General features: G+C 52.3%; 9 protein-coding genes across 20 annotated transcripts; 6 read left to right on the top strand and 3 right to left on the bottom strand.

Moving 5' to 3' along the window:
- The first annotated feature begins 388 nt into the window (after positions 1 to 388).
- Positions 389 to 5,211, top strand: CTDSP1 (CTD small phosphatase 1). Its single transcript, XM_069861298.1, is given in 8 exon segments — positions 389 to 445; positions 447 to 471; positions 1,181 to 1,323; positions 1,550 to 1,651; positions 1,900 to 1,956; positions 2,475 to 2,567; positions 3,023 to 3,208; positions 3,302 to 5,211. Coding segments are annotated over 8 exon segments (777 nt in total). The 5' UTR covers positions 389 to 403; the 3' UTR covers positions 3,431 to 5,211.
- A 2,561-nt stretch (positions 5,212 to 7,772) lies between these two features.
- VIL1 (villin 1) lies at positions 7,773 to 14,996 on the top strand. Its single transcript, XM_069861806.1, has 20 exons — positions 7,773 to 7,845; positions 8,784 to 8,885; positions 9,120 to 9,194; positions 9,335 to 9,531; positions 9,816 to 9,924; positions 10,187 to 10,297; positions 10,386 to 10,588; positions 11,107 to 11,185; positions 11,315 to 11,413; positions 11,514 to 11,667; positions 11,778 to 11,878; positions 12,003 to 12,140; positions 12,260 to 12,418; positions 12,501 to 12,680; positions 13,312 to 13,457; positions 13,576 to 13,720; positions 14,007 to 14,195; positions 14,351 to 14,419; positions 14,611 to 14,748; positions 14,822 to 14,996. The coding sequence occupies exons 1-20, from the start codon at positions 7,807 to 7,809 to the stop codon at positions 14,933 to 14,935; spliced, it is 2,547 nt and encodes an 848-aa protein (XP_069717907.1). The 5' UTR covers positions 7,773 to 7,806; the 3' UTR covers positions 14,936 to 14,996.
- Positions 14,997 to 15,659: 663 nt separating this feature from the next.
- On the bottom strand, positions 15,660 to 53,303 carry USP37 (ubiquitin specific peptidase 37). Of its 2 annotated transcripts, none has more exons than XM_069861313.1 (24): positions 53,250 to 53,303; positions 52,559 to 52,766; positions 48,148 to 48,319; positions 47,516 to 47,616; positions 46,076 to 46,257; positions 45,664 to 45,738; positions 44,986 to 45,083; positions 43,452 to 43,536; positions 42,384 to 42,545; positions 41,785 to 41,916; positions 39,912 to 40,035; positions 39,436 to 39,641; positions 38,266 to 38,383; positions 36,999 to 37,078; positions 35,511 to 35,675; positions 34,027 to 34,092; positions 32,729 to 32,879; positions 28,813 to 29,065; positions 25,867 to 26,033; positions 24,059 to 24,119; positions 21,778 to 21,893; positions 20,500 to 20,569; positions 20,004 to 20,142; positions 15,660 to 19,195 (listed from the first exon to the last, which is right to left on the bottom strand). In XM_069861313.1, exons 2-24 carry the CDS (start codon positions 52,712 to 52,714, stop codon positions 19,108 to 19,110), a joined length of 2,967 nt encoding a protein of 988 aa, XP_069717414.1. In that variant the 5' UTR covers positions 52,715 to 52,766; positions 53,250 to 53,303; the 3' UTR covers positions 15,660 to 19,107. The 2 variants fall into 2 exon arrangements, with proteins under 2 accessions (XP_069717414.1, XP_069717416.1); XM_069861315.1 differs by having other exon boundaries at positions 52,610 to 52,766.
- Positions 53,304 to 53,771: 468 nt separating this feature from the next.
- Positions 53,772 to 71,163, top strand: CNOT9 (CCR4-NOT transcription complex subunit 9). Of its 2 annotated transcripts, none has more exons than XM_069861297.1 (8): positions 53,772 to 53,892; positions 57,929 to 58,108; positions 59,175 to 59,290; positions 60,573 to 60,682; positions 61,455 to 61,564; positions 62,484 to 62,582; positions 68,730 to 68,821; positions 69,512 to 71,163. In XM_069861297.1, exons 1-8 carry the CDS (start codon positions 53,869 to 53,871, stop codon positions 69,678 to 69,680), a joined length of 900 nt encoding a protein of 299 aa, XP_069717398.1. In that variant the 5' UTR covers positions 53,772 to 53,868; the 3' UTR covers positions 69,681 to 71,163. The 2 variants fall into 2 exon arrangements, with proteins under 2 accessions (XP_069717398.1, XP_069717396.1); XM_069861295.1 differs by having other exon boundaries at positions 69,506 to 71,163.
- Positions 71,164 to 71,840: 677 nt separating this feature from the next.
- PLCD4 (phospholipase C delta 4) lies at positions 71,841 to 81,598 on the top strand. 4 transcript variants are annotated; one of them, XM_069861316.1, is made up of 16 exons: positions 71,841 to 71,848; positions 74,526 to 74,578; positions 74,893 to 75,051; positions 75,499 to 75,727; positions 75,954 to 76,083; positions 76,497 to 76,728; positions 77,121 to 77,322; positions 77,663 to 77,807; positions 78,223 to 78,375; positions 78,720 to 78,860; positions 79,209 to 79,365; positions 79,748 to 79,864; positions 80,125 to 80,303; positions 80,465 to 80,600; positions 80,696 to 80,845; positions 80,974 to 81,598. In XM_069861316.1, the coding sequence occupies exons 2-16, from the start codon at positions 74,554 to 74,556 to the stop codon at positions 81,078 to 81,080; spliced, it is 2,262 nt and encodes a 753-aa protein (XP_069717417.1). In that variant the 5' UTR covers positions 71,841 to 71,848; positions 74,526 to 74,553; the 3' UTR covers positions 81,081 to 81,598. The 4 variants fall into 4 exon arrangements, with proteins under 4 accessions (XP_069717417.1, XP_069717419.1, XP_069717418.1 ...); XM_069861318.1 differs by lacking the exon at positions 74,893 to 75,051; XM_069861317.1 differs by lacking the exon at positions 71,841 to 71,848 and having other exon boundaries at positions 73,715 to 74,578; positions 76,569 to 76,728.
- Positions 81,599 to 81,736: 138 nt separating this feature from the next.
- On the bottom strand, positions 81,737 to 92,303 carry ZNF142 (zinc finger protein 142). Of its 2 annotated transcripts, none has more exons than XM_069861302.1 (9): positions 92,122 to 92,303; positions 91,316 to 91,643; positions 90,103 to 90,738; positions 89,553 to 89,819; positions 88,228 to 89,040; positions 87,846 to 88,023; positions 83,725 to 86,863; positions 82,725 to 82,830; positions 81,737 to 82,367 (listed from the first exon to the last, which is right to left on the bottom strand). In XM_069861302.1, the coding sequence occupies exons 2-9, from the start codon at positions 91,596 to 91,598 to the stop codon at positions 81,868 to 81,870; spliced, it is 5,922 nt and encodes a 1,973-aa protein (XP_069717403.1). In that variant the 5' UTR covers positions 91,599 to 91,643; positions 92,122 to 92,303; the 3' UTR covers positions 81,737 to 81,867. The 2 variants fall into 2 exon arrangements, with proteins under 2 accessions (XP_069717403.1, XP_069717404.1); XM_069861303.1 differs by having other exon boundaries at positions 89,553 to 89,816; positions 92,122 to 92,302.
- A 43-nt stretch (positions 92,304 to 92,346) lies between these two features.
- On the top strand, positions 92,347 to 97,695 carry BCS1L (BCS1 homolog, ubiquinol-cytochrome c reductase complex chaperone). 2 transcript variants are annotated; one of them, XM_069861324.1, is made up of 8 exons: positions 92,347 to 92,430; positions 93,334 to 93,710; positions 93,966 to 94,105; positions 94,221 to 94,415; positions 94,785 to 94,848; positions 95,222 to 95,391; positions 95,840 to 95,957; positions 96,860 to 97,695. In XM_069861324.1, exons 2-8 carry the CDS (start codon positions 93,391 to 93,393, stop codon positions 97,110 to 97,112), a joined length of 1,260 nt encoding a protein of 419 aa, XP_069717425.1. In that variant the 5' UTR covers positions 92,347 to 92,430; positions 93,334 to 93,390; the 3' UTR covers positions 97,113 to 97,695. The 2 variants fall into 2 exon arrangements, with proteins under 2 accessions (XP_069717425.1, XP_069717426.1); XM_069861325.1 differs by lacking the exon at positions 92,347 to 92,430 and adding an exon at positions 92,758 to 92,843.
- A 1,033-nt stretch (positions 97,696 to 98,728) lies between these two features.
- RNF25 (ring finger protein 25) lies at positions 98,729 to 105,735 on the bottom strand. The gene is made up of 10 exons (XM_069861322.1): positions 105,674 to 105,735; positions 105,514 to 105,585; positions 105,170 to 105,272; positions 104,996 to 105,063; positions 104,231 to 104,300; positions 104,041 to 104,112; positions 103,158 to 103,298; positions 102,275 to 102,364; positions 101,930 to 102,064; positions 98,729 to 101,839 (listed from the first exon to the last, which is right to left on the bottom strand). Exons 1-10 carry the CDS (start codon positions 105,709 to 105,711, stop codon positions 101,111 to 101,113), a joined length of 1,518 nt encoding a protein of 505 aa, XP_069717423.1. The 5' UTR covers positions 105,712 to 105,735; the 3' UTR covers positions 98,729 to 101,110.
- Positions 105,736 to 106,150: 415 nt separating this feature from the next.
- STK36 (serine/threonine kinase 36) lies at positions 106,151 to 118,193 on the top strand. 5 transcript variants are annotated; one of them, XM_069861306.1, is made up of 25 exons: positions 106,151 to 106,309; positions 106,974 to 107,114; positions 107,990 to 108,067; positions 108,463 to 108,593; positions 108,825 to 109,074; positions 109,469 to 109,562; positions 109,830 to 109,999; positions 110,204 to 110,403; positions 110,483 to 110,858; positions 111,128 to 111,307; positions 111,523 to 111,617; positions 111,922 to 112,027; positions 112,458 to 112,599; positions 112,846 to 112,973; positions 113,582 to 113,686; positions 113,920 to 114,018; positions 114,233 to 114,327; positions 114,648 to 114,711; positions 114,912 to 115,022; positions 115,155 to 115,229; positions 115,667 to 115,823; positions 116,244 to 116,391; positions 116,614 to 116,773; positions 117,026 to 117,766; positions 117,862 to 118,071. In XM_069861306.1, exons 1-25 carry the CDS (start codon positions 106,226 to 106,228, stop codon positions 118,054 to 118,056), a joined length of 4,125 nt encoding a protein of 1,374 aa, XP_069717407.1. In that variant the 5' UTR covers positions 106,151 to 106,225; the 3' UTR covers positions 118,057 to 118,071. The 5 variants fall into 5 exon arrangements, with proteins under 5 accessions (XP_069717407.1, XP_069717408.1, XP_069717409.1 ...); XM_069861307.1 differs by lacking the exon at positions 111,523 to 111,617 and having other exon boundaries at positions 111,273 to 111,307; XM_069861308.1 differs by lacking the exons at positions 112,458 to 112,599; positions 112,846 to 112,973 and having other exon boundaries at positions 117,862 to 118,188.
- Positions 118,194 to 121,896: the final 3,703 nt, after the last annotated feature.

Raw genomic sequence — 121,896 nt, 5'->3', positions numbered from 1 at the left:
GGCACAAGGGGGGGGTCCTTTCCAGCCAAACCCATGGAAGGGGGAGGTTAGACACCCCTCAAATGCTGCCCCCGCCCCCCGCGGATGCCGGGAGGAGGAGGAGGAAGGAGGGATGAAGGAGGAAGGGGGGGGTGTCCCCACCCGGCGTTGCCCTTTTAAGGGGTTCCTTGAAACCGCGCCCGGGTTCCATGTTTGCAGCCCCAGCCCGGGCGGAGGAAACTCCATGTTGTAACAAAGTTTCCTTCGGCGGCGCCGCCGCTCCCGCTCCCGCCGCCCCGCGCCCGCCGCCCCGCCTACCCCCACCCCCCCCCCCACCCCTCCTCGGGATCCTCCTCGGGGGCCGCGCCGGGGGGGGCCGCCCCCAAACCCCCCCCCCCGCCCCTTCCCCCCCTCCCCGGAGCCTATGGAGCACCAGTCCATCATCGCCCAGGTCAGCCGGGAGGAGGGGGAGCGCCCCGCTGCCCGAGAAAGGTAACGCGGGGAGGGGAGCGGGGGGCGAGGAGCTGCGCCAGGGTGGGGGAGGCGAGCCCCGGCCCCCCCCGGGTCGTCCCCCCCCGCCACGTTATCTGCGCTGTTTCCTGCGGGGAGGGGTGGGAAGCGTAGGGGGGACCGTCCCGGCCCTTGGGGGCTGGCGGGGAGCGTGAGCGTGGGAACGGGGTCCGAACCGGGGGGAGCCGCTGCCCCACGGGCGCCCCGGGCCGGTCGCCGAGGCCTTGGGGGGCAGGACCGGTCCCGCGGGGCAGGAGGGGAAGGGGCTGGAGGCGGGAGCCGCTCCCGTGCCTCAGTTTCCCCCGGCCCCGCCAATGGGAGCCGCGGGAGCCGAGCGCGGGGGCGGGCGCTTCGCTCCCATTGGCCGCGCGGCCCCGCGAAGCGCGATCCGGCCAATGGGAGGCGGGGCGGGGGCCGAGGGGGCGGGGATTGGGGGTAACAAGCCCCGCCCACCCAGCGAGGCCCCGCCCACTCGCGTGGGTCCGGGCGGGGGGAGCGGGACCCCATTGGGGGGCGCTGGGGGGGCTGATAAGGGCACCCCGAGCCCAGCTCTGCCGCCCCTCCTGGCCCTGGGGACCCGATGGTTGGACTCGATGATCCGGTGGGTCCTTTCCAACCTAGTGATTCGATGACTCTATTACCCCCGGGGCTGCTCCTGCCCCCCCGCCCCCGTGTGCCCCCCGCCTTGCAGGTACCCAGGCCCCTGCCAAGAAGCCGCGGAGCCGCAGCATCCTCCAGTCCCTCTTCTGCTGCCTGTGCCGCGATGAGGGCGAGCCCTGCGCCGGCACCACCAGCGCCCCGCTCCTGGTGGAGGAGAACGGGGCCCTGCCCAAGGTAACCCCCACCCCAATCATCCCCCGCACCCTCAGCCTGGCACCGGGGGGCACGCAGGGCTGGGTCGCCCGTCCCCAGCACTTCCCCTGTGCCGGGGCAGTAAGCGCTGCCGTCCTCCCAGACGTTCCCCAGCTCTGGGTGGATGGGGGGGTCGGGGGTGCCCCTCGCCATCCCGCTGACTTCTGCGTTTGCCTGCATCCCTCCCCGCCCCCCGACCCCGCCACAGGCTGCTGTCAAACACCTCCTGCCCGAGATCAAACCGCAGGATGCCAGCAAGCTGTGCGTGGTCATCGACCTGGACGAGACGCTGGTGCACAGCTCCTTCAAGGTGGGGGACACCCCAGCCCCTTGTGCCCCACACCCCCCTCTGCCTGCTCTGCAGCCCCTCGTCCCTGCAAGAGATGCCCAGTGCCCGGCATCCAGCGAGCAGCTCCCGGCACAGCCCTGCTGGCTCGGACGGGGTGTTCCCCACGCAGGGGGCAGCGGGGCCGGCTGGGGGCACGTGGTGGGCAGAGGGCAGGTGGCGTTTGGGGAGGGGGTGCCTGCCCGGCGCTGACCCTGCTGTGCGCTTCCCAGCCAGTGAACAACGCCGACTTCATCATTCCCGTGGAAATCGATGGCATCATGCACCAGGTAACAGGGAGGTGGCCGGCTGGGTGTGGGGCGCAGCCCCCTCTGCCACCTCCCCCAGGGAGCGGGAGCCCAACCAGCACTCGGCACCACGGGGGCATCAGGGGCCGGGGCTGGCACCTTGCAAGGGAGCAGACGTGGGTGCCTCTTTTCCCAGTGGGATGGGGAGGTGAGGAGGCGAGTCCCTGGCACGAGGGCCCCCCGCCGTGGCTGGCCCCAGGTTCAAGTAATCCAGGATAGGCTGTGGTCTGAGCAGTCAGCCTGTTCTTGGTTACTTGGCTCTGGAGCCGGCTGGACGCTTCACCCTGGATGTGCCAGCGGGGCCGTGGCATCTCCCAGCCCACACGAGTCAGCTCCCATGGCATGGGGCGTGGGCAGCCCTCTGCCCCTCCTTCCTCAGCAGGGAGCCACCAGCTGGGTTCGGGGACACCGGTGTCCCCCGGAGCGGGCGTGGGTGTGCTGGCGGGGGTGTGATGGTCGCCAGTGCCCACGGCGTGCTGCCCTCTGCCCCATGCCCGCAGGTGTACGTGCTCAAGCGGCCACACGTGGATGAGTTCCTGCAGCGTATGGGTGAGCTCTTCGAGTGTGTGCTCTTCACTGCCAGTCTAGCCAAGGTGCGTGCCCCCGCTGCCACCCAGCATGGAATCGTAGAATGGTTGGAGTTGGAAGGGACCTTAAAGATCACCCAGTTCCAACCCCCTACCATGGTGGGGTTGGAACCCATGCCACCTCCCACTAGATTAAGGGCCCGTTCAGCCTGGCCTTGAACACCTCCAGGGATGGGGCATCCACAGCTCCCCTGGGCAACCATCGCCCTCTCCTTCCCAGCCACCCCTGGGGGAGCACAATTCCCCTTGCTCATCCACCCACAGGCTTTGCTGTGCCCTTGTCCTCTATCTCCCTGCAGGCAGTGTCGGTATCAGTACTATCTGCCCGCCCACGCAAGGCGCTGGCCGGGGAAACTGAGGCACAAGGCGAGCTGGCACTGGTGGAGAGCGGGGTGCCGTTGTCACCATGGGGTGGGCATGGTGGCACAACATGCCCTGGTGACCCCTTCCCCTGCCCACAGTATGCAGACCCCGTGGCCGACCTGCTGGATAAATGGGGGGCTTTTCGAGCGCGGCTTTTCCGGGAATCCTGCGTCTTCCACCGCGGCAACTACGTGAAGGACCTGAGCCGCCTGGGCCGTGACCTGCGCCGCATCATCATCGTGGACAACTCACCCGCATCTTACATCTTCCACCCTGATAATGCCGTACGTACCCCCGGGGTGAGGCTGGGGATGGGGGGGCAGAGTGGGGTTGACAGGGCCCCCCCCATAGTCACTTGCTGGCTCCATTGCCCACAGGTGCCAGTGGCCTCTTGGTTCGATAACATGGCAGACACGGAGCTGCTGGATCTGCTGCCCTTCTTCGAGAGGCTCAGCAAGGTGGAGGATGTGTATGCAGTGCTCAAGAAGCAGCGGACTAACAGCTAATGCCCCCCCCCACCCCACCAGGCGCTGCCGGGGGGAGCTGCACTGCTGTGGCAGCTGCGTGCCTTATTTTAGAGGGGTGGGGGGGGATCCCAATGTGCCCCCTCGGCATTGTCCTCCCCAGCACCTGCCTGCTGCTGGTGGCAGTGGGAGATGCAGGTGCCTCTGCTGCGGGGCTGGGTGTCCCCCTGCCTGCGGAGGACGGGGTCCGTGGGAGATCCACTGCCTTGCTGTGCTGGGGACCTGTTGGGAGGGGTCCTATCATCCCCCACTTTCCCATCCCACCCTTCCCCCCAACCCCGACCCACGTCCCCCCTCCCCAAAACGGTTCTCAGGTCCTTTTCCCCTCCGTGTCCCCCGAAGTGGGGAGAAGGGGGGTCAGCAGCTGCTGCTTTCCACTGCCTTTGGGGGGGCGCTGAATCCCCCCATCCAGGCTCTGCCTGTTGGAGGGGCTGGCGGCCCTTGCCCCCTATCTACAGGGGGGGCACAAGAAGGGTTAACCCCTTCCCACACCGCAGAAATGGGGAGGGTTTTTTTGGCCTTGGTGCGGGGAGGTCACCATACCCTTAGCTCTGCCCTTGGTGCAGCTGATCACCTTGTGGGGGGGTGGGGGGAAGTGTCCCCACCCCTCTCTCTCTTGTGCCTTCTGCCCTAGTGCCTATGGGGTGTGTTTTGGGGGGCAGCTTGGTCTCAGGGCTGAGCCCCTGGCCACCAATACCCCCCAAGTGCCTTGGGACTCCATGTGTCCCACTACCCCTGCCAGGGGGGTGTGCCTGGGGGGAGCTTCTTAACTCACCCCCTCCAATCTCGGTTTCTTCCCATGGCGGGGGAGCGGTCTGGTGACTTCCCCCCACCCCCCGTTCAGTCACACTGTGTCAGTGGGAGCCACTCCAGTCACCAACGGGAGGGGGGTCCCGTCCCTTGCGGGGCGGCCACGCACCCCCTCCCCATCCATCAGCAGCTTCACCGAAGGCTGCATCTCCTAGGAGGGAGGGACCTCCATACCAGCCTTAGCGTGCCCCTCCCAGCCTTACCGCGGCCCCTGAGCTGGGGCAGGGGTGGGAAGCACTGTGGGTGCCCCCCTCCCTCCCGCCTGGGGTTACCCTGACCCCTGTGGGGTTGGGCTTGTGCCAGGGTGTCCCCCAGCTTTGAGGGGCTGGGGGCTCTCAGGGAGGGGTGGGGGGCGGGCTGAGCTCAGCCAGGCCTTTTTTTAGCATCGCAATATGGACAGTGTCTCATATTTTTTTAGGGGGAAAAGCAACGGTTTCCCAAAAAAACCAGAAAATCATGGGTGCCTTTTTACTCCTATGCCAGGAAAGCGAGGGTGGGCAGTGACTGGGGGGTGGGATGTGAGGGGTTTTAGCTCACCAGTGGTGCCTGGTCGGCTTCTGCTGGCACTGCCCTTCTCCTGACGCTGGGTGCCAAGGGCGGGCAGGGCCCCCCAGGCCTGCTCGTACCCCTGCTTCCACCCTGCCCGGTGGCGGGGGGTGGGATGGAGGATGCTGCAGCGCATCCGCTTCCCCCCAGAGCCCTGCCTGCCCCGGGCCTGATCCTGCCCCTCCAGGAGGGCTGAACTCAGCACTTTATCTTAGACAAGTCAAACGGCACCAGCGAAGCTCGCTGCCCAGCAAGCACCCGTGGGTGCTGCAGCACCCGAGGAGCACAGCCCCCGTGCTGGGCCCCCCTGGGGAGTCTGAGGGGGCCTGGAGACGGCATTAGGGGGGCTGGAGAGGGCTGGGGGACCAGATCCAAGTGCCTTCATGCGATTAAAGCTGTCAAACCATCTTGGAAAGCAGAGTCCTGTGTGCTTTGAGTGCATGCGCACGTTGGCATGGGCATGTGCCACATGTGTGTCACTAGCAAGGGGGCAGAGACCCCCGGGATCCCTTAAATCCCCCTGGGAAGGGGGGGATGCTGCTGGTCTTGTGCTGAGTGAGCACCCTCGGGCTGCAGGGCTGGGGGTCACCCCTTGGCTGGTGCCAAGGGGGCACCCTCACACTCCAGGGCAGCTCCTCGCCCTGGCACCCCCATAATTAACCCCTTCCCACTCCTGGGAAAAGGACCCTGATGCCACGGGGATGGGTATCCTACCCTTTTACAAGGGGCAGGCTGAATTTACCACACAAGCCATGCCCCCCAGCTTTAGGTCTTGGGAAGAGGCGGGGGGGGGGGGTCACAAGTTTCTTCCTTCCTCAGTTTCTTCCAAAGAAGTTGTTAGAGCTCGCTCCCCCTCTTGCATAGGCTGGGAGTTACTGGGGAAGCTTGTGACACCCCCCCTTCCCCAGGCAGCATGCAGGCAATGGGGTGCTGGGGGGGTCCGTGCCCTCATTGGCCCCGTGCCTCCTGTCATTAATGAAATCTCTGTCCTCCTTGATGGCTGCACTAATTACTGAGTTCATTAGTGGCCCTTCCTGCCTGGCTCAGGAGGCCTGGAGAAGGGGGCAAGCCCTGTGGGGCTGGCGTGGGGTCCCCGACCCTTGCGCCATAGCGGGAGGCTCAGCCCTGGGACGTGGCCACCGAGCAGAGAGCGGCTACTCAGGTGTTACCCCCTACCCGAAGCTCAGCCTCACGTCCAGGTAAGGGTTCCACTGAGGATGCTGGAGTGGGGTAATGTGGCGGGGGGGCAAGCTGGGTGGCGTGGGTAGGAGGGTTTAGGTTTTTCGGGGTCCAGGGGGTGGAGGGCAGCAGTAGAACCCATGTGGCATCAGGGCATCTCCTTGTTTGTGGCTGAAACTGCCCCCCCCACCCCGCTCCAGTCACTTTGGGGGATCCTTGGGATTGGGGTTTGGACTGGGCTTGGGGCTGCCTGCAGAGCAGACCTCATACTGGGGTGACAGCTGGGGTGCGGGATGTGTCCAGTTCTGGAGTCCCCAACATAAGAAGGGTGTGGAACTGCTGGAACCGGTCCAGAGGAGAGCTATAAAGATGATCACAGGGCTGGAGCACCTCCCATGCGAGGACAGGCTGAGAGGGTTAGGGTTGTTCAGTTTGGAGGAGAGAAGGCTCCAGGGAGACCTTATAACAGCCTTCCAGTACCTGAACCCTGAATCCAGGCCCTACAAGAAAGCTGGGGAGGGACTTTTTACAAAAGCAACTGGTGACAGGGCATGGTGGAATGGCTTTAAATCAGAGATAGGAAGATTTAGAGGAAATTCTTCATTATGAGGGTGGTGAGGCGCTGGCCCAGGTTGCCCAGGCCCAGGAGTTGTGGCTGCTCCATCCCTGGAAATGTTCAAGGCCAGGTTGGATGGGGCTGTGAACAACATGATCCAGGGGGAGGTGTCCCTGCCCATAGCAGGGGCGTTGGAACTGGATGGGCTTTGAGATTCCTTTCAACCCAAACCATCCTATCATTCTATGATTCTATGCCTGTGGTGCTCATGGCCAGGGCTGCTGGCTCAGCAGGTTGGCAGAGATAAGGCTGTGACAATGCTGCAGGGTTGGGGAAGAGATAAGAGCATGACAGAGAGCCAGGTGTGTATCCCCTCCCAGCTTTATATACCCCCCTCGCTGTCCCCCAGAATCACCTTTGGGGCTGTGAGCCACCGGGCAGGACTCCAGTCCCCTCTCTGCCAACACCAAGGACACCACCAGGTGCAACCCACTGAGCCTGGGATTTGAGGGCATGGGACAGGGCATGGGCCAGTGGCGTGACACAGCCCTGTCCCTGTCCCATGGCCTTTGAAACCTCAGCCCCAGGCTTGTGTCCCCTTCCCATCCCCAAGTCTGGGGCTGCAGTGACCCCCTCAGTGCAGGGAGGCAGAGCCCGTCAGGTAGTGGCTTCCAACTGTGGGGCGGTGTCACAGTTTGTCTTGGGGACAGTCCCGTGGTAGGGAGGCAATGTGCCGGGGAGGATGGGACGGGATATGAAGAGGTGGGGTGGGAAGGAGGTGCTCTGGGAAGACGATGATGCATCGTTGGTGGCTCTGAGCTGTTGACAACAAACACCCCATCGCCATGGGGACTGACCAAGAAAAAAACAGCTTTGCCACAGGGTAAGTGTCCCTGCGGCTGGGAGAGCTGGGGATTTTAGGGACTGGAAGAGTGCGGAGCAGCAGTGCAGCCCATCCTCGTGGCATCAGGGCACCTTGGTGTTTGTGGCTGACACCCCCCTGGCCTAATTCAGTCCGTTGGTGTCACTTTGGGGAAAGTTTTGGTGGGGGACAAGCATCCAAAACCCCATCACCATGGGCTCGGTGCCCAGGGCTGAGAGGGGAGCAGGCCTGGGAAGGGCAGCAGGTATCATCGGGGCACAGCAAGTGCACTGCCACGGTGCCCAGTGCTGCAATAGCACCTGGAGGGGGTCAATCACCCCATGAGTAACGGGGCTCTTCAGGCACTGGAAAGACTTGGAGGGACATGGGGACCTTGACTCCAGGATGTTCCTGCCCTTATATGGTGACTATAGGCTGGGACAGGTGGGGACAAAGGTCTGCTGGGTGCTGGCACCGTCTCACTTTGCCTAGGTACACTCACCTGTGTCCAGCTCCACAGGGAAGGTGAGGGGCTGGGGCAGAGGGACGGGGAGGTGGGCATGGAGGGGCAGCACCTCCCACAGCCACCACCGCTGCTGGCACACAGGTGGCTGTCCCACTTTGGGACTGTGCTGGGTGGGCACGGGGACATCACCTTTTGGATCCGAGGGATGGGATGCAGGTGCTTTTGGGGCAGTGCAGCAGGACCAGTCGCTGGTTTGTGGGGCTGGGGGAGCAGAGACCTCTCTGTCAGGCACCGGTGGCTCTCGCTGCCAGGGGTGGCTGTGGGCAACCTTGGCAGCACTGGGGCTGAGCCCTGGCACGCTCGGCACCTCTGTGGGGATGGGCTGTGCCCTCCCTAGGGAGCACGGATCTGGTGGTGGGGTCGGGGAGGAGGCTGAGGTGGGCAGAGTGTGCTTGCATAGGTGTGTGCGCGAAGCCACCGGCAGTGACCATGCCACACTGTGCCATCTCGTGCCGAGCCGTGCCAGCGCCAGGCCAAGCAAAGCTGGTTCCTGCTGGCTCTGGGAAGGAGCACAGCGGTGTCACCCAGCTGGGGATGCCCTGCGCAGCCTGTCCCATGCTCAGGTGCAGGGCAGGGCACTGGGACACCCAGACAACCCCACTTCTGCCCGCAGAGCTGGGACAACTCCCCATTAGCCGTGGTGCCAGCTGGGGCTGGAGGGGTGGCAGCCCCACTTGTGTGCCTGCCGCCCTGGGGTCCTCGGGGCGCCGTGCCCCACGCAGGGCTAGAGGAGGTGGTTTGTGACCAGGCTGGCTGCAGACCGGGCAGGGCTGCAGATGGCACGGCAGGCTGGCTCTGTCCCAGCTCTTAATGACCCTGCCTGCCATTAACGAGGGTGTTCCTGATACCCTGGCAGGTCCCTCTGCCTCCAGCATCCGTCACCATGGTGGAGCTCAGCGGCAAAGTCATCAAGACTCTCAACAAGACCACGCCGGGAATCCAGATATGGCGAATCGAGGTGGGGACAGGGACACAGCGCGGGCACCCATCACCCGGGCACCCATCACTGGGCTGTTTGCGGGGTTGTGGGAGGGAAAACTCCACCTTCGTGCCCTCAGTGCCTGGGTTTTGGGGGTCTCAGTGCAGCACCCCAGGTTAAACTCATCCAGGTTTTGGGGCTGGGGGCAGCCGTGGGTGCAGGACTGGGATGGGGGTGTCCCTGGCAGGGCTGATGTCTCCCTTCCTTCTGCAGAACATGGAGATGGTGCCGGTGCCCACCAACAGCTACGGCAACTTCTACGAGGGGGATTGCTACGTCCTGCTGTCGGTAGGGCAGCCTGGGATCCCATGGGGGACCACGGATGAGCTCTGCCTCATCCAGGGAGGCTGGAGTGTGGGGAGGGATGTCCCTGGGCAGTGTGGCCTGGGGACACAGGGACTCTTCTAGTGGGGATTGGTGTCTCACAGACACGCAAGACCGGGAGCAGCTTCAGCTACCACATCCATTACTGGCTGGGCAAGGAGTCAAGCCAGGACGAGCAGGGAGCAGCTGCCATCTACACAATCCAGATGGACGACCACCTGGGCACCGTGGCGGTGCAGCACCGTGAGGCCCAGGGCTACGAGAGTGAGACCTTCCGTGCCTACTTCAAGCATGGACTCATGTATGTTGGAAAGCTCCTGGGGACCTGATCCCACAGTGGGTGACGATGGGTTGGGGTCCTCTGTGTGTTCCTGCCATGGGGATGTCCCCAGCTGGGGTGGGACAGCCCTGTCCCAGCAGGGTGGAGGAGGCAGGGGGAGGATCTGGATCTTGTCTCACTCCATACATCACCCGTGTGGGTGGGCGGGTGTCCCTGAACACCTCCCTGCTTGCAGAGGTGGGAGCAGGACCCCACTGGAGCAGAAACAGGGGAGCAGGACTCACACCATGTCTGTCCCCTGCCAGCTACAAGAAGGGCGGGGTGGCTTCAGGCATGAAGCACGTGGAGACGAACACCTACAACGTCCAGCGCCTGCTGCACGTGAAGGGCAAGAAGAATGTGATGGCAGGAGAGGTGAGTTATGGGATATGGGGGGGTCAGCCACCAACCTCTATGTAGAGATACTGTTTGGGGTCAGGCCAGGACTAACCAGACACGGCTGCCCTCAATTAGGGGACAGAGTGGGTGTGAAGGGTCGTGCTGCCCTGCCTTAGGGGCAACCTCACCTCAAAAAACTCGTCTTGGAGCAGGGAAGAGGAATTCAGGCTGGAGGCACCTGCTCTGAGCTGGAGGGACCCAGGCATGATGCCCTCTCACCAGTCCTGTCGCCCTGCAGGTGGAGATGAGCTGGAATAGCTTCAATCGGGGAGACGTGTTCCTGCTGGACCTGGGCCAGCTCATCATCCAGTGGAACGGCCCCGAGAGCAACCGGCACGAGAGGCTGAAGGTAGGACTGGGAGGGTCCTAGGAGCCATCGCGGTTGCGTTTCGTTCTTCTCTCCTTGATCTGGGCTGACACCTGTTCCCCTGGTGCAGGCGATGACCCTGGCCAAGGACATCCGGGACCGGGAGCGTGGGGGCCGTGCCAAGGTGGGCATAGTGGAGGGCGAGGACGAGGGCGCCTCGCCAGGACTCATGCAGGTCCTCACGCACTTGCTGGGTGAAAAGAAGGACATCAAGGCAGCCATCCCTGATGAGGTAGTCGACCAGAAGCTCAAGTCCTCCCTCAAGCTCTACCAGTGAGTTGCCGGCGGTGCGTTGCCCTTGGAGACCTTCCGTGCGGTGCCAGGGGGACCCAACACCCATCTCTGATATGTCCCATGACTCCTGTACCTGTGGGCAGCCACCGAGAAGGGCCAAGGCCACCGGAGGGGTGTAGACAGACCCCTTGGTTGCTGTTGGAAGAAGCAAAGCCCCTGGTGCCAACAGGGTTGGTACTTGGTGAAGAGATGTTTGGTGCGTGACCTTTGGAAACAGTGGCGACGTCCCTAGGTGGCCCCATTATATCTGACACCATTTTTGTCCCCCTCCATGGCCACTTGTGCTGTGAGCAGGTCTGGATACAGCTCTGCCGCGTGGTAGGACACGTTGCAAACCAGGTTGCCACCGTGGTAGAGCCTGGGTACCACCTCTGCCACGGCTGGTGTAGGGAAGGGGATGGGGAGGGAATGTTCCCACCAAACCCTGCTACACTAAGGTAGGGGTGACAAGCAGCTGGTGTCTAACCTCTCCTCCTCTCTTCCCCGCCCCGCCTCAGCGTCTCCAATGCCAGTGGGAACCTGGTCATACAGGAGGTGGCAATTCGACCCCTGACTCAAGACATGCTCCTGCATGAGGTGCGTCAGCCATGGGATGCTTTGGGGCGCCCAATTTCCTTGGTAGCTTTCCTTGGGGCCCACCTAATCAGCTTTTGAAGGGTTAAAGCTGCCCCAGATCCTAATTTCTGCTCTTGTGCCCCCTCCAAGGACTGCTACATCCTTGATCAAGGAGGTCAAAAGATCTTCGTGTGGAAAGGCAAGAACGCCAACAAGGAGGAGAAGCAGCAGGCAATGAGCAGGGCACTGGTGGGTGCTGAGCTGGGGGTCGGTTATGGAACAGCCGGGCTGCTCCCTGGGCTGCTGGCCAAACCCCCCATGCCTGTGTTCTGGGTCTGAACCCCACCAGGGCTTCATCAAAGCCAAGAACTACCCTAACAGCACCAGCGTGGAGACAGAGAACGATGGGTCCGAGTCAACCATCTTCAGGCAGCTCTTCCAGAAATGGACTGTCCCCAACCAAACCAGCGGGTTGGGCAAGACCCACACCGTGGGCAAAGTGGGTGAGTGTCCACCTGCTGATGCCGCAGGGCTTCCCGGAGCAGGATGGAGAGGGGCTGAGAGAAGCCCCGTGGATGAGGGATGTAGTTCAGCTCCCTACTCTTCCTTGCAGCCAAGGTGGAGCAAGTGAAGTTTGATGCCACCACGCTGCATGCCAAGCCCCAGATGGCTGCCCAGCAGAAGATGGTGGATGATGGATCTGGGGAGGTGGAGGTAGTGTGGCTGAAGCAAGACGCAGAACCCTCTTGCGGCACCCCCAGGCCGTGACAGAGGATGTTGTGGGGTTGTCAGATGCACCAGCCCTAGCAGCAGCACATCCCATTCCCTGTCCCACCAGGTCTGGCGTGTGGAGAACAATGAGCTGGTGCCTGTGGAGAAGCAGTGGCTGGGCCATTTCTATGGTGGGGACTGCTACCTGGTGCTTTACACCTATTTTGTGGGGCCCAAGGTGAACCGCATCATTTACATTTGGCAGGTGAGACACCCAGGTCACCAATCCATGAATGCCACCACGGGGATGGGAATGCTGGCAGCATTCCCCTAGAGGGGAAAGGGGTCTGTGGTGGGTGCTGAGCTCTTCTCTGCCCTGCTCAGGGCCGCCAAGCCACCACAGACGAGCTGGCTGCCTCCGCCTACCACGCTGTCTTCCTGGACCAGAAGTACAACAACGAGCCCGTGCAGGTCCGTGTCACCATGGGCAAGGAGCCAGCCCACCTGATGGCCATCTTCAAGGGCAAGATGGTTGTGTATGCGGTGAGTGCGGGGCTGCCGAGGGGGAGTGGGCAGGTGGGTGAGCCTGCAGCAGGGGTGGTGACCACCTGTCCCACGCCCCCAGGGTGGCACCTCGCGAGAAGGCAGTAAGGAACCCACGCCTTCCACCCGCCTCTTCCATGTCCATGGCACCAACGAGTACAACACCAAGGCCTTTGAGGTGCCGGTTCGTGCCTCTGCCCTCAACTCCAACGATGTCTTTGTGCTCAAGACCCCCAGTTGCTGCTACCTCTGGTATGGGAAGGTGGGTACCAGCAGGCAGGTACTGCCGCCCCCAAGAGCATCATAGAATCACCAGGTTGGAAAAGACCCACCAGATCATCGAGTCCAACCATTCCCACCAATCTCTAAACCATGCCCCTCAGCACCTCGTCCACCCGTGCCTTAAACATGTCCAGGGAAGGTGACTCAACCACCTCCCTGGGCAGCCTCTGCCAGTGCCCAATGACCCTTTCTGTGAAAATTTTTTTTCCTAATGTTCAGCCTAAACCTCCCCTGGCAGAGCTTGAGGCCATTCCCTCTAGTCCTGTCCCCTGTCACTTGGGAGAAGATCCCAGCTCCCTCCTCTCTACAACTTCCTTTCAGGTAGTTGTAGAGAGCAATGAGGTCTCCCCTCAGCCTCCTGTTCTCAAGGCTAAACAACCCCAGCTCTCTCAGCCGCTCCTCATAAGGCCTGTTCTCCAGCCCCTTCACCAGCTTCGTTGCTCTTCTCTGGACTCGCTCCAGAACCTCAACATTCTTCTTGTGGTGAGGGGCCCAGAACTGAACATAGGATTTGAGGAACGGTCTCACCAGTGCCGAGTACAGAGGAAAATGTCCTCATCTCCTCCTCCTCGGCCGGGGCCAGTGATGAAGCAGCCACGCTTGCTTTGTAGGGCTGCAGCGGGGATGAGCGTGAGATGGGCAAGGCCGTGGCTGACATCATCTCCAAGATGGAGAAGCAGGTGGTGGCAGAGGGACAGGAGCCATCCGAGTTCTGGGTGGCCCTGGGGGGCAAGTCCCAATACGCCAACAGTAAGAGGTATGAGCCCCGTGGGTCCCTTGTCCCTGCCCACCCTCAGGGCTGTGATGGGCCACCAGTCCCCGACCAGGGCGAGCCCAGTTCCCACCAGCACCAATGCTGCCTTGCGCCCCGCCAGGCTCCAGGAAGAGGACTCCTCTGTGTCCCCCCGACTCTTTGAGTGCTCCAACAAGACGGGCACCTTTGTGGCTACAGAGATTGAAGACTTCACCCAGGACGACCTGGAGGAGGATGATGTTTACCTGCTGGATACCTGGGACCAGGTGAGTGATGGGGCATGGAGTAGGGAGACACCTTTGATCCCTCAAGCTGATATCCTTGGGAGGGTGGTGGACCTGAAGCAGCCAGAGGCGGTGAGATGAGAGGCTGGAAACTCACCTGTCCCTGGCTGCACAGTGTTTTTTTCCCTGCCTCCTACGCTCCAGGGATGGCTGAGGATGGACTCCTGGTGCCCTTTCCCATAGACAGATCCCGTGTGCTCCCAGCCATGGGTCAAGTACAAGAGAGCCCCGTCCCATCCAAGTGGTAGACATGGTGACTCCCTTGCAGGTTTTCTTCTGGATCGGGAAAGATGCCAATGAGACAGAGAAGGAAGCAGCAGCAGTGATGGTGCAGGAGTACCTGCGGAGCCACCCCAGCGGCCGTGACCTTGACACCCCCATCATTGTGGTGAAGCAGGGTTACGAGCCCCCCACCTTCACTGGCTGGTTCCTGGCCTGGGACCCTCTCAACTGGGCTGTGAGTTGTGGGAGGCGCTGGAAAGACCAGGGAGGGCCTTTTGCAGATGGTTCCAAGTCTGGATCTGGCCCCAGCCGGTGTCTCCAGGGCATGGGCAGTAGTTTGCCCAATCCTTGCTCGTTCCAAGGGGCTGAGAGGTTTTATTTCCTTCCCAGGACAGGAAATCCTACGAGGAACTGAAAGCTGAGCTGGGGGACGAGAGCAGCCTCGGGCAGCTCACCTCAGTAAGTGGCACAGGGAGACGGGTGGCTGGGGTGTGAGAGGGCACAGAAAGCTCGTCTTTCCCCTTGTCAGGTGTCACGAGGAGCTGCAAGGACACGTCCTCCAGTGAGAGGCCACCTGGAGCCATCCCGGTGCCTCCATTCCAGGGCACGCGGGGCAGCCCCTGATGTGACCTTGTCCCCTGTCTCTCCAGGACCTCACATCCAGGCAAGAGATCTTCACCGCCACCACCCAGCTACTCCCTGACAAACTGGAGACCTTCCCCCTGGACGTGTTGGTGAACACGGCGGCCGAGGACCTGCCCCGGGGTGTGGATCCCAGCAGGAAGGAGGTGACCTGGGATCTGCTGGGGAGGGCAGGAGGAAGCCCCGAACTTTTGCTCAGCCTCCTCTCTCCTCCCCCAGAATCACCTCTCAGACCAGGACTTCGAGGCTGCCTTCGGCATGAGCCGCTCTGCCTTCAGCAACCTGCCTGTGTGGAAACAACAGAAGCTCAAGAAGGACAAAGGACTTTTCTAGGGTAGGAGCCTGTGCCCGAGGACACCCCAGCTCCTTATTTGTATTAAATAAAATATATTTGGAGAGCGGGACTGCGTCTTGTGCCCCAAGTCCTGGGCTCAGCCCAGTTGTGGGGCTTATTTGTGAAGGAGATGGTGTGTGGTAAGGACAGGTGCCTCAACGAGGCATTGAGGCAGCACAGGGAAGGACCCTCAGCTCCTTCACCTCCAGGTCCTTCACCTCCGCTGCACTCGGGGATGATGCCCAAGCTGGGCACCTCTAGGGAGCCAGGGCTCCCTGATCCCACCCTGGCAGCTGCAGCTCAGGGCTAAAGGTTTGCTGTGCAGCTGGAGCCGCTCCCTCTATTATCACCCGAGCCTCAGTAAACATGTGCGGTACCAAAGGTAAAAGCATCGAGCCCCAGGCCAAGGGGATGGTGCCTGTGTGGGGACAGCACCGGCTGGGACAGCCACCAGCCATCACTTGTCCTTGCCCAGGAAGGGGAGGAGAGCATCTCCTTCCCATTCGGGATCTGTTGAGGACCCAGAGAAGAACTATAGGGTCCCCGCAGAGGTTCTCTCTGGCAGGGGACTGGGATTTGCATGTGCCAGGAGGCGCTGAACACACACGTGATGCTCCAGGCAACAGAGCAAAGTCCTAATGTCACCTGGAGGGCAGAGGTGTGGTGCCCATCGCCTGTGGTGTTCCACAGAGAGCAGCCTGGAAATAAGATCCGAAACCAAGACAGGGTTAATAAAGAGGTTTTAATTTCACAAAAATCTATCTACATATCATTTAAAAAGGGGCAGGGGGAACCCAAGAGCAAAAACTGTAAAGAACAGAGAGGAACAGGTCTGCTAAAACACAGAGAAAAGTGCTGCTCCACATCAACGGTATAAAGAACCAGAAAGTCAGGGTGCAGGCAGCGACCGGCAGCGGCCGCCCCACAGCAGGCAGGGCTGGAGTCCAGCAGCAGAGCTGCTCAATGACAGCTGCCAGGGGTCCCGCACCCCTCTTTGTCTCTTTGGTGGGTGATTACAGGGATAATTAGCCCCAGTAAAAAGAAAACAAAGCAGATGAGTTATTCTCAGCTCCCCCCATTCCCCACAAAGCAGGGCGATCGCCATGATTCCCACGTGCCCTGTGCCAGGTGAAGCGCTGGGCTGGACATCAGCCCTTCCTTGGGACGGGAAGGAAGATGCACACGCGATGGGTACCCAGGCTGCAGACGAGGTGGAAGGCGATGCCCTGCTCCTCCCTCCTCCTCAGCTCCTCGTAGGCTGCCGCAGCAGTCGGGAAACCGGTCCTGGCTTTGCAAAGGCTCTTTGTGCAGCCCTGCTGGCCAGGGCTCCCCAGGGACCTCTGCACACAAGCTCCAGTTCATCGACACGAATGGTTTTGAATCTCGGAGTAGGGAGTAAATCACGACCAAATTATTGCAGCCAAGCGACGAGGGGCGAGAGGACCAGCAAGATGGGAGTTCCTTGTGTTTATGTGCTGAATCACACTTGGACTAAGCTGATTTAGGAACCGGTAAACGTTTAACCAGGACTCTACACCCGAGGAAGAGCCTGCATGCGTTCAGGGACCGCAGCTCCACCTACCTATAGCCCTGGATGAGAATCCCACCTAGAAGGGATGACCTTACTGAACTTGCTGCTGTCACAGTGTTAGCAGTGGGAATGTGACAGCTGGCAGGCAGCACATCCCTTCAGGATCACACATCCGTCTCCTTCCTGGCTGTGCTCAGGCAGGGAGAAAGCTGGCTTCTGCCAGGAAGGGGCTCCATGGGCACTCCTGCCAGGGGGAAGGTGCAACTGAGCCACAGTGCACCCACTGAAGAAAAAAAAAAGCTTAATAGATGTATGCAAATTCTTAATGGCTAGAATAATAAGCAAGAACTCATAAAACGAGGGATGCCGGTTTCAAGCACCAGCTGTCGCACCTTGATGCTAATAAAAACTGGTTTTAAACAAAAGTTAGTGCACCAAAAAGTCGGGCAACGTTTGCTTTTATTATAAATTAACTGGGGTGCAGCAACCTGGAAAAACAACCTCACCACCCAAAAAAAGCAGAGCTGACTTTTGATACTACAGAAATACCGGCTATTTACAGCACTAGCATGGGATGCGCTTGGGGAAAACAGATTTGTCCTCTGGACAGAGCAGTCCCTTCATCACATTTGCAGGAACAATCAGTTTAAAGGAAAACTCCGACATCGCTGCCTCTTCTCATCACCCAGAATTCTACCAAAATCTGTATCAACAACAGGAAAGTATAATGCTTCGTAATAAATTAACATACACACCCACTTGGGCTGCATCGTACAAGGTAAATGCTCTGTCATGTTTACAACCAAGCATTTGCTCCTAGCTCAGAAACCAGAAAGATGTTACCCTGACCAGGTCCACACATGGACTGGAAGGTTGGTCAGTCATTTCACCACGTTGGGGTCTTTGAAGTGCCCAGTGCGGGGAGGACCATTGGCAGCAATGGGTGTCACTCGCTGCTGCGCACACAGAGGTGAGAACAGGCCACTGAGGTAGCACCTGTGTGCCAGCCTGCTAGGATAAACTCAAATGTGGAAGCTCCCAAGAAATAGATGCCTGCTGACTCCTAAATCGATGGTTTTGTCTGCTTTGCTTCATCTGATTTATTCCTGAGAAACTTCTGATAGTGTTAAAAATCCAGAAACTACCTCGACAGCAAAAAAGGGTGGGTTTTGGTTTTTTTTTTTTGTTTTAGAAATAAGTCTTTCACCTCTAAAACTCAAGCTGCAAAAATCAGAACTAGAGGCCAAGACAAGAGCAACTACTCCACTTAACAACTCTGAAATGAGTAAATGCCACTGAAAGGAAACATCTGTCCCGATAAATAAGTGCAAGGGTGCTGAAAACAATAGTCACTAGGCTTTCCCCCACTGCTGAAACAAGCCATGAAAGGAGCATCGTGTCTCTAAATCAAATAAAAACCAACATTTCTTCCAAACCATGTTGTTAATGGTGAACATGGGCCTTCTGAAAACTTACCACCTGGTTTAGTTTCACAGTTTGAGTGCTCTGCACTCCTCAGAAAGGAGAACAGAAGCATAGCTACAGCAAAAACCCTCTTAGCCTGCAATATGAGAAGACCAAGGCAAGACTGTGGTTCAATCAAAGAGCAATCTAAGTACCAAGCACTATCCTGCAGACCCTGCCTTTTCCCACTGCTCCTGCTTCATGGTGACCCAGGCCTGTGCAGAAAGGGTAACGCTAGAGCGCTCTTTCCCTCCTGGAAGATGCAATGTGGCTGTTTCTTGCCTCCTGCTACCGTTTCTCCATCTGTTCCAGGTGTTCACCTGCCCCCAAGGCTACAGCTCAGCAGCCCTATGCAATGCAACTTCAGAGTGAAAGGCTGCACAGCCCAAGAGAGAATCGTCTCCAAACGGAACTTCTGCTACAGCCTCGTGAAGAAAATGCAATCAAACAACAGAAAACCTGTAAAACAAAAGAAATCACACACATAGTCTCATGTCTAAAGGAGGATGACAGTGAATGGTGTAAAAAACCGACAGAGCTGCCAGCAGGTACGCAATACATTCCACAGCACCGACAGTTTGTTTCCTGGAACCACAGGTAAATAGAGCAGCACTTACAAACCCATGAATGTCAAAATGCATCAGCTTGAGCGGTTCCGAATGCCTGTTAGCGAGATGACTGGCAAGAGCGTACTCGGTGATCTGAGTTTCCAGTGAATATTCCTAACACAACACACACCAGCTTACAGAATCTATTGCTTAAATTGCTCTTGGAAAAAAAAAAAAAAAAAAAAAAAGCCAAGTGATATGTAAATCTTCGCCACTCACATCTCACAGGTGAATGGGCTTTTGAAGTCGAGTCTCTTTTTGCACTTTTTTTAAATCAGTTTATGAGCAGCTGTAGTCTTGTGGCTTGATACAACTCTTTAAGGCTCCATGCTGACAAAATTGTTTAAGGAACAGTAAAAGCTTCACCACAGGAGGGTCGCTCTGGGATGTTAAGGTTTAAATGTGTGGTTCAGGCCCAGGACTTGCACAGATGGTTCAAACAAACTGAGCGTCCCATATTTCTACCTTTTGTTTCTTGTTTTGGCCCTGAGCTGTTTGTTACTCCTGCGTGCCTGGCACAAGTTCAGAATCTTCATTGTTCCTCAGGAGGAACGAGGTGTTTTACTCTTCACAGAGGCTGACGAACCGATCTTCCTACCTCCATGCTAAGTGGCTGTGCATTTTTTTCTGTTTCTACTAACTCATCGAAGATATCCCTAGGACAGAGGGAGAGACCAACAGTGAAACTTAGGTACAACAACAAACTGCTATGTAAGACAGCCCTCAGGGAATTAGCAACTGGATTTAATCCACAAGCTCAAGCATCACAGATCCTGGCAGAGAAAGGTGTCTTATCTGGCATCTCTAAGCAAGGCTCCTTGAATACCACAGCACATTTTCTTTACTTATTACCATGAATAAGGTCAGCGGTGAACCTCAGAGAACAGTAACAATACTGAAAGTAAGTTCTGGCCAGTAAAAGGATCAGAAGCAACACAAGGCAGTCTAGAGATAAAATAATATCGTTTATTAGAGCAACCAGTAAAGACAGAAGAAGGGGATGTTTGTTCCCTTTGAGGCATAAATCCCTTCCCTTCAGTTCTGTGTGCCTGAAAAGATATCACTTCTACCTAACTCAGCTCATCTTGCCCGTGTCCTGAGATGACCTTGGTTGCAACAACACAAGTCCTAGGAGCAGGGAAAAGGGCATTTACACATGTCGACTTAAGGAAAAAAAAACAAGCTCCATTATGATTCCTGGTACAACGAATGCATAGCAGAGACGCTGAATTTCTTCTTAAAAGATGATTTAATGCATCTGGTTAAAACCCTATGTATTTAGTGACACACAATCCCACGCCTCTGAACTCAGAGCTGTTCAATTTTGTCATTCTTGCATATTTCTTCTGACAAATACACAGAGATACTTTTTATCCCAGCAAGGAGAACTAGAGGAAGAAGAGAAGCCCACTTCCTCACAAACAGCAGGTAATCACCAGCATCACAATTCCCCAAGACACCTACTTGTGCATGTAGAAGAAGATATAACCGCTGCGGTCTCTGTCACACTGAACGGTGGCCTCTAGAGTTCTAGACACTTCCAGGTCATTGTAGGTGAACCAGGACTGCTTCTTGATATCATAGACATCACTGATATAGTGACCTTAAAAACAGAACACGTCTTTCTTTCCATGCTGCAGCTCAACCAGTAAGCTGGTGAGCTACATACCCCAGTCCAGTGACTGCTGACAGACTTAAATGCTAAAAGACCCTAAAGATCCTGGTCCCTCCACCCTTCCTGATCAATGAGCTGGTAACAAGCACAAGCAACACCACGGACCCCATAAGTAATGCATCACCCATGTGCTGCAAAAAGCTTGCTCCCCCATCAGCAAGTCATGATGGCAGACTTGCTTTGCTGCCCGAATTCTTCTCAGCAAATAATCATGCTACAGTGATTTTTTATTACAGACTTTTCAAGCTAGAGAAGAGATGAAGAATAAAATATAGCATCTTTTACCTGAAGATGAGGTGCTTCCAATATGGCTGACGATGCTGATGAGACGATAGGAGTGAGGAAGCTCCCCTGTCTGAAAAGAAAGTCCAATGAAAGCTTTTAGGCATTCACTTTTGTCCCACATAGCTTACGAAGATGATGATTTCTACATGAGATAACAGCTTTGGCTACTGCATTCAATGCTGAAACCCAATCAAGGATTTCAAAGACACCCTCGTTCCAACCAAATGAAGAGTCCAGAAGTGGGAAAAGGCCTCTCATCTTATTTACTCGTTCAGCAAACCAATGAAAATGCAAAAGAACCACTCTGACCTCAGAACAGATGCTGGCACGAGCTCCACACTGCAAATTTTTCTAAACAACCACTTCCTGAGCAACTTCTACTGATGTCAGAATCAATCCTCCAAATAAACACAGACAAGTAGAAAGGGCAAACCGCACTTACTGCTGGAGCTTAGAGAAATACCCCGATAGTGGTACACAGATTCAACAGCTAATACTGGGCATGTAGCCCAGATTGTCCTGTCCTGCACCTGTAATGTCAGCAAATAACACCCACTTTGCACGCGGGGAAGATGTTCTGTCTGTTCACTGACAAAGCTAAATGACAGTAATTGGCTTTTGACAGTTATTTTTTAATCCTCTCTGACCAGGAAACCTTATCGATGCGATTCATGGACAATACTCTGAAAACGTAACTCTTGGTTTAAGGGTAAAGAATTGTAAGAAACTGAAAACTGCTCAAGGAAACTCCAATTATTTAACTCTGCTGCTCTGCACAGTACTCCTTCGGGTGAGGCAAACAGGTCACTTTCACAACACTGCTGCACGGAGTCCGAGTGCGCTAGCAGCTGGCAGCACAGCCCAACTTACAGCTACGTTTCACCTAGTGGGAGTAACATCTTGCCACAACTTTAGTTCTGGTGGAGCAGGATCTAGAAGCCCACGGCGCTCCAACTAAAATACCAGTCTGGCCGAATCCCTCTCTCTGCGCTTTACGTGCACTGGAAGATTTCTAGTATGAAATTACTGTTTCTTTTTCGCTATTATCCACATCTTAGAGAAACTCAAAGTGTCTCTGCAGCTGATTTGTTTTAGTTTCTTAAAATTAAAATAACACAGTAGGACAAACTCTTAAACATACAAAATTTTCTATCTTTTCACCTCTGAACATAAAAGATCTTTCTCAACTCTACATCTGCTCTGTGAATACACCTCTACACTAAAATGATGGTAAAGGAGGCATATTTCTCAGTTGGCTTTTGAAATCATAGATCACACCTCAGCATTTCTTTTCAGCTCTTCTGCTTCAGCTTCTGAATACTCCATGTCAAGAACATCCTCATTCCCAGAGTCTTCATCAGAACCAACGCTGTCCAGGAGAGAGCTGTTAAACTCTAGATAGCATGGAAACAACGTGTGAGAAGCTGTAGTACACACAGGAATTCACCATAGCGTGAGGTATATCTCCCCACACAAACAAGTACAATAAAATGCTAATGTTTCACGCTTCTTTTCCAAGAAAAGCAGGAGGTACCGGAATTTCCAAATAAAAACTCTCTCTCCCTTTGCCAACTTGTCAGAGCAATAGTCAAGAAAAGTATTCTGGAGTATAGAATTAATCTCAGCATCATCTCTCTCGTACTTTTACAAAAGGGCACTGTGGCAATAACAGCTGGGTGACAGAAGAGTCGCAGAATACCCAGCACACTCCAGAGCACTGATGCTCGGCCGCCAGAACAGACATTTAAAGAAGCACAGCCAGTCTGGTCAGTGAACTGCAAAGTTTCTGCAATGAGACTCTACAAATTACAGTTTTAACTACAAGTCGCATTAACAAAGTGCATTTTTTCAATCAAAACTGGCATCAAAATGCAACTGCTGGCAGCAGGCATCTTTTCATTGTTTTTAATGGTAAGAAGGCTGCTCACCGCAGGAACTTCCAGCTTGCTTGGCTGAACAAAATGCAGGCAGCTTTCTGTAAAGAGCCGGAAGGCACCACTGCTCCCTGTACACCCTGTTCCAAACTTCCTGGGATTCTGCAGCTACCCGACTAACTTAAGATTTTGTACAGCACTTATTAGAAGAAGTAGCTATGTTTTCACCAGCTAAATTAAAGCTATGAAGCCCTGGGTGGATGAGAAGTTGAGATTAACAGGACACTGCTCAGGATATACATTTTTTTCTTCTTAAAGAGACTATCAACGCTTGTTATGATAGAGATGTTTTGCCAAAGAGATTCTCAGGCTGCCTGCCTTGTTAAATCATCAGGCGCTGGATTACTATAATCTTCTCAGGAAGTTTATAGGTAAATCCCTTTAACTGAGAATATTTTACTGCTGGTTTCCACACTTATTCGGGCTAGTCTACAGCCAAGGAATGCAGCCATTTAGGTAGGTCTCTGCATGAAGCACTTGCCACAGGCCTTGCTAAACACCACTGGGATGATTAGCAGTTCTTCGATTGCAGCACCACTGGAAACCTTTCTAAGGCAAATAACACCAGGTATGCACTCCAAATTATTAGTATGTCCTTGAAAAACTGCAGGCTGATGCCTTACAAATGACATGGCAGCAAGTCAAGGAGCACAAGGCAATGCTCATGTTCAAGTTAAGGGGCTGCAGATCAGGAGGAAGAAGGATTTCTAGCACTGAACTCTTCCCAGCCACAAACAAGGAAGACTTGAGAGGGACTGGGCACTCAGTTTGACAGAATTCATCAGGGAATGGGACTCAGGCTGAGAGACATTTTAGCAGCATTCAACTTACTGCTCTTCAGAAGCAGACGCAGGTTCATCCAGTCATAACTGAGGGCCTTAAAAGGTGCCTGAGCAACAATGAGTATCTTAACACAACAGTTCATTACCCCTCCTTCTCCCTCTCTGGAGTAGGAATTTTCTCTTGGTTATGCTTTACTCTGCCAAATTGTGTGAAATCCCTCGCATGCCAGCCTCACACAAATGTTAAACAGTGCCTGAGGCTCCACACACTGTCTGGATCTGGAAAAGCCAGATAGTGTATTCTCGGGTTCTTTTTTCACCCCGATAGCTACACCTTGCTGTAAGGTCTGTCTCCCTCCTGCCCTGTATGAGACACATAAAGCACTCTCTCATTTTCCTCAGCAAGGACAGTCTGTTTGTTAATCAGCACTAAAACAATGCAAGTAAGAAATAATCCTTATGCTCTCTCTGACTAAAGCCATTAGCATGTCAGCTCTTCCTGGGAATGCAAATGTCAAGATCCACCTTTATATATATATAAAAATGTATTAGGCATATATTATATATAATATTACAAGTGTAACTATATTTGTTTATATATAAAAACGAAAGCAAAACCTCAAGAGACTGAAATAGGTAAGTTTTCTTATTAAGCTTTTCCTGGCATTTGCCTTTACAACCAAGAGGAAGAAAAGCTGACCTGAGCAAAGGCAAAAACAACAAAGCAAACACCAAAAAGGAATAAAACCCGGGCTGTCTTAGGACCCTCAGGAGCTGCACCTATACAAACAGATCTATTTCCCCTCAAAAGCAACATCCTGGAAGAAGTTAAATGAGTTTCACCTTGTAGACTTAATTCCGTGGCTCGTTTAAGGTCATCATCTTCTTTTTGTTCTCGTGCCTCCTGATGGGAAGAGAACAAAACTTAGCTCATTGAGACATTACACTGTTTAAAATTCTTGTAGTGCTCTTTTTCCATTGAAACTGTGCTGCTCTGGTTTCTACAACAAACCTGACATTGTAAATTAAAGGTTCTGTGTGAAGGAATGTTTGCAACCAGTGAGAGAGCCCAGTGTTCCTGTGCAACAGAACCTGGGACAAACCTTCATTAAGGCTTGTCAGAGCTCCTGAAGTTTGGTATGCAGCAGAGCAAGTCTCTAGTAACACCAAACGCTTTCTCTGGATCATTAGTTTGAAAAGCATCTGAATGAAATTGCCAGCCTTCGCTAAGGAAAGCTGTCACTTACTCACACAGCTCCTCATGCTTCGGCAAAATTTAGACTTCTCCTGCCCAAAGCTGAGGACAGAGTCATTAAAAATAACATCATCTGTCAGGATTTAAGATGCCTGAAAGTAGAGCCAGGAGTTCTGTGTAACAGGTGTAATTCACAAAGGCAGGATGCAAAAAAAAGGCACCACTAAACAACTAGGTATTAAAAATATTACCATGAACAAGTAGCAAAGAAACCTCAAGTCAACAAACCCGTGTAATCTTTGGATAATATCATGCCACTGTTCCTCCCACAACTCTTGAAAGCTCAGAGCTACAGCAAGGCAGTCAATAATATTTAATGAGCTGGCTTCTGAACTCAGAGTTTGAATGCACCTGAACACAAAACCCTAACTACATATTTCAAATCAAGACAACCACAGCTACCACATTTCCATGTCTGAACCATTAGAATGGCAGATTTTCACTTCAGAACTGTAGCAGAACAACATTCAAAGGGCAGTTTTACATTATTAGCATGAGGCCTTTTATCTCACTATTTCTAAAGCATTTGGGGATCTTTGTTAGACTACTCAGCACTGCTGAATCAAAGCTACATCTGGCATGGAACATGCCAACCAGCACCTCATAATGAGACAAAAATCCAAGAGCCATGGAAACATCAGATCTCATAAGGAAAACCATGACAGCTTTAGTATTAATAGAGCACGGACAAGGGCATCTATTTAAAGAAAGACCCGGCTAAGCGCTTGCTTCACTCTCAGCAGCTCGGTTAAAGTTGTGGAAATGAGTTACAGGTCTTGAAACTCAAGTGGAATACAGATGGTTAGCGCACAGCCCGAGACCCCAGTTCTTTCCAAGTCTAACTTAAAAAGACTAGATTTAGATTAAATTATTTGGGATCCTTCTTCCAATTTACTAACAAAGAAGGATCATGCAAATACTCAGTTCCTATATTCTTCATGAAGCCTCTCTTACTCGCTTGCACCAGAAAGAAGGCACTGGGACAGAGAGATCTTTAACCCAACCTGGCACGGCCTTTGCTTTGAAACCTGCCTCCTTCACTTTAGAGTCTTGACATGACAAACTGCAAGCAGCTGGGGAACGTAAAGATGGGCTTGGTTCTTGGTGACAAACAGTAAGAGTTTAGTTTATCCTCATTTTTATGTAGTGGTACAAGCCAGTGCACAAATGTGGGTGGAAAGCTCTGAGAATTCTGCAGGTCTGTGATGTGATACATGGTTTCCAAAACAGATACAAAACCAGATGTATCCAGGTCACTCTGACACTGGCCCTAGAAGAAATGCAAACCTTTTTTCATCTGTTTCTCCCAAAAAAGCAGCAGAGTCCCTGCCTGAACACAAGCTGCGGTTTCCAGTGTTGTGCAAGACAACTCAAGGACGCAAACTTTATTTCTTACTTGCTCTTGAAGGCTTTGAGCCAGTGCCTGCTGAAGTTCTTGTTCCTCCCTCTCTCTCTCCATATCGTACTGCTGCAGCCAGTCAACCTCCCCCTGGGAGCCTTCTGGAGTTTTGTTTTCCTTATTCTCATCAAAATCTTTAGTTATCTCAGCAAAATTAGCAGGACCTGAGGAATCAGAAAATACAGTTACGCTTTCCTAGGTCTTCTGTTTGTTACCAGCTAAATCCTCTTCAATGACCACAATCCTTGCAGCACAGTGACATCTACTGACAGGGAGAGCTCACCAGCCATAAAAAAACACAAAGGAATCAAACAGAAAAAGCTTCCAAGTACAGTGTTATGTTAACAGGTGTAAGATGAACCATTTGACTAATCTCCTGTTTTATTCGTAGCCTTTTATGTTCACGCATAAACAGCAACTTTAACTAATGGAAGATGTCACACATCATTAGGTTTCTGCAGCCATGAAGCTGACACTCGAATTTCTCCAGAAGGAGCCATGGATTATAAACATTTGCATTGCATATTATACCTCAGGGTGCTATAGACGAAGAGACAATTAAAACCAAATCATATGTAAGACAGAAGGAAGCATAAATCTCAAGCACTGTTTAAATTTGTCCTCTTCGGCATCAGGTAAGAGCCTCAGTATTGCAAACACTATCTATAGCTTTACAAGTACAAGATTTAACTTTTCAGCTCACCGTTAAAGAGAACACCATGGCAGAAGTATTTTACAAAACTTCTGGCATGAACATTCATTCAGCCACTGCATACATCTCCTCATAAAGCTGCAGGATGCTTGGATTCTCCCATTTGCTTGCATCTCAGAAAGAGTCAAGCCCCGTTCCAACAGCTATTATACAGCAACATGTGAAATTTCCTAGTTTTACCCTATGCAGACTTCAATATCTGCTCACTGGTTATTAGCAAGGATTACACAAGGCAGTCTCAGTATCCGTGACCTCTTAAATACAAGATCACCAGGACTATAATCCATCAGTCTAATCCTCTTAAGATGACAAACAAAACAGAATTCATTACCTGACCTCTGAAAACCTGCAGCATAAGAAAAAATACTCACTCGATTCACACAACTGTTATTTGAGGGTCACGTAGCAGAACAGGTATCTTCTGTCATACCTGAATCAGCCTTTCTTGAAAGCACCACAAATGATTCAGTGTTTACAAAACAAAATTACTACCAGCAGTAACATAAAACAGACCAAGTTAGATCCCTCAGGTATAGAATCACCTTGTCTGATAACTGCAAAGGATGCTTTGCCGTAAGTTTCCTTTAAATAGAAGGTAGGGCTGTGAACTCATGGCACATCGCATTCAGCTGCCGTAGCTAGTAACACAGATACAGATCTCACTGAAATGCCAAACGATATGCTTTGAGTAGTACTTGGGTTTTTTGGTCATACACAGCCAAACACAGAAAGCCAAATACAACACTGAGTGTTTTAACTGCACGCTTAATCAGAAAAAAATAGAAACTTCTATTGACCATGTAATTTTTGCTTAAGTGTCACGATAATCATATTGTACTTTCCAAAGAAAACCTGGAGAGAGAGACCTTTATAGAATCATAGAATAAGCAGGTTGGAAGAGACCCACCGGATCATCGAGTCCAACCATTCCTATCAAGCACTAAACCATGCACCTTAGCACCTCATCCACGCGTCCCTTAAACACCTCCAGGGAAGGTGACTCAAACCCCTCCCTGGGCAGCCTCTGCCAGTGACCAGTCACCCTTTCTGTGAAGAATTTTTTCCTAATGTCCAGCCTAAACCTCCCCTGGCGGAGCTTGAGGCCATTTCCTCCTGTCCTGTCCCCTGTCACTTGGGAGAAGAGGTCAGCACCCTCCTCTCTACAACCTCCTTTCAGGTAGTTATAGAGAGCAATGAGGTCTCCCCTCAGCCTCCTCTTCTCCAAGCTAAACAACCCCAGCTCTCTCAGCCGATCCTTGTAAGACCTGCTCTCCCCCTCAATCTTTCAGCAACCATAAGCCATACCAGTGTATATAAAGGATGGTATAAACAGGACTGACCAGACTTCACTTTCTTATGCACTGCCTTCCAACATGAAAGTTGTCAAGAGTTGTCCATTGAAACAAGTGCAATTCCTGGCAATACAGTGGGGTTTTTGTTAATATTTAACCTCCTGCTTCCTAGAGGAGTGGGAGAGCTTATTGCTGGCCTGTTTTTCCAGGCTAGTGGAATTCAAAATCTGACTAAAAGCATGCAGCGCACCACAAATGATAAACACTTAAATTTCCTGCAGCCAGCTAGAGGAAGACACTTGATTTCCCCTCACTGAGATCAAACAGGCTCCTTCTTGTACTTAACTGTGTTTCTGGGTCAGAGACATGATTCACATGATGAGTCTCTTGTGCTCAAGCGCCTACTCTCTTGTAAAAAAATATTAGAAAAAATTACAGAGATAGAGCTAAACGCATCAGTAATTAGTGACAAAATAACTGCATTTAAGAAAGCATTCTAGTGTTACACATCTCAGACATCCCTCTTACACACCTGCAAGGCAAACACTGCTACCGTGTTGCCCAGGCTGCAGCAGCTACAGAAATACTTTCCGACAGTGACAAACTAAGTTCAGATACTGACAAATCTTGGTACATTGGATCATCTGGTATGGAAACCATTAGAAGCATGTGTTAATCGGAAGAGAAAAAAATGGAAATTAACTCTGAAGAAAACCTTACCTTAATGACAGAGGTAACAGACATACAAGAAAATACATTTCCGCCATTCAATGAATTGTGTTTTATAAACAAGGAAATTGCATGAAAACTCTGATGAAGCTGGGCAGTTTCAGCAGTGCATGTGCACCCAGATTCTGCCACCATACAATACTAACACTCTGCTGTCAGTAACCCACTTCAGCTTGCTACAGCCCAATTAACATTGTTGTTTTGCCTTACCCGAGTCCAATGCTGCTTTGGGTTTCCCCATCTCCATAGATTCCAGGTTTTCCGGCAATTCCTGAATTTCATCGTCTCCAAAACCAGTGTCTGGGCTGCTTGTGGGCTTATCTTCATCGTGGCTCAAAGACAGAGAAGCTTCCCTTTTGCTAATCTCCAAGACAGCTGCTAGCAGCTCATCTTCACTCATCCCATCAAAACCAGCATTACTCAGCTCAGGTTTATCACCTTCCATTTTACTTCTTTTTGAACCCTAGAGATGAACAGAGTTACGATTCAGTGCTTGAATAAGCAGTTATACAGCACCAGCTTTACATTTCTGTGGAGGTTTTTTTAATTATTTTATTAACCCCAGGGAGCAGGAGCTTGGCTCTGTCAACATTAAACATAACTATATGAGAGTCAACGGAGACACAACCTTTGTAGCTACATTCACTCCAAGGAATAATATTTAAATATAAGCTACAACCAGTTTTTACAGGCCCTGTGGATGAACACACACAAGGTAACTCTCCACTTCTCTCTCCTTTCCTTGAACACGTGTTCCACCTTCAGGCTGAGGTGAATCCCCAAACCTCTGGCAAAACAGCCAGTGCTAAAATACTGAGGCACAAGAAGCAAAATAGCAATTTTATATTAATAAAGCAAGGTGAAGCAGCAACAGGCAAGCAACTGAACTTGAACATAGGAATGGAAGAACAGGAGCTGAAATCAACCTCATACGAAGAGCAATTAAAATTTGGTTTGGTGCTGCAGAGTTGCTATACAAAATCTTAAGGAGGGGATGGGACTCTGCAGGCCAAGTAAGAAAACAGCTAAACAGCAAAAGGTGGAGTTATTCTTTCCTAAGTAGAAAAGAATGATTTTAAATTGGAAGGAAGGAAAACCACTTTAGTCTTAATCTGAATTTTTCTTTTCTATTTTCCTAAAACTGATGCTCATCAACTCCTAAAACCACACTGATTTGAAACTAGTATGGTTATCTCAGTAATTCCAATATTAACTGTTCATCGGTTAGTTACCTCCACATAGACATATTTAACCATTACACTACTCACCATATGCTTAGATTTCTCCTCCTATATTATGTCACAAATGGGGTAAAAAGCATTTCTGTTAGAATGCACTCATCCAGTTCTCATTCAAAACTGCATTTATATGGAACTCAGAACTTCAGTAAAGATTCACAAAAATATGTTATTACTGATGCTTTTTACTTAAACACAAGCAGCTTTTGATGATCAAGACTAGTTTTAAATAGCAAACATTCTGTATTAAAACTGTCTTATCAAACAAGATTAGCAAATGAATTAGTGAGTTAAACTGCTCACTTCTAGACATCCTGCCCTCCAAGAACTAGAACTGACAAATTTAAACCTCTCGCCTCACATCTATTCATAGACTGAGTAAGGAAAGCAGAGTACCTGCTTTTTAAGCTTTCTCATTTCTGCCTCTGCACCTGTAGGCTACTAACGTCAAAACTGGTTTAGCTCTTCGACAAGCTCTATTCCATGCACTTTGCCAACAACTACCGCCAATTCAGTGGGTGGACTTTAAAGACTTGGCAGCATCTGTACATTATTTGAATACAACTTCTCTATTAGAAATTATTTGCATAGATTTTACATAGCTCGGGCTCTAAGGCAGCCTGCTTTACATAAATAATTTTTAAAAGTGCTTCACATACTACTTCATCTGCAGGGGCAGAACACACAGAAATCACCACTCTGCTCACTTAGCTGGATAACTGCTACTTGCCACTCCATCCCAATGCTGTATCGACCCACTGTTCCAGCTGTTCCCCCACCTGGCAGGGCTGCTTTGCCAGCAGCGCCCCGCAGGGGATATAACAGCTGTACAAAGCCACTGCCAAGCCCCTAATGCAGCCACAGCCACTACGAGAAGCACACCAGGGGAAATGGTGCAGCAGCGGTAATGACGCTTCAAAGGACCAGGATCAGGTCCTCCCAGGACAACGCAGGGAAGGGCAGAGGATCTGGTTAATGATAGCAGATGGTTCGTCAGGCTTGTGGTCGAGGAAAGACCAAAGTGCCTGACCACAAATAAAGTTACTTATGTGGAATCATCACCACCACCATCTCTTTCCCACAACTGGCTGGAAAGCCTATAATTGATGTGCTATTCAAATTAACAGGCTTTATTCCCACACTTCCTGCACTCACAGGGCTTGTGTGATAGAGACTATACTTGCTCACAAACAGAACTCAATGAAGAAAAACTTAGAATGGTTTGGAATACTTTTTCTGTGAGGGAATTAAAAAACAATCAGGTTTCCTTCCCCCAGTCACAGCCAGCTATCGATGTGCCATGTGGGACAGCAGCTGCCTACCTTGTTCCCAAGACCTTCAAAGGATTTTCTGCTTTCTCCCAGAGAGCCATCAGGAAGCTCTCCTTTAACAATTAATTTAAACATTACTGTCTGCAATTTAGTCTATTACTTTTTGTTCTATCCACCACAAAGCACGAAAAGCAGCACAAGTGCTTCTATCAATTTCTTTCCCTTCCTTGAAAACGCAAGCCCTGCTTAGGTTTCTCCTTAAACTAAGGACTCAAGTTCACTTGGCTGCACTTTCTGCCTAAATTCTTCCTTTCTAGACCTTTGACTGTTCATCATCCTCTCCTCTGGCCCCGCTCCAATCAATCTAGAACTATTTGGAGCGTAAAGGCCAAAGCTGGATACAGATCTCCAGCTGAAGCTCATGCCAAGGAGAAAAAGGAAGGATAACTCCATGCAACCTGCAGGCTCTGCCTCTGTCCGTGCACTTGTGTTTTCAAACAGACCAACTTGTGATCGACTGTGACCCTTCAGCTCCTCTTTGGAGGCCTGCTGCTTTCCCACCTGTTCCCATCCCACATTTACAGTCATTAGTCCTGCTAAGACTAGCACTTTTATTCTGTTCCTACTGAACAATCCCTTCTATTTTTTTTTTCTGTTTTCTTAACTGTAGTTCTGAGCCCTTCTCAGCTCCGGGTCTTCTGAAAATGTAATACTCATTATCTATTTTGTTATTTATTAAACACCGTGTGGACCAGGATCCTCCTCTCGTTTGATCTATCAGATCAGAAACTGTAAATATCTACCTCTTGTTACTACAAGTTGCTGCTTCATTAAAATACGTGCATGAACAGTGTCAAAAACTTTAGAGAAGCAGAGCTCCAGGACACTTGTCCTAAGCCCTTGGCCTGCAACACTAATAGAAGAAAGTGGTACTGCAAGATAATCCTCTAAGCTTCTTGCTTTCCCTCCTGGGTCATCATTCTTCCCCACACAACTCATCTACCTGTTATTACACTGCCCTGATAGAGGCAAAAAATATCTTGGCAACGTTAATACCAGTCACAATCAGGAGCTCGAAGGCAATTCCAAGTTAACTGCACCTTTACACCGATGAGCTTGATCTCTACACAACTCTACATGTCCATCTCCAAAGACCAATAGCTTCAGTTTCTAAGGGCTTTTAAAAAGCCACACTCGAAAGGGGACATGGATTGGATGTGCAAGACATTCTCTCAGCTGATTATTCTGCTTAGCCAACTGGTACCTGATCTAATTTAATCAAGGGCTTTACTGCATAATTTTATTATCGACAGCCCATTAGATTTTCAGCCTGGAAACATTAGTGAAAGTTACCCCAGAGACTGAAAAAACTGCTGTGCAGCTGGTACACACAACCAGAAAACTTCAGTGCAGTTGCAACCTCTGTTCCCAGTGGAACCCAAGGCAACAGTACAGACAGGTCAATTAGTGAAGCAATCTCTTCCAGCACTGCAGTGCTAATTAGGAGGAAAGAACAATCTTACATCAACTGTACCCACAGTCTATGTTAAGAAAAGGTCAGATGTGAACAACTACAGGATCTCTGTATATGAAAGCGTGTGGTTTCCCACCCCTTACCTTCTCAGGCTCTTCTTGCAGTTGCTGCTGCTCTCTGCTCTGTATGTTACACAACCTTTGGCTATGGGCAACAGAGCGTTTCAGTGGCTCATCGTCACTGTCAGAATCCACATAGAGTGCTGTGGAGCTCTTCGACTTGAAAGTGTATTTTCTGCAAATTAAAAGCATAGCTATAGAACTTCACAGCATTATACGGATCTGTTCTGAAGCAGGCGTTGCACCCAACTCTCACGTCGCAGGGCAGCACAATTTAGGGAACAAACTGCAACAACTGACAATGAAAGCATAGGAGGCAGAGTCCGCAAAATAGCAATCTTTTACTGGGTTAACTGACACTCTTTCATGTCTGCATCACCAACTCCCAACCTTAAAAGCTACAAAGCATGTGGCTTTTGCTTCTAAGGCCAAGGACTTCGCCCTGTATCATCCAGCAATCCTGGACAGTATTCATCTGAATCGAGCCCACAGTAACATGCAGAATTTGGCACAAACCATTTGACTTCTGAAGTTTACTAAGCTGAACACAGGACTTCCATGTCATTACTAGGATATAAAAACCACAAGTTTGCACTTCATTTTTTTTCCAGTTTTCCCAATTGCTCTTTCATTAAGATAAATTCTTGCCTCGTCAGAAGAGAAGACAAGGGAGTCCAGGGAGCTATGATTCCTGCTCAGTGAGGAAATCTGATCTTTGAGTATTCCACAACACAAAACTATCCAGTGAGATGGCACATTTTTCACTATAAAAAACGGCCTTTTGAAAAGGGCTACAAAAGCAAAGCGCTCTCATCTTTGCAAATAAACTTAAGGAAATAACCACCTGTTCCTAAAACACACACTGAGGCTCCACAGAGCCAGAACAGTGAAAAAGAGTGAGATTTGCAGAATTAGAATCCATTTTGCCTCTTATACATGTGACTTGCAAGCAAGTTTAAGCTGGCTGGCACTGAAAAATCATTGTACAAACTAAATCCAGTTCTCGTTCTGATACTCGGCCTTCTATCTGAAATAAATCACCTTTGCTTACTTACGAGTACCCAAAGGTTCTCAAGAGAAACACTAAGGTGATCATGTCAAGTAGGAAAATTGTACCATTGATATTAATTTCAGCTAGCATGTAACATCAATAAAACTCTATGAAAAAGATAGTAGCAGAAATAATTCACTACAATAGCAAAAAATAGAAAAGAAAACAAATACAAAAAGGGGAAAAGATTTAAGACAAAGGAAGTATTTAAAATATCTTAAGAATTACCCAATGCAACCCCAGGCTGGGGCATTTTGGAACTATAACTCACCTACAAGGCGTAGAAGTGCTTACAGTACAGGAATTCACCATTTGAGAGGCTTTCAATGGACGGGACCTATTAAAAAAAACCAAAGTATTTATCGCAGCAGTTAAAAGTCTTTAAAAAATAGGTGTTTACTTGTCTGCTATGCATGCAAATCCATGACCAAAGAAACATGTGGAATACCATTATGTACCTGCTAATTGCTTAGATTTAGAGTAATAACTCCATCGTGCTATAAATATACAACAGTTGTTCAAAACCATATATAATCCTTTAAACTTGATTCACTTCTTAGCGACGCACCCTTAGGGACAAGCTCACAAATTAAAGGCTTTTGGCTCCCACGTCAGGACAGCTCATTCCTTTATTTTTTATTCCCACTAAAATTTGAGTTCCTGCTCCCAAACCACAGCCTCCTGCTGCTGTCTGGATCAGCCGGTTTTCTGGCATGTCCCATGCCTCTGTTTCTCATCCTTTACCTGGATTCTTCTAAACAAACTTCCTGCTCCATTTAATCCTTTCACAGGCTCCTCAAAGTCCATCACTATCACTACACATCTACCCACCAGATGCTGCCAATGCAGCAAACTCTTCCAATCTTCCCCTCAAATAATGGCTGCTTTTCTCCAGCCTGGTCACTCTTTTGCTCTCTGGCCAATCAGAACAGCTTTGATGACTGAAAACACACACTGGAAATCTATTTCAAACATATTTTCAAGTATTTCTGCTCTGGGCAGCTTGAGCTGTTTGTGGTGTATAAGTGGTAAAGATTTAAAGTAAACTCCTGGAAAAAACATCCATGTTCATTTCAAACACCTCTAAACGTTCAGCAGAACTGAACTGCTGAGCGCGTACACCAGATGTGCCCCAACTCACTATGGTTACTGGGCTTATGTCCTTAGGCAGGGACCGCAAGAGACCCAAGTGTTTCTTATTCCTTACTCTGCCACATTTAATCTCTTTCTCACGACAAGCAGCTGTACAGAAACAACTGTCACGAGGAGAAGCAGAGAATATTTTCAGCATGTGAACTGCTAAGATAGTGCAGTGGCACAGGAAAGAATGAAAAACAAATGACAACGCAGGACATGCAAGTGGAAATCAGCACAAAAAGGTAAGATGTTACACGTCCTAAGCAGAGCTAAGTGTTCTGTGGAGAGAAAGGTAATCTAGATTGTTTTGAACTGAGGCATAAATTTTAGAAACTACCAACAGAAATTCTCTGAAAAGGGACAGGAAAGCTATTTTCAAGGACAGTGAAGTCTCTTACCAAATACTCCCTAGATAATGCCCATTGACTCTTCTGAGTGCTTCTATCATACCTCCTTTCCATACATGTTCTTATGATGGCAACATTACAAACTAGCAATGCACACCACAAGCCACATAATTTTAACATTTCCTTGCTTAGACATCTTCTGGAGGAGATCAGACAACTGCCCACCTTGTGGCGTATGTGCTTAGCATGGCAGAGATCAATCACAACTTACATTGCAGAATGGACGCTCCATCCCAGTGTCAGTGGCAGCCTCGTGCTTTCCGTACAGTGTGAAAGCAGGGTTAAGTATCTTGGAATAACCACCTGCTGCCCAACTTTATGATTGAGAGACAACGCTACATTGAAGCTGTATCGTTTCAGATGAAGAATCAGGACCCTGGGAGTCGGGAGAGAGGGACAAATGTTAATGTTGAAACAGTAGCCCCGATTACACAGTGCATTCACCTGAATCACAAACAGATTATTACTTTGGGGTGCTGTGAAACACCATCCAACTCTGATCTGGCATGAGACAGGTAATTACTCTCCTGTCCATCACCCAACTTTGTGCAAGGCGCAGACTCTGCTTACTCAGGAGGCTTCCTGGTTTGTTCTGTACGCCCTGGCTCTTTAGTCAAGCAGAAGAAATCACCTTTATCAAACTAATTATTTCTACTATGCAGTGAGAGGTAGGAAACAATTGAAGTGTTAACATTATAGGCCAGAACGCTACCGTGTTAATCCCAGAGAGTGAAGTCTGTGATGGAAGAATCACACAGCTGCCCAAAACTGAGGGGGAACTGTGTCCAGTGCAAGATGTACTCGGGTCATCCATCACGACACTTTCTCTTTGAAAGAGCTTTTGATTGTTACAATACAAAAGAGCCTGAAAAGATCTCCTTACACTGAATCTTCTCCCTCAGGCTGCACTTCGTACTGTTGGTTTATATCACACAGCTGTGTCATCACTTATGTTGGGCTAATATTCAATGGTTTTCCAGGCTAGCTAGCATAAATACACTATTCAAACAAAACGCAAGCTAACTACAGAGTTACTGGGTTCAGTACGAGCGTACCTGGGACAACGACAGAAGGATAAAGCCGAGCTCAGACTCTGAGCTTTATAATCCATGAGAAAATGATCTCTATCTCCAAGCACTTCCACTCTAAATAAGGAACTAGATCCAACCATGAGGTCAGAAACCATCTAGCACGCCATTAACCCTCAAAGTGTCTGCCTTCCTCCTCAAAGTGCAATGCTTACCGGGGGAAAACATGTATCAACATGGTAAGAAATAATCAATCAAAGCAAAAGCCTTTATGTACCTTCTGGTACTAATGCCTCCAACTCAGTCCTGCCCATGAGGTCAGCTGAGCACAAAACATTATATTTCCAGCACGTGTGTAAAAAATTTTTTAAATGTTTCTGCTTCACTCAGGTCCAAGAAACCCCAAGAAAAGGGAAATTGGAAAATTCAACCCTCTTTGCGTGGTGATAGGGAGGAAGAGAGAAGTGTTGCAGAGGGTTTCCAAAAGGGCTTCTTTAGAGGGGAAGCAAAGAACAGCACAAAGACCAACACCTGCACATACACTTTCTCACACGCTGACCACCATACATACTGTCCTATCCATTTTCGCAGCCTGACTTTTTGAGGGACTTTTGCTTGCACTTTTGCAATATGTGCTACCAGGAAAGAGAGGAACAGATGTCAACATTTACCTGGGAAGCCGGTTGAACTTGTGTGTGACAACAGCAGATTTTCCGTTGCACTTCTCACAGGAATACTCAATCTCCTCCGCCTGTTTAGGAAAACAATGACTAGTAGAACAAAAGACTCAAATGGATCTCAACAGAAAGCAAATTGCTTTTGGCTGTCACAGAAACCCTTCAAAACAGCAGTTACACTTAAAATTATAATAATCTTCAACATGACCTAACATGAGGGCATCTAACGAGAGGACAGGGAGCAGAGCTTACAATTTGACAACGTAACAACTAATATAAGTGGAATTTTTCCTGCAAGTCTATTGTGGACCAGCAAATTAGCCACAGTTGACACAATTTACCTTCCAAAGAGAGGGGACATTCTCACAAGGTTTACAGCCTTCTCTCCCATACACAATTTTTTTTTTAATAACCTTCAGTGGAGGATAATTTGCCATGAAGTTCTCTCTCTTATTCAAAACCTCAACTTTGCTCCTGAAAACCTGTCCTCATCTAAGGTTTTCAAGGATGCGTTGCATGAGAGTAGAGTTCTGAACAGATAACACAAGGGTGTTATAATTTCACTGTGCTGAAATTATATGACTCAGCCACCCGTCATTTCTATAGCACTTTCCTTAAGTGAGGCCACCACTATAATTTTAAGACTTTTTTTTTAAAATGTAAAACCTCCACCAAATTTTAGAAGAACAAGCCTGTCAATTATTCTATCTGTTGAAAACACCACCTGTACATGGAGAAACAACACGGGTCTGTTTTAAGATATGACAGAGAGGTAATGCTCATTTTTAGCTATCAAAAACCCCACCTTGAGACTCCATTTACCAGACAGCACCCACATATTACAACTATTTTTTCCAGTGATTATATCTGCTCGAACTTTTTTCTCCGTGCCAGATAGGGCAGTACATAACCTGTTAAAGCATCCCAACCCAGGAGAGGAAGCATCAATTCCCGAGTGATTATTTCAGTCTGACTCCCTTCTCTCCTTTGTATTTGTTTGTGTCTCAACTCTTCTACCACAAAAAACGGGAAGTTCACTTATTTCACAGCAGCAGTGTAAGGATCAGCTATTTCCTCACAGCATTTTACAATAAAACACTTCTATATCCTGGCAAGGTCAATCTCAAAAGAATGCAGTTATTTTATATAACTGCAATCACTGTCATAGAAACTAATCATCAGCTACACAATCAGAATTTCCATGCGGTACATAACCTGCACATGATCCACAGTGAATAAAACCAACCCCAAGACTACATACCCGAAAAAAGAGGTCAAGGGAATCCTGGATCGATCGAGAAGGAAGCAATTTCTTTCTTCGAGGAAGGTCAATGGAGAGGTCATTAAACTGTTCTCGTTTGGTGACTGTTTCACCACACCTAAGGAAGAAACACACTTATGCAAGTCTGACAAAATATACACCTGAAACTAATAACGATTTAAACTTTTTAGTCTAAAGTAACTTCACAGTAAATACATGCCTCGATTAATCTATTTTTACTCATAAACATGAAACTGTTTGATGCTTATGACAATGCTGAATTTGGGGATTTCACTTCGATGCTTTAGAAGTTGAAAGAAACATTTATGTAAGGGTGAGAAAAAAACCACAGACTGCTTTGGGTAGGCAAGCGATAAGGGACACAGGAAATGACTGCTATCCAGCTGAATATGTCGTCTTCATTCTACATTCTGGGAAGAAAAGAAGTCATCCCAGCCCTGAAGAAATGAAAGCCTAGAAATGCTTTCAAACTGCTTTTAGAAAAAAAAAAACCCACAAAAACCCAAACAACAGTAGAGTCCTTCTAAAAAGAAATATCAATTTTCTTATGCCTTGTTAAAAAAAAAGGATTCCATACTCACTTGCCTGCACTAACTGTAACCTGCATGCAATTTACTTTTAATTATTTAGGCAACTAATGCAGTACATCTAAAGTAATATTCCTAAACGTCTGTGTTCATAAAAACTCGTGTATGGTAAACTGCTGCACAGGTCATAAACAACAAATAGCCAGACATAGTGGTTTACATCTTTTTCAGTAATAACCTACAGAGACAGAAGAAAATATTCCCGGGAAGCCCCTGGGAAAGAACAAATTGAAAACACAGCTTCCCATGTTTTTTTAAGAGGAAACATTACTTGGCTGAAATCCCCTATTCTCATACAACCAGTACACAAAAAGCAAAACACAGCTTTCCACTGGATACTTAATGAAGAAGTAAATAGCATGAAGCTGTTTAAAGGAGGCAGCAGACAGCACGGTGTAAGGTTTATAGCATACCTAGACTGCACGTTATCTTCTAAATATCTAGCTTTGGAAAAAACATAGTTCTAAGTTGTAGTCATAGCCTGAAAATGAAGTCATGCAAGATGGAAGGGCTTTCCAGTCTTTTAAAAGTACATTTGAGAAAAGACCTCAAGCACACTTACGTTTTGCAAATGATAGAATGCTGAACCTCAAACTCTAAGTTACTGATAACCGGACACGTGTAAACTTTGGTGGCTGAGAGGTCATCAGACGCCCGTCCAGGTGAGTTATCCTCACTAGGGACTGGCTCACTCTTCCAAGTTTTGTTTAACTTTTCCATGTCTTCCTTCAGCTGATCCAGACACTGGCTCAAGAACTCATGTGCATCCTAGAAACGAGGTAAGCGTATCAAAGTGATTTTGTACAACCTCATTCAGTATTTTTCTCTCCAACACACACAGAGTGTAGGAACAACAGTTTAATTCATTGCATTCAGCAATACCAAGACAGTTCTGCTCTAGCATACAGCAAGCAATCATTGTCATTAAGTCAAAAGCTCGAGTCACAGTCAAATCGTGTTGAAACTTGACAGGAGTTCAGTGCAGTTCAAGCACTGAACAAAACACACATAACAGTTTCTAGATAATATGGTACTTACGTTCTGCATGTACCCAGAAAATCTCTCTGCAGTAGCTGAAATGGCACTTTTCACCTTCTTGAGCAGCTCTTTCTTAACCTCAGGGCTGCAGACATCCTTCTTAGCAAGCAGATGAGCAAAACGTCTGCAGAAATCAATGTAATGAAACAATGATTGGCTTTCCAGGACTTTAGAGGAACAAAATAAAACTCACAATATCTCATTTTAAGAGTACCTAAAAGCTTTTCTCCTGTGATAAGTGGTTTAGGGGTTCTGTATGACAATATCTCATATACAATTAACCTCCTCCATTTCAAGTATTTCAAAATATCTCATTTGAGGCTATCATTGGAATAGGACCCAAGGGAACCACAAAAATCCACTATCTTTTTAAGGTAGAGTCTTATAAAGTTCTATAAGCTTATTTCTGCTATATTTCTTACAATGAGGAAAACAACCCACCACGATGCTTTTTTGAACATATTTGTACTGATGGGAGATGCAAAATCTCACAGCACCAAACAACACAAAATCATTAAATTCAGCTTGCACGGTCAGACTGGTTTCTATTTCCTTTTTTAATGTTTACATTTCTACTTGCTTTCAGGCTTTACTTCTTTTGACAGGAAAACATTACAACAGAATAGGAAAAAAAGACAAGAGAGCCCTGAGGAGTTCCTCGGCTGAGGCTACCTACAGCATTACTGGTAACTTTGTTAAAAAAATTTACCTGTGTCATTCATTTACTATGATTTAGTTATCTTTTACAACTGCTTTATAATTTCACAGGAAACACACACCCAAAATATTCCAAGTACAACATTTTCGGTCATAGAACGTACATGGGAAGGTGATGGGAAGATGGCACATTCCATTACACACAAGCACACAAAAAACCCAAATAAAGACAGGAAAGAGCAGTGCAAACCCCTCCAACCACAAACCAACAACTAACACACAGTTACCAAAAAAATCTCACCAGTTCACTGCAGTTCCACAAGTTTCTACTGTTCTGCTGAGCTACACTAAAACAGTGTGCACACTCTCCCAACCCTCTACAGCTGCCAGTGAAACATGTTAGGAAACACACCTTTTCTACTACTATAAAGTAGTTGATAGGCAATCGCTTTTCAACCAGAAAAAGACTCATCATGTGAGATCCGGTGCCCATACCCAAACCAAAAGACGCCAAAGCAGATGCCTCTGCACATAAACTCTGACTCGTTGCACACGATCACGTGCTGCCCTCCATCCCAGGTACTATGGCACAATCTCTCCCCACACAATTACCATTAGGTATGTGGGGCGCACGCTTCAAGAGCAAACAACCATTTGTCTGACAGACAAAACCAGAATCTGAACAGTACAGGTATTCAAAATTTCAAAGAGAAAAGCGTGTTAAGCATTACAGAAACCCTTCGAGTTTCTTGACATGAGGTTTGACTGAACTGAGAGTTCAGATGAACATCGAAGAAGACGAAGTACACACAATTCAGACATGCTCCACAGCTATTAAACAAAGGGTATTTTCCAAAAAGGCACCAGCCCTTGCATATCAGGTAAGATTAGTGGCTTAAACCCAAGCCGGTAATGTTTTAGAAATTAGTTATTCTGCATCTATTTGTTTCGCAGTTTCTTGCATTTTCTTCTGAAGCACTTCACTCTGCCTTTAAAAACACAGCAGAAGATCCAAAAGACTGCCTGTAACTCAGCATAGCAGTTTTTAAGAGCCTACTTCCTATTTCTAAAGTAAAACTCCAAATTAGAGAGTGCTCTATGATTTATTTTATTACCTACAAATGCAAATTACCCTCTGAAAAGGTGCTTCAGTATTGCAAAACCAGTTTTTCAGTAATAAACGAGAAAAATATCCTTGCCAGAAAGTGAGTTTTACCTGATAAGTGCATTGAGTGGAATTTTCTTCCATGGGATACCCTGCTTGAGCAAATCATTAGCAAAAGATTGAATGGAAAACAAGGACTGTAGGATGGCATTCATATAACAGGTGTTTCCCAAGTTTGAAAACCTGAAAAAAAGAATGTTGAACATAGTATGGATGTCAATGTGCAAACATGCCAGTGTTAAACAGGGCACTACTAACACACTGGACATTCACCCCAGCCACTCCCCACAGAGTTCCTTATTGGAGCTGTTCTCCTGCCCTTCAGACCAAACTGAAAACCCATGGGAGGCTGTATTTATCAGGAAAGCAAACATGAGCTTCTATGACAAAAACTAAAAAGATGTGTACACATACAAGACTGAGAAACAAATCATAGAAGTGTATGAAAACCATGTGAATTACCTGAAATTATGTTTAAATTTCCCAGGAAACAAAATTAGAATACATATTTTCCAAACCGGGAAAAGTGTTCCCTGTCTCAGTATTCATTAATTTCAAGATTTTTTCTTTTGTTATTAAATAATTATTACAACAACATGCATATTCTGATGAGCAAAGCATGCAGGCTAGATAAAGAAAATTAAATTTACCCTTGTAACTGTTGTTGAGGATGAGTGGAAAGGGGGACTCGGGGTTTGTTCCACCCTGTGTAATCTTGATTAGATCTCATTTTTTTAACAGAAAGAGGGGCAGGCTGAGAAAGAAATCCTAGGCTTCTTTTAGCTGAAGAGGTCTGGCTGGATACACTAGACCTAAAAACATAAAAGGATAAGTAGTTTAAGATTTCTCACGCCTTCCTCAATAGTTCATGACACCGGACTTGTATCACTATAGAAGACAAGGACTGGTAAAACCACATGAGATAACTAGCAGGTATCATAATGCAAAAGAGGTGTGTGAGAGACAACTCCTCTCCAGAGCACTCTAATACTTTGGTTAAATTTGCTTACATCCACAGGTGTGCAGGCCATGTAAGCAACCTTTTTGTCTTTAAGATATTTAATAGTTTCCCACACTGTACGACGAGAGGAAGAACGATTGTGTATCATGAGATTGCCACTACTTAGACACACTGAAAATTCACATCTGGGCCAAGGTCTTCATTTTCAGCCTCTTGTTCTTGTAACTTAATCACCCTGGACCTCAGTCTCTCATATGTAAAGTGTGGACAATGCTTCTTTTTAGGCTTGGTCTTGCATCTCACCTACCTAGGGCACAGACAATCTGATTGCACAACATCTAACGTGTAAGAATCCCAGCCTCAGCAGGATTCAGTATTACTGAAATACTGCTATTAAAATATAATCCCATTTATCTACTCGGGAAAAATGAACTAAGGATTCAGTCTGAAGTTCCACTTAAACCACCTAGAGTTTAGATACCATCTGGATTACTCACTCGCAATGCCTAGCCTAGGCGAGTGATTTCAGAAAGTCTATCTATTGAAAGCAGTAATTGGAGTTTTCAGATGTAACTAAAGCAACTGTAACCACACTACACGCCTAGATGGTGTTCCTGCATTAAAAAAATATATATACATACAAACACATTTTATGTATATAAACTATATACCACTTGATGAACACACAGGAAACTGAAGATCCTAATTCCTGGGAAAGAACTGTCGTTTAGAGTTCACACTTGTGATTCAGTCCTACCTGTCCAGGGTGGAACTGCCAGTGGAGTACTCTTTTGTTGAGGACCGACTACCATAAAATGACGATGACTGCAGTGGTAAAATACCTTGAAAAGCAGAGAAGTAGGTCATTTTATTCCAGGTAACTCAGCTCTTGTATATCATATACAACAGGTTTAAAAGTATTTAGTCAAAAGGTTGAAAAAACCTAATACTCTTTCACAGAACTGGTTGGTAAAGTACTAACTCACATACTTAGAAGCACTAATGCAAATAATAACATGTAAGTAACCCCCATCTAATCCAAACTGCAATACAAAACACTACGAAGTCATTGAATGGTCTTAACTATCTGAAAGATAATAAATGTCTACCTGTTGTTAAAATGAGATACACAACTGAAAACTAATGATTTCTACTACAGCACTCTCAAAAATTCAAGGTAAATATGCAGAATTGAAAACAGTTTCCACTCCAAATTCCACAGTAAATTACTATGTGCCTGGGGCAAAATACGATTGTTTCACTGTTCTGATATCATTGTGTCAGATCCTCAGCCTCTAATGTTTCAGATAGTGCCACATAAAAACCACATGCTCTTGACTCAAAGCCACACCCGTTACAGTGAATCACAGCATCATTTAGGTTGGATAATGAATAAACATTTGATTCTATCCCAACTTGAAGTGGTTTGAGCCATGCAGCTTTGAAAAATGCAGCTATATGAAGCAAGTTTGCAATACCGTTACCTGAACTCGCAGGTATACGCTGACAGATTCTAATTTTAAATCTAAAGGGCAAACCAGATAGTCATTCAAAGATAAAACATTCACCCCAGTGTCTCCTCCAGCAACATGTTTGTGCCATCAGAGCTGCACTAAAGGAATCCATTCAGCAAGATTCCCCATAAAAGCAAAATCTTTTATCCGTTTCCCTTTATGGAGAAAAAGTCTTAGTATTTAGCAGTAAAACAGATGAACAACGCTGTTTACAGCGTATGTACCTATTGTTGGTATTTCTATATTGTCAGTAAAACCTTGCCACACACAGGTATCCAACAGAAAAAAAGTCCTGTCCCTAAATAACTCCCCCTCAAAGTTCTGGGGAAGAGACAAGGGCAAACACTACACACGTTCAGCAGAAAACCAGCCTACAATTAATGTGGGCATTAATAGAAAATGATAGCCTTAAAAATAAACAAGAAAAAGAGTAAAAAGGGAATCCTTAGGTGCTTACAGGAGCCCCCTTCCCAAAGGGAAGGAAGGCTTGGAGAAAAGTCCCAAGCTCCATGTTGAATTTTCAAATAAGGCAGCACACAAGCTGGCATCAGCACCGAGTATAAAGGTCAGGGTCACACTACAGCAGGAAATGCTTTGATAACAAAGACAAACTGTCCACACCTCAAATGCAGCTTCGTAGGAAGCAAGAGAGTTAACGGCACAGGGAAAGCAAGTTAGGGAAACCATCCCTGCAGCAACTTGCTGAACTAATATCAAAGTGGTAAAATCCTACCAGTCAAAACCAGGTTTCACTTGGCTTTACTTATATTTTATTACCTGATGTCCTATTTTCCTCTGCCTGCTTCAGATTCAGCTGTTTCTCTCTGCTGCTGTTTAAGTACTTCCATGCTGGATCACTCAAGGCCTTATTATTCCTACAGGTAAACAAAAGTGGAAGTCAGTGCAGTTATAGAAGATACAGGATATTTCTGCTTGCTACTTACAACTTGTTTTAAAGTTTTCTCTCCTATCAATTTTAATACTCAACAATGGAATAGTTAAACTTTACTTGCAGAAAGTTTAATCAGTTAATTTAAAGAAGCCTTCTTACTTTTGATTAAATGCAATTTCAAACACATGGAGCTTATTCTTCAGATGGCAATTTCCCTTAATGAATTTTGGTCTGAAAAGGGTCAAAGCAAGTACAATAAAGAAGGTACCTATTGCTGTACCCGTACAGCATGTATGGCAATCCTGACTAAACTACAAAAGAAAAGATGACATGAAATTTGCGTGCGCCAGTTTCTGTAAATCAGCTGCTAGAGAAGGTTGTGGTTCCCTCTTTAACCTTGAATGCAAACCCTGTTCCAAGCACTTGGAGCATTCAGAAGTTAACTACTGGCTGGTCTGTACTGTGCTGGTGAGACAGGAAATACCTAAACATTCTTTTCACAAAAATTTACCTTTACAAGTGAACAAAGTTTAAATCAGAAATTAGAAACAATGACCACTTACGTTGAAGAATCATTCTCTTTGGGATAATCTTCACTGATTTCTGAACCAGGTGGTTGTGTTCTTTTCCTCTTTTCACTGATGACAGAAAAATTTTGAAGTGGTCATTCTTCCAGAAAGCGAACAGAACTCCTCAAGGCTTTCTGGGCATTTTGCACCCATCTCCTGCAATCTCCACTTTTATAACATAATTTACAGAGAAGAATTTGGTCTGCCCAACTCTTAAATTGTTCATAAAGCTCTAGTGCCAGTACCAGCCAAAGGCCAGAAGAGCACATATTAATTTCCTGTTAAAAGTAATGGCAAAACCAAAGAAATATACTCCTTTCTTTCTTCTATGTGTACAAAGTTCCACCTGCAGCTCTAAGAAGAGCTAAATGCTAACAATATCATAATAAGAGGATAACACTCCTACCGATTCTCCAACAAGCCATTTCTGTGAGGGCCTGATGAGGCAGGAGATGCTGGAACGTTCACCCTGTTGCCAGGTGTTCCATTTCCAGCAGAATTCTTAGCAGATGCTCTTGCTGGGGTACCCAGCACCTTTCGAAATGGTGTTTCCTCCTTACTTTCCACGGTCACTCTTTTGGGAGGAGTCTGCAAAACACCCAACAGGAGAGGGGCAAGGAGACAACCAAAATGGTTAAAAACATGACCACCTTTAGCCTAAACTAGCACTTCCACCACTACTCCACTTGCTACGGTGTAGCACCCAAAAGCAGCAATTTCCTACTTTTAATAGGTTAAGAGAGTTTAATTAGGCATAGGTAAAATTTTGGCCATGCTGATGCAACTCATAAACATGAAATTCTACTGCCGTCACCAACTTCACTTCTCATTTTCCGATGCTAAGTCCACTGAACTTCAATTTTTTTTAAATCTCCTTTATATGGTTTGACACTAAAAAACCCAAGGCATGATTCCTAACCACACCCTGATCAATCCTGGGAGGTATTAAGAAACAAGAGTGCTGGATTAAACCCCACAGGGTTAGAACAGCGCCCTGGCAGCCCTGGGCCACGCGAGCCCCACAGGTAATGCAGTGGAAACAGCTAACGGTTGGTTTACTAAGGAATGTTGGTCAATTTTAGACTTGAAAACTCAACATGTCTCATCTTACCACTGTATACACAGCCTGAAAAGTTTTTACTGTGAGATTGCCTTTAAGCAACACATAAAATTTGTTTTGGGACAACATCAAAAATACTCTAGCTCGGGGCGGTAACACAAGTATATTCACAGAGATAATGTAAATATAAGCCCACAGATACACCATGAAATCTGTGTTACCCAGGGAAAGAAGGAAGAACAAATGTACTTTGAAGTAAAACTACTTTCAGGGAAAAGTATGCAAAATTTACACAAAAACCTGAGCAGAACGCCACAAATTCAGTAACTTTATTTTGATACAAAACTGGGTCAGCAGCTTTTCAACATACATTTGGCTGAAGTCTGCTAAACTCATTAAGACCCATGCTGACTGTAACAGGTTCAGCTGCTACGTAAGGTGTTCAGTACAGAGATATTTAGAACTATGTGAGAAGCAAGTCTTAATCATGTAATTTCCCTTTGTTTCTCCTTCTCCTCTGCCAGACTGATAGCTCAGCATGAAGAACATCCTCTGTCTTCCACAGTCAGGCACTGACCTTTCTTATTCATACAGAATAAATGCCTCCTCACAAGCAAGACACACTGTTGCCAACCACCCTGTTCACATCTATTCCAAGCCCTCTAGATTACAAAGGCTTTGGATGCAAAATAAGTATTTACGGTGCTATTACAACATGCAATAAGAGAATGAGAGGAGGAAATGAGCATAATAAACTTAGAGGAGACGACAAACATTTAAACAAACCTGGTTCTCCATATAAGAGAATTGCCTATTAGCTTCCTTCTGTGTGGTCCTGCTGCCCAGCACGCCTCCAAAGCTGCCAGATCCCTGAGAGGGTTTCCCAGCTGACAGGAAAAGTACACAACATTTGATTTGATTGTCATTTAACTGGCATTCTTATTTCTAAGACATTATTTAGCTGGAGTTGATTTTGGAAGGGATGCACAAGATTTCTTGCCAACAGAGAGTACAACATTCTGAGTGCACAGACACAGCACATGTTTACAGACATCCCTTATATTGGTCGTTTAGTCAGATGGCAACAAAGTTTCTATCCTTATGAAGAGCAAAATAAAATAAAGAGGAAAAACAAAGAAGGAAAGAGGCTATGTAGGTATGCTAAAGAAACAAGAGGCTTTCAAATACTGACGCTAACAACTCCTGCAGGTTTAACCTCTGCTTATTGTCCATCATGACAGAGCTACACTATGAAAAAGGTCTATAACAGACATTGGGGGTCACGGCCAGAAGGAAGCATTTATACAAACGCGAAGAAAGTAATAAAAGGAGGACTAAATGGCTAACGATGGAAAACAAACACAGCACCAACCCCTCTCCAAATGGTTATTAACGTGATATACAACAATTGCACTTACCAGGATGAATCCTGTCTTGATGGACTGCATCCAAATACATCCGCATTTCATTTGCATCTTTAAATGGTACCTTATCAATCGTCAGGAAGCTGGCATCCTTTAGTGTTAGCATCAGGCTGCACAGTTTTCTACCATTTGGTCGTAAGGTCACAGTTTTAATGTTATGGCTTAGCTGAAAGCAAGGAAGTGACTATAAACATAAATCCATTTTTAAAAGGCCAAAATATTTACACATTAAAACAAAATGCTTCAAACAGAGAGGGAAAGAAGCGCTTGCAACAATAATACTTCCCCCTGCTCCACTTCAAGCCTCACCAAAGTAATGCAATCAGTGATCTTGGAAGCTGACAGAACTAAAGGGACAACATCGCTATAGCTCAAAACTCCCTATATTCCTAGGTAAGCTTTCTGAAACTTGCTTTGCTACTGTGTGTGATACTTATAACTGTGAAGGAATAAATGCTTCATACAGTCCCATTTAGCTGCCTGAAACTTCCACATCAAATTTACATATAATTTAAGATAGAAAAAAGTTTTAAATATTAAGTACAAACTTCTACTCACTTTATAATTTGCTCTCAGGGAAGACAGATTTGGCACAGCTTAAAAATTTGGTTTGGGAATAAGCCAATAAGAAATATGCATGGTCTATAGGTAACATTATAACAATTTAGTGGTGTCAAAACTTTCAGGACAAGCAGCAGAATAATTTTAAGAAGAATCTGTGCATCCTAATAGAGCTGTTGCTCCTTTATTACACCATTATTTAATTGTTACTTCTTGCCAAGTCACCTATAAGAACTTCAGTTAAGGCTCTACCATCCACACAGATGTAGGGTCACTCCAAAAGCAGAGGAAGCAAAAGAGTATCTCACAGCTACAGGCTGCATGGAAGCTTGAAGATAGATACCTATAGGAATACCTATATGGGACCGATAGGAAAGATGGGGACAGACTTTTTAGCAAAAAGGACAGGACAGGGAGTAATGGCTTTCAACTAAGGGAAAGCAAATTTTGTCTGGATAGAAGGAAGAAATTTATTTACAATGAGGGTGGTGAAACACTGGAACAAGTTGACCAGGGAGGTATTGGAGACCTCATCCCTGGAAATATTCAAAGTCAGGATGGATGGAGCTCTGAGCAACCCAACTGAGTTTAAGATGCCCCTGCTCCTAGTTGGACTACATGACCTGTAAAGGTTCGTTCCAACCCAAAGCACTCTACAATTCCATGATGCTTAAGCATAGTCTCATTTTCAATGCCTTTGCCCTTTTTTTGCTCACTACTTCATTTTGCTGCTGCTCCTTTAGCCTTCCCTGAAATCAAGCATCAGCTACACAATGACCTCCATGCCTACTGCGACACTTAGTGCTTCATACAGGACTGGAAACCACAAACATGGGCATCAGATGCTACCCGAGAGGAAGAAAAACACTGCACATCGGGTTGAAGCCTTCTCCCAACTCAGCCTGACCTGCCTACTGCCATGCTACCAACCTAAATAACAATGCCGAAATAATAGACACGAGCACTAATTATGCCCTAACGTCAAAGTTCCGCAGCTCACTGCTCTAGAATCTGCCTTGCCTCCTTCAAATTGTACACAGGTTTAAAAACAACAATTATTTCAGATTTTGATTGAGATTTGTTCAGGAATAAAAGAAGACTGAGATAATAAAGACACTTCATATCCATGGAGTCAGCAAGATGTCTTTTTTTCCTAGCTTTTTTTGAAAGCCAATCTAGACAAAACAGCCCTTTATACAAGAGGCTGGAAAACCACCTCAGTCAGAAAGTAAGGGTGTATTTTGCTGGGAAAATGACACTTCTGAAATACTTAGTGCTCAATCTTTGCTTTTCAGGGTTTTTTGAGGGGGTTAGTGTATTAGTTTTTGTTTTGGTTTTGTTTTTTTAATATAAGTTAAAAACGTCTTCAAAGATGTAAGAACTGAAAAAGGAGCTTCAACTATCTCATCCTCTCTTAAAACACTGAGTCCAGTGCGAAAGGACTACAGTAACTTCATCTCAGTGCAAAACAACCTACTGCAACTCAAAATGCTATCATGAGGGGGCTCCATCCATGCTCTCCATGCACACGTTACGGTCCGGTCACTGTTACAAAGTCTTTGGAGGTGGAGGCAAATGAAATACTTCTCTCAGTATGTATCTAGCACCTAGGACAACTTAGTCAAAGCTTCAAAACATCAGTAGAACATCATCATCTGACAAAAAATGTGATGACACAGTGACCAGTCACTGTAGAATGAAATATAACCCTGGATCCATCCACTCTATTACAGAGAAGGAAAAAAGATGGGGAAATTGCCCACAGTTTTCGCAGAGAAACTTGTCAAAAGAACCCCAAACAACAGAAAGTGCTACTTCTGGATGATAGCAGGATGAGGTGCCTAGATGAGGTGCTAAGGGGCATGGTTTAGTGTTTGATAGGAATGGTTGGACTTGATGATCCAGTGGGTCTCTTCCAACCTGGTTATTCTCTGATTCTATACAGTCTCTGGGAAGACCTTATAGCAGCCTCCCAGTACTGAAAGGGGGCTACAGGAAAGTTGGGGAGGGGCTCTTTATCGGGGAGTGCAGAGATACGATGATGGGTAATGGTTTTAAGCTGAAAGAAGGGAGATATAGATTAAATATTACGAAGAACTTTTTTTAATCTGAGGGTGGTGAGGCGCTGGCCTATCCCTGGAGATGTTTGAGGGCAGATTAGATGAGGCTTTGAGCAACTTGATCCAGTGGAAGGTGCCTCTGCCAATAGTAGGAGGCTATAACTAGATGATCTTTAAGGTCCCTTCCAGCCTAAAACATTCCATAATCTGCCACATCTGCAGCAGCATGGAACAGCAGTGTGACAGACTGGGGCTGGCTCACACAAACTGCACTCCAGCACAAGCCAAGGGCAGGCTGCTCTCCCTGCCTCCTGCTTGCTCCCACCCATGCTCTTGTGCCAGTGTCTGTGATGCTTCAAAATAAACAGGACCAGAAAGCAGATTCTGCTGAAAAATAGCCATCCTCCAAACAAGAATAATTGGTCTAAAGATGCAGCAGCTCATTTCCTACTTCTCCTTTTCAGTATTCCAAGCTGCATTGTCCCATATCAGCCCCTCCACCAGACTTTGCGTTTGGCCCTTTCCCCTAAAAACCCTCCACTGAGCTCACGTAGATATCTGACAGGTGACAGAATCAACAGATGTGAGAGGCTGGGTGAAAAACCTGCCCCTTTAGGCCATGGTTAGTTGTTCTGGAGGCTCATCCTGCCCATGGAACCACCTTTTGAGTCACTGCCACACCACGTTAACACTCGACCAGGCAGAAAGGAGCTCGTGAGAACAAGCACCCAGGGAAGGCACGAAGGAGAGGACAGACCACTCTTCTCAGAAGCAGCGCATGTGAAAAAACAGATGATTCTTTTCCAGCCTACAGTAACAGAGGTAGGAACTATCCACAGCCAACCATTTCCTCACACCTCAATTCCAAGACAACATGGCATGCGAGGTTCTTTGCTGAGACTTTTCAGCACATCTGGGCAGCAAAACCTGATCATTCAAAAATAAAGTGAATTTTTTTTTCACTAAGTCCATGCACAGGATTAAACAGCTCAGAGAGACCTGGTGAACACCACAGCTGAAACACAGCCCTGGCACGAAAATGCAGAAGCCAACATACAGATCACTTTAAGCTGTTACAAAGCTGCTACCTGAGATAGATGTTTTTTAATTCAACTGCTCTTCTATCCTATACCTATTTTAAAATCAGACAAAAATCTCTTACAGAAAAACACTCCTTTGCCTTCTTTCGGTTTGGGGCATTTTGTACAAAAACCAGGAAGACTGAGCTGAAAATAACTATACAACAACAACAAAAAGGTAAAGGAACCTTTAACAGTGGTCTGCATCAGCCTCCCAATGAGGAAAATGCATCACTTGGCATATTTAAAAGCTAGAACTGCAACAATTGCAGCGACTTTTATAAACAAGCAAAAGGCTACAAGCGTGTTATCACTGTTACTCTTCAGAAGGGAAAACTGCTAGCACAAAGTGTTCAGGATCTTTGCCTCTGGATTCTGCAGCAGCACCACCAGCAGCAAGGCTACATGTTTCTATAGATCTGAACACGTGAGCCACGATGCTCTGTACTTTGGTAACTTTTCTCTGCCTTTTCAGTAATTCCCATTCAGTGCTATCTCGATGCCAACCTTGGTGGATCCTTTAACAAAACACGGGAATAACTTGCAGCAGAATTACACAAAGGGATTAGCGTTCAGGAAACAAAGAACAAGAAACAGCAACAGAGAGAAGTTTGTCTGACACTCAACAGCCTTGAAGAGGACAGCTGTTCACAAAAGAGAACAATCCATGCACTGCCCACAGAAAAGCCTTGACATTTGGAGTACCTGAAACGTCTTTGGAACTCCTCCAACATTGTAGTGAACCACTAGACTCACTTTGTTGTCCTTCTCCACAATCTCAAAGCTCCCTTCTTTCCATTTTGTAATCCCGGTATGCATGCTGCGCAACCGGACAGGTCCGTGCACCTTGAGCGGAGCCATGCTTTCTCACGGAAAAGAGATAAGGAGAGGAAGCCAAATCCACCTTAAACACCTGTTAAAAAGGAAAAACTTATAACCAGGTAGGCCAGGTAATCCCTACAGGAAGATGTGACCGTGGCTTAAAAGTTTCCGCGGTTTTCCCCAGTGAAGGCGAGATGGACACACGCGAAGGGAACGGAAAAAGATGAATAAAACCCCTCCCGGTTCGGGCAGCAACGCCGATTCCTCCCCGCCGGGAGGACCCGGGCTGGACACACAAGTTTTCCAAACCCTTAAAGCCACTTCCAGGGATTTAAGGGAAGAAGAAGAAGAAGCGCCTGAGGGCAGTCGGTGAGGGACGGGAGCCGAACGCGCTCGTTCCTGAGGGAGCAGAGAGCGGCGGGAGGGGCCCGGCCGGACCCTGCCGTACCTCGAGCCAGAGGGAACCAATGGAGCGGCCCCGCCGCCCCCACCGGGAGGGAGGCGCGGGGCGCGGGCCGTGCGGAGCGAGGGGAGGCGCCGCGGGGGTCATGGGGGGGGGGCTGAGCCCCGGTACCTGCGTCCCGGAGCCGCTGTGCAGGAGGAGGCCCCGGGGTGGGGGGGGAGTGGGGGGAAGGGAGGGAGGGGAAGGAGGGGGCGGCGGCGGCGGCGAATGGCGGGAACCGGCCAGCAGCGCGGGACGCCGCGCGACGCACGCACGCACGCAGGCGCGCGCGCGCGCCAGTTTACGTCAGCGCGGGCGGGCGGGCGCCCTTCCCGGCGAGACCCGCGGCTGCGCCCGCCCGTCCCGCCCCGCGCATGCGCAGAAGCGGCGGGCTCCGCCGCACGCATGCGCTAGAGCGGCCCCGCCCGCCCGATCCTGCGCACGCGGAGAAGCAGCACCGCTCGGCTCCGCCCCCCCGAGCCTACGCATGCGCAGAAGAGGCTCCCGCGCCGGCCCCCTCCCCAGATTTACGCATGCGTAAAAGAAGCGCCGCGCTCCTACCCGCGCACCTCCGTTCTGCGCATGCGCACAATTAGCAAAGAGCGACGCGGCCCCGCCCGCCTCCCTCCGCGCACGCGTAGAAGCGGCGCCCCGCCCCTTCCCGGCATCCCTGGCGGCGCGCGGGGGGCGGTGCGGGACCGCGTCTATGGCGGCGGCGGCTTGAGGCGGGCCTGGAGGCACCGCTCCCACCATGCACAGCCTGGCCACGGCCGCGGTGAGGCGGGCAGCGAGCAGGGGCTCCGCTGTACGGCCCAGGGGGGGCAGCGAGGCCCGGAGGGTCGGGAGGAGAGGGTGCCTGGGAACGAGAGGGAGCACGGTGGAAGGAGGGGAAGGAGCCCGGGGCGGGGAAAAGGAGGAGAGGGAGCCTGGGGTGGTGGGGGAGGTTTGGGAAGGAGCAGGGGGAACGGGGAAGAGGTGGGGAGAGGAGTAAAGGGGAAGAGAGGGGGAGAGGAGTAAAGGGGAAGAGAGGGGGAGAGGAGTAAAGGGGAAGAAAGGGGGTGAGGAGTAAAGGGGAAGAGAGGGGGAGAGGCGTAAAGGGGAAGGGGGGGAGAGGAGTAAAGGGAAAGGGGGGGAGAGGAGTAAAGGGAAGGGAGGGGAGAGGCGTAAAGTGGAAGGGAGGGGAGAGGCGTAAAGGGGAAAGGGGGGGGAGAGGCGCAAAGGGAAAGGAGGGGGAGAGGAGCAAAGGGAAAGGGGTGGGGGGAGATGAGCAGGGAGAACAGGGTGGGAGAAAAGCAGGGGCTGTGGTAGCAGTGGGGCCGTGGGTGCTGGCAGCCATAAGGCAAAGCTTCCCCACGGCTGAGCCCTGTGGAGTTCCCTGTTCTTGTAAATAGGAGCCACACTTGAGTGATGTGGTTACCACATCCTGTCCCCTGTCTGAGTGGGGCTTCATGCACGTTCATTGCATGAGACCTCCTGGAGGTGGCTGAGCAGGTGGCATGTGCTGTATCTGGGCAGTGTGTGGCAAGGTCAGCAGCTGGAGTGTTTGCAGGTGAACTCGGCTCCAGGATCTCCTTGGGATAATCAGCCAACAGGAGCAATCAAAGTGCTTGCAGGCAGGAGTTGGGAGAACTCTGAGTCTTCTCGCTTTGCTTATGTGCTTGGGACTTGAAATTGGTTCTTGGTGTGCTGATGAGTGCTTCCGATTTAAAGTGACACTTTCCGGAGCGTAGGCATATGTGCAAGCTCATAGTGAACACTTAATCAACATTTGCATTTTTATAGCAGTATAATTCCTGAGTGCTCGTCAAAATCTGTGAGGGACTGTTGTATGTCCCATTAATCCTCTGTCTGTGTTCCAATTACCTTTGTGTAAGAGGATTTTCTTTAAACACAGTTTTAACAAAACAACCCATTTCAGTAACGGGAATCAAATTTATTTTGGGACTCATTTGAGTGTGTGTTTAATTTTTACATAATTCTGTAGTTCTGTATTGAAATGTTTCGTACTGCGGTTGGAGAGGATGCTTTGACCAAAGATTACAAGGAAGGGTATTTGGCTCTGGAGATGTGCTTGGGAGCTGCGGTAAATAAAGTTCCTCCTTAGTGGGGTCAGGAATGCCTTTGGGTGTTGTGAACACTCTTGTGATAACACTGTGGTCTTTAGGCAGTGTCGCTGGTGGCAGAACTAACGCTTCTTTTTCGGACCTAAAGACAGTGTGATGTGCCGGAGGCTCAAGAACAGGCTAAACCAGTAAACGTAGCCATTGTAAGCCCAACTCAAACCAGCTAATTCACTGCTATTGATGTTTAAAGTTAGTTTTGGCATTTTTCAGCTGGTGAGCTGTCAAAGTAGTTTAAAAACCACGTGTATCCAGTTAGTCAGTGTTCTTCCTTGGTTGACCAGTACTTTTACCAGTGTGCCTAGCAGCAACTGCTCTATTAGGAAGAGAAAGTGGGTTGCCTAAATCAAATTTGTTGTGTGATTGTCAGGGGTACATGAATGTTTGAGGTAATGCTGTTTCCCTTGAGGAAGGTGTTACCAGATCTTTTATGGTGCAGAGGTGGCTAATTTGTGTTCTTGAGATATTGTTGGGAACTTTTGCTTTCCATGTGTGCGGAAGAGAGTCTGCTTGGCAGGGTTCTGTCTCGGAGCTTGCAGGATTTGTGTGTTCCCCAAAATTCCCCTTGGGTTTCCCCAAAATTTTAGGTTTTAGAGGGAAATTTAAACCAAAATGTGAAGAGCAGCTGCAGAACCTGTGAAAAGCAGTCCTGGCTAAGACAGATATTGGACATAATAAACTTAATGGTGTGGAAAATCTACTTAGTGTTCTCTAGGGATCACAATCACATGATTATGCTTTTAAAGGGTCAATGTATTTAAGCTTACAGGAACTGAAACTTCCAGTGAGACTAGAAAAATAGATAGAGGCTTTAGATGAGACAGTTGTAACAACATTATTGCTACACTGCTTGTCACTTTACCATCCAAAATAAAAACAATGAGCTGTGTTCATTCTCCCTCTCTTTCTGAGCTGCAATGTAGGAGTTACCATTGGAATTGCACTCCCAGCTGTAAGAGCACAATAAATTTGTCAGCATTACTAATTTAGTGTGAGGTTCTGGGAAAATAAAAAAAGAGTAGACGAGAAAAAACAGGAACAGAGGAGGAAAGAGGAACAACTAGAAAGGTATTTGAGCCCTAGAGTATGGGGACTGATAACCGCGCATTGGCGTTTAAGTTAAATAATACAATGGGGAAGCAATTAGGAGGAGAGAGAAATCCCACAGCTGGAAAAGAGTCTTTTTGGAAGTGATTATGGGCATAATACATAGATTAACAGAGGAGGGAAACCTTTGCAGAAATAGAGACAGAAAGCCCTGGAGGTGCCTGCAAAAGGTCCCACTTCATCCCTCCTGCAATTCTGGGAGCCTGTCTCTGGCATATGGTTTCAGGTTTGATTCTAGCTGCTTTATAATTCTTCTCAGTTTCTTGATGATGAGCTGATTAGTGGCGATGCTGCTGTCAGTGCGGTACGGGCAATGCTCACATCTGTTGTGATGAGCATGTGAAGAGTGTCTGGGTTAAAAACAAGTGATGCAGCCCATTCTGTGCACCCAGCTGTGACTGCCGTGCATGTGGGGATGCTGAGAGTGTTGCATGCAGGCTGCCTCAGGAGTAGCAGCAGCACACTAGCAGGGTTGTGCTTTACTTGAGTAGTAAAGGCTGCAGCTGAATGTTTGAATGGATTCTGAACCAGCTTCTGGAAGTGTTCACATATGCTTCAATGCTGATGTTTGTCTCCCTCAAAATTTTGGATCTGAATCACTGAACTGTCTCTTTATGAAGCCTGCTGAGCATTTGTTTGCACTTCGAGCACTTGCTTTGCCAGCAGAGGCATGAGACAAACTTCTGTTGAAAGATTTGCGCTTTACCCTCTCCACAGAATCTATGCCAAAATTCCACAGCCCCTGTTTCTCTTCCTTCCCTTCCCAGCCTTCTCTTTTGTTTTTTTTTTTTTTTCTTGAAAACTTGTTGACCTCGATGCTGTTCCTTTCCTGCTGTTCCACAAAGAGAAAACCTGCTTTTCTTCTGAATAGTAGAAAATGTGCTCCAACTGTGACTACAAATCTACTCTTTTCTGGGTTTATTTTGAACAGGAATTTTTTCACAAAATCAGTCTTGAAAAACTCCCCTTTAGCTCTCTGCATGTAGACAGGATACGCGGGATGAATGTGAGATACCTCTAGCAGTGGGTGTTTCTGGCCATGGACAGTGTCACACTGATGGTGTAGTAGTGTGAATTTTTCTAGTATTTTTATGAATATTTTTCTCACCTGTATTGGGTGAATCCCATTGGCAGCCTCCAATGTCATGGACTTTTTTGGGGAGAAAAAGGTAGCATCTACCCTTCTTTGAATCCACGGAAGCTTGCACTTGAAGCATGAAAGGAATGCCTACTAAATGCGGATGAAGCAAGTGATGGCTGACAGAGTAGGTGCAACCTTCCCAGGAGCTCCGCTGACACAAGCAGGGAGTAGCACGATGTGCTCGTACTGCTGAATGAAGTTCAGGTACCGCTTCACAAGCAGATTAAGGGGAACTGTCCTAATGAGTCAGGGCAGAAAGTGAAACATTTGTGTTTCAGATGAAAGAATATGGCCTAACCTAAGGCCATATCCATGTCTTAATGTAGCTTCAGTTTGTCCCCCAGCCAGAAGTTTCTCGAGCCTTTTTTTGCTCATCCGTGGGAGTGGTTTGGGTGTAACTTGGATAAAATGTTTGGACTGAAGTTTTCTTGTTGTCTTCCCAGCCTGTGCCGACAGCACTGGCACAGGTTGACCGTGAAAAGATCTACCAGTGGATCAATGAGCTGTCCAGCCCCGAGACGCGGGAGAATGCACTGCTGGAGCTGAGCAAGAAGCGTGAGTCCGTGCCTGACCTTGCCCCGATGCTGTGGCATTCATTTGGCACAATTGCAGCCCTCCTTCAGGTGGGTAGGACTGGACGTGGTGTCTTAATTCCATGGTGCAGCATCAGCATGCTGCAGAGCTTGTGTGTCCATGGGATGGATCTGGAGAGGTGCAGGGGGATCCATTATTGTTGTTGCTGGGTGCATGATTGTGTGGTGAGGGGAGCCTGTTTGCCATTAATCTTCACTAGGAAGGTGATGTATGCAAAGACTGTAAAATTTCCAATTTGACAGGTTACATAGTGGAAAGGGGAGCAGATGAGTTCCTGGGTGTATGACCTCCCTGTAGATCACATCCTGCTTGTTTTTCATACAGGACAACCACAATGGTCTTAACTCTTAAGATCTCTGGTGTGATTTGTTTTGCATGAGCTTAAGCGCTTCCTGGTCAGAAGGTTGCCCTTGCAGGGAGCCTGTGGGAAGGGCAGCAAAGCAATGCTGCTCACTACTCCAGAGACCCTTGTGAGGGACTGTACCTGCACTTCATGTGAAACCAAGCAGTTCAGCTTATCTCTAGGCAAGCTACTCTACAGCTGTCGACCATCTATCTCTCAGTGCAGAATCTAGTCCTTTCTTTCAAACAAGGCAAGAGAAGTGCAGAATTGACCAGTCTGCCTTCAGAGTGGCCCTGAAACAAGTAAAGGAGATTAGAAGGGAGCTCTGTTTGAAAGCAGGGAGATTTCTGAATTTTATTTATCATCTGTAGTTGCTTTCCCTGCATCAGGTTAGAGTACTAGGAACTACATAGAATAGAGTGGGTGTGCTCTGCCGTTAGGCAGAGGAACAATGCTCCTCTTTGCTCTGGAGTTTTGAAACAAAGCAGTCCCTACACTAGCAAAGAGCCAGGAAATCAAGTGAACTCTTTTTTAACTGAAATTAAAGTTCAACTGCAGCCCCGTGACTCCTTGCCAAATTGACTGTAACCCAGCTCTGCCCTTGCCTGGGCAGCATGGTGGCTGCTGCTTCAAAGTGGTGCTTGGTGAAAGCAGACTGCCGTCTCCTGTCCCCACAGTTCCTTGCTGGGCAAGTGGTTTGGTACAGCTTGCTGATATTTCTCTCCTTTAACTTCTAATATGTTAATTTTTAGGAAATTGTAAATATTTATCCATCAATCAACCCTCCGACTTTGACAGCCCACCAGTCCAACAGAGTCTGCAATGCTTTAGCTCTGCTACAATGTGTTGCATCACATCCTGAAACGAGGTGAGTGTTTCCAAGTGCATGAATTTTCTGTGGTATTGCTGGTGACATCTCAGCCAGTTGTCAGAAGCTCCCTTATTCCTTTTTACTAAGAGAAGGGGAACAGAGGACAGAGCTGGAAGATAGGCAGCTGCCTGCTGCTTTTGCTTGTTTGCACGGATTAGCAAGATAACAGCTTTATGGTGGTCCTAAATGCATGGCATTTCCTGGATCATCCTGAGATCCTGCAAATTCCCAAAACACTTGGTTGTGACAGCTCCTGGGAGCTCAGCCAGATATAAGGGTGCCTTTGTGGTGAGTGCTGTATGCAGGATCCTTGTTTTAATGAGCTTACAGTTATTTTGACCGGCAGCTTACATTTAGACCAGCTGTCCAAAGGGTGGGTGAGCAGAACTGTCCTTCCTAGAGACTGTGTATGGCAAGGGAGCAATAGCAGAGCCATGCATGGAGTCCTCAGCCAGTGCCTGGAGTCACGTTTTCAAAATCTGTGTCCAACACATGTTAGGGGAAAAGATGATGTTAGTACAGCCAAAATCAGTAGCTGAAACTCAGAAGAAAACTACCCAGACGCCCATAATCTCATGTTTCTGAGAAGAAAGCACTGTGCAGCTGAAGTTGTTTTTCAGCTGCTGCAAAGTAGTGTTAAACAATAACCTTCCGTGAGATGTAATCCAATAAAATAGGGCAGGTTTACAGCAGGCACCTTTATGTTTAAAGTTTGAAAAGTGAAAACAAAGAATATTGGGTCATCACTGAAAAGAGCTTCCCTCTGTTAGCAAAGTGAACTCCGGGTTTCTCCCTGCAATCTGTATTTTTCATCTTTGTCAGAAAGCAGTGTGAGGACTCTCAGGGAAAAGGTGACTGTGCCCATTTGAACTGTGGTAATACCTAGAGATCAGCCAGTCTGGACTTCTGTCATGCAGAGGCTTTGCACATGGATTGTGGCTAACTATACCTGCCTGAGGGAACCTGCAACATGGGGTGCAACAGTGAATGTACAAAACAGAGGGGTATGAGTGGCAGGAAGAGGAAGTATAAACAACAGGACATACACTGTTCCTGGTCTGCTGGAAGCAGTGATTCAGGTAATGGACGGTTAAGGTTTTGTGCTGTGCCTGGTGCAGAATTAACTTTATGCCCTTCCAGAGAACAAACTGTTGCCCACTTTTGAGGAGCGTCAGCAATGGTGTCTGCCAGGAGGAGTCTGAGGCTGTGCATGGTAACGTATTGTGCACTCGCATTGTTTTCCTTGTCTCTGATGTTGGGTGTTTTCTCTCTCCTACAGGTCAGCTTTTCTGGCAGCTCATATCCCTCTCTTCCTGTACCCCTTCTTGCACACAGTTAGCAAGACACGCCCATTTGAGTACCTGCGGCTCACAAGCCTCGGAGTGATTGGTAAGTAGCCAGATTAATGCTGGAGCACTGGTTTCCTGCCATGTTGAATGCAGTTCATGCTGTGGGTAGAGTGATGTGCATGACCAAAATCAAAAGTCTGTTCTAGTGGAGTTGGATCAATCCTGTGCTGTTAACAGGAGAAGCTGCTCCTTTTCCTTCAGTTGTTGAAGAAGGTTCCTCTTAGTGTTTCGGAGCTGGGCTTTTCACTAATAAGAGAATCCTGGTGTGTTGCAAAAATCTTTTCCTGGGAGTGCAAGCACCTGCAGTTTTGTGCTCTCACCCTCAGCCTAGCCAAATGGAGACTGGGAAGGGTGGGTTCAAACTGACGGCATTCATGGCTTTTTGTCATTGCTTGACATTTGCCCTGTCTTCCCCTTATCCTATTTGGGTTCCCCCCCACCCCCCAAAATATTTCTCCCTCCATGCTTTAAGTAAGAGGGTCTTGAAATGCATTTCTTCTTCCCAGAAGTTGCTGTGGGTAGCATGATCCTCCTGTGTTAGTTACTACCAGAGGAGAGCTGAGAATGCATCCTGTTTCTGAAAAACAAACAGTCCCCAAACTCAGCTTGATTACTGTTATGCTGCCAAAACAATTTATTCTCCAGCCATGTGCAGCAGCGTATTTAGGATGGCAGTTGCTCTGCCTGCCCTTCAGATCTAATGGTTCCTGGGGAGGACAGAGCATGGGCCCTATTTGAAAGGTGAGATTTTTTTTTTTGTTTTTAAATAGTTTATGAATTATTGATTTTGGGTTTTTTGCTTTTCCTTTAAGGGGCCTTGGTGAAAACTGATGAGCAAGAAGTGATAAATTTCTTGTTGACAACAGAAATTATCCCCCTGTGCTTACGCATTATGGAGTCTGGCAGTGAACTCTCCAAAACGGTACCTACTCTTTTTTGGTCTTAATTAAGACCTTTTATGGTTTATTGCCCAATGGTCAGGCAGCCAGGAACCTGCAGAGTTGGCTTCTGTCCTGTTGCAAATGCTGTTGCGGCAGCTCTAGGTGGAGATTTTACCTCCTCAAAAATAAAACAAACCAAAACTAAACCAAAACTACTAAACTAAGCGAGGAGTTCCTGAGCTTGGCAGTTTTGCTGGGAAAGCTCTTGCTGCTCTCAACACCCATTCCGTCCTTTGCAGTGCTGCCGAGTAACCTTCAGGGCTGAGCTGGATCAGCTTTTCTATGAAACAAATGAGAACAAATGCTGTGGCTGGGCAGCAGCTGTTAGTGGCAGTTATGGGAACATACACCACGCTGGACCAGTTTGCTGTCCCCTCTGATCAGGGTCCTTTTTTACTCATGAGCTCCCATCTGTGGTCACACTGGCCACAGGTTTCAGTCTATGTGTGCTTCTCCAGTGAAGCCTGCTGACGCATCTGGCTGAGGTTCTTCCAGAAAGTCGTATTCCATGACTCAGTAATGCTCAAGATGAAAACCAAAATCAGCTTGCCACTCAGATGGCAGATCCTTCCTCTGCTGCTTGCTGTGGGACCAGAGTAGTGTGGCTGTAGTTTGAGGCTCTCCTGAGCAGCCTGGCAGTAGCTGCTGTTTTATGCAACCTGCATGCAGTCATCTTGTACACAGTGCTTTATATCCATCTCTCTTCTTTAGCCAGGGATACCAAGGATTGTGCAGTGTCCTGCATTGTCTTTTGGCTTTAAAACTTCCACCAAGTAAAGCATTTGCTGCCTGCTATAAGACCTTTCAGCTCTGTGACTGCCTTGAACACAGCACAAAGGCTGTTCCTTTTCAGGAGATATTAACTTGCTTATACTCCTTTCTGCTTTCTCATTGTTCTAGGTTGCTACGTTTATTCTTCAGAAAATCCTCCTGGATGACACAGGGCTGGCGTATATCTGTCAGACTTATGAGCGGTTTTCACATGTTGCCATGATACTGGTAAGATTATTACTTCTTTTTAAAAAAAACCAAAAACAAACAAAAAAATCACACTAGCAGCAAGCTTCTTCACTGCTCTCTGACTGAAACACAGGATGAGAGTAGATAATAATTTTAGGACTTCTTGCAATGCTGTAGCTCTGTGCTTCCACATTTCCTTTGCACATCTCTAGTTTGTGTGTGGAGAACACGTATCAGTTGTGCTGTACTAAGTCCCCGAAATAAACCAAGTAAACATCTCCGGAGAGGAAAAAGTTTTCAGGGTTGTTGGCTGGATGAGAATTGAATCAAGTTTAATTAATAATCATAGAATCACCAGGTTGGAAGAGTCCCACTGGACCATTGAGTCCAACCATTTCTATCAATCACTAAACCATGCCCCTCAGCACCTCGTCCACCTGTCCCTTAAACACCTCCAGGGAAGGGGACTCAACCACCTCCCTGGGTAGCCCATTCCAGTGCCCAATGACCCTTTCTGTGAAAATTTTTTTCCTAATGTTCAGCCTAAATCTCCCCTGGCAGAGCTTGAGGCCATTCCCTCTCGTCCTGTCCCCTGTCACTTGGGAGAAGAGGCCAGCACCCTCCTCTCTACAACTTCCTTTCAGGTAGTTGTAGAGAGCAATGAGGTCTCCCCTCAGCCTCCTCTTCTCCAGGCTAAACAACCCCAGCTCTCTCAGCCATTCCTCTTAAGGCCTGTTCTCCAGCTTCTTCACCAACTTCGTTGCTCTTCTCTGGACTCGCTCCAGAGCCTCAACATCCTTCTTGTGGTGAGGGGCCCAGAACTGAACACAGGATTCAAGGAGCGGTCTCACCAGTGCTGAGTACAGAGGGAGAATAACCTCCCTGGACCTGGTGGCCATACCATTTCTGATCCAAGCCAAGATGCCATTGGCCTTCTTGGCCACCTGGGCACACTGCTGGCTCATGTTCAGTCGCTGTCAACCAATACCCCCAGGTCCCTCTCCTCCAGGCAGCTTTCTAGACAGACTTCTCCTAGTCTGTAGCACTGCACAGGGTTGTTGTGCCCCAAGTGCAGGACCCGGCATTTGGCCTTGTTAAACCTCATGCCATTGGACTCTGCCCAGCGGTCCAGCCTGTTCAGATCCCTTTGCAGAGCCTCCCTGCCCTCCAGCAGATTGACACCCAGCTTAGTGTTGTCTGCAAACTTGCTAAGGGTGCACTCAATGCCTTCATCCAGGTCATTGATAAAGACATTGAACAGGGCTGGACCCAGCACTGAGCCCTGGGGAACCCCACTTGTAACTGGCCTCCAGCTGGATTTCACACCATTTACCACCACTCTCTGGGCCCGGCCAGTCAACCAGTTTTCCACCCAGGAGAGTGTGCACTTGTACAGGCCAGAGGGTGACAGTTTCTCAAGCAGAATGCTGTAAGAAACTGTGTCAAAGGCTTTACTGAAGTCCAGGAAGACCACATCCACAGCCTTTCCCTCATCCAGCAGCCAAGTCACTTTGTCATAGAAAGTGATCAGGTTAGTTTGGCAAGACCTGCCTTTTGTGAACCTGTTTTGACTGGGCCTGATCACCTGGTTCTCTTGCATGTGCTTCATGATAACACTCAAGATCACCTGCCCCATGACTTTCCCTGGCACTGAGGTCAGACTGACAGGCCTGTAGTTCCCTGGATCCTCCCTGTGACCCTTCTTGTAGATGGGCACAATATCAGCCAGCCTCCAGTCTAGTGGGACTTCCCCAGTCTTCCAGGACTGTTGGAAGATGATGGAAAGGGGTTTGGCCAGCACATCTGCCAGCTCCTTCAATACCCTTGGGAGAATCCCATCTGGCCCCATAGACTTGTGGGTGTCTAGTTGGGCTAGCAAGGCTCTGACCACCTCCTCTTGGATCGTGGGAGCCTCATTTTGCTCCTCTAGCTCCTGGGTTTGTACACAGAGGGAACGACTTTCTTTACAAATAAAGACTGAGGCAAAGAAGGCATTAAGTACCTCAGCCTTTTCCTCATCCCCTGTCACTGTTGTTCCTTCTGCATCCAATAGGGACTGTATGGTCTCCCTAGTCCTCCTTTTATTATTTATATGTTTATAGAAAGGTTTTTTGTTATCTTTCACAGACTTTGCCAATCTGATTTCTAGTTGAGCCTTAGCCCTTCTGATTGTTTCCCTACACAATTTCACTTCCCTCCTGTAGTCCACCCAAGAGGCCTGTCCCCTCTTCCAGAGCTCATAAACATGTCTCCTCTTCTTGATATCACTCAAGATCTCTCTGTTCAGCCAAGCTGGTTTTTTTCCCCTGCCGGCTTTTTTCCCGGAACATGGGGATGGCTTTCTCCTGAGCTGCTAGGATTTCCTTTTTGAAGGGCTCCCTTGCCCTTGAGTACTGTCTCCCATGAGACTTCGCCAACCAGCCTTCTGAAGAGTTCGAAGTCAGCCCTCTGGAAATTTAATGCTACTGTCCTGCTAACCACCCTCTTCACCTAGAACAGAAAACCCTATCATCTCATGATTGCTTTGTCCTAGGCATCCACCTACTGCCACATCCCTCACAAGGCTTTCTCTGTTCACAAAGAGCAGGTCCAGGAAGGCACCTTCCCTTGTTGGTTCATTCACCAGCTGTGCAAGGAAGTTGTCTTCCATGCACTCCAGGAGCCTCCTAGACTGCTTCCCTTCTGCTGTATTGTACTTCCAGCAGATATCAGGAAGATTGAAGTCTCCCACAAGAACAAGAGGCATCAATCTAGAGATTAACCCCAGCTGTTTATAGAAGAGCTCATCAGCTGCTTCTCCTTGGCTGGGTGGTCTGTAACAGACTCCCATCACAAAATCTACCTTCTTATGGGTTCCTCTGATTTTAACCCACAGGCACTCAACCTCCTGATTGCCACAATCCATCTCAACGGTGTCCAAGTCCTCCCTTACAAAGAGGGCTACCCTGCCTCCTCTCCTACCCTTCCTATCCCGCCTGAAGAGTTTGTACTCCACCATAGCTGCACTGCAGTTATATGAGTCATCCCAACATGTTTCTGTGATGGCAACGACATCATAGGCTCCTTGCCCTATGACAGCTTCCAGCTCTTCCTTCTTATTCCCCATGCTGCGTGCATTGGTGTAAATGCACTTCAGCTGAGCTGCTGAGCCTTCAGCCTTCTTAGAGGGAACAGAGTTCGTTCCCAATTTCCTGGTAACTGGAGTAGCTAGTGCCAGAGTGCCCGTATCTCCCTTAGCACCCGCAGGTGTGTTCACCCCCACTTTCTGTGTGGTGATGTACTGGTGGTCCTCACCAGCACACTCTCTCCAAATCACCATTGCCCCACGTCCAGGCTCGTTCCTGTCTAGCCTGGTCTCAACACCCTCCCCCTTCACATCTAGTTTAAAGCTTGGTTTATGAGCTTAGCTAGGTTTTTAGCAAGGGCTTTAGCCCCTCTAGGAGGCACATGTGTCCCATCCTTAGTAACAAAGCCTGGGGGTGCATGAACCACCCCATGATCAAAGAAGCTGAAGCCCCTCTCCTCACACCAGGCTCAGAGCCAGGCATTAATCGAATTCTTCTTCTTGACTTCCTGCTCCTCTCTGTTTAGCCTTGGGATGGAGCAGAATACTATCAGAGCCCCAGAGCCCTCCGTCATTTTCCCAATGGCCCTGAAGTCCTTCTTGATGGCTTTGGTCTTTCTGTTTACTAAATCATCATTACCAGTTTGGACTACTATCAGAGGATAGTAGTCTGTCTCGTGGACCAGGGAAGGAAGTTTTCTAGCTACCTCCTTCACTGATGCCCCCGGTAAGCAGCAGACCTCTCTGTGGAGTGGGTCCGGTCTGCAAATGGGTCCCTCCGTTCCTTTTAGGAGGGAGTCCCCTACAACATTCACCCTCCTCTTCTTCTTAATGGATATTTTTATCTTTTTCTGAGGATGGTGTGGCCTAGGGAAAGATTCTAGGCTGTGGGAGCCATCATCCTCATCCTCAGGATTGGATTCCACCTGCAGCACATGGTACTTGTTCACCAGGGGGATCTGGGGTTTTGCTCTCTGGTTGAGGGGAGCAGCTTTCCTTCGTTTCCTTCCATAATGATCACATGGCTCAGGCCATGGATTTGGTTCCCATTTCTGTCTCCCATAACAGGTTGAGAGACCAGCAGGCTGAGCGAAGTAGTAAGAGCTGGGCAAGCATATGTGACACTTGCCCTCCTAACAGTCTCACAGCTTCCAGCTATTTTCTGCTTTGGATTTCTGGGCCTAGTTTTGGATTTTCTGTGCAATAAGCTCAGTGTTTGTCCTACTCTCCTCTTGATCCTGTGGAAGTTTTTTACATCCACAGTGTTATTTACCAAGGAGTTTCATGGGTTTCCTGTGCTGCCTGGAAGGCCAACCTCCCTTTTTTTAGCTCTTTTGAACATGGCTCCTGCTCTCTGCTGCCTATGAGACTAATTCTTGTGTTGGAATACACAGATAGCAGGCAATTTTTGACCATTCCCTGTCCCCTGTGAAGGAGAAATTCAAGTACTTATAATGTGTTCATTGTAGGAGTAATAGCCCCAGTCTGAGTTTTAACTTCTTTGAGCCTGCCAAAGGGAATATGTCTGCTCTGGAATGGCTGTTTTCCTGCTTTTGTGTTTGGTTGTTTGCTTCTTAAAGAGCAGTCTCAGGAGATGAAAATGCAGCATTAAGTGCTGATTCTGTGCTGAACAGTTGATGCTTTAATTTGGAATATTTATTTGTCTGTCTGCTTTCCCAAACGTAATGAAAATTTTTGTTCCATTTTCACCCACAAGCAGCAAAATACAAGGAGTTGTGAGTTGATGTGACACAATTTTTGTGTTTGAGAAAAGGATCGGCTTTGATGGGAGTACATCTGGCTTGGGGGCAGAAGTGAAGGAGGCAGTTAGGAACCCTGGGATAGGGGAGGGAAAACATCAAGGAAGAATTGATGGCTAGGAAGGGCACAAACATGGAAGGATGTGGCTGTGTAAAGCTATGTTAGCATGGGAGAAATCCTAGTGTGGTATAATCCCACCAGTGGGTGAAGCAGTGATGATTAATGTTCCATAGTGCTGTGGAGAAAGATGAAAATGTTCGTAGACGATTCTGTTCTCTGTTTTAAAAACTGGAGTGGTCTACTCATGCCTCATGAGGGTGGTGATTTACTTCCTTATCTACTGATAAGAGTAAGATGTTACACAGGTATTAGATGCTTCTAAAAGAGTGAATTAGTGTTGCTTATCCAGGAGCTGTCTGAGGAGCTCTCTGACTTGTTGTTCTTTATTTTGAAAAAGTATCCTGGGGAATTGCTGAGATCAGGAAGCTTTCAAAAGGGCAGATGAGGGTGACCTCTAATTGCTAACTGCCCGAGTACCCAAACACAGGTGAATTTGGCTGATGAGGAAAATGGTTTTTGCAGCCAATGCAGTTACAGGAAAAGAAACAGCTTGGGCAGATCTGATTGACTTCTAAATATGAGGAAACAGAGTGTTAGAACTCCTTCAAAGGAGGCATGGAAAGGCATCCACACAGTTTACTAGGCTGAATGTGTTCAAAGGTGCAGCCATGTGCAAAGTCCTGCACAGTGTGAGAAATGGAGGCTGGGCTCGGGGGGTGCTGCCCTGGCCTTATGTCCCAGTAATAGCTTCATAAAGGATGTAGCAGAAAGAGAAAATACAGCTCTTGGGTGTGTGTTAAGACCATATGTGGATCCTATTGTGTGTGGTGTAGGTGGCCCAGTCCTTCCCAAGCTCTTGTTGAGGTTTTAAAAGGGATTTGAAATGAAGACAGCACAGATGGTTGGACTTAAAGGTCTTTTCCAAACTAAATGGCTCTGTGATGAGAGCAGGAAGTGTTGCAGAGTTTGGGAACACACCTCACAGGGTGACAACCTGAGCTTAACAAGTGTTTGGGATATGTTCACTTTCCTCCACAAATGGGTGACCCCACATTCTCTTTAATCTAGCAGAGAGTTGGGCCAGTAAGCAGTCCTGGGGAGATAAAAACCAGGCAGAGGTAAGACAAGGTTTTGCCAAGCTACTGGGAGAATCCTGTCCAGGCTGTGGCAAGCTGCTCTCCTCAAAGGCTGTGATGCATGGGAAGGCCGGAGTGTATGATTTATTGGTCTTTCTCTGTCTGCTGACTGTGAAGCTGTTCTCACAAAGACCTTAACTGTTGGTACTGGCCTCTGTCAAACAGGGTAAAATGGTCCTGCAGCTCTCCAAGGAACCATCAGCGCGGCTGCTGAAACATGTCGTCCGCTGCTACCTTCGACTTTCCGATAACCCCAGGTAAACATTTTAGGAGTTTGGGCAGGGACTTGTCCTAGAAGTGCAGATCTTCTCTGCGATGCCCACTTGGGGGGAGTCAAGGTTCCTTGTCTATCATTATACCTGCTGTAGCTCGGTGTGGAAAATGGATGGGTGGTTTGGGGTGTTTTGGGGTTTTTTTTATTGCTAGTCCCAGGGGCTTTTATGGTATGTGGGAGAAACTGTGACTGTTGGGGACTTGTGAAGATTCTAGCTGTGCAGATTGCGACTGCCAGAGCTCAGAGCTAGGTATGAGGAAGGGACTGAGGTGGAACGCTGTGCTCGCTCTCTTCTGCGTCATGTGGTCTATCAACATTAGAAGCCAATAGGAAATTCAGTTGAGGGAATAGAGACTGATTTCCTGCTGATCAGCAGCTCTGCCCAAGGCCACTGAGTGCGCGTTTGCTGTCTTGACCTCTCCTGGCATCGTGTTGATCTTAACTGATGGGCATCAGGGCACAGGGGTTGGCTCAGTGGGTCCAACGTGAAGGATGGGAGCCGTGCTGGCTGGCTGAGCACCATGTGCTGCAGTGCTGCTGCTCGGCGCTTTCCTTAGCGGGCCCTGCCAGGGAGAACCCCAGGCAAAGGAGCGGTCTGTCCCCAGTGGGGTTTGCTCCCCTTTTGCCCCTGTGAGTTTATTTGTTGGGCCCCGTTTCTTGTCTCTTGATGTAGGGCACGTGAAGCTCTCAGGCAGTGCCTTCCCGACCAGCTGAAGGACACCACCTTTGCCCAGGTCCTTAAGGATGACACCACCACGAAGCGCTGGCTGGCTCAGCTTGTCAAGAACCTGCAGGAGGGTCAGGTCACTGATCCACGGGGCATCCCTCTTCCTCCACAATGACTACTGATGGAGGTGGGGGACCCTGGAAGAAACAGCTCAGGTTTACAAACAACCAGGAATGGATGATCTCTTCCGCGACAAACTGGGCACACCAGCTGGCTGCCGGCCTGTTGGACCATCCTGCCCAGCCCGAGGCTGCTCTGTGGCAGTGCACAATGCCCCTGGGGATCACAGCACCAGCAAATGCTGATACTACAGCTGAAAAATCAATAAAAACAACCTCTAAAGATCCCCCTCTCTCCAGGGGGCTTGGCTGGTGTCTTCCCCCACCGCCAGGCAGGGGTAGTGGATGTCTGCTCTTCCAGCTAGCTCAGCCTCTGCCCAAGCAGTGTGTGACATGGAGTGTACGCGCCATGTCCCTCCAGTTCCTTGTCACTTCTTGTTTACATGTCTGTTTAGATGAATGAGCTGAATAAAAGCCGATCCAGTTTTATCCCCTCTTAAGACTGCTACTTAGCTGCAGGTAGCCCAGTAACAGCTTTCTTCCTTGCCAGTACATCCTTATGGCTGGCTCTGCTGCTGCAATGAGCTTCTCTCTGCCTTTTCTTTGGTGTGGAGGCTGTGGCTGGAGCAGGGCCACTGCAGTGCTTGCCCCAGGAGGAGAGGTAGGTTACTTGCGATGAACACAAATGCTATAAGCTTGCTTCCTGGGCCTCTGGGGGAGGTGGAGACTGCAGGACTGTGGTTTTTTGCTGTAAATAGTGCACTCCTGCAGTTAAGCAGTGGCTGATGTGCGCTGCCTATCGTCTAGCCCAACACTTGTCTGGTGGAGCTGTTGGCTGGAGTTGAGTGTTAGGGAACCTGCCTTTTGATGAGCAGGTCACTGGCTGATGATCCTCTGCTGTGGAATAGCTGGGAGTGACATCCTGTGGGCTCCAGGTATGTCAGCTTCTGTGCTCACTGCTGCCTGCCTGGCCCCTCTCAGTCCCCCTCCCTTTCCCCCTTTCCCAGCTCTTCCCTGCCAGCCAGCAGCATCCATTTCTGCTTTCAAACCTGCCTTGGCATCTGCCTCAGCCCCGTGGCAGTTAAACTGGACCAGCAGCTGTTTACCTGCCTTCCCTGCACCGAGGGGTTTATTTGGGGTTTATTTGCCTGCAGCGGGCTCTCAGCAGCGAAGAGCTCCCAGGCTCTGCTGCAGCGGAGCCTGTGTTTGGCTCCAGCCACCCTGGGCATCTACTCGATCCACCCCCCCCCCCCCTCGAGTAGCTCATTTTGCTGATCATCCATGGTGTTGTGCCAACAGTGTCTTAAATCCCATCCTTTCCCTTTCCCTCCTCCCTTTGCAGCCTTGCGTAACAAGGGCAAGGCATGGCCTCTTCCTTGCCTCTGGGTCCCGTTTTATAACCATCGCCTCCTCCTTTTCCCTCCCCTCCACCCTGACCTTGATGGGGTGTGAAAATCCTTCTGTTTAGGTTTGGGGTTGTGGTTTTTTTTTTTTTTTTGGTAAGTTCGGATTAATAATAATAAAACCCCAGCCAGCACAGATTGCTCCCGGTCTGGTCTCTGGGGGGAGGGCAAGCTGCAAGCAGGGGATTTATTGTAGGCAGGAGGAAGTTGGGCTGTGCCAGCTTTGGGGATGTGTGCTGAGGAGAGCGTGTGGCCTTTTTCTGCTGGGAGCTGCCTCGTCGCTGCTGGAGCAGGTAACGAAGAGGGGATTTTAGGATGTGATGCTGCTCTATTCAGCTTTGCAGGAAGGCAGCGAGCGCTCTCCCTGGCAGGCTCCAGCGGAGCCTGCCGGGGAGAGCGCTCGATGCCTTCCTGCAGCGTGATTTGGAGCTCTGTGAGGTCTGTTAGAGCATCACCCACCTGAAGTTTGGTCCTTGCACCAAACTCAGCCAGCTTCAAGGGTACCCCAACTTGCATCCTCTGCCTTTTTGGGTCCTGCATCTCTTTCCAGCTGGCAGCTCCTGGCCCCATGGATCACTGTGTCCTGGGAGAGGGGGGACAGGGGCACCCTGGGGAGCTCAGGAGGGGCTGGGGAGGGACAGCTTGTGCCGGAGGATGGGAGCGAGGGGCTCAGGCACCCGAGGGAGCGGAGTGACCTTAATCCGCGCTGACCTTGAGAGGAGGCGGCTGCGGGGACCGGGGGCGTCCCGGGGGCAGGGGCCGGGCTGATGCCGAGGGGGCGGGCAGCCCCGACCAGCGGAGAACGCGGCACCGGACAGCGGGTACGGAGCTGGGAGCAGGTGGGAGCAGGGATGCCGGCGGGTTTGTTTGCTCCAAGGTGTCACTTGTCCCCCCCTGCCCCATCCCAGACCCCCTTGTCTCACCCCCCTGAGACCCCTCCGACCCCATCAGCTGCCGTCTGGTCCCCTTGCGTGGGTCACGCTCTGTCCACCGGTCACTGAGGTGAGTCCTGGGGCACGGGGGAAGGTTGCGTGGGGCAGGGGGAGCTGAGCAGAGCCCGGGGACACGGGAGAGGGTGGGGGTGTCCGGAGGGGTGGGCATCCCTCCCTCCTTTGGCACGGCCACCCCCACAGGGACACTGAATTCTGCCGGGGGACTTGGCCCTCCAGCTCTGCTTGGGGACTGTCACGTCCAGGAGAGGAGCTGGGGGGAGCTGGGGCTGCCCCTAGCAGGAGGCAGCAGCCCCCGGGAAGCCCTTGCGCTTGTTTTTTTTCCAGCTCCTGGCTCCTGTCCCGCTCCTCTCAACTCAAAGGAGAAAGGGGCTATGCTGGGTTTTTGGGGCATCGCTCACCCGCTGGGGGTAGCGGAACAGTGGGCTGTGTCCCTCATGGGATCTTCCTTGTGCTGGAAGGGATCATCTCCTCTTGGCTGCTGCTGTGGGGAAGGCACAGCTCCGTGGCTGGGGCAGGGCTGGGCACGCTTGTGCTGTGCTGGGAGCCTGTGAGGGCTGGCACTGGGGAAGATCAGTTTAGCTCCAAAATCTCGATGTTGTTATGGGCCTGGGGGCTGCAAGCAGCTCCCTTGCACACCAGTCATTGCCCACATGCATGGCCAGGTGCAGCCTGTCCCTCTCCCAAGCCAGCATGTCTCTCCAGCCTTGGTGCCTCTCCCCCAGTGCTGGCTTTGGCTCCCCAAATCATCCTCATGTCCACCCCATCGCCCGCTGCTGTGCCAGATGCGTGGGGCAAGTGGGCACCTGGTGCTGCAACCCTGCAAAGCGGAGACACCAGGCTGGGTGCTGCCGGGAGGCTGGAAGGTGCAGGGGGACAGGTGGCTGGGGTTGCCCCCCAATGGTTCCCTGCAGCTCCTGGAGCACAAGGGGCAGCGAGCGTGTTGGGGGAGGGTGTGGGGCAATCCTGGGGCTGTGCAAGGCAGTGGGCGTCAGAGCACCTGCTCCGCTGGGGCTGAGAGGAGCCGTGGTGCCACCCTTCCATTTGTGGGTGCAGGCACATCCTGAGCCCTGGGCAGGTGGCACGGTGTCCCCTCAACCCATCAGATGTGGGGGAGTGCAGGTGCTGTAACAAGTGACAGGGGACAAGGCATGAGGGAATGGCCTCAAGCCCCGCCAGGGGAGGTTCAGGCTAAACATTAGGAAAAAATTTTTCACGGGAAGGGTCATTGGGCACTGGCAGAGGCTGCCCAGGGAGGTGGTTGATTCACCTTCCCTGGAGGTGTTTAAGGGACGGGTGGATGAGGTGCTGAGGGGCATGGTTTAGTGTTTGATGGGAATGGTTGGACTCGATGATCCGGAGGGTCTTTTCCAACCTGGTGATTCTGTGATTCTATGATTCTAAGTCCTTGCGGTCTGAGCCCTGCATGAGGGGCTGGTGCTGGAAACACGCAACCCTAGCACTGGACACTGCTGGGACGCAGCTAGGATGGAACCCCAGCCACTTCATGTCTCCAGCAATACCTGAGGTCCCCAAGAGCATGCACTGGTGGTCCCCACTTGCCCTGGGGACAGCACAACACCTACTGCCAGCTCCACGCCTGATGTGTACCAGTGCTGTGCTGGGATCTTCCCTGCCCGTTCCCACACGGAGCAGGGAACGGCCGCTGTCGGGGGCCCCTGAGCCTGCGAGGATCTGGCGCCCGGGCTCCGCAGCTGCCTGCACGCTGACGGCACCGGCTATTCCCAGCCCTGCTGAGTCAGGGGCCTGGGGCACAGCTGCCACCCCTGCACCCTGGCACAGAGCCCTTCACTTCCAGGGACCCCCAAGTTCCCTCCTGCACCCAAATCCCAGCCCACCGGTTCCAGTATCTGCTCCTCGAGTGCCCAGCTCCAGCACGGGGTGATAGGCACATGCAGCAATTTGTCAGTCTAATTAAAGCCTTAACAGCCTAATCAAAGCCTTATTGTCACTTGGGTAGTATTTATAGTGCCACTCGTCACAGTGTGCTTGCAGTATGGCTCCTGGTGATCTTGCAGTGCTGGGGTGCTGACGTTCCCCAGGGAGAAAGAGCTGGGGGAGCTGAGGGTCATTGATCTGGCCCCTTCCTTGCTCTTACAGCGAGTAATACTCTCCCTTACTTCCAAATTCGCTGGCTGGAGGCCAATGCACAGGTTCTGGGAGCTCGTGCTTGGCTTTCCCAGGTGCCCCCAAGGCATGTTTTCCCTCCCCTGGTAGCGGTGACCTGGCAGCCCCAGGGCTCTGGTACCCAGCAGGCTCTAGGGCAGCCACGATCACAAGTCTTTCTGTTTTTCTCGGACACCTTTCGAGCTCCATCTTCCCGGTAACGCAAATTAATATTTCACGAAGTTGGCCGGGTGAACTCGACACTGAGGGAAAGCAATGACCCAGCAGGAGACAGGCACACTCGCCCCAGGGCAGGGACACACGCACACGCGTGGGCATGGCCGGAGCCCACCTGCCGCCACTCGGGCACGGGGGAATCCAGCCTCACACCCAACAGCCGCCCTCTCTCTTCCCTCCCCAGCAGCCGCCAGCGTGGAGGAGGCAGAGCCATGGCATCGCTGCTGTGCAACGCCCGTGAGTGCCCCGGCGGAGGGGAGGGCACCGGGCCACCCGGATTTGTGCCAAGGCAAATCTGGCCCGTGGGTTGAGCTGCCTTGCCACCCGCAGCAGTATCCCTGCCCCAGTGCTGAGAGTGGGTGGGAAGGGTGGATGGGGAATTGCCTTCTGCCTCCCCTGTGGCAAAGGGAGGTTGGTTGGGGTGCATCCCTTCTCTGTCCCAAATCAAGACACCACCTGGGGTCCCAGAGGGGGCAAGGAAGGGAGCAAGGCACCGGGGCGCAGTGCCCGGGTACCCCTACCCTCAGTGACACAGCCCATGCTGCCCCCAGGCATCCAGCTCACGGAGGAGCTGGAGCAGATGCAGCAAGGGACGCTGATGCGCAAAGTCAAGTCCAAGAACTGGAAGAAGCAGCGTTACTTCAAGCTGCAGGATGACTGCATGACCATCTGGTACCATTCCAAGAGGACAGGGAGAATCGAGTCTGCTTGTGAGTACCGGCTGCTGTGTGTTGGCTGTGAGGACATCAGTAGGGTTCAGAGTGAACAGGGATGTGAACATGTATGGACATTCTTGGAGCCAAGCTTGCAAAGGGTGCTGGGGCATTCAGGAGAGGCTCTGTGTGTGTAGGGGGAGGCTCTTCTCACCCACACTGCTTCATGTAGCATCCTGACCCCAGTGGGACCCCTGGGTTACAAAGGCTGAGTTAGACATTGCAGCGAATACAAGTGGAAGCTCTGGCATGGCAGTGGAGGAGTGGGCGGACAAACAGAGGTGCAGATAGACGGACGGATGGATGGATATCTTAGAGGGTGAGTGGGTGGCTGCCTGGATAAGTAGAAGGAGGGATGGCTGGAAAGACAGTTGTCTGTGGGCAGTGCCCCCTGCCCTGTGGTCCTTGTCCCCCACAGACAGGCCTCCCCTCCCTCTGCTCCAGTCTCCATCAGTGATGTGGAGACGGTGCGGGAAGGGCACCAGTCAGAGGTGCTGCAGAGCGTGGCTGAAGAGTTTCCACCCGAGCGCTGCTTCACGATTGTCTTCTATGGTCGCCGGGGCAATCTGGACCTCATTGCCAGCTCAGCAGAGGAGGCACAGTGCTGGGTCCAGGGCCTGCACCAGCTCATCGAAGTGGCCACCAGCATGGACCAGAGGGAGAAGATAGATCAATATCCTTCCTGTGGGCACCACTCTGCCCTCTGCACCCAGTCCTCCCCCAATCTCCAGGCATCCCTCAGGCTTGCTCCGGTGTGTGCTTAACTCTTCTGGGTCTCATCGTCTGCACCAGAGCAGGAATAGTGCACAGAAAAAGGAAAAGAGGCCTTCTGATGCTCCCCAGCTCCATTTCTCTTTGCCAAAGTCCTTTCCCTTAACATCTGCCCTGGTTTCTTGCACGTGGATTCGTGACTGGTTCCAGAAAGGTGACAAGAATAAAGATGGGCGCATGAACTTCAAGGAGGTGCAGCGTCTCCTCAAGATGATGAATGTGGACATGAATGAGGATCATGCCCTGCAGCTCTTCCAGGTAAGCACCACATCTGAGCGTGTGGAGGAGCTGGATCACACTGAACACCACATCCCTGCAGAAGGATGTCACTACTGTCACTTATCCACCCACCCACCTGTCCATCCATTTATTTGTTCACCCAACCACCTGTTTACCCAGCCAAACATCCATTTATTCATTTATCTGCCAATTCATCCATCCATCCATCCACCCTTCTCCATTCTTCAACCCATCCATCTGTCCATCCATCCAACAAGGCCCCCAGCAGCCTGTCCATCTGTCCATCTATGCATTGATCGATACCTACCACTGCTGCTGATGTGGAGTCCCTGGGCTTTCTGCTGGGGGTGGGTAAATCCCCCCGCGGACCCATGGAGCAGTCAGGACACCCCGTTTTGCCCCAGCTACACGCTGAGTGAGCTCCCTTGCAGGACGCTGACAAGTCAGAGTCAGGGACACTGGAAGGGGAGGAGTTCGTGCTCTTCTACAAGGCCCTCACGCAGCGCGAGGAGGTGCTGAGCCTCTTCCAGGACTTCTCTGAGGATGGGAAGAAGCTAACACTGCTGGAGCTGGTGGATTTCCTGCGGCAGGAGCAGTTGGAGGACGAGGGTGCAGAGCAGCTGGCCATGGAGCTCATAGACAAGTATGAGCCATCGGAGACAGGTGAGAGCCAACCTGAGCATCAGCTGTGTTCCCTGTGTGTGGACCCACAGCACCTCCAAGCCCCATCCTGTTGTAGGTGGGCACTGAGGAAAGGCTGCCCATGATGAGATTGGGGTGCAGTTCCCGGTTTTTTTGTCCATTCTGGAACATTTTGGTGTAGAAGGTTGACCAGCTGTGAGGCGGAAGCTGCGAGCTGGAAGCTCTGGCTTTGGGGGTCCACCACTCACCTTCCCAAGGTTACCCCCCTGGGGCATCTCTCCCTGTGCCCTCGCCTCTTGCAGCAACTGTTTCCATCAGGCTGCGGATGAGAGGAGCCAGCAGCAGCCCCATTAGCCCGCATCCTGCCTCCTCTGAGTCCCCAGCTCTTGCTGAGCCTCCCTCTCCACCTGCAGCCCGGGCTCGCCATGTGCTGAGTGCTGACGGGTTCCTCATGTACCTCTGCTCCCCGGATGGTTCCATCTTCAACCCCCAGCACCGGGCGCTGTGGCAGGACATGAGCCAGCCTCTCTGCCACTACTTCATCTCCTCCTCCCACAACACCTACCTGATAGAGGACCAGATCCGGGGCCAGAGCAGCATCGAAGGCTACATCAGGTAAAGGAGCTGCTCCCTCCCAGATGCCCCCAGGGTTGTGTCCCAGGGGCTCCTTTGCCTCCTCCATGGTCCAGCACCCCTTTGGCCATGCCAAATCAATAGGAATGGTTGGATTTTGATAGGAATGGTTGGACTCGATGATCCTGTGGGTCTTTTCCAACCTCGTGATTCTGTGATTCTATGCCATATGGTGCCCAGCGAGGAGGGTCAGGTTTTTGGGGTGCTGAGCCCACCCTCGGTGGCTGTCCCCATGTCCCTTGCAGGGCTGACACCCGGAGCCAGAGGGGAGGGCATGGTCTGGGGACCTGGCTGGGTCCTAGATGCGACTGTCCTCCCACAGGGCTCTGAAAAGGGGCTGCCGGTGCCTGGAGGTGGATTGCTGGGACGGACCCAATGGAGAGCCCGTGGTGTACCACGGCCACACCTTCACCTCCAAGATCCCCTTCCGGGAGGTTGTGAGCACCCTGGGGAAGTACGCCTTCAAGGTGGGCACCCGTCCCTGGGCACTGGGTGTTGTGGGTGGCCCTCGACGGGTGGGCTGGGACACGTGCGGCTACAATTCGGGGTTGCAGTGCTGGGGGTCATCGCCTGGTGCTGCAGCAGGTCTGACCCCATCGTGGGCGAGGAGGGTGGCTGTGTCCCTTTCCCAGGAACAGCACTGGGGGGACTGATCCCTGCGCTGTGCCATGCTGGGGGATGGGGGCTTCTGCAGGCATGGTCTGCTGGGGGTGCAGGGGTGAGGTGGGGCCTGGGGGAATCCAGAGAGGTGTGAAGATCTCAGGAGAACGCAGGTGTGCATGATGGGCTCCTTCCTGGCACCGCCTGTGCCTGGTCAAAGCTCTTGTGAGAGCTCCTCAACCTTTCCAAGGCAGATCTCCAGCTGTGCACATTGCTTCCCAGACCTCGGACTACCCGGTGATCGTGTCCCTGGAGAACCACTGCAGCATGGAGCAGCAGGAGGTGTTGGCCCAACAGCTCAAGACCATTCTGGGGGAACAGCTCCTCACCACCACCACTGATGGGCGCATCCCCACCCAGCTCCCATCCCCTGAGGTAGGGACAGAGCACAGCCACACTGAGCATCGTGGTTCTGTCTGAGAGTGGGGTAGGGAGGTGGCTCTGCTGTCCAGAGAAAGGGCCAACCCTGCCCAGCATCATCCTGCTCTGCTGGAGCATTTGGGGATGCTGTGTCCTTATGTTCACAGGGGTCACACAGCTGTCCCCAGGATTGCCTCCCCATGCCCTGCAGAGCCAGAGAGCAGGGCGGAGAACTCCTACCCTGTCCCCTCCCGGGTGCTGAGGGGAGCTGGAGGTGCTGGCTCCCAGCACTGAGGGATCCCAGGGCACAGCAAATCCCACGGAGGAAATGGACACCCTCTCTATCCCCAACCCTGCAGGAGCTGAAGCACAAGATCCTGCTGAAGGGGAAGAAGATCGGGCGGCTGGAAGACACGCTGGATGGGCCAGGAGATGAGGCACCTGATGTGTCTGACGATGACAATGGGGCAGAGGCGGAGGAGGAGAGACGGAGGGTGAAGGTGGATGGCCCAGGCTGGGGTCGGTCTGGGAGCACTGAGCCCCCGGGCACAGCTATGGCGACATCCCAGTGCTGAGGGGAGAGGCAGAGATTACAGGGACATCACCAGCCCTTTCTGTCCCTGGCCAGGCCAGCCCTCACTTTGCAGAGTGTCCCTGTGGTGGCACCACGCTGGGGGGGGCCTGCCTGCTCTATTCCTGGCAGGAAGGATGCCCGTGGTGGGGATGCTGCCAACCCCAGCACCCCTGGGCTGTTCTCAGCTTCCCCACGATCCACAGCCCCAGTCCTGGATGAGTGTTGGGAGATGGTGCTGCCATCAGGAGGGACCCAACACAGCCTTGCCTTGCAGAAGGACAAGGAGAGCCTGGCACAGTCATTGTCTGACTGTGTCATCTACTGCAAGAGTGTGTCCTTCCGGGGCTTCCAGGAGGCCCGCAGCCATTCCCGGCCCTCCGAGATCTCCTCCTTTTCCGAAGCCAAGGCCAGGAAGCTCATCCGGGATGCAGGTGAGGCAGAGCGGGTAGCACCACCAGGGACCAGGGCAGAGCAGAGGGGCCAGGTAGCTTCCTCAGGTGTAGGGCTAGAGCCTCTGGACACAGGGGCTCCCTCCCTGCCCAGAAGAAAGAGGGTCCAGTGGAGCTGTACCCTGGATTTAGGCTCTGATGGGCGAGTAGGGATTATTGGCTTAGAAAGTAAGGCAGGACACCTGGCTTCCTGGGAGGGGAGAGGGATGAGAATTGGTGGGTGGGTTGATGGGAGGGTGGATGGTTGGATGAATGTATGTTTGGTTGGATAGGTGGATGTGTGAGTAGGTGGTTGGATGGATGTTGGATGGATGGATGCAGGCCGGGGGGTGACCCCACGAGTGGCTCTCACACTCCATTGTAGGGAATGAGTTTGTCCGCCACAATGCCTGGCAGCTGACACGCATCTACCCCAGCGGGATGCGGACCGACTCCTCCAACTACAGCCCGCAGGAGATGTGGAACGTGGGGTGCCAGATTGGTACGGCTGGGGCATCAGGGCTGCAAGCTGGGGGGATGCCCTGTGTCCTGTCCCAAGTGGCACCATCCATGCCTGTGTTGGTGCCAGCTACAACCCCAGCTCATGCCAGGCCTGGCTGCAGGCTCTTGCCCTGCCTTGGGGAGCTTAGGGGTACCTGGACATCGGTGCCTTGTCACCTTGAGGCCCCGCATGGGGACAGGCTGAGAAGGGCACAGTGACTTCAGGCTGCCCTGAACCCTTACCCTGCTGCCTTCCCCCAGTGGCCTTGAACTTCCAGACAGCTGGCATGGAGATGGACCTGTGTGATGGGCTGTTCAGCCAGAATGGCCGCTGTGGCTACGTGCTCAAACCACCCTTCATGAGGGATGAGGAGACACTCTTCGACCCCAGTGACCCCAGCAGCCGGGAGGGCCCTGGCCCCACCACCCTGACAATCCAGGTATGGGGCATGGGGCCAAGGAAAGAACCCAGGGAGCCATGACAGTGTCCTGGGGCTCTGTCAGTCCCAGATTGGGGGGAAACACCATCCTGGCTCCCTCAAAGCCCACCTGGGCAGCATGCCAGACCTCCCCAGGTCCCAGGGTCCATCTCTTCCCACAGGTGATTAGCGGGCAGCAGCTGCCCAAAGTGGCCAACAGCAAGGAGGGAGCTGTAATCGACCCCCTGGTGCGCGTGGAGATCCACGGGGTCCCTGCAGACCAGGCACACCAGGAGACCAAGTACATAGAGAACAATGGTAAGCCCCACAGTAGTACCAGAGATCCCAATGCACCTGGGCAGCCCTCATCCCTGCCCTCCCTCACCCTCCCAGGCGCCACTCTCCCTTCCCAGGGTTTAACCCCCGCTGGGATGAGACGCTCCAGTTCCAGCTCCATGTGCCTGAGCTGGCCCTCATCCGCTTTGTGGTAGAGGATTATGACAAGACTTCCAGGAATGACTTCGTGGGTCAGTTCACCCTGGCCTTTGTCAACATCAAACCTGGTGAGCAGCTGCTGCCCCAGGGAGGGGGCACCAGGGCAGCCCCGCAGGGGTGTCTGGGGCTCAGCGGGGTGCTGGAGCAGGAGGCAGGGGCGCAGCAGTCAGCCAGAGCCTCACTGTTCTCCCTGCAGGCTATCGCCACATCCATCTCCTCTCCAAGGATGGCACCAGCATCCCACCATCTTCACTCTTCGTCCACATCCACATCACCGAGCCTCCAGGCCCTGAGCAGGACTGAGCCCATGGGTGGAGCAGGATCCAGAGCAAAGCCATAGAGCTCCCAAGGCCACGGAGCCAACCGCATTGCCCTCTTGCTGAGCCATTTGTGTCATCCCTGTGTTGTCGTTGCAGTTGTGCCCCCATTTACAGTGGCCTCTGGGGCCTGTGAAAAGGCACCGCCATCCGCTTCCCAGGTTGGGGAGGCTGCCTCCCAGACACGAGTGTGGGTTCTGCACTGATGCGCCCCCCCTCCCCGCGCCCTGCCCTGGCCCCCAGGCACAGCTCAGGCCTGAGGAGAGATGGTGCACAGGGCCCCAGCTCTGCTGCAGGGGCTGGTCCCCCCCAGCCCAGGAGCAAGGCTGGAGCCCAGCAAACCGCAGGGCTGAGCAGAGCTGGGAGAGGAGTTAGTCCTCACTGTCCCCTGACCCTGCAGAGCCCCATTGCAGCCCCTGGCCCCCACAGCCCCCAGGGCTCTCCTGGCCGGTGCGTTACTCACCCTTGCCCTGTCTTTTCTCTGCAAACAACCTAATAAATTGTTTGGTGACAGGTGTGCTGGGATCAGATGCAGTGGTGCTGGGGACAGACAGGGAGCTGGGCTTGTGCCTGCACTCCTTCCCTGCAGGCAGCCGGCCCCCTGTTCACAGAGGGCTCCAAACAGCCCCAAGAAACAGTATTAAAAGGCACCGAGAGATTCCTTTTATACAGCCGCATATTTTACAACCCATATACATATATGCCTATACACACACATACATCTCCACAGCAGCCTGGTGCCCCCGGGGCCTTAAAGCAGTCAGGATTCAGCTTCACGCTGAAGCACCATCCTTTTCCACAGGGCACCCGCCCTCCTGTTCTATCCCAGGGGGCCCCATGGCCCGGCTGTCCCTCTGCACAGCGTGGAGGTGGATGGTGGGCATGCTGGGGTCCTTGCCCACCCCTTGGCTGAGGTCACCAGCCCCACGCTCAGGGTGGTGCCGCTGGATGTGTTTGATGACCTGAAACTTCTGCTTGGCCTTGTAGGGGCAGTAGCGGCAGAAGAAGGGGTGCTCGTTGGTGTGGGTCAGGTAATGGTGACGCAGGCCGGCTGCCCAGCGGAAGGCCCGCCCACAGGCGTTGCAGACGTAGGGCTTCTCCTCACTGTGCTTCTTCAAGTGGGTCTTGAGGAGGAAGCGGGTCTTGAAGGCCTTGCCACACTGCTCGCAGATGAAGGAGCGAGCCTCCCGGTGCCGTGTCTCCTTGTGCACCCGCAGGGCATCTGCCCGGTTGGTGCAATACTCACACTCGTCGCAGCGATATGGCTTCAGTCCTGTGGTGACAGGGAAGGGGATATTGCATCAGGATGAGGGGACAGTGCCGTCCATCCCACAGGTCTCTCCATCCCTGCAACAAAGCATCAGTCCCCAGGGACTCGCCCCTACACCCCATCATGTCAGCAGGCACCCAAACACCCTCATTTCCAAGGCACCACGTGGTTATGTAGGGTTTGTACCACCCCACCTTCCCTCCCATCCCAGGGCACTGTCCGCAACCCACCAGCACACAGGAACATCCACCTGCCTTCAAGCTTGGTCATCGGTAGCAAAGAAAGCACCGAGTTAAGGTTCATACAGCCCCCACACCTTCCCCAGTGCCCCACGGCCTGTCCCCAGTGGGCAGCACTCACCTGTGTGCTTTGTCATGTGGTACTTGAGCTGGTTCACCCACTTGCACTTGTAGCCACAGTCAGGGCAGAGGTATTTCCGCTCCTCCTTGTGGATCCGCATGTGGTACTGGGCACAGGGCGAGAGGGCAGGGTCAGGATGAGGCCGTGTCCCCTGTCCCAGGAACGTGCCAGGCTATAGGGTGCCAACTAGGGGCTCAAAACCAGCTCTGACATCTCAAACTGCATGGGGCAAGGAGGGCTGTCTGTTCGCCTGGCAGACTACAGGCAGGGGGGATCCCCAGTGGGGTCAGGATGCCTGTACTGCTGAGCTTCCTCTGTCCCAGCCTGTGAACGGCACAGGCTTTTCTTCCCCCTTTGGTATTTAGGACAAAGCCCAGGTTAAAAACCCAGCCCAAGAGAACTAGCCCTGAGCTGAGCACACTGTGCAGTCTTGCCTAGGTGGCCCCAGGGAGCTCCAGCTCAGCCTGGCCATTAACAAAGTCAATATTTCTTCTAGCAATACCAGACCATTTCCCCATCATTACCCCACGCCTGGCCCTCCTGTTCTAGGAAAGGCCTTTTACCATGCATGAGGATGCTAATCACCTACAGAAATGAGGGCAGGGCCTGGCTTTGCTTGCAGGGAAGCTGAGCTTTCCCTGCACCTTGTGTAACTGGTGCCACAGAGCACGCTGCAAGCCAGTGGGCAGCCAGACTTGGCTTGAGTGGTGCAACGCTGTAATCAGAGGACACCAGAGGTGTCAGGGGTAAGAGGAGTGAACTTGGACAGCTGCCCACCTTCTTGCTTTGCTACAAATCACCCTTCCCCTTAATCTGCAACAGCAGGGAGCTGGAAAGAAACATATTGTACCCATATCAGTTTTATCTGCTTGTCTCCTATTCTTGTACAAGCCACAGAAGAGAACAGAGGACCAGACCTCCCTTTGGGAGTTTCTTCTTCCTCGAGCCCCCCCCAATCCGTACAGATACAGTAGGATACATCCCCAAGCAGGGCTCTCACCTTGAGACGTGAGGGGTCAGCGCAGGCGTATTTACAGAGGTGGCACTTGTAGGGCTTCTCGCCGGTGTGGATGCGGATGTGCCACGTGATCTTCTGCCTGTTCTTGGTGGTGTACTCGCAGTCCGAGCACTTGTACACGCGGGTGCCCCCGTGGCCCTTCATGTGCTGGTCGAAGACGAGCTGGTGGCGGCAGGCGAAGTCGCAGAAGGGGCACTGCAGGGGTTTGTCCTGGGAGGCGGCTGGCTCGTGGCTCTCCACATAATGCCGCACCAGCTGCTGGCGCTCCTTGGCTGCAAAGCTGCACAGCTCACAGCGGTGGCTAAAATGCTGCGTCTTGTGTTCCTCCAGAGCCTCCCGGGTGGCAAACGTCTCCTTGCAGGTGCCGCACTCCAGGTGCGGGTGCTGCTTCTGCACGTGGCACTTGAGCGTGGCCTCACTGTGACACACGAAGCCGCAGCGTGGGCAGCCATAGGATACCTTCTCCTCGTGCCGCCGCAGGATGTGCTGCTTGAGGGCGGTCTCAGAGCTGAAGCGAGCCTCACAGCGTGAGCAGCCGAAGTTGAGCTCGCCGCGGTGGCAGCTGTTGACGTGGCGGGTGATGTCATTCTGCAGGTAGCTGCTGTAGTCACAGAGCGGGCAGAAGTGGGTGGGCGTCTTCTCGTGCACGCGCAGGCGGTGAATGCGCAGCTTGGAGTTGGTGCCAAAGGTCTGGCTGCAGATGCTGCAGGCGATGCGCCCCACACCGGTGTGCAGGGACTGGTGGGCCTCCAGGCGGTAGCGCCGCGTGGTGCTAAACTCACAGTAGCGGCACTTGTGGGGCTTCACCCCCTCGTGTTTGATGCAGATGTGCTGCCGTAGGCAGCGGGCCTGTTTGCAGGTGAACTCACACTGGCGGCACTGCAGCTGCGGCCGCTTGCTGTAGTGCTTGCGGTGCAGCTTGCGGTGCAGCCGCAGGGCTTTGGCTGCCTTAGAGGTAAAGGGACAGGAGGCGCAACGGAACTCACCCAGTGCCACACAGCCCCTCTTGATGTGCGTCTTCATGGCCCGTTCCTGGTGGCAGGTGAAAGGGCAGGTGGGGCAGGAGAAACGCCTTCTCTTTGGCAGGGGTGCTTTTTGGGGGGCTGCACGCAGCAGGGGCTCGCTGGGCTGGCCTGTCTCATCACTGGCTGGGTCCCCCTCAGGGAGCTCAGTGCTTTGGGGTCCGTTCTCCTTGGGATGCGCAACATGCTTCTCAGCACAGTGGCTCTTGAGGGCCCGCTGGGAGCGGAAGGCCTCGGGGCACCGGGAGCACCAGAACTGCTCCAGGCTCCGGCACCCGTCCTCCACGTGGGAGGTGATGGTGGAGACACGGGAGCACACGAAGGAGCAGGCGTTGCAGTGCAGCTTCCCTCCCTCCAGCCGGTATTTCTCTGAGGGTTTCCCAGGATGGGGGGGACAAGTGGCTCCACCTGGCTCAGCCCCAACCCCTTGCTCAGGAGGCTCTTCCGCCGCCTCTGTGCTGTCAGCTGGCAGGGATTTCTCAGGGACAGGACAGCCCAAGGCCTGTTCCTCAGCCAAGGGACTGCTAGCTGCCTGCATTTTATCAGGCAGTACTTCAGCTTCGCAAGAGCTCTCGGCATGGCTGGACTCTTCCAAGCCTCCCTTCTCACTCTCCATTGTTTCCATACTGTTATCACCAGGCTGGTCAGCAGATCGGCACAACCCAGGTGGCTCCTGAATGGCTGGTTTGAGGATCTTTTTCTTCTTCAGGACTGGGCACTTCTTGAGGAGGTGAGTGCTGAGCCCCCTTTGCTGTTTAAAGCTGGCACCGCACTCGTGGCACGTGAGTGGGGCCTGGCGGCTCTGGCAGCTGACTTTGGAATGCAAGGACATGGACTTCTTCTTCCGTGTGATGTATGAGCACTTCTCGCACTTAAAGATCTGGCTCTCCGACTGCACCACCAGCATCTGCACCCTGCCTTCCAGCACCAGCATCTCTGCCTGCTCCTTGTCCTGCTTCCGCAGTGCCTTCAGCACCAACTCTGAGCTGCCCCTGCCATCGTCACTGGAGGTGGCCGTGTCCTCTGGGACAGGCAAGTGGTGGCCTGAGCATGAGCCTTCGAGTCGGCCCGTGGTCTGCGTTAGGGCATCTTTTCCCTGGATGTTACCTGCCTCTACACTGCCCTCCAGCCTCACCACCTCGTCCTCCCGCACATCTGCCTCCTCTTCCTCAAAGTCTGGGATGTCTTCAAGTGTATTGTCATTGTCCTCCAAGCCAAGGTCATCCCGGGAGCCTAGCATCTCATAGGCTGCAGGAGGCTCCTTGCAGGACAGCATTTCCATGCTCTCTGCCTGTGCTGTGCAGGATTCTCCAGTCAAATGCTCCAGGAGGGGGTCCGACGAGACGTTCAGTGCCTCCAAGTGCAATATGCAGCTCTCTGCCACATCCCCAGAAGCAGCGAGCTCAGTTGCGCCTGTGGCAGCATCTCCTTGCAGGCAGTCCCCTCCCAGGGCATCACCAGCAGTTGGATGGCTCTCCTCCCGCTCAACCACACCTCCCTCTGCCTCACCGCCGCTCTCTGGTGGTGCAGCACCGTGCCCTAGGAGAGGCACCACAAACGCTTGCTGGTAGCTCTCTTCCCCCTGAGATCCCAGCTGGGACGGCTTCACCTTTGTCCACTGCTCCTTGCCATGAAGCGGGGAGCTTGCATCCACGTGCAGGGCTGTGCTGAGCTCGTAGCCAAAGAGCACCTCGGATGAGCTGATCTCCAGCTCCTTGCTGGCATAGTTTTCCAGCCAGTCCTTGTCACCAGGGACGTAGCCGTGAATCTTACGCTTGTGGAAGAAGAGGCTGGTGTTGCTGAAAGTGCAGTAGGAGCAGAGGGCGCAGCGAAACTCCTTCTGCTTGGTGTGCTTGCAGTTCTCGTGGTTCAGCAGTGCCTGCTTGTACTTTGTTTGGTAGGCACAGTACTGGCACTGGAAGATTGGCACCTGGTAGCTCTGTGAGTGCTTTGCCTGCATGTGCTTCTGCAGCTCGTACTTGCGCTTGCATGCGAAGCCACACACCTCGCAGATCAGACTTTTGCCCTGGTGCCGCAGCTTGTGGCTGCTCAGCTGGTCGGCACGGTGGCACCGGTACGAGCACTGGTTGCATTGGTACCTGTGGGGAAAGCAGAAGCGGTCAGGAAGCACAAAGAACCAGGGCAGGCTGAGCCCCGTCAGGCATGCTAAGCTCTGTTTCCCCGTCCTGGACACATGGGAAAGGGGCATTGTTTGGTTTGCTGGATCTGACCTTTGCCATCCAGGCATCTCTTACCACAGGTGATTCCTCCCTGCTGCAGCCCTTGGCACCACCGGAGCTTTACAGCCCCAGCCTGGGGGTGGGAAAGAGATTCCCTGGGTACCCCATACAGTGACTGTGTCACCCCTCACACACTTACATTGCACCAGCAGCACCTCCAGCATCGCTGGAGGCAGACTAGACCCAAAGGAGGTGATAATGCAGAGGTAAAAACACATTTTCACAGAGTCCTGCATGTGCCCGAGCTGGCTTTGGTCCACGAACATCAGCAGAGCTGATGCACCCAAGGTCAGAGCTGCACTGACATGGTGATGCGCTTCCTGTGTGGCACAGACACACCAAAGATAACTCTGCCTCTGCAGCACCATGCTGGTAACATGCTCAGGGGCTGCATTTTTCACATGCCAGGTAGGACAGGTTGTAGCCATCCCCTCCAAGCACAAGAATCATAGAATCACCAGGTTGGAAAAGACCCTCTGGATCATCGAGTCCAACCATTCCTATCAAACACTAAACCATGCCCCTCAGCGCCTCATCCACTCGTCCCTTAAACACCTCCAGGGAAGGTGACTCAACCACCTCCCTGGGCAGCCTCTGCCAGTGCCCAATGACCCTTTCTGTGAAAAATTTTTTCCTAATGTCCAGCCTAAACCTCTCCTAGCGGAGCTTGAGGTCATTCCCTCTCATCCTGTCCCCTTTCACTTGGGAGAAACGGCCAGCTACCTGCTCTTCACAACTTCCTTTTAGGAAATTCATGATGCAGCCCAGAGCTGCACACCCCCAGAGCAAGATTTGGGGAAGCCTGATCATGTGGCCGGGCCAGCAGGGCTGGGGATCGTACCGGAGATCTCCAGTGTGCTTGCGCATGTGGACATTCAGGTAGTGCTTCCATTTGGTGATGTACCCGCACTCGGTGCACATGAAGTTCTTGTCATTGGAGTGGGTGAGCATGTGCTTGGACAGGTAGCTCACATCTCGGCACGTGAAGTCGCAGAGCTCACACTTGTGAGGTTTCTCTCCTACAGGCAACACAGGAACACCCTCAGCTCCACAGCCAGATAAAACACCAGAGGCTGCCTGCCCTGCAGGGAAACCAGCCTGGCAGGAGCTGCAGGTAACAGCAGAGACAAGGACAAGCCATGACTTCAGCCAAGCAACCCCGTGCCAGGACAGGCTCTCCCCATCCCAGCTCGTATCTCAGGAGCCCCGCAGCAGACACTCACCCGTGTGCAGCAGCATGTGCCGGATGAGCACCCTCTTGTGCGCGGTGGCAAAGGCACATTCGGTGCACTTGTGGATCTTCTCATTGGCGTGCATCTTGCCCACGTGGTCGTGAAACTCCACGGGGTTGAAGGTGGCATAAGGGCAGAAGCTGCACTGGAGCTGCTCACTGCCCGGGTGCCCCTGCTTCTTGTGCTTGCGGAAAACGTGCTTGTTGGAGCAGATGAAGTCACACTGCTGGCAGTGGAAGGCATAGTGGGTTTTTCGATGAACCTCCATGGCCTCAGCTGTGCCAAAGAGCAGCGAGCAGGCGTGGTACTTGCACTCCACCGCCTTAATGCCGTGAGCATCCTTGAGGTGACGGACAAACTCCTTCCTGTCCTCTGCGCAGTAGTCACAGCCCCCCTGGAAGCAGCTCAGCCTCTTCGGCTCGGCTTTGTGAGTTTTCAAGTGTTCTTTGAGGGCCTGGCTGAGCCGAAACTTCTCCTTGCAGACAGGGCAGGAGTAAACATCGGAGTAGAAGTTGGAGATGTCCTCATGCATGCTGGCCATGTGGCGGTTGAGCGCGTTCTTCTCCACCGAGCTGTAGTGGCAGAGCGGGCAGCGGTGGGCCTTCTCGCCAGTCTCCCGCATCATGTGGATTTTCAGTTTGCTTTTGCTGGTGAAGTATTTGTGGCAGTTGGGGCACTGCAGGCTGGGGTCGGGGAAGTGCAGGTGGAGGTGCTCCACCAGGTGCGTCCGCTTCTTGAAGCACCGCTTGCATTCGGGGCACATGTGGGTTTTGTAGAGGTATTCGGAACCCTCTGCAACATCCCCTGTGAGAGGAGGAGAGGGAAAAGTCAGCAGCAAAGAGACAGAGAAGAGCAGCACAGGCAGATGTTCTTTCCCCGGTCCAGCTGTGCTGGGGTGAGGAATTACATCTACAGTCACAGAACAGGCATTTACTTGGAGAGACTGTCTCCTCCCCAAAGCCACCAGCATGGTTCAAGTGGGCTCTTTCCAGCTTAACACTGTCAAAATAATCCAGCAGAGCCTAAATCAGGCCTGCCTGCGTGTCCCAGAGCCAGGCAGACTTTAAGCTTCTTGTGCCTGAGCCTGGCAGCAGCCAAAGATGGACAACAGGAGAAGGATGCATTTTTTTGGGCAGAGGGCAGGGAAGGGGGAAATAGTGCCCTGGTAGGTGCAGAAGAGGCTGCTGGATGGCACAGGATTGTATGCCCTGCCAGCCTGGCCCATGTTTCAGTGCCAGTCTCAAGACTGAGCTGCTTTTTCATAAATCAAAGGCCGAGCACCTCCCGGTACAGCCCCGCAGTGCCTTGCATCCTACCTTTGAGGTGCTGTGTCCACGGCATCCTGGCTTTCTCGAGAGTCACCTTCCCATCCTCTTTGGCCTCACCTTCACAGGGGCTCGCACTGTCATCCTCTGGTGACTCGTCCCCACCGCTGTCCGAGTCCTCTTCTCCAGCTGATGCCTTCTGCCCCTCCAAGGAGTCCTCCCCAGTGCCTGCAGGTTTTGCTGGCCTGGCTTCTGCCATGGCAGCTTCCCAGCCAGGGTGGCAATTCCCTGCCTCCTCTCGCCCTCCTGCTGCTCCTTCTGTGAGGAAAGACAGAGACCATCATGCTCCAGGCAAGAGGAAGCTGCCTGAATAACCCCCACACATGCAAAAAACCTCCTGGCTGAGACAGGGGCCACAAACCACGCCACACGGAGGAAAGAGAACTGCAGAGAGCTGCCCAACTGAAGGGCATGCAGGGCTCCCCGACCCTCAGGCAGCACAGCCTCACCTCCCATTCCTCCCAGCTGTAACTGGGGGATGCACAGAGACAGTCAACCACTGTGGCACCCTCAGGCCCCGATGCCCCCAGTCAAGCCGTACCTGATGGCAGGACGTGGTGCTGCTCGACGCCATGGGGGGATGAGCCAGGGGGGCTCTCTGTTGTGGGTATCTTAGCAGGGTGCTCCGTAGCGTGGCCCTTCCTGTGCTGCCAGAAGAGCTTGGCATTGGCTGTGACGAAGTCACAGTGGCTGCAGTGGAAGGGGAAGTGCATGCGGTAGTGCTCCTCCATTGCTGGGTGGCTGGGGAAGAGCAGGGGGCAGGCATGGTAGGAGCAGGACACGGGGGAGGCCCCGTGCAGGCAGCGCAGGTGGCTGCGCAGTTGCTTGCGGTCCTCTGTGGTGAAGTGGCAGCCCTTCTCGGGGCAGGGCAGGGCTCCCAGCGGGGCGCGGTGGGTCTTGAAGTGCTCCTTGAGTTCACCGGGCTGCACAAATGCCTCCTGGCAGATGGGGCACAGCAGGTGCTCAGGAACAGAGCTCTGTGCTCCGTTTCTGGGTGGCTCAGAGCCCGCCGGCTTGCACTGGCTCTTGCTGGCAGAAGCCGACAGCACCTCAGGAAGCTCCAGATGCCCTGAGGTCGCCAGCAGCAAGCACTGGTGCTCGGACAGCAGGGAGGCCTCTGGGAAGCTTTGGCCGCACCTCTCACAGAAATACAGTTCTACCACTTTGACCAGCACCTCTGCAGAAAGCAAGGGGTGAGCATTAGAAAGGGGTTTTGCCAGGCCCAGAGCTTGAAACTTGCTGCTCAGTTCCAGCTCCAGTCAAGGAAGAAAAACCCCTGCTGACACAAATTACAGTGAAAAACCACAGCCCTGTCCAGGGTATCCCAGCATACGTGCTTGCATCAGAGAGGGAACACCACCGTCAAGTTGATCAGGCCTGTCCTTCAGCACCTTTAAGGCATACAGCAACATAAGGCCAGCTCAGCCCTGCCCCTAGCAGAATGCCTCCCCCGGGGATCTGAGGGAGAAGTGCGCTAGGGGCAGCAGCAGCCTCCAGGGTGGACATCTCCACCTGGTCCCAACTGACAGCCTGGGGCGACCCCCTTACCTGGCCCGAGGCTCCCTCAGCCACCCCTCCCCATCCACACACCCAGCTCAGCTCTCCACTAGTGGCAGACAGGGTGGTGACACTCACAGGGTCAGAGACAGGAGGGCACCGTGATGCCCCCAGGGTGGCAGCTGGAGGGGACAGGGGCCCTGGTCAGACCTCTCTCCCTCCACCAAGCACCATGGGGCCCTCCCTGCACCCTATACCTGTGGCAGTGGCCGCGTTGCTCAGTGTCACGTTGCCAGCTACAGCCTCAATGAATATTTCCACATTGCTTCCTCCAGGATGAGCCCCTTCCTCAGGGATTGATGCCTCTGTCAGCAGCAAGTCCTGGCTGGCAGTCAGCCGGGGTGTCCCAGCCAGGCCAGTGCTGGTCACTCCAGGTCTTCCCATGGCTCCTGCCTCTCCTGGTGTGGGCAGGAGCAGCTCCGAGCACAGGGCCTCCATCTCCCCACCGGCAGCATCAGACACAGCCACTTCTGCACTCATTGTCACCAGGCACCGGGTTGGTGCTGGACAGGAGAGCCTTTCACTCTGAAACAGGAGAAGGCACCTTATACAAGGGAGAAGCCCAAGACCCAGACCTCCTACAGAATTTATGGGGTGGCCTGCGGTGCCAGTCCCCTCGCAGGGCTAGGAAACGGGGTATCTCAACACCGGCTCCCTTCGACTGCGCCCCAGGCACAGGGGAGAGGGAGACACCGCCACGGGGAGAGGGACCCATGTGCCCTCCCCAGAGACACCCGGGGCCTCTCCCCGAGTCCAGCAGCCGGGGGTGGGGGTGAGACAGGGCTGCAAGGACGCCTGCGCCCTCCCCAAGGCCGCTGAGGGCCTTTCCTTGAGCAGCCGGGGGGGAGACGGGGATGCAGGGACCTCTATGCGTGTCCCAAAGCCACCCGGGGCCTCTCTACGAGCCCGGCAGCCAGGGGAGAGGGAACAGGAGGGACCTTTGTGCTCTCCCCAGGGACACGCGGGGCCTCCTCGGGCCGGGCCCGGCGGGAAGGGGGCCTACCGGCAGCCCCGGGCTGGGCAGTCAGTCCGGACCCCGGCCCATCTCGGTGGTTCGCGCCGGGCGGGAGGGAGCGTCGCCCTTTGTGCGACTCGCCGCGCCGCTCTGCCCCGCCGGTCCCCCTCTATGGTGCGAGCCGGCAGCCGAGCGGAAGCGAGCGCCGGGTCCATAGAGAGGGGCGGGACAGAGTGGCGCAGGGCGGAAGCGAGCGCTAGGGCCGTAGAGGGCGGTGAGTCAAAGCGGCGCAGGGCGGAAGCGAACGCTGGGGCCATAGAGCGTGGAGCGCGCGGGACAGAGCGGCGCGGCGGGGAGGTGAGGGGTGGCTGGGCCCGTGTCTGGCGGGTGAGCCCAGCCCAGCGAGGGGTTTGGCCGGTGCGGGGCTGGGCCTCACGCCGGGGAAGGTGGGCTCGGGCTGCGGGGAGCGGGGGGGCCCTGGAAGGGGCCTCGCTGAGGGGCCAGGCCCTGCGCTGGAGAGCGGGGTCCTGCTGAAGGGAGCTCCATCTGCCCTCCCGTCTGTCTGTCTGCATGCCTGCCCGACAGGGGAGGCTCCCCCAGTCCCTTCTAGCTGCCAGACCCTGTTGAGGGATCTGGGAAGCTTCAAGCCCCCTAGGTGTGTGGCTCATGCCCTTCATCCAGACATGGAGATGCTGGTTCCGTCACAGTTGTGTGCCCATCACCAAATAACCAGCCCTCAGCTCAGCCGAGTGCTGTGCACATCCCTGCAGGTATTTAAAAGATGGGTAGTTGAAGTGCTCAGGGATGATGTAGTAGTGGATGGGTGCAGATGGGCTTGGTGATCTCAAAGGTCTTTTCCAATGAAGTGATTCTATGATTCTATGTGCTTCAGCTTTTTAAAACAATAAACCCTAAGTAATTGCAGTGCTCATAATTTCCAGCCGTTTAAAGTATAAAACTGCATAAAGCTCTGCTCCTGTTGTCGTGGCTGAAGAAGCAACAGATGCTTCTGTGCTTGCTTGATGGCCTCTGTCTCCTGGCCCCCTCCTGCCTGTCTCACCCAGTGGCCTGCAGAGAGGAAGGAGGCTCCTGCGGCCAGTGGCTCTCTGAACCCCTGGTAATAAGATAAGCCCAAGTGTGGGGGATGCGAACGTGACAGGTTCATGTTTTGTTGTGCGAACAGGCCATGATAAAGGGCAGACAACTGTGGGCAATCTGTTGTGTACGCTACTGCCATTCAGTCCTTCTCTTTCTGCACAGGTTTGTTTCTAGAGCACGGAGACGATGATGTGGAAAGGAGCCACTTAACCTCCCACGATGCCCTTCTCTGACTTTGTCTTAGCATTGAAGGACAACCCATACTTCGGGGCTGGATTTGGCCTTGTTGGGGTGGGCACCGCCCTGGCATTAGCACGGAAGGGGGCACAGTTTGGTCTGGTGGCTTTCAGGCGTCATTATATGATCACTTTGGAGGTGCCCAGCAAGGACAAAAGCTACCACTGGCTGCTGAACTGGATCTCCCACCATGCCAAGCACACACAGCACCTCAGTGTCGAGACGTCCTACCTGCAGCATGAAAGCGGGCGTGTCAGCACCAAGTTCGACTTTGTCCCCAGCCCTGGGAACCATTTCATCTGGTAAGGGAGGGCAGGGAAAAGTAGTTTGGGGACTGGTCATCATTTTAGGAAGGAAACTCCAACTGGGGGGGCCGAGGAGGCAGCAGAGAGGATCCTGCCTCCTGGAATCTGGGTTAGGACAGCAGACTGAGAGTAGGGAGAGAAGTGAAGTGATTTCTTTGCCCGTGATGAGTGTTCTCCTTGATGCACAACCCGGGCTGGGCTCAGGTGAGTAGTGCGGCACCACTATCTCCCAATACCATCTCCCCACTCCAGGTATCACAGGAAGTGGATTCGCATCGAGCGCAACCGGGAGAAGCAGATGATCGACCTGCACACGGGGACCCCCTGGGAGTCTGTCACCTTCACTGCGCTGGGCACCAACCGGGAAATCTTCTTCAATATCCTCCGGGAAGGTCTGTAGTGGAGCTGCATGGGGTCCTGCTGGGAACAGCCTGCTCCTTGGAGATGCCCATGGCTTCACGGGAGATCATTTTCCCTGCCAGCTGTCCCCTCTGCCTCTCTCTGCAGCCCGGGAGCTGGCGCTGCAGCAGCAGGAGGGGAGGACGATTATGTACACGGCCATGGGAGCAGAGTGGCGGCAGTTTGGCTTCCCCCGACGGCGGCGGCCTCTCAGCTCGGTTGTGCTGGAGGAAGGTGTGTCAGAGAGGCTGGTCCAGGATGTGAAGGAGTTCATCGACAACCCTAAGTGGTACAGCGACAGAGGCAAGGCTCTAGCGCGGTGTCCCGTGTACCATGCCCAGCGTGATTCCGTGCCTGCTGCAGGCACTGCCCTGGGCATGTTCTGCAAATGACCAAGTGCAGGTGCTGAGGTCAGGCCTGGGTCTGCAAAGGGGCAAACTCCCCTTGCTTTAATCCAATCCTGGAAATCATGATAAACCACGGAGTTCATTGCTCCTGCAACACTGCTGTGGGGCGGGGCAGGATGCCTATGGTCCTTTTTGGAACGGCTGCACAGAGATTTTGTCCTCTGCTCGCCTTCCCCCGGTGCATTCTCTGTGTGTGCTCAGCGCAGGCTTGGGGAGGAAGCTCAAAGCAACCCAGCTGGTTCCTAAAAGGATGCTGTCTTCGTAGGGATCCCCTACCGAAGAGGCTACCTGCTGTATGGTCCTCCTGGTTGTGGAAAAAGCAGCTTCATGTGAGTACTGCTAGCTGGCTACCAGCAGTTTTCCTGCCAGCTGCTGGCTCTGGGGCACAGCAGTCTGGTGAGACAGCATGATTGAGTTTGGGTTTGAAAGGCAGGAGGGAGATGTGCCTCCTGTGTGATGTCTGATGTAAGCATTCACGTTGCTGGCATCATGACAGGTCAGGGTGATGAGTGATCTGCACCCCTATTTTACCCAGTGCTGCGTGGCACCAGTGGGCCAAGCAGGGGCTCCCACCTGATATCTGATCCCTGCCAGGGGAGGATGCCTCTGCCCTCTCCCCTGTGCTGGGCAGGGAGATCCAATTCCTCCTCTGCTCCAGGATTTCTTACTGTGTTTCATCCCTGTGGTTTCTGTCCTCCCCAGCACAGCCCTGGCTGGGGAGCTGCAGTACAGTATCTGCCTGCTGAGCCTCAGCGACCGCAGCCTCTCCGATGACCGGCTCAATCACCTCCTGAGTGTGGCACCGCAGCAGAGCATCATCCTGCTGGAGGATGTGGACGCTGCCTTTGTCAGCCGGGACTTCGCTGCTGAGAGTGAGCGGTGCCCCTGTCTCTGGGCCAGCAGCGGGAGGGAGGTTTGCAGGCTGTACCAGGGAAAGGTCTGGACTCTGGGCTGCTCTGCTATGCTATCAGAGAGCAGGACCGGGCGGCTTTCTGAGGCTTCAGGGCCCAGCCTGGACCTTGCCAAGTTCTGGTGAGGCTGTGTAAAGGGAAATTTTGGTCCTTCATCCTCAAGCAAAGACACTTCTGCCCAGCTATTTTCAGTAGGAGGAAGGAGGTGGCTTTCCCTCTCATTCTCTTTTCGGGTTCCCATGGGTGCAGGTGCACAGGAGGTGAATGTTCTGCCAGCTGGGGAGCGTTCAGCTTGGGGGAAGGAGCGGGTGGGGAGCTTGGCTTAAGCCTTGGGTGATAGGGAGGTGGCCCACAAGGCTGTGTGAGGTTAGCGGCAAGTGGATATGATCTCAGACACCTCTGTCCCCAGACCCAGCTGTGTACCAAGGCATGGGGCGCCTGACCTTCAGCGGCCTCCTCAATGCGCTGGATGGCGTGGCTTCCACAGAGGCCAGGATCGTCTTCATGACCACCAACTATGTGGACAGGTCAGAGATGCCCTCTGGAAGGGCACAGGGTGGGTAGCATGGGGAAGACCTTGCTCCCTTTTGATGGGCTTGGAGGGCTATTTGCATCTTCCAGTGTGAAGACTTGGAGTTCAGGTTTCCTGAATTTTTCCTTGGATGTAAATCCCTTGATTGCTCCTCAGGATCCCTTTACTGGAGCCTCAGATGTTTTCTTGCTGTTCAGACCATGCTTGTGCCCTTCAGGAGTGGGACCAGCTTCCTGCCCATGGGGGTCTGTAGGTTTTGTAGTTGTGTCTGTGCTGCAAGTGGAACACTGGCTCCTCGCACAGCCCGCAGGGTTGGCAGGATGCAGCCTGGGCTCGCGGCATGACTGGACACTGCCCTGCATCAGGCTTAGCTCACTCCAGACCAAGCTGGCCTGGAGAGTTGTTCAGAGATTGCTCATGGGATGGAGGTGGGCAGAATGGTTTCCCAGGACATGCTTATCCTCCAGAGCCAGCCTTTGCTCAGCTGTCTCATTTCTTTGAGTTTTAGGCTGAACATTAGGAAAAAATTTTTCACAGAAAGGGTCACTGGGCACTGGCAGAGGCTGCCCAGGGAAGTGGTTGAGTCACTTTCCCTGGAGGTGTTTAAGGGACGGGTGGATGAGGTGCTGAGGGACATGGTTTAGTGATTGACAGGAATGGTTGGCCTCTATGATCCGGTGGGTCTTTTCCAACCTGGTGATTCTATGATTCTGTGATTCTTTTGAGTTGATTTCCCCCTTAACCTCCCAGGGACAATGCTATTCCACGCCTTTCCCACCTCACAGTGCAGAGCACCTTGCAGGCAAGACACCATCTGTGTGAGTGTGGAGGGGAGCTTCCTGCAGGACCCACCCTGCAGGGAGCAAGTTTTCAGGGCACCTCTGTGTCTCTTGACAGGCTGGACCCAGCCCTGGTGCGGCCCGGCCGTGTGGATCTCAAGCAGTACGTGGGCCACTGCTCCCGCTGGCAGCTTGCCTGCATGTTCCAGCGCTTCTACCCTGAGCAGCCCCTGGCAGCAGCCGAGCATTTTGCGGAGCAGGCACTGACCGTCTCCAAACAGATCAGCGCTGCCCAAGTGCAAGGCCACTTCATGCTCTACAAGACAGACCCTGAAGGAGCTATCTCAAACATACGCTCCATCCTGCTGTGACCAGGGGCCAGCTTTCCCCTGCCATACTGAGAGGACTGGGATGAGAACATGACCATCCCCGGGGATGCCATGAAGCTGCCCAGGCACACAGGCCAGGACTCTGTTCACCTCTGCCCCTCCAAGATCTTGGCTTTTTATTGAAACGCACAGAGTCAGAGCTGCCAGCCTTGCAGCAGCGAGAGGGGATCGGCTCTGGCTGCTCCCCAGGTTTGGGTGCTACTGCACATGCCTCCTGCTGGGATTGCTATAAGCTGTCAAGGCTCCTGAATTACCTGCCTTGAGGGGCAGGCTGGGGGTGCCCCATGAGGATGTTTCCCTGGGGCAGGGCATGGGGATGCTGCACCAGTAAAGACTGCAGGTCTTTGTCAGGACAACAGTCTTCACTGGTTTGTAAATATCCTCTGTGAAGTGCACAACATTTGGCGCTCTGGTCCCTTTTCCCCTTCGTTGCCCCATTATCCAGCTGCTGGTCCAGAGCCCTCCTGACTAGGGCCAGGCATGGTCAGCACTGCAAATCCTGTGTTTCAGAAACAAAGCAGCTCCCAGCAGGTAACTTGTTGTCCCTCAGGCTGCCCCTGATCTGCCCTGCAGATCTGCTTGGACTTCTAGATGGCCATGATCGTCCCTCCTGCTGGGACCCTGGAGATACGGCGGGCCTGCCTGTTGGGGCAGATTAGAGGCTTTGGCTGGTTGGAGAATATCTTCCCAAGAGTTTGATATTAACCCCAATGTGAATTTCAGCAGGCAGGCCAGCCCAGTGCAAGGTACAAAAATCCTTATTGGGGGTGACTATGCCTTTCCTCCCATCAGGAGAGGCCCTGTGTGGTGAAAGAGGGATTTGTCCTGCTGCTCTCAGACTTGCAGCCTTTTCCCTGTTATCTGTCTTCCAGCCAAGGACAGAAGTCCTGGATGGGCTGGTAGAGCCACATGTGCCTGAAATGCAACCCAAAGGGCATGGGGCCCTCATCTTAGCAGGTTTTGTACCTCCCTGTCAGTGCCACAGAGCCAGGGGTGATGTGCATGCTGACCCACAGAATGAGGCAGCCAGAGCCTCTCTCATCCCCAGTCCGTGTTTCAGAATCCCCAGACCAGCTTCCCACAATCCAGCCCTGTCTTTCGTGTCCTTGCTTTGGGAGCTGTGGCACCTTGGTGGGGCTGGAGGAGCTGGTTCTAAGCCAAACACAAACTGTTGGGTCACTGCCGAGTCCTCCTCTTGGCTCTGCCCTAAGGGGCCAAGGGTGAAGCTGAGGACACGTGGGCATGTGAAGGAGCCCAGGTGATGGCACCTGGCTGAACTTCAGCACAAACGGGTGCTGCTTTGATGCAACCCAGACTTTCACAAATATTTCTGCAAGTGAAGGGTTGATCCTGTGGCCATGGCAGGGGCTCGGTGACTCAGAGCCAGAGTGGCTCCTGGAGCAGGGTGCTCCTGCTGGCATCTTGAGCTCTGTGCTCGGCCATCCTGCAGAGGCTAGTTGCTCAGATCCTCAAAGCTGGAGGTCAAAACGGGCCAGCAAGTCACTGGCAAATGCCTCCCAGCAGTTCAGGAGGATGGAGGAGTGGTGAGGGAGAGCCAGGGGGACCCAGTGCCGCCACATGAGTACAGGCAACATCTGTCACTGCTTGCTTTTAATAGTGTTAATGCTACAGGTGCCACCGGTGCCCTTCAGCCCAGCCCAAGTGTTTTTGCCAGTTAAGCCTCACAACAGCCCTGTGAGGTAGGTGGGTGACACAGGTGGGCACCACGTGAGGAGCCTCAGGGCAAGGTGTGGGCCCTTCCTCCCCTTCAGTCCAGAGGCTTGTTTTTCCATGTACTGTGGCAAAATGTTCTTTGCTCCAGGCTGACAGCAGAGAGGCGAAGGCCCTTCCTAAATCCCTACTGCCAGGAAAAACCCTGCCCTCTACTACGTCTGGCATTTGGTTGAAGGTACCCAAGTCTTTGCTCACTCCGATTTCCATGGCTGAATTCCGATGCTCTGAACATCATGCACAGCAGTTTTCCCGTTGAGAGTAAGCCTGGCTTACTGGAGGATGCCAAGGAGCTTCAACTTCAGCTGCTGTGAGGAGCACACATCACGTTTCTTTTGGGACATGATCGAATGCCTTTCTTGGAGCACGACGATTTCACACGTGATGGCAGGAGGCAACAGAATGAGCACCAATGTCAGATGAAGTTTACAGCTTTTCATCCAAGCACAGCAGGCCATTCACCCAGGAACCAGCTGGGACAAGGACAGAACCAGCACGGAAGAAAAATCATGGTTCTCTTCAGGAAGCGAGTGCTCAGTCCTTGTCTGCAGCAGGGCACAGCTTCTGGCTCTCTGATCCCCAAGCTCAGGACAGGTAGCGTAAGAGGGGTAAAAAAAAAAGCTTATAGAGCATTGGGGTTTAAAACAGGCCAGTGTTGGAATTGTAAGCATGGAACATTCTTGGGGAACAGGTTAAACCAACCCCATCAGGACAAGGCCCTGCGTGGTCAGAGCAGGGCAGCAGCGAGGAGGACCCATTCAAGAGCCACCTTTTTTGCAACTTTCACGTGCCAAAGAATCAGCCAGGCAGGCGCAGCACGAATGCCCTCCCAGCTGACACACAGCCCTTGGTTTCCTAGGGCATCACAGCATGGCCATTTTTGCCCTCAGTAGGAGGAGGATCACAACCACCCATGTGTGGCAAAAAAAAGAGGTGGTGGCACAAGGCACAAACAAGTATGAAGGAATCAGTAGTGTCTGGGTGAATCAGACAGCTGAAACAGAGGAAAAGCAGGGACTAGGGTGTCTCCTGCCACCCAGGAGTGCTAGGAAATGGTCTCTGCCCCAGCCCTGGGTGTAGTGAGCAGGGAGGGGAGTGAGCAATACTACGGATCAACACCTTCGCTCAAACAGCAAAGAACAGGAGCAAGAGGACAGAGAAAACAAAGGGAGCAGGCTCTGGAGAAGACCCAATGAATTAATTTAATAGCAGTATCCCACTTCAGAGGCTTGGGACCACCTGTTATGGCTCTGGAGTGGGACACTGTTTAATTCCGTAAAGCAGCAGCAGAAGGAAATGCACCAAGTTAGTTTAAGCAGAAAATGCTCATTTCTTTGAAGCAAGATCAGCTTGAGGATGAAAGGAGGGTGAGAATATCCACACTATTGGGGCGTGTTTTCACTCTGGGCTGTTGGAAGCTACAAGAGACAGCCTGAGCATAGAGATCACAAAGCAGTGTGTTCTTCCCAGGCCCATCCATCAGTTTCTTCCTGCACAAAGGCAGCTGAAGGACACGAGAGCTCCAGCTAAATTCAGGCTTCTTGGGGAAGCAGGAGCCAACCTGAAGTCTCAGCCACCACAAAGCCCTGACCTGCCAATGTGTTGACTTAATCTTCGTTTAGCTCTCCTGGGTGGGACTGGGAAATGTCCTGTTGTTCAAAGGACTTGGCCTGGCCAAGCCCATGAGCTGATCACTGGTCAGGGCTGCAGAAGCAGCAGGATGTTGTCTCCAGGGGAAAGGGACAGCAGTTGAGAAGGTGCTCTGAGCAGCACAGAGAGATACAGCAAGCTGAGCTCCATCTGCTGCTCTGGCACAGCCTCATCCTTTGGCACCACCACTGGGTTGCTGGCTTCCAGGGAAAGGCCTGGCACAGCTCTGGCTCTGCCATGGCACCACAATAGGCTCAGTCCCTTTCATCTGTAGGTATGCACGTTTCTTGGCAGCTCACATACACTGATAATTGCTGCAGGTCCTCAATCCAGGCTTCCTGGCCACCGGTTCCTCTGAGACCAAGGCTGACATGATCTGTCAGGATTCAGCTTCTCCAACACTTGTAATAGCCAGTCGCTCATGCCAGGATGCTTCACTCTGCACGTATCCTGCAGACACTGCCTGTCCCAAGATGTGTTACAAGCCAACTACCTCCTCCCTCTGCTTGCTGCTTGCTACTGCTCCACCAGAGCCTTCCCTGTTCTACCCAGAAACAGCCCTTCCCTCCCCTGCCCAGCCCGGCCCCTCAGCACTCCTGCTAGGAGCCACTCTCTTTCTCAACGAGATGGGCTTCTCGATGTCCAGGGGGCCTAAACACCCCTCGCCCTCTTGGTGCTTTGCGGTAGGAACCACGCTCCTGGACTCTGGACCTCTCCCACCTGCCACAGTCCCAGGGCCTGTGGTGGCCCTGCCAGCTGGGAGCTGCTCTGTGATCGCTGTGGCTGAATGTCAGGTTGTCCTTCTCCCTGCCCCGGGCCTCAGCCCCCTCCTCTGGGATCCACCTCTCCATACCACGGTGCTCCTCTTTCAAGTCCACAGTCTCTTCTACTGGTGGGGGGTCTTCAGGGCACAGCTCCTTTCTTTCAGCCAAGGCAGCAGCCCTGTTGTATCTGCTGTGAGGCTTTGGAAACTCCTGGCTGTGCCTCCCACCAGGTCTCCGCTCTGGTCTCCGGCTGAAGCCCCTGGATCCCCTGGAGCCATGGGGTGGATGACAAGCTTCCTCTGCTGGTTCCTGCGAGCCACTGCATGACTGCCTGCCCTGGCCTCTGGAGCCTGGCCTCTCCCCTCTGGGCCTCTCCCTCTTGCTCTGGTGCTCCCTGGGCACAGCAGGCCTTTCCAGCTGCCCAGGTTCCACCCTGGCCTCTGGAGCCCTGGCTGGCTCTGGAGCTGAGGCTCGGCTGGGCAGCTGGGGCGCGTCCACAGTGCTCGCACTCACCAGTGGCTCAGAGGCAGCGGCTGCTTGGCCTGGATCAACAGCAGCTGGAGGCTGAAAGAAAGAAGCCACTGGTTGAGAAAGGGACAGGGCAGATGACAGCGCTCAGTCCTGCGGTCCAGCTCCCTCCCCCTGGTGCCGTACCGCTTGGAGGCTGATGAAGAAACGGTTCCTCTCGGCTTCGGGGTCAATGATGCCCCCCTTCTCTTGCTGTCTCTTGAAAATTAAGCGCAGTTCTTCCTGTTGCTGCAGTGTTTTCGCATCTGGCCTGTACGGCTCCTGAGCAGGAGAAAGCAAGGTGGGGTAAGGGCTCTCCCAACACCCAGCATGGGTCGGCAGCTGGCAGTGCCAAGAGCTGCTCCCCACACCCTCCTTTGATAACAGAAAGAACATGGGATACAGAGCTGATTTCATGGTCCAGGAGAAGAAAACTCAGGGCTATACAACTGGACGTGCTCTTTGTGGGGGGCACCCACCCCCGTCTCTTACCAGCGCGTGCTGCGGGGGCGGCGCTGCCTTCAGAGTGCTGAGATCATAGACCAGGGTCTCCCGGCAGACAGGGCACTGCACTCCGACATCCTGCAGGGAGGCAAGAAGGGGATGCCAAACCCTGACCACCACCCAGCCCAAGCACTGCTGGATAATGTCCAGCCTGGAAGTGGAACAGGGTGGCCACCTTCACTCTTCTGCCAAGGCAGGGAGGGCATGGGGGGTTCCAGCAGCACAAAAGCAGCCCAGTGTCTCAACAACTGCTACAGAAGGTGTCTCCACCATGAGGTGTGCTGGGATTTGTGCTCCAGTGGCTGACTGCTGTACAAACCACCTCTGTCAGCACATATCACTCCAGTCTTCCTTAGCCTAGGATCTATTTTTTCCCCACTCCAAAGTGGAGCGCACCATTTAGGTAGTGCCTCTTTGAAAAGGTTTCGCAGGCAAGAGCCTTTGACTTGTTTCATGCTCAGCTGTGCTGTCTGCTCTGCGGCCAACAACACTCCCAACACGTCCTCAGGCAAGTTTTGTCACCCCAGAACACAGGCGATCATATTTATCCTGCTGCACACTCCTGCAGTTCAAAGACTCTTTCCTAACTCCTGTGATTCTAGAAGTCCAAAAATACAACCAGCTCCTCTGCCCCCTCACACAGCAGGCGCTGACCCAGAGATCCAATAAACCAACTGCTAAAGTACTAAAAACTCACAGGGTCATTTTGGTTGGAAAGAGCCACTGGAGACCATTTGGTCTAACCAGTGCTCTGATTTGCAGCGCAGGCACAACACTGCCAGGCCAGCCCTCACTCCGCATCCCAAAGGGGTGACAGAGTTGTCACGAGGGCCTGTGCAGCAGGCTAGGTAGGGAGCCCAGGGCCTGGTACCTGTTTGGGGGATGGCGCCAGGTGCTGCTCTCTCTCCTCCTGCTGCATGAGGATCTCCTCTTCCATGTGCTGGGCGTAGCGGGCCAGGCAGTGGGAGTGGAAGTAGTGGTAGCACTGGGTCTTTGTGAAGGCTTCTCTCTCCTGCAGAGGAGAAAGAGCAGCTGTAAACGGTTTCCAAGCACAGGGTTGTGTAGCCTTCCCAGCCGAGGTGGGTTCTCATTCCCATGCCAGTGCTGGCAGTGGAGAACTAGCACTGTTGCTGGCAGAACCACATAACATCTTTTCCTGGGCTTCATCTTTACTTCCTCAGCTATTACTGGGATCCTCATTCCTGTTCCAAGTGTGAGAAGCACTCTTACTGTCAAGATGGAAAGTTTTTGCGACTGATTTCTCTGCATATGTTCCTGTGTGAGCAGTAATAACCTGATGTGTTCTCCTTTCTAGGCAGGCACTGCCTCTCCTTGCAACCCAGACAAGGCAAGCTCCGCTGTCCCCGCAGACCCCAGCACTTGTATGGATGTGTTACAGTCCCTCCTGACCATCTGTGTGCTGAACTCCAGGTGAGATTTGACCAGCATGGGGAAGCTGAGATGTACCAGCAACAAACCCCAGGCCTTCCCACTCCTCTGGAGATGCTCCAGCATCACTGGCTGCTGCCCCTATGCCCTGTTTCTGCGGATGGTGTGGCTGCTCTTGTGGAAGAATAGCGTCCATCGCCTTGGGCAGGTTCATGTTTAGTAGGATTGCCTATGGAGCAGTGGGGCAGGGGGCTGCTGAGGCACACTCCAGTTCCAGGCCAATATTCCACACCTGGAACTTCAGGTTTCCTGTTCTCTTGCCTCACTTCCCAGCCAGCCTGACAGGCCAGGAGACACGTGCCTACCTGAAATCCATAGAGGCAGATAACACACTGGCCGTGAGGAATGTTGTTGTCAGTGAGAATCTCCTTCCCCTTCTGTGGAAGCAATAAAGCAAATATTGAAGTCACTGGCCTGCACAGGGCTATCCCACCTCTTGGGCAGTCAGGGACCAATACCCGTGGCTGGCCACCCCCAGTCCCCCCCAGCTCTCACCTCAATCAGTTCATAGAGAACCTCTGTCCCCAGCCTGGCTTCAGCAACACTTCTGAGGGTCTGGGAAATCCTACAGCAAAAGCAGCAGAAATGATTAACACAAGTTTAGCCACAGCTTTTCCCTGTCCCACGTACCTATCACCCCTCTATGATGGCAGGAGGAAGGAATAGAGCACAGGCATTCAGACTTTGCCTGCAGCATGGGACGGGCACGGGCACGGGCACACACACATATCCACACGCTCTCTCAGCTCCCCACAGGCTGGGGCACAGGAAGCCTTTGTCCTCAGAGGACTTGCAAGAGCAGCTTTGCTGACTGCTTTGGCTCAAGCTCACCCAGCACCCTGTGGTTTTGGTGATCCTTAGGCTTCCTTTATCCAATGGCAGCCCCTGAGGTCGGCGAGAGCCACGCTATTCCTGTACTGCTGGCAGGTACCAGGGTCTCTGCACACGCTCTGCTGCACGAAGGACAGGAGCACAAAGGCGACAACAGGCTGCCCGAGGACTCGGCTCAGTCCAAGCACGACCAGCAGCTTCAGAGGCTCAAGGGATTTAGATTACATTTCAGGGGGAACACGGGGAGCTACCCATCCAGAGGGTGCAGCCCTTGGTGTCAAACTCAACATGGGATTAAAGAAAAAGTGTATCCAACTGTTAACCAGGCACAGGGTGACACGTGAATTTGAGAGAAGGCTTTTCCACCAATTCTGCCTCCTGGGTTTCTGGAGGAAAGGATCACCCTCTCCCCACCCTCTTGGCACTCACTTTTGAATTTGCTCATCTGACAGCCCCCGTGGATTCCTGATGGAGATTTCTGGAGCTTTGTTGGGATACTAGGGATTTTAAAAAAAAAAAGAAGAAAAGAGAAATACCCAAAGCACAAGAAGGAAGGGGAGACCTGGGGCAGGGAGGAAAGGGGCATGTGGGCGAGCAGCCTACCTGAGGAGGCACGGTGAGCACCAGGGTGAAGCAGACATACTGGGAGTCCTGGTCCTGGGCCGTGGCCGGGTGCAGGGTGATGCTGAGCTCCCAGGGCTCCCAGCTGCGGGGCAGCCGAGGTGAGGGGGGGTGACTGCGGGGCCGGGGCAGGGCCCGGGGGCGGTCCAGGACCGAGGCCCCTGCCTGCTACAGCTCCCGTCCGCCACGGTCCTTGCCCGACGTGGCTCAGGGTCCCTGCCCACAGGGACACCCACCCGCCGCCCCTGCCTGCAGCCACAGTCGCTGCCCGTGGGCCCTGCCCACCCTCGATCGCGGCCCCACCGGCGGCCCCCCCGCCCCGGTACCTGCCCCGGCCGCGCTCCAGGCGCAGTTCGCCCGCGTAGATCGCCTCCAGCACCTCCAGCTCCGACAGCGCCCTGCGGAGAGCGCGCGCTCAGCGAGGCCCGCGGGGCGGGGCGCGAGGCCCCGGTTTGGAGCGGGGGGGGTGGGTGGGTTGGGTGTTACCGCTCCGCGGCCTCCGCCTCGGCGCTGGTCGCCGCCATCTTCCTGCGCGCCGGAACCGGAAGCAGGACCGGAAGCGGAACTGAATGAGGGCGCGGGTTGCTCGGCAACGGGGCGCGGAGTAGGGGCGGGGAGAGGAGAGGGAGAAGGAGAGGGAGGAGAGGGAGAGGAGAAGGAGAGGTAGAGGAGTGGGAGAGGAGAGGGAGAGGGAGAGGAGCGGGAGAGGGGGGAGGAGAGGGAGAGGGAGAGGGAGGAGGAGAGGGATAGGAGGAGGTTAATCCCATCCGACACAGGCCGTGGGGCTCCTCCTGTCCGGGGCAGGGACTGAGGACCCCTGCCCCGTCGCCTTGGGGACGTTGCCCTGGGGACTCCCGCCTTAGGGACGCCCACCCTGGGACACCTGCCCTGGGGACAGAGGCCCCCGCCCCGGGTGAAGCCCCTGCAGCGCTGGGCTGGGGTTGGTGCCCTGTGGCAGCCGGTGGCAGAGGGTCAGGGTCCTTCTCAGCGCCTGTTTGCCTCGGTAGGTCAGTGCCCTCCCCGCCCTGCACGCTCGCTATGGAGAAGTACCACGTCCTGGAGGTGATCGGTGAAGGCTCCTTTGGGCGTGTGTACAAGGGGCGCAGGAAACAGAGCGCCCAGGTGAGAAACAGCGCGGCAGGGGAGGGCAGGGGTTGTTGTGTGGCGCTGGGACTGCTTTCTGGTTGCTGCTGGGTTCTAGGACCTTGCTCTGGGTCTCAGCACTCATTCATTCTCTTTACATTCCCAGCGGGCTCCTGCTGGCACAGAATCGTTCAGGCTCAGGGCACCTCAGGAGGTCACAGTCCATCCTCTGCTGAAAGCAGGGCCAGCACTAAATTCGGATCCTGTGAAACCTCAAGGACAAACACTCCACAGCCAGTGCTTGACTAACTTGGAGTGAATGTGTTTTCTTTATATCAAGTTGAACCTTCCATGTTTCCGTTTGTAATTTCTATGCTGTCCTCCCATGTGCCCAGCCCCTTCACCACCCTGGTAGCCTCTGCTATACCCACTTCAGCCCACTGAGGTCTTTCTGGGCCAAAAAACTGGCGACAGTATTGCCAATGTGATCTTACAAGTTCCAAATAATGGGCAATAGTCACTTCCCTCCGATTCTTGCCTGATGACAGAGCCCAGGCTGCAGCTAGTGCTTCTCGCTGACAGGGTGCACTGCTGGGTCGTGTTAGGCTTGCTGCCCACCAGCATCTCTGGCTCCTGTCTCGTGTTTCTGACAGTTCTAGTTTTGTTTATGCTCACCAATTAAATTCTTTGCCTGCTTTGAAAGGTGGTGGCCTTGAAGTTCATCCCAAAGATGGGGCGGTCTGAGAAGGAGCTGAAGAACCTGCAGCGGGAAATTGAGATCATGAGAGGCCTTCATCACCCCAACATCATCCAGATGCTCGACAGCTTTGAGACTGACAAGGAGGTGAAGAGGACTTTCCTGGAGAAGATGCTTTTGCTTGGCTGGGGCTGGGGAACAAGGGCTGGCCCCTGCTGTCATTGCAACCTCTTTCTTAGGAGATGCAGGTGACACCCTCCCAGGGCTCTAGCAGCTCTTCCAGCCAGCCAAGTTTGCTCTGTTCCCAGCTTGTGTTGACTGCTGCCATTGTGCTGCCAGCTTACTCTGCTCCCTCACATGGCCGCATTGAGGTCCCCTGCCCACAGGGCATTCCGTCCTCCTTGCAGGGACATGCAGGGACCTTATGTGGGGGTCTCATGAACAAGGACTGAGGTGCCAGCCTTGAGAGCTCTCAGTGCATGCTGTGCTGGGAGCCAGCACCCAAATGGCACTGCGTCATACACAGAGGGGGTAGAGCTGGGCAGGGGTGTGATGGAAGAGGAATGGTTTGGGATCACAGGATGAGAGTGGGATCTTCGGGGACTGTGACTTTTCACTGGCCTAAACTGTCAGGGAGTGTGATAGAGAGAGTTGAAAGCTATGCTATGGGACATGGGGGCATGAAATGGAGTAACTGGGCAGCAGATTCAAAAGAAGCTCAAGGGAGTGATTCTTTCTACTGGGCTTGGAAACACCACTCTGGGCTCATCATGTTCTTCCCTGGTTTATGCTGACTGAGATAAGGACAACCACAAGGCCTCTGCTAGGTGCCAGGCCCCTGCTGCAGTGCGGCCCCAGGGGCTCTCTGCCACCCCGGGTCCCAGCTCAAACTTATGGGCTGTGCATGACAAGACCCCACCATCTCCCTCTGATTTCCTACCCTGTCCTGTTCTAGTCTCCTGGGCATGGTGAGGATGCAGCTGGGTGAGTGCCTGATCCCACTATGCTGCTTGTCCCTCCAGGTGGTGGTGGTGACTGACTACGCAGAGGGAGAGCTTTTCCAGATGCTGGAGGATGATGGGAGTTTGCCTGAGGACCAGGTGACTGTCATGGTGGTGGCCGGGAGGTGTTTGGAGAGGACAGGAATTGTCTGCCTGCAGGCAGCTCTGCTGTGAGCCAGGAGGGATGGGAGGGTGAGGATGCCTCCAGGGCTTTGTCTGGCAGAGCTTCTGAAGGGGATGGAGAGGGAGACAGTAAGGTCCTGCAAGGACCTCACTGTCCCTGTTCTCTCTCCGAGGACCACAACATCAGGCTGCTGCCTTAGCCATCAGCCTACTCTGAGGAACTGTAGGCCCAAGGCTGGGCTGGTCCCTGCCCTAAACAGGACAAAGGGTGGACTAGGGGGCATGGAGGGAGCCAGGACATAAGGGAGGCCTTGGTTATGCCAGCTGGTGGCACTGTGGGACACAGGGTGAGGCTCCTGTGTCTCTGGCAGGTCCAGACCATAGCTGCCCAGCTGGTTTCTGCTCTCTATTACCTGCACTCTCACCGCATCCTGCACCGTGACATGAAACCCCAGAACATCTTGCTGGACAAGGACGGCGTTGTCAAGCTCTGTGACTTTGGGTGAGTGCTGGGGACCAGCTTGAGGGGCAGCCAAGGGGTGTTCTGGGTGCTGTAAAGAAGGAGTGGGGCGTGTGGGAGGGGACCTGGACTCCATGATGTATAGAGGTTGAGCAGGGATGGGGGATTTTTGACTCCAGAGGGAAGAGGTTTTGCTAAACTTGTAAGATTCTCCCTGGGAACTGCAATGGATGTTTCAGCCTGAAGTGACACTCTGTGCTTTGCTCTGAGCAGATTTGCCCGTGCCATGAGCATCCACACCATGGTGCTGACCTCCATCAAGGGCACCCCGCTGTACATGTCCCCTGAGCTGGTGGAGGAGCGGCCGTACGACCACACGGCGGACCTGTGGTCTGTGGGTTGCATCCTGTACGAGCTGTTTGTGGGCACCCCGCCCTTCTACACCAGCAGCATCTTCCAGCTTGTCAGCTTCATCGTCAAAAACCCTGTCAAATGGCCTGTGGCCATCAGCCCAGTCTTCAAGGTGAGGGTGAAGGCCTTGTCTGTGGCCTGAGATCTGTTAATGCAGGAGCAGCTTTGGAGCAGCCCACTGCCCTGGTGGGTTGCTCTTAGGTTTTATGTCCCCTAACAGGGATTTTGGAACATAGAGAAGGGATGAGAACTGGGCTTTCTGGGAGGGGGATACCTATCACTACTGTCCATACGCTGGGAAGCTGGGACCAACACTAGAGGAATGATTGGGCTGGGAAGGGAAGTGTGTTCCCATCTGCCCTAAGCACTGGAGTCTGTCCTTTCCCAGACCCAAGCAGGAATGCCAACTGCCTGGATGCCCTCAGCTGGGGGGCCTTGTGGGTATGCTGGTCTCATTGGTGATGCCGAGCACATGTGGGTGACCCTGGCCCTGTGCTGCCCTGCAGAGCTTCCTGCAGGGACTGCTAATGAAGGACCCCCGCCAACGCCTGTCATGGCCCGAGCTGCTCTCTCACCCCTTCATTTCTGGGCGGGTTACTGGTGAGTACCAGCTCTTTTTCCAGTGCTAGCCAGGTCCATTTCTTCCTACTATTTCATGGGGGCTGGGAGGACCACACTGCCCTGCTGTTTGTGCTACTCTGGTTTTTGCCTCCCTTCTCTCAGCTTTCTCCAAGCACTGCATTGGCTCCCGCCCCTGGGCTTGCTCTGGGTACCTGGGATTCCCTTGGGATCCCAGAGCCAATCACTCTCCCTGTGTCCCATTCTCCCTGTGTCCCTGCTGTTCAATTTCTCCTCTCTCCTCCCCAGTGATTGATGACACAGAAGAGCACGGGATTTCAAACCCCTTCACCACCAAGCTGACCCCAGAGCTGCAGGCCCTGAAGGAGCAGCAAGCCCATTCCATGGCTCCCAGGAGCGGCCAGTCCAGGATCTTGAGAAAGGCCCGGCAGAAGATGATTGAGGGGGCACGGAAAAAGGTGGAGGAAGGTGTGGGATTCCCCAGGGTGTGTGCCACAATCAGGGCAAAGGAACGTCACTGAAATGGGATCTAGGGGGAAAGACAGAAGGGATGTCATCTGCTACGAGGCAGGATATGGGGTCCTCAGGGGGGCGGGGTCTAGGGGACTCATCTGGATGTCTGAGTAACCCTGCTCTGACCAAACTCTTCTGCCATCACCCAGGGGCAAATGAAGGCAGGTGGTGCATCCACAAAGGACTTCGGCGGTGGGTGTCCAGGGCATAGACCCAGAGCAGCTCTGGGAAAGGCAGCCCTTGGGGAGAGGGAGCCACCATCTGCCTCGGAAGACAAGAACCCTACTGTCCTGCAAGGAAAGAGCAGCGTGGCAGAGTGGGAGCTGGAGGAGCCTCCTCCCAATCCACGGTGAGGGAGGGCTGAGTCTGGAACATGAGGAAGAAGGGAAGGCAGGGTCATTCACTGACTACTCTGCTTTCTTGGCCAGGGAGCACGGCATCACTCGAGACTTTGAGCAGGAGTTTCCTGGAGCACCTGCTCTGCAGGCTGATGCTGGCAGGGCAGAGCCCCTGGGCAGGCGCAGCATTGAGACCGTGGAGCTGGAGAGCAAGGTAAGATGGCTCTTTGTGGTGAGGGCAGCAGGGCCAGTCCCAGGGGCTGGTACAGAGGCCCTGGGACCCACAGGGTCTGCTTCACCATTCTCTATCCTCTGTGGCCAGGAGCTGGAGAGTGATGAGGAGTGGCAGCATCTGATCAAGGCCACTGAGCCCTCAGCCATGCAGCTGAGCATGCCACTGAGCCTCCTGAGAGACCCGGCCTTCCGGCACCGTGTCCAGACCTGCCTGGCAGACTCTGCTCAGCAGGTGAGTGATGACTGGCCCAGACAACTATGACTGGGGACATGGATGCTGCCTTCTTCCCCAGGATTGGCTCAGGAGCATTGGGAGAATCCTCAGTCCTGCCAGCAAGAAGATCCTTTGCTTCTCCAGGAGCCGGAGCTGTCTCATGCGCTTAGCTTGCCATCAGCTCTCCGGCTGTCCTCTGCCTGAATGGGTTGAAGGGCTGCCCCATGGCAGATGGAGAGGCCAAAACTGCAGCTGATCATGGGATCTTCTGGCTTCTCTGTGTCCAGGTGCTGGAAGGGATGCTGAAGGGAGCCTCCCATCTCTGTCCCGTGCTCCGTGTTGTGGGCAACCTCCTGGCAACCCGTTGTGACTTGGAGCTGCTGGACCACTTCTGCCAAGAACTGAATGTGCCTCTGTCCCTGCTGTGTCTAGCCAAGCAGATCCTGGAGAGTGGAAATACCAAGCAGGTGGGTGTAGGACCCCAGAGAAATCTAGGCTCCTTCAGCCCTGCTGAGTGCTGAGGAGGCCCTGGTGTCCTGCTGGAGCTGGCTCACAGGACCAGTGCCTCTTCTGGGCACCCTTAGGAAGGGGAAAGTCTTGTGAGGGAGGATCCCACTGTGGTGATTTTGTGATGGCCAGCAAACAATCCCCACTTACCATTTTTTTCTGGATTCTGCAACAGCCCTGGTGCATCACGGTACTGACAGATCTCCTCGTGGTGGCCACAGTTTATTTTAGCAGTGAGTGCAGCCTGGAGGAGAGTGGGCAAAAGGACAGGTAGGGATAACCCTCTGTGCTCTGGGGTCTCTTGTGGCCACTTCAGGGACCTGGCAGTAATTGAGAGGGTGGTGTTCATACTCTGTGGCTGCAGCTGTCTGTCTCTGTGGGGAAGCACCATGGACTAAGCACTTTGTGCCATAGTGCTGTGCTCACAGAGGAGCACTTTCCGTGAGTGGGACTGATTGAGGGGAAGGCACAGCCGATGAGTCCAGTTGTGCTACCTGTTGGCCTGGCTGGATCCTGTCCTTACAATCAGGGACCATGTTTCTTTGCTCTCCTCTGCCACTGCTGCCTCCCCCAGCATGCAGGTCTTCTGTGAGAGTGCGGTCTGCTTCCTGGCCCTGCTGCCAAAGCTGCTGGCTGAGCCAGCTGACAGCGAGATGAGACTCTGCCAGCAAAGCCTCATGGTAAGGGTGCCTGTCTCCCTTCTCCACACCTTCTCCTCCAGGGACAGAAGCTGTGGGGCTGGGTTTGTGTGTTGAGGAGCACAGGCTGAGGACCCTGCTCCCAGCAGTGGGGTCTGATTCATTCTTGTCAGGGCAGGCTGTCTCACCCACTGGGGCTTTTTTGGAAGGGGATCACATGGAGAAAGGAGGTCTCTGAGGGGGCACCTTCCCTGGCTGTGCCTCCACGTAGGCCCTTCTGTCAGCCAGCATGAAGCTGCATGTAGCTCCCCCACAGTAACCTGGCTGGAGCGGGCATTTAGATGTCCCTGAGGCTCCAGCAAATGAGTCCTCCTCCCATTTCTGCTGTCCCACCCCATCTTCCTCCGCCATTGTCCTTCTCTCTCCTCCCACCCTCAGTCTGTAGTGATGGCAACCTCTCTGTCTCCCCCAGTGCTTCACCCTGCTCTGTGAGAGCCTGGATGCGACACACCCTTCTGTTTCTGCCCACTTCTATGCCAGTCTGCGAGAGGAGCATCAGACTCTACTGAACAGACTCCTCCAGCAATCCATCTTGGAGCAGCCTGCTCCGCGAGGTAGCAGCTCGGCACCTCCTCCTGGGGTTTCCCCTTTCCCTCCTGCCCTTGGGCTCTGCAAGAGCGCTGACTGCCGTTGCAGGGCTGTTGCCAGAGGAGGCAGCTGAACTTTTATCTGCCCAAAACCCTGCTAAACAGAGCTCTCCTCTTCCCTCCCTTGATCCCACATCTCACCCTCCTCATGCTGCAAGCCTGACTTTTGCTCTTTTTGCCTTCACATTTCTCCTGAGCTCTCTCTCTGTGCAGGTGCACCAATGGAGGCCCAGTCAGCCCATGCCCAGAGCCTGCATGTGGCAGACCTCTTCATGGCAGCATTGGCTGCTGCCTGCGCCATCCCCCTGGAGAGGAACGGCTGTCGGGAAGCCAAGCAGCAGGTCAGGCCAGCTCCCTTTGCAGGGTGGGGAGAGGTGGTTCCCACAGGGGCAGCAGCCCCTTCCAGAAGGGTCACTTTTTCAGCTTACTGAAGTCTAGGGTCCTTAGGCTTTGGTGGCTTCAGGGCTGGCATTTGCAGGGTGCTCTTCCCCAGCCAACAGCTGAGCTTTTGGAGTCTAAGATCTCCTAAAATGAATCAAGAGACTCACACCTGGGGACCGAACTTTGGGAAGGGCCAAGTAAAGGACTAGGCAATGCAGAGTAAACACGAAGAATTCTTATATGACAATGGTGTGAATTCTAGGAAATCTGAAGTTGAATGGACACTAAATAAGAGAGAAAACAAAACTATGGATTTACATTGGAATCTTTAGCTCAGCTTTGAGTCAACAAAGAGGGAAGCAGAGGAGGAATTTCCCCTCATTCATGTCAGCTTTGGGACTGTGCGTGAAAGCCTTGCTGGGTCGTGGCAGATGGGAATCCCTTTGTAAACTCAGACAAAATGTAGGAAGCAGGTGCTGCCTTTTATTAATTCGTGGCTAGCATTAAATGCCTTAAGTCTGTACAGTGTTTCAGGTGCCCAGGGTGCAAACCAGGCTGATTTCTGCAGGTTGCTCGGGAGGTAGCTGAAAAGCTTATGGAGGGAGAAAGCCAGCAGCTTGGGAGACTGTTGGGGAGACTGGACCACCCAAGCTGCTCCTTGAATGTGCTGAAGGTAATGGCCCCAACCGTTTATCTGGCTGTGCCCAGAGGTGCCTGGACCTTTGGTCTGGGGCTCCAAGCATGGAGAAGGGAGGACTGTGGGCTCAGTCCTCGATGACTCCCATCTCCCTGGTGTCAGTTGTTGAATAAATGAGCCTGTGCTACTGTGGGGTGTGTTGGGATGGCCCTGGTCGCTGCATCTATGTCTCCAGGGGGTGGTATGCACTTCTCTTCTCTGCCTTGCAGATCCTCTATGCTGGCTGCCATGCCAGCCTGAGCCTATGCCAGCACCTGGGAAGGAGCCAACAACTGTGGGATTCTCTCATGCAGCTCTTGAAGGGCGAGGTAGGTCTGACCACAGTTCCAGTGGTGGGGTAGGAGAGTGGGCAAGCAGGACACATTCTTCTGAGTGCTGCTTAGACCAAGCTGAGGAATGTGTGGGGAGAAGCGTTTGAGGGAAGAAGAGCCTGGAGAGTGTGGTTCTCCTCCAGAGACCAGAAATGTCTCCTCCTTCTCTCACAGCCTCGGTGTCCCCCTCTCAGTCTTGTTCCCTTGGCAGGTCCCCATGGCAGAGGTGGCCCAGGGGGCAGCCTGTGAGGCTTCTCTGTACCTGCTGGCCTTGCTCACCGTGCAGCTCCAGGCCTCCCCTCCGAGGTAAGCACCCGCTTTCACTCATGGGTGGGAGAGGAACATGCCCTGCTCCGAACTGCCCTCAGTCCCACACCCATTCCAGAACTGAACTCCTGCTCCCACTGATTCCTCCAATCCAGACACACCAGCAAAACGCTGGGCAGTATGGGTGGGTGCTCGGGACACGTTGAGGACCCAGTGTGGACAAGAAGGTGCTGTGAACCAGGGCTCGTGCCTCCTGCAAGCAGGCTGCTTCCCAGCCCCAGGGGTATTTGGATGCTACTGCTCTGTGGGATGTGAAGCTGTGGGAACACAGTGCCTCTCCCCTGGTCCCTGTGTTTCAGGCTTGAAGAGGTGGTTACCCTGGCCATGGGTCTCATCACGCAGTCTCCTGTCGTCTCCATTGTGGTAAGTCTGCTCACCCTGGCAGAGCCGCCAGTCTGCCCTGCAGAGCCCTGCATACCATTCGGGTCGGGCTATTGCTCACTCAGGGTGGGATGGGGGCAGGCACAGCCTGGCTGTCCTTGCCCTGGGCTGAGGGATGAGGAGTCAGCATTGAATGGGCAGACAGGAAAGTCCCAAAGGTGCTGAGCTCTCCTGTCCCGCAGGGCTCTGCAGTGTTCCTCCTGACACAGCTCAGTCAGCATGGGGTGGCCTTGAAACTTGAGGGAGAAGAGATCCTACCAGTGGTGACAAACATGCTGACAGTGTCTGCTAAGGTACAGGATGGGAACAGGAGCAGGGGAGCTGTGCTGTCACGCCTCCCACTGTGGAGGTGTGCAAAGACAGGCTCAGAGGGGTGCAGGTGTGGTGCTGCTGTCAACTCCAGCCTGTTCCCCACTCTCTTACAGCTGCAGCTCCCCCCGCCAATGGGTGCTGGTCTCTACGATGGGCTCTTTTTCCTCCTGCTGAAGCTTCTTGCCCAGGTACCAGTTTGACCATCTCCCTTTCCCTGGTCCCTGCCAAAAGGTGTGAGGGCAAAATATCCTGAATGTGAATCAGTAATGGAGGCTGAGGCAAACCAGGGAACCAGGGAGCTTTGGCTGAGCTGTGTCACCCCACGAAAGCTACTTCTTGTCCCTGGGCTGCCTGTGGAGCGCTGGAGGGTTGATGGGAGACTGGTGGGCAGGGAGGGGTGATTCATGGGCAGCTTGGAGTGAGAGAGGACAGAGGTGCCCTGGGACTGGCACTGTCAGCAGGCACAGCAGGGCTACCAGCTGCTTGGCCCGTCTACTCCCCCTGGGCCATCTCTGTCCAGCTCTGACCCTTCCAAGGATCATGGTGCTGGCAGATCCATGGATCGGAATGCTAGGGACACATGGGGGACCATGAAGCTGCCCACCATCTGCCTCCCCACCACTAGGATGATGTGGCCGTGGAGCAGGACTTTGCCACCTCAAAGCTGTGGAGCGTGGTGTGGCATCGTGTTGCTGTGGTGCTTGGTGTGGACAGCTACAGGGCAGCACTGGAGGGAGAACCACCAGAGGCAGAGCCAGACTGGAACCTTCTCTCCCCTCAAGGTAGGAGCTGCGGGATGGCAGGGCGTCTGCTCTGGACCATCTGTCTCCTCATCCTGCCCTCAGACTTGCTCACATGTCTGTCCCTGTCCGCATCCACATCTGGTCTCTGAGGCCAGCAGGAACAGGGAGCTTTTCTTGAGGATTGCTTTTATCCTCTGGAGAGAGAGGGCTGGCCTGGCCCATGTGCCCAGTTGGCTGCAGCTCAGGTGAGCTGGTTGTAGAGGAACAAGAAAGGGCGTCTGTGCTGCGAGGAGTGTTCACCCTGGCAGCTGTGACCACTGTGGGTGGAGATAGGTCTGGATTTGGGTAGGGAAGCACAGAAGGAGCCCTGGAGCAGCCTTGAGGCAGCACAGACAGATAGAAGAGTGGAGACTTCAGCCTTCCCTAGCTTTGTCCCTCTGTTGGCTGTTCCCCCTGCAGGCACCCTGGTCTTCCTCAGCCTGGCCCTCTTCGTCTTCACTCGTGAGTCCCACTGCTGCCTGCCTCAGCTCACCCAGTCCCACGGTGTCCTCATGGTCACACTGAAGAGGCTGTTGTCCCCTGGCTTCCTGGCGTGCCTAGCACAGACGTGAGTTGTGGGGAGGGCTGAAGTGGGCAGAGCTCAGTCACTGAATGGGTCTTGGACACGAGCATGCAAAGGGATGCAAAGTTCCTGACCTGGTGCTCACAGGGCACAGCTTGCCTGCAAGAGCCTCTCCTTAGTGCCTGGTGTGGGGAATGCTCGCTGCCTCTTGCCCTGATGTTTTCCTGATCACCTCTGTATTAAGCCCTCTCTCCCTAACAAATCCAGGCAAGCAGGAGAGGACGGGGACCCTGAGCTTGTCCCAGCTGTTGTGATGCATGCCTGCCAGCTCCTCTGTTTCCCTTTTGCTCTGAATGTGGATGAAGACACCATAGCATTGGTCACAGAGGCTGTGAGAGATGCCCAGATCCCTGCCCAGCTGCTGCAGGTACCCTCTTGGCCCTGTTTCTCTTTCACCCTGTACATGGAGATGCCTCTGCACATCGCAGCTGCAATGCCTGACCCCACTTCACACCATGCTCGCTCTTGCTGCCCATGCAGGGATGTCACCTGCGTGCTGTGCAGCCCTCTGAGCAGCCTGGCCGGTAGCTCAGCCCTGCACTGACCTGCTGGCAGCCTTCAGCCACTGCTTGACTTGAGGACAGCACACTCAGCACCTCTGTCTCTCCTTTTTCCTTAGGTCTGCTCTCACCATCTGCCCCTCTTGCACGCTGAGCTCCCCGTGAGCCTCTTGTGTCACCTCGTTGTGTGTGATGAGCAGGTCATAGACCAAATTGTGAGGGCAGCTGCCACCTCAGAGGACAATATTGCCTTCCTGAAGTCTGCCTTGTTTTCAGACAGCGTCACGCTCACAACTGACCTCCTGTCTCTCTTGACCCATGTGGCCCGGGCCTCTCCAGACCACCTGCCTTTTCTCCAGAGGATCCTGAAGGGCTTGGATGTGGCTGACCAGCCACTGACCCACCTGCTCACCCACCAGCAATACCTGATACGGGCCAGAACCTGCAACCTGCTGGGCAACCTGCTCCGCCATGGCTTTCCCCAGGTGCTGCAGAGCCAGCCCGGCTTGCTGGAGAGCCTGCTGGGGTGCCTGGTGGACCAGGAGGAGAGCGTGCGCAGGGCAGCCAGCTTCGCAGTGGGCAACGCTGCCTACCACGAGTCCTGCCCGGCCGGCACCCTGGGCAGGGCTGTGCCCAGGCTGATGTGGCTGTTGAGCGACGCGCAGACCAGGACACGCTGCAACGCGGCCTCAGCCCTCGGAAACCTGGGCTGTCACTGGGCAGAGCTGGGGAACCTGCTGATGGAGAGCAGGGTCCCCCACGCCCTTCTGGAGGTGGCCTGCCGGGACCCCCAGGAGAGCGTGCGGGAGGGAGCCCTCGTGTCGCTGCGGGCTCTCAGCCAGCACCCTGGGATACAGGAGGTACCTACCGCACCGAGACCTCTGTGGGAACTGATGGTGCTAGGGAGCGAGGGCCAGGCTGGTGGCTGACGGCTCTCCCTCTCTTTGCTCTGCAGGCCCTGCTGTCCCTCAGAGCCACCGAGAAGCTGGCTGCCCTGGCCAGCAGCGACTTGCAGCCCACTGCCCGGGGCAGCCCCCTGCCGCCTTCTGCTCGGCACTGCGAGAAACTCCTCTGCCTCCTTGCACCCCTGCACAGCGGCGTGAGAAGCACCCCCGGTGCCCCAGACTGCGGGCAGCACTGGGACTGTTAATCTGGCTGCAGCCTCGCAGCCACGATAGCGGCTTTGTCCCCTCGAGGGGTGCCCTGCTGGACAGCTTTACCGGGGCCCCTGGAGAGGTGCCCGTAGCCCTCCAGACGCCCTCCCGTGCCATGAGTGCCCCGAGGCCACGCCCCCTTCCCCGAGGCCACGCCCCTTCCCCGAGGCCACGCCCCCTTCCCCGAGGCCACGCCCCGCCTTTTCTCCACCGAGTGCCGCACCTTCGCTGTTACCCGCCGGGCCGCCAGGGGGCGCCGCGGGGGCTGCCGGGAGCCGCGGTCACGTGGCGGCACCGCCCCGCATCCCTATGGGAACGGCGGGAGCGGCAGCAGCAAGAGCGGTGAGTATGGGAGTGCGGGCCCGGTGTGCCACCCCTCCGAGGGGCCGCTCCCCCACACCCCTGCGCCCCGCTCCCCGGGGCTCCCGGTGCCCGCCGCGCCCGGGCCTCCCCGCTTGTCCCCCCGGGGTGGCGCCGGCCCCGCGGGGTCCCCGTCCCAGGCAGCACCTTTGGCCTCGGAGATTCTCACCGGCCGAAGGGAGAAACGGGCGTGTTCCCCACGGAATATCGGGGAGGAGGGAGAGCCGGCGGGGTGCGGGGACAGCCCGGCTGATAGTCCTTCCAGGGGCGGCCCGGCTTGCTTTGGCTTCTCTCTTGTCGTAAGAAGGAGCCAACGCGTCTGGAAGGTTAATAGCAGAGCTGTGAGAAGTGGAGCGTTTCCCGAATGCCCCCAAGGTCGAGGCTGGACGGGAGGGGCTCAGGAGTGGGGAAGCCTGTAGTGCCAGGGCTGCTCCGTGCCTGGCCAGGCTGTGGAGAGCTCGTGGGAGGCAGTTCAGCCCCACAGCTCCATGTCAGGACCCTCTGATTACAGTTTATCTACAAAGTTTTCCTTGATTCTTAGTGGCTGTAGCCAGCAGACAGTGGCGCTCGTCTGTCCTTGCGTTGCTCTCTTGCTGCAGTCTGTAGGTTTTATATTAGGCAACCTTTGTCGATGACAAATCGACCCTTCCTGCTCTTCAGTCGTGCCTGAGGCCCTTCTCAGCATAGCAGGGATCACATTGTGAGGAGGACGCTGACGAGGCCAAATGCCCCTGCCCCCAGATAACGATGCCTGCATGGAGATTTTATGTCACTGATGCAGGTCGGGAGCTTTGGCTGCTGTACTGGCCTGGCCAGGTGCCATTCCTTGGCATTTTCCAGGTTCTTCCTGTGCTGCAACTCTGGGAGTATTTGGCAGCTTCTTCCAACTTGAATCTCTGTTTTTGCTTTACTCCTGAGCCCCGAGAGACTGCTGTATGGAGTGAGGTGGTTGCAGTACCTCCAGACAAATCCTTCCTGCCCTGGTCAAGACGTGGAAGGGTCCTTATCATATACTGAAGGACAGACCTAGGAGTTTTTTCTTCCGGTTCCAGATATGTTTCAGAAAAAAATAGCAAGAAAAGAGCACACATAAAGAATTGATGTGTTTTGAACTAATAGAGTAGTTCTTGTCTCTGCTAAATGTTGATATTTTGTACTTGTTCTGCTCGCTCAGAGTCTTTTACCTTTATTTTATTTCTTTGATGAAGGCTGGGAGAGCAGCCAGGCTGCCTAAAATGGGGCTGTGCTGGCAGCCTGTTGGCTCCTGTGCTGGTGGCCAATCTCTGACCAAGTCTTGCTTCGTAGTTCTGTACCTTTTGTCTCATGATGAAGCCTGACAGAGAATGCAGTCTCTTCAATTTGCTGTCTGCATGGATCTGCAGGAAGCTGTTTTTGTCTTTGTCCTCCTCACTGAAACAGTCACGGCTGTAAAACAACACCTCCTGCTTTAGCAGACTGCCTTTAACCTGGACTCATTCCCCTACTGCAGTTATGCTGTGATACAGTTGCTTGCATAGCCCAGACGATGAGAAAGTACAAATGAGGGATGGGAGCGAGGGCAGGGATTTCTCAGCATTGTTGCTGGCGAAATACAGAGCTGTACAGTTTGCTGTCGCTGTACAGTGGGTCCCTTTCAGTGGCACGGGGGCTCTGTTAGGGTGGAAAAGTTGATATCCTTTGATAGCAAAAATGGTGACTCCCCACTCTGGACCTTTTGCCCTTTGGTGTGGCCTCTGCACTCTCTGGTCACAGCCAGGTCAGCCCGCCCAGGGTGAGTGCTGAGCCAATCCTTTATTTCAGATGCCCTCGGTGCACTTTTTCCACTGCATCCCTGGATTTTCCACACTGGAATTTCTCACCTCAGCTGGCTCTGATGCCCTAAGAGCAGTGAGAAAGTCGCCTGTGAACTCAAACGTGTGAATCCCCAGCCCAGCCTGTGTGTGTGGAGGGAGGCATCTGCTATGGCACAGGGGGAGTCTGTGGCTGGATTCTAGCTCCCCTGTGGCTTGGTCCAGTGTCTCACTGCCACCTTGGGAACAGGACTGCATGCCAGAGCCGCTCTGCTCTTCTTGCAGCACAGCCCTCTGCTTAGTTAAAAGATCGTTTTGAGCAGCCGTGCACCTCTCACGTTTTCTCTGTTCAGCATGGGGTGGAGTTTAGTGCCACAGCCATTGAATCAAAATGACTGGCCCCAGCACAAATGCCAGGCACAAATGTAACCTCGGGATACATGAGAAAGAATTTGCTGACACCATCTCTGTGGTTGGTGGTTTCTCATGGATATGTTTTTTCCTGACCTCAGTGGCCAAACAAAAACTTGGCATCTTGATTAGGAGGGAAACTGGTCATCATCCTTTGCCTCTGTTTTTTCATCCAAAATGCGGTTCTGCAGGGCAGTCCTGAAGCTGAGAGGCATCGTGGCAAAGCAGCGTGCTAGGCTGTTGATCCCTGTGCCACTGGCATTTCTGTGGTGGTGGAGCTGTCTCTGAGCTGTCTTCTTGCAGACTTCTCTCGTGGCCAGCAGGAGCCTCTGCTCTTCAGCCTGAACTTGTGGTTGGCCTCGGGTCCTGCTCTGTCTTGGTGTGTGACCCGCACTTGAGGCTGTTTGCTTCCTGGGGCTGATGTAGGCGGTGGTTTCTGTGCTGTTGTAATGCAGGAATTTGTGCCTGGCTACCAGGTCTAAGAGCAGCCTGAGGCACTCGCAGCCAGTTCGTTTCAGGTCAATGTGCTTGATCTTGTTGGAAGCTTTTAATTTTTTTGAAGAGGTGCAACCCCTTGTTTTGAAATGTCTGTTGGTTTTAAAACCTGTTTATTTGGCATTGTTGTTGTTAACTCAAGGTTTCATGATAAGCCCCAGAGCTTCAGTGAAGGACTTGGTGTGAACTCAGGTCTTCATCACAACAAAATGTTCTCCGTTCTAATTGTGGAGAAGAGGCTAAGATTGCACCCTGCAGTGGCATAGAAGACAATGTAAAACGCAGTTGTCTGACTTTCTGCCCTGCCTTTTGTGATTGTGGGCTGCTCCTTGCTGACAGCACATTATCAGGTCAGCTTGCAGCTCATACATATGCAAGCTTTTCTTATTTTAAACCCGTTACCACAGCTATGTTTAAAATAACCTCCCCAGCCAAACTCATGTGATGGAGGGATGATGTTCACACCCAGGCTCTTAAAATCTCTCCTTTCCTGTTAGGAATGGGTCTGTGAGGAGCTGCCACGCTGCCCTTAGAAGAGCGCACATTGTGGTGAGGCTTGGGCTGGAAGAAGGAACTTCCACTGACACGGGCTGGGGTGCACAGTGGCCCCTGCATGCCTGTGATGTGGCATTCCAAAAGGCTGTGGCAGCACTCCAGCTGACATCCCAAAGCTTGTGAACAGGTAGTGTGCTAGTGAAATAATTGTAAGCAGGTGCAGCTGCCTGGTCACACTAGCAGTGACAACTTTGGCCTCTATATTTATTGCATGTCAATAAGTCC

This window comes from Phaenicophaeus curvirostris, chromosome 7 (genome assembly GCF_032191515.1).
Source record: "Phaenicophaeus curvirostris isolate KB17595 chromosome 7, BPBGC_Pcur_1.0, whole genome shotgun sequence".
NCBI classification, from domain to species: domain Eukaryota; kingdom Metazoa; phylum Chordata; class Aves; order Cuculiformes; family Cuculidae; genus Phaenicophaeus; species Phaenicophaeus curvirostris.
This window is presented reverse-complemented; position numbering and strand designations above follow the sequence as displayed.

Coding starts and splice junctions, on each gene's coding strand:
- VIL1 (XM_069861806.1), top strand. CDS start 7,807: ATGTTCCTGCCCTTATATGGTGACTATAGGCTGGGACAG. Junction 8,886..9,119: donor TCCAGATATGGCGAATCGAG/GTGGGGACAGGG, acceptor TTCCTTCTGCAG/AACATGGAGATGGTGCCGGT. Junction 11,186..11,314: donor AAGACATGCTCCTGCATGAG/GTGCGTCAGCCA, acceptor GCCCCCTCCAAG/GACTGCTACATCCTTGATCA.
- USP37 (XM_069861313.1), bottom strand. CDS start 52,714: ATGGCTCCGCTCAAGGTGCACGGACCTGTCCGGTTGCGCAGCATGCAT. Junction 43,537..44,985: donor AGAGGAAAATAGGACATCAG/GTAATAAAATAT, acceptor CTGCTTTTCAAG/GTATTTTACCACTGCAGTCA. Junction 26,034..28,812: donor CAAAGCAGCATTGGACTCGG/GTAAGGCAAAAC, acceptor CTGATTCCTCAG/GTCCTGCTAATTTTGCTGAG.
- CNOT9 (XM_069861295.1), top strand. CDS start 53,869: ATGCACAGCCTGGCCACGGCCGCG. Junction 61,565..62,483: donor GCAGTGAACTCTCCAAAACG/GTACCTACTCTT, acceptor TCATTGTTCTAG/GTTGCTACGTTTATTCTTCA. Junction 62,583..68,729: donor CACATGTTGCCATGATACTG/GTAAGATTATTA, acceptor TCTGTCAAACAG/GGTAAAATGGTCCTGCAGCT.
- PLCD4 (XM_069861316.1), top strand. CDS start 74,554: ATGGCATCGCTGCTGTGCAACGCCC. Junction 76,084..76,496: donor ATGCCCTGCAGCTCTTCCAG/GTAAGCACCACA, acceptor GCTCCCTTGCAG/GACGCTGACAAGTCAGAGTC. Junction 80,601..80,695: donor CAAGTACATAGAGAACAATG/GTAAGCCCCACA, acceptor CTCCCTTCCCAG/GGTTTAACCCCCGCTGGGAT.
- ZNF142 (XM_069861302.1), bottom strand. CDS start 91,598: ATGAGTGCAGAAGTGGCTGTGTCTGATGCTGCCGGTGGGGAGATGGAG. Junction 89,041..89,552: donor GTGGACACAGCACCTCAAAG/GTAGGATGCAAG, acceptor CTCCTCTCACAG/GGGATGTTGCAGAGGGTTCC. Junction 86,864..87,845: donor AAGCACACTGGAGATCTCCG/GTACGATCCCCA, acceptor CTTTCCCCACAG/GTACCAATGCAACCAGTGCT.
- BCS1L (XM_069861324.1), top strand. CDS start 93,391: ATGCCCTTCTCTGACTTTGTCTTAGCATTGAAGGACAACCCATACTTC. Junction 93,711..93,965: donor CCTGGGAACCATTTCATCTG/GTAAGGGAGGGC, acceptor TCCCCACTCCAG/GTATCACAGGAAGTGGATTC. Junction 95,958..96,859: donor ACCACCAACTATGTGGACAG/GTCAGAGATGCC, acceptor GTCTCTTGACAG/GCTGGACCCAGCCCTGGTGC.
- RNF25 (XM_069861322.1), bottom strand. CDS start 105,711: ATGGCGGCGACCAGCGCCGAGGCGGAGGCCGCGGAGCG. Junction 104,301..104,995: donor TCAGATGAGCAAATTCAAAA/GTGAGTGCCAAG, acceptor CTTTTGCTGTAG/GATTTCCCAGACCCTCAGAA. Junction 104,113..104,230: donor TTCTCTATGAACTGATTGAG/GTGAGAGCTGGG, acceptor TTGCTTCCACAG/AAGGGGAAGGAGATTCTCAC.
- STK36 (XM_069861306.1), top strand. CDS start 106,226: ATGGAGAAGTACCACGTCCTGGAGGTGATCGGTGAAGGCTCCTTTGGG. Junction 107,115..107,989: donor GCTTTGAGACTGACAAGGAG/GTGAAGAGGACT, acceptor TTGTCCCTCCAG/GTGGTGGTGGTGACTGACTA. Junction 117,767..117,861: donor AGCACCCTGGGATACAGGAG/GTACCTACCGCA, acceptor TTTGCTCTGCAG/GCCCTGCTGTCCCTCAGAGC.